General features: G+C 43.9%; 4 protein-coding genes across 13 annotated transcripts; 1 reads left to right on the top strand and 3 right to left on the bottom strand.

The window, feature by feature from the left end:
* Positions 1-3,050: 3,050 nt before the first annotated feature.
* rras (RAS related) lies at positions 3,051-13,115 on the bottom strand. Of its 2 annotated transcripts, none has more exons than XM_046306180.1 (7): positions 13,001-13,115; positions 12,212-12,334; positions 11,861-11,948; positions 8,391-8,493; positions 5,702-5,810; positions 5,306-5,424; positions 3,051-5,119 (listed from the first exon to the last, which is right to left on the bottom strand). In XM_046306180.1, exons 2-7 carry the CDS (start codon positions 12,296-12,298, stop codon positions 5,032-5,034), a joined length of 594 nt encoding a protein of 197 aa, XP_046162136.1. In that variant the 5' UTR covers positions 12,299-12,334; positions 13,001-13,115; the 3' UTR covers positions 3,051-5,031. The 2 variants fall into 2 exon arrangements, with proteins under 2 accessions (XP_046162136.1, XP_046162135.1); XM_046306179.1 differs by having other exon boundaries at positions 12,621-13,100.
* Positions 13,116-14,062: 947 nt separating this feature from the next.
* On the bottom strand, positions 14,063-17,814 carry si:ch211-195b15.8 (tyrosine-protein phosphatase vhp-1). Its single transcript, XM_046306603.1, has 5 exons — positions 17,301-17,814; positions 16,853-16,969; positions 16,524-16,683; positions 15,855-15,978; positions 14,063-15,757 (listed from the first exon to the last, which is right to left on the bottom strand). The coding sequence occupies exons 2-5, from the start codon at positions 16,952-16,954 to the stop codon at positions 14,500-14,502; spliced, it is 1,644 nt and encodes a 547-aa protein (XP_046162559.1). The 5' UTR covers positions 16,955-16,969; positions 17,301-17,814; the 3' UTR covers positions 14,063-14,499.
* Positions 17,815-25,983: 8,169 nt separating this feature from the next.
* On the bottom strand, positions 25,984-83,659 carry LOC123998858 (AP-2 complex subunit alpha-2-like). Of its 6 annotated transcripts, XM_046304065.1 has the most exons (23): positions 82,828-83,659; positions 75,898-76,109; positions 62,047-62,240; positions 61,598-61,727; positions 60,672-60,773; positions 60,266-60,525; positions 49,294-49,462; positions 49,029-49,166; positions 44,626-44,808; positions 42,614-42,711; positions 41,831-42,062; positions 39,806-39,985; positions 37,771-37,925; positions 37,159-37,218; positions 36,529-36,600; positions 34,869-34,951; positions 34,137-34,226; positions 32,238-32,361; positions 31,964-32,080; positions 31,814-31,883; positions 31,577-31,711; positions 31,398-31,409; positions 25,984-28,536 (listed from the first exon to the last, which is right to left on the bottom strand). In XM_046304065.1, exons 1-23 carry the CDS (start codon positions 82,892-82,894, stop codon positions 28,459-28,461), a joined length of 2,961 nt encoding a protein of 986 aa, XP_046160021.1. In that variant the 5' UTR covers positions 82,895-83,659; the 3' UTR covers positions 25,984-28,458. The 6 variants fall into 6 exon arrangements, with proteins under 6 accessions (XP_046160021.1, XP_046160023.1, XP_046160022.1 ...); XM_046304067.1 differs by lacking the exon at positions 37,159-37,218 and having other exon boundaries at positions 82,828-83,658; XM_046304066.1 differs by lacking the exon at positions 31,398-31,409 and having other exon boundaries at positions 82,828-83,657.
* Positions 83,660-96,097: 12,438 nt separating this feature from the next.
* On the top strand, positions 96,098-102,450 carry prmt1 (protein arginine methyltransferase 1). Of its 4 annotated transcripts, none has more exons than XM_046306690.1 (10): positions 96,098-96,167; positions 97,289-97,375; positions 97,639-97,794; positions 98,452-98,515; positions 98,608-98,750; positions 99,318-99,429; positions 100,074-100,189; positions 100,379-100,529; positions 100,739-100,860; positions 101,127-102,450. In XM_046306690.1, the coding sequence occupies exons 1-10, from the start codon at positions 96,141-96,143 to the stop codon at positions 101,208-101,210; spliced, it is 1,062 nt and encodes a 353-aa protein (XP_046162646.1). In that variant the 5' UTR covers positions 96,098-96,140; the 3' UTR covers positions 101,211-102,450. The 4 variants fall into 4 exon arrangements, with proteins under 4 accessions (XP_046162646.1, XP_046162648.1, XP_046162645.1 ...); XM_046306692.1 differs by having other exon boundaries at positions 99,318-99,405; XM_046306689.1 differs by having other exon boundaries at positions 96,108-96,167; positions 97,280-97,375.
* Positions 102,451-122,259: the final 19,809 nt, after the last annotated feature.

Below are 122,259 nucleotides of genomic sequence, written 5' to 3' on the forward strand. Positions count from 1 at the left end.
CAGTGATGCCAGCCCAATAATTTTGGTCGAAAATAATTGATCGTTTAGCCTAATTCGTTAAAACAAGAAAATATTATGCTTATGTAACGGATGTGAAACGGCTAGCTTAGTTAGCGGTGTGCGCTAAATAGCGTTTCAATCGGTTACGTCACTTGCTCTGAGACCTTAAAGTAGTTTTTCCCCTTGCTCTGCAAGGGCCGCGGCTTTTGTGGAGCGATGGGTAAACGATGCTTCGAGGGTGACTGTTGTCGTTGTGTGCAGAAGGTCCCTGGTTCGCGCCCGGGTATGGGCGAGGGGACGGTTTAAAATTATGTGTTTCCGCCTCGAAACTTGTGAAAAATAATGTAATCCTCTATTTACAACTCGCTCACCCAGGCTTTCCTTAACTTAAACAATTACTATGAGCTATTATATGCCAATTCAATTGTTTATTATAAAGTTTTGTGCTAATTTACGACAGGTAAAACATCTACCCAAATGTACCTGTCAGGCAAACACCCTGCCAAAACGTCACACGACATGACATACCTGTTTTACAACATGCCTTATGCTCATGGGGGTGTGAGGGCAGAAATGGGGAGTTTCCCGAAATTGTGTGCGTGTCAGTGTGTGAAAGAGAGGAAGAAAGATCAACCAGGATCTTGGGTAGACATATCCCACATGCAAACAGTTGCCATGATGTCACCTTAGCCTATGATAAAACTAGAATTTTCTGTAAATGAAAACGTTACAGATTTGTTATGTTTACTATTGTAACGACATTCAATACTATGCTATAGCCACAGGCAGGGGGCTAAGGTGAGGAATGTATGACCCTTGGGCCCTGTCATTGAAACAGGAGCCGTATCATCCATTCATGGGTATGATGGTAAAATAGATAACCCTTGGGGCAGTGGACTTTGGTATTGTATACTTAATACTTAGATGTTGACTTATATAAATTACAAGCAATAGACAGCATACATGGTTCATATTTAAATTTACCTCGGCTTGATCACATTTATCAATAAAAGCAGCCCCTAAATGGCATAAGCTGCTCATCAACAGTAATGTTGGGCCCAGCGTTATAAAACAGGGGAAGGTGGTCAACCCACTTGTCCCCCACTGACCTGATTGCAGCAAACTTGTCTCTTTGCTGCAGAGCTGGTCTGGTGTCTCGGTTATCGAAGTGGATGATCCTGGAAAGAATGGGGAAGTTTTCCAGAGACATTGTTGCACAGAAAAGTTCTCTGCCAGTTTTTGCATCCCACAGGTTTCTGTGGATTCCTCATTGGATCTGAAAACACCAGCAAGGATAAGAACCCCAAAGTATGCATGTAAATGGTCCATATCCTTCCATCTCTCTCCAAAAACATGCCTTGCCTCCAAATTAGTGCAGTCCAGAAGGATTTTCTGGATGGTGTCTGAGATGAACAGTTCAAAAGAAGACTTTATGTCCTGCACCTGAGTAACCGCCATCCGCATCGGCCCAGGTTGCATCCTTATCACATTGGCAGCCATGCGGCGGGTCATTCCTTTGGGCAAGAAGACCATTCAATTTCACAATTTTCTGGCATCCATATTTCTCCCCCTGCAGGCTGCTGATGGGCTGGTCCTGGCTGCTGAAGGGCTGGTCCTGGCTGCTGAAGGGCTGGTCCTGGCTGCTGAAGGGCTGATCCTGGCTGCTGAAGGGCTGGTCCTGGAGCTGGCTGCTGAAAGGCTGGTCCTGGGGCTGGCTGCTGAAGGGCTGGTCCTGGCTGCTGAAGGGCTGGCCCTGGCTGCTGAAGGGCTGGTCCTGGTGCTGGCTGCTGAAGGGCTGGTCCTGACTGCTGAAGGGCTGGTCCTGGCTGCTGAAGGGCTGGCCCTGGCTGCTGAAGGGCTGGTCCTGGGGCTGGCTGCTGAAGGGCTGGTCCTGACTGCTGAAGGGCTGGTCCTGGCTGCTGAAGGGCTGGTCCTGGGGCTAGCTGCTGAAGGGCTGGTCCTGGGGCTGGCTGCTGAAGGGCTGGTCCTGGCTGCTGAAGGGCTGGTCCAGGGGCTGGCTGCTGAAGGGCTGGTTCTGGGGCTGGCTGCTGAAGGGCTGGCTGAGGGTCTTTCTCATCCTCTCCTTCCAACTCACTGTCAGACTCCAAATTGACAGAGACAAGATCCTCATATTTCTGAAAATTCTTCCTCTACAAGTGGAAGACACTCTTTCCACACTAGCCTCTCTCTCTGCAAAAAATATTTGTAAGGCCCTCTGAACAGAGATTCTTTTTGCATTGCTGATTGATTGTGGTAAGGAGCCACACATGCAAAGCTATTTGTTGTGTCCCTCCCCCAATTTGCACCTGGCTGGGATAGAGTGTGGGAAAATACAGCTTTTTAATATTTTTACAAAGTATCGAAATAATGTAATGTAATAACATTGTGTATTTTCACACACAACAAAGGGTATAGAGTGCGAGAAAAGCGGGAGACAGACAGGTTCTTGGTGCTATATTGAAACAGCAGGTCCAAGGAGGAGGAAGACAACCTTCTTGTTTAAGTATGACTTGTTTTCACCTACACACACCTACACTTTTATTACCCTCGGGTCCAGTGGACCCCAACACCACATATGTAATATAAATGTGCAGGGGGGTGCACTCAATGAAAATATGTTATTTTGCATGTTCTTCATAGAAAATGAGCCAAGGCCAATGAGTCTCAGATTGAAAAAATGAAAATGATACAATTAATTATTTTAGTAAACATTGAAAAATTCATCCCACAGACCCAAACACTACAAAAGGGTTAAAAGGTATTTTATTTGATATATTTAGCTTTTATTTAAGCATAGAACAATGTTGGAAAGACAGGGAAGATGGAGAGGGCGAATCAAAGGGCAGTGGGCTGGATTCGAACCCATGAACCCCACAGGTTACCATCATATTTTTGAGCATGAACATCCCAATTCAAACAGTTGATCTGTACATTTATATGCTCCTTTTTCTCATTGCTTTCCTCTCGCTACTTTCCTGTCACCAAACGTTCACCAATACTGTTGATGAGAAATAGTAAAGTAGAAAAAGAAGTTGTGTGTCCAGACTTGATTAGAGTAATAATGTTTTTTTTTTTTATTGTGACGTGTACAAAAGGTATTTGGTTTATTTCAGTACAAAATACACATGGCAGATACTGATGGATTACAGGTTGCAAGTTTGATATAGTTTGAGATTAATTGGTATAAGAATACCAACGGCTTTCTGCTGTTAAAAATAACTACATAACAGATTTAAGTACAATACTTTTTTTGTGGTTTATTACACTGCATTAATAGCAGAGTCAATGCATTATTTTATAATTAGGTAAAGAACAATGTGGGACAAATGTGGATCCAACATCAACACGGTTCTCGTTCACAAAGAAAATAAGATAGCCAGCTTTGAGAACCAATCATCAATAACTCAAATTATTAATCAAACAGCTCAAATATTTTTAGGGTCAGAGTTGAGTCCGACTCAACTCACAAATTTGGAGCAGATTCAGAATATTTCAGAACGTTAGATGGCTATCCTGCTTTGCGTGAAATATCGCCCAAGGGATTGTCATGTGTTAATTACATCTATATGAAGGTTTGCAAGACCAGTGCTACATATCCTCTCTAAACAAACAAGTTATTTCATGACAGACACGTGTAGTTTACAGAAGTTAAATCAGGAAGGCTGGTCTGACTGCTCGGGTAACTTCAAGTAAGCAAAACATAACTTACATAGCTTCCTATTGTATTGACATAGTGGGAATGAATACGAACGTGTTATCAGCATAGCGTCTTCTTTTTCCTATTAGCCACGTCCGGAATGTAATTCACCCATTTACCGTATAGCCTACGTCCGGAATGTAATTCACCCATTTACCGTATAGCCTACGTCCGGAATGTAATTCACCCATTTACCGTATAGCCTATCAGCACCGCACAGTAATGCACATTCCTCATGCTTGCTGTTCAGCCTATGGGCTCACTCTTGGAATTATCACCATCTCTCTCAACCAATGGGCGTAAATCTTGGGATGTATTTATATGTCAACTTACCCATATTCTGTCACTTTCTGTTTTTCATCAATAGTTTTCGACAGTTGATGCCTTGTCTGAAGCTTTTCAACAGATTTTCATTAGCTTTGACTCATTCATTTAATACCATTCAAAAACGAACTCATTGATGTACATGGTTGGTAGCGGTGTGACATTTAAACATTTGCAAAGAGCATAACAATAAAAAAAGACTTAAAAAGCAGGCCTACACCTGTATGCACAGACAAAAGAACCTGGACATGCCTAAACAGCCACCCAGTCATTTTAAAATAAACAATAGCACTTTAGTGTCAAACTACTTTTGCCTACATTGAAGTTGTGCAAAAAAATATGATATATTCTGTGGTGATGTATACCACACTGTGAAAAGTACCAGTCTTTCAAACACATCATTTCACTCTCATTTTGCTTCAGCTTTCACTCTTAAAAATCTAATTTGTCGATTCAGTTTAACTGGGCTCCTTTCATTTTCTGTTGTAGGTATGAATGATAGCGCCCCCTAGTTCCTAAATTATCCATTCCTTCCAGCAATGTCAAATCAGTTACTTCCATCAGGTTGACCCAATGTAGGAAGCTACCCAAAACACAGTATCTGTGAGATCTCACTCTTTACCATCCCTACTCTTTCTTTCATCAGTCTATAGACTCATCTCTCACTCTCTTCTCATCTAGCCCAAGGCCTCTCCCTTTACATCCTTGCACAATAATGAAATAATACCACAATTACAAAAAAAGTATATAAAAAAAGTTTGAAGATGCTAATTTATAAGTGTGAATGAAAACATATCACTCCACCACTTTGCCCACCATTGCCGTAAGCATCCCTGCCCAATTCCCCAAACCTCACCATACAGTTTTTGCATTTCCAAGTGTATATCTCTCCACTCCCTTGCCAAATCCTCCCATTTCCCTCCAGGTAAGTCAGACAAGACTTGTATCAGTGGTGAGGTGAGGGGGTTTTGGTCTCTGTGACAACAGTGCTATGCCATGGGAGGGGGCAGTTAAAGGAGGGTGCAGGGGCAGCCACCGCTCTTCCGTTTTCCTGTGTGGTTTGCAGGTAGAGGGGGACTCTCAGTCTCCTGAAACTTTCTGTGTTTTTAAAAGAGAGAGAAAAAGAGAGAGCATTGGATACTTTGACTCAGGAGTAGGCTATAATGGATACTAAAATGTCTGTCCCTCAACTCTGCCTCTGGTCACCAACTCTTCAAATCATCTAGCTATAAACTTGATGACCTATAATAAAGTAGCTTACAGCTTTCTAGCTGTTAATGTTACCTTATAGCTCGCACCACCTCCAGGAAGGCTTCGTCTACGTTGTAGCGGTTCTTAGCCGAGGCCTCCATGTAATGGATCCTGTTCTCTCTGGCAAAGCCCTGGGCCTCCTCTCTGGAGATCTACAGACAGTACAGAGAGAGAGGTACATGCACTCAGGTTAAAAAGCACCTGCCAGGCCAACAGCAGTTTCATTTCCTTATTCCGGTAAACTGAGTTAAGAGTAAGGTGGTGGTATTTGATCTAGCCAAAGAAACACTTGTAGCCACTCGCCACCTGTTGGCAACTCAAAGGTATTTGAGGCCGGAGAATTTGAACCAGTAGGATCTCAATTGGTATTATTATAGCTAGCAGAAGATCTCCTTTAACATGACTGAGAGTGAGAGTGAAAGCCAGTACCGCTCTCGACTGGTCCAGGTCAGCCTTGTTCCCCACCAGCACCATGGGGAAGTCATCCCGGTCCTTCACTCTCAGTATCTGGGTGTGGAACTTGTGGATCTCATTGTAACTAAAAAAAAGGGAAGGAAAGTGGCCGAAACGAGAACCCATTAGGAACTGATCATAAGTGCTCTATGTCCTTAAAAAGGTGCAATCCATTAGTTCAATTTACTGTTAAAAAAATAATAATAAAAAAAGCAGCCTTGTGGAGGACTGTCAGGAGAGACTCTTTGCGAGTGTATATGCCCCTTAAAGCAAATGGGCATATTCATTGGCATAAATCCAACTACTTAGTTGTTTTATTGTATACTCTTATTTTAAATGTACAAAGACAACAGCACAGTGACAAACATTCATTCAAACATGACAACAAACAATAGAAGTGAGAGGGGCAGACTGGGTCCTACCAGGACACAAAGGACACCCATCGAGCCCTACCAAAGCAAGCCAGGCATCCTGTATAATCTGTCAGGAGTCACGTCTGGGGGGGGGGGGGCTACAGTTCATAAATAAATATGGATAATTGTTATATTAGGCTATGGTCTATGGTTTACATATGTTCTTAGAATGTGAATTCTGTTTAGGTGCAATTGCACCAATCCACCTTTCAACTCATAGAGAACTACTACAGCAGCTCATTATGCTGCCTGTATTTGACACCGTGTCATGAATGCAACTCTTATGAGATAAATGCCTATAACAAGTCTCACTTCCCCTAGTTACTGTAGCATCACTCTGTGATTAGGGTTGCACACAGAAAACACTAGTGTAATACTGACCATGGCTTGAACGCCTCGACACTTGAAGGAATGAATGATTGATCACAAGAAGCCAAAACAGATATGTTTGACTAAAATAATCATTTCAAACCTTGATTACATTAAAGAACATTGCCCTGCGTAGGGTGCTGTCTTTTGGATGGGAAGTTAAACGCGTATCCTGACTCTGTGGTTATTCAAAATCCTTTGGCGCTTATTGTAAGAGTAGGGGTGTTCACCCTGGTGTCATGGCAAAATGTTCTACCTGGCAACACTCCATCATGGCCAACTGATCATCCCTTTCATTCCTAATTGGCATATATCACTCCTCACCTGATGTGTAGTGAGAGTTCTTGTACAAAAAATGGTCGCCTTGCATCACTGAGGTGGATGAGGTGAGTTTCCCCCTACTATAAAAAGCACTTTCAGTACCGCAGTTGTTAGAAAAGTGCTATATAAATCCAATCAATTATTAGTCATTATTATTATTTGTATACGATAACATATGTCTCTCTATAATGCAAGAGAATAGATATCCACAATTTTAAAAAATCACTTGGTGCTGATTTCCTGGTGTTTTTACAGTCATGTCCAACAAAGATTTTGAAAAAAAAATTATATGTATTTTTTGCTCAGAAAACTTGGGGGTGGGCAAATAAAAAAAAACACCCACAGGCCAAATTCAGGCCGGCAGTTTTGGAACCCAGGTGTTTAGGTTACTTTGCGTCATTTTTCTACATTGAAATTGTGCATGTGTATTTTCATTAGTCTTCACACATTCTATTTATTACAAGTGCACAGCAGAGAGCCTACTTTGAGGAGAGGAATAGCCTACCAGACAGCGCGAGAGTAACTCCTCAAAAAGCCTGTAGGCTACTGGAGTGAAACCTGCTTTTGTGAGCCCAGTCAATGCACAACAAATAACATTTCTAAATGCAACCGTGTGTTAAAAACTTGTGGCCACGATTAAAAAGGAGATATTCTTTATTTCTCAATCTCAACTTGGAAAGCCTCCCATTCGCCATGAGTTCTTAATGAAAAATGCCTGTGTATGGTATGCATGCATGCATGGTATCAGAAGAGGCGAAGCGCCAAAATCTGTCCAAAATACTGTCCAATGCATTTCTATGGGCTTATTTTGGGCCTAAACTTGTCGCCTGTCTTCCTGGCTTGGGACGACTCCCCTTGTTAAAACAGAAACATACGCATCTCGTCATTACATACATACATACATACATACATACATACATACATACATACATACATACATACATACATACATACATACATACATACATACATACATACATACATACATACATACATACATACATACATACATACATACATTACAAGCATTTCGCTACACTCGCATTAACATCTGCTAACCATGTGTATGTGACAAATAAAATTTGATTTGATTTGACATACATACATACATACATACATACATACATACATACATACATACATACATACATACATACATACATACATACATACATACATACATACATACATACATACATACATACATACATACATACATACATACATACATACATACATACATACATACATACATACATACATACATATAGTTTCTGTTGGTCACGTCATTTTACTGTTTGGAAAAATGTAACCATTCGTTGACCGGTTAATGAGGGTCAGTTAGTCGGCAGCTAAATTTACCAAAATGTGCAACCCTAATCACAAACAGTGACATTGCCTTCCCGAAACCTTGAGTACTGTAGCCCTGACAAATGCTTTAGCTCTGAGGACTTCAGAGTATGTTGTGTAGTTGGGAACACTGGTTTGAATCTACAGTTTGCCTGTGACTTGAGATAAACTGTGTACATGCATCCACCCAAACAGACACACAAAATTCTTACCTGCCAGTGTCATTCAGAGCGAACACCAGCAAGAAGCCTTCCCCTGAGCGCATGTACTGCTCCCTCATTGCCCCAAACTCCTCCTGACCTGCGGTGTCCAAGACTGACAGACACACACAAAGAGATTCAGATTTACATACACAGGGATGAATATGGATAGTGACAAAACAGTATATTCGGAAAGTATTCAGACCTTTTCAACATTTTGTGTTCCTCAATCTACACACAATACACCAGAATGACAAAGCATTCAGGCCAAGGAGTTCAATCTCGGTTTCATCAGACCAGAGAATCTTGTTACTCATGGTCAGAGTCCTTTAGGTGCCTTTTGGCAAACTTTTGGCAAACTCAAAAAAAGGCTGTCATGTGCCTTTAACTGAGGAGTGGCTTCCGCCTGGCCACTCTACCATAAAGACCTGATTGGTGGCATGCTGCATTGTTGTCATTCCGGAAGGTTCTCCCATCTCCAGAGAGGAACTCTGGAGATCTGTCAGTGACCATTGGGTTCTTGGTCACCTCCCCGACCAAGGCCCTTCTCCCCCGATTGCTCAGTTTGGCCGGATGGCCAGCTCTAGGGAGAGTTTTGGTGGTTCCAAACTTCTCCCATTTAAGAATGATGGAGGCCACTGTGTTCTTGGGGACATTCAAATGCTGCAGAGATTGTTTGGTACTCTTCCCCAGATATGTGCCTAGACACAAGCCTGTTGTCTCGGAGCTCTACGTACAATTCCTTCGACCTCACGGCTTGGTTTTTGCTCTGACATGCACTGTCAACTGTGGGACCTTATATAGACAGGTGTGCCTCTTACCAAATCATGTCAAATCAATTGAATTTACCACAGGTGGACTCCAATCAAGTTGAAGAAACATCTCAAGGATGATCAATGGAAACAGGATGCACCGGAGCTCAATTTCGAGTCTAATAGCAAAGGGTTTGAATATTTATAAGGTATTTCGTTGTTTTTTTTGAACATGTGGAAAAAGTCAGGGGGTTTGAATACTTTCCGAATGCACTGTAGATGTGACATATTTGTTCCAGTGGAAATGACACGGACTCAGATTTTCACTTTAAAATGTATGCCAAACAGCCATTGATTTCAAAGTTCAAACAATACAACTCTATGCACAATTTACACAGAACATTTAATAAAAACACATTCACTGAAAGAACTATTCGGGTGCAAAGTTTCTAAAACAATTATGGTAAATCGGTTTTATTATGTGACCATGTTTTCCAAAAACGGTTAAATATCTGCTCCCAATTAAGATTCAAAGATGTCTGCTGAAAGAGTAGGGTGTCAAGTTAAGACATGACACCTTGAGTTTAAAATAAATATTTAGGTTATTGAACTACAGTAGAATTGGATGTACATGTTTTAAAATGAACCTTTACTTAACTAGGCAAGTCCGTTAAGAACAAGTTCTTATTTACAATGACTGCCTACACCGGCCAAACTCGGATGACGATGGGCCAATTGTGTGCCGCCCTATAGGACTCCCAATCATGGCTGGTTGTGATACAGCCTGGAATCGAACCAGGGCGTCTGTAGTGACACATCCCCAAAAGGCGCACACCCGCCATGCCCCACTGGCACTACTGGGAGAAGTCTCTTTCACCCAGATCGAGTGCAGGGGAGGAAGAAAAGGAAATTCAAAATCAGAGGCTCAGGCAGCTGTTTCAAGAAAATACAGAGGATACATGCTCAGGTCTCTCAACGGAGAGCGGAGGAGACCAAGGTCCTGCACGGGCCCTGGTAAGAATAGACAGACAATTCTTTCATTTTCCTGATGAGTTGACAAGACAGTTTGGCACCGCACAGCTGCAGGACCCGGACCTGGTCTCAGCACAGTGCAGAGTGAAGAATCAGAGGCTCAGGCAGCTGTTTCAAGAAAATACAGAGGATACATGCTCAGGTCTCTCAACGGAGAGCCGAGGAGACCAAGGTCCTGCACGGGCCCTGGTAAGAATAGACAGACAATTCTTTCATTTTCCTGATGAGTTGACAAGACAGTTTGGCACCGCACAGCTGCAGGACCCGGACCTGGTCTCAGCACAGTGCAGAGTGAAGGTGACGGATGGGAAGCATATGGAGGTCATCAAATCCCCCTTATTACTAGAGGGCTTACTGCACTGGTGGTTAAGATAAAGGGTGAAGTGCTAGAGCTAAGGTACTGTACCTGGCACATTCACGTGTTGAGAGGCCACTTAGCAGTAGACAAAACTAAAGAGCACATTATGAGTAGATTCTACTGGTCCTGCATTACAAGTGATGTAGAGAAATACTGCAAGTCATGTGACAAGTGCCAAAAGAATGCCCCCAAAGCCAATTACAGAAACACACTCATCCCACTCCCCATCATTGAAACGCCCTTTGAGCGGATAGCCATGGATCTGGTAGGTCCTATTTTGAAAATATCCTGGGGGCACAATTATATACTAATTAGAGGTCGACCGATTAATCGGAAAGGCCGATTTCAAGTTTTCATAACTTTTTTTTTTTAAATACACCTTTATTTAACTAGGCAAGTCAGTTAAGAACATATTCTTATTTTTAATGACGGCCTAGGAACGGTGGGTTAACTGAATCGTTCAGAGCCAGTTGGTAGAGCATGGTGCTTGCAACGCCAGGATTGTGAGTTTGATTCCCACGGGGGATCAGTATGGGAAAGGATAAAGAATGTCTGCTAAATAATTCAAATGTAAAAGGTTTGTGACTTCTATTACTTCCCATTTTAGCCAATTCAATCGCAGTAATTCCGTTACTGATTGTTCGGATTTGGTAAAAGAATTACTAGTTTGAATCACTTAATAATTCATAAACAAACTTGATAGCAGTAAAACCCCTATAACTAATTATTAGGTCTACCTTTGCTTGTTACTCATGTGAACTTTCATTATCCTCCTTAGAAAATATCTAAAAGATGTGGGTTTCTGGTAACGGAATTACAAGACAAGGCAAATCATTTATTGTGAACTAAATATAAGTGTTGCTATTAGTTAGCTGGGGTCTTTACTTCAACATTAGTGGGTTTTGATATATCAATAATACCTTAAAAAAAAAAATCTGGTAGATGTTGTTTTAAGACCCCTTTTCCATCTGTTCGACCAGAAATCAAAGCCTTGATTATTCCTTATTTTTAGGATGGAAAATAATTAAATGTGTATGTCTTCATTTAGAAAAAAATATGTAAATGCCCAGGGTTAACTGACCTGACAGAAGCCATAGTACACTTACATATTGTTATATCCCTTGAATATGAACACAAACACTTTTTCTATGGCATAGTGAAAAGACTACACCTTGGCTTAGAGCATCAACATCTGCCAACTGCAAGTTATAACAGAGCAGATGTGGGTGAATCGTACAGACAGATTTGGCCTTGCTCGCTCACTGGCTCAAGTAGTTTACGCTTTCGCTCTATTCATGGAGCAAAGAACGTCAGTAAACCTACATACAAGTATGACTTACTGTCTAATCGTGTCTCTTTCCCATCCACTGTGCATATTTTGGTGTAGGAGTCCTCGATGGTGGGGTCATAATCCGATACAAAGTATGACTGCGAAAGAGATAGGAGAGCATGGGTGAATACTGTGTGTATTTGTTTTCTGGTAAAATTTGCGATTTGGTGGTTATGAGGAAAGAAATGTTAACAAAATAGCCTACACAGCCAGAATAGTTTACACTATTTGGCCTATATGGGTTAATATGCACATATTCAATTACCACTACAACATACTCGTCATGTCAGAAGATATGACAAATTCAAGACAAACAACACACAGTTGACAATGTCCAAACAGTTGGGGGATTCTCTCTCACCTGAATGAATTGTATGGTCAAGGCGCTTTTCCCCACACCGCCCCCGCCCACGACGACCAGTTTGAATCTCTCCTCCTCAGCAGACATGATTCGTTTCGTAAAATACTTTCAACGGTTGTCTATCTTTTGAAAAACGAAATGATAAAACTGAGTAGCTGACAGGATCTATTTATGACGTGAAATGTTGTAATGCACAGGGGGGAAAACATGAAAGTCCTTCAACGATTGAGCAAACTACTTTTATCAAAGTAGCTCAAAGAAAAGTCCGAGAAGGAAGCAGAGTTTGGTTTTACCTCGGTGTTACGCCAATATATTTAACTTGAATTACCTACGATAGGTTTACAATATCTCAAATGTAAAAATGTATAATTAGTTTTCTGATACTATTTCATAACATTGAAAAGCTTACGGTTGTCGTCTGGCCCAGTGTTGTAAACTATCCTCAAAAGTAGTCTAACCCCAATAGAGTTTCGTACCACTGCTCCTAAAATGTATAGGTCGCTACATAACCCGGTAAAATAGAAATAAAGTATTATTGTTAAAAAATCTAATGGTTTATCGGACTATCTCTCATATTTTTTTGTCGGGTGAAAAGCCTTCCGCACCCGCCTCAAGTAAATTAGGCTATCGATGCCAACTTTGACTCCAGAAGAAGAAAAATATGAGCTTGATTATCAACTACCCCGTCAAACTTTAACACGCTTGTCTAACTTTCATTATCTCTAGATTGATTAATCTACATATCTCTGCAGGAGCATTATATAACAGCTTTTGTGATATCTAAGTTACTGAGTTATTCTTGGCGAAGTCTTCATTTTTTCCTCTTCTTCACTGACTTATTTTTTCATCGCTCCAAGGCAACTTTTTTTTTCTCAACGGAGAAGGGTTTCTCGAAATCTCATGCGTATGTAAAACCAGGCGTGTCTTAAACGACACTGTTTCCTCATTGTATACATTTTCACGCTTCTCCCTCTTTTCATTAATTAACAAAGGCTCTATTAGAATGAGATACATTCTAAAATGTGTCTTTAATAAACACTGCACGTTTATTCATTAAACTGAAACAATATGCTTTAACCAGATTTTAAATGAGTGAACCATAGTATTCACACATCGTGTACTACCTTATTTGGCCATTGAGACCAGTTGTATGTAGGTCTAGTCAGTCATTTGGTTAGTGGGGAATTTTACAGCAGGGTGGACATAGCTGGAGCAGGGGAGTAGACCTATAAAGATACTTTTGCAATGTATTGTGGGGTGTTATTGATCCTTGGCACATGGAATGTTTTATATCCCCTTTATTTATTTTTCACATTTAGTACTTTAGCTTATGCATTTGAGTGTATTGTATGATTACCCTCAAACGACTTTAGCCTACCTGTTGAGAATATGAGGAGATATTGGAGGGAAAACTCCTAGCGTACAGTATTTTATACTAATAGTTTATGACAGGTAAAGCATTCTTGTCTTCCTTTCTCTTCCTGATTTGCCCATCCCCTCAACCGGATGTGACTCATTTACATGGGCATGTTGCTCATTTTTACCACACCCACATTCACCCACAACCCCTCCTTATTAACCCATACAATTTGTTGATGTTCAAGGGCAGACTGCATTCTTGTAATATTTTATAAAATAAGTGAATAACCATATCAGTCTGAATTGTGAATCAGATGTTTTCCTCATAGGCCTAAATTATTGTAAATGTCTGGTGAAATTCATCAGAGATTAGTCAGAATAGAAAAGCCATGAGAGAACATGAGTAAAATATGTACTTTAATGAACACTATGATCCCATTACAAACAACAGTGCCAAAATACCATCCTCAAAATATTCATTTTATAAATAACAACAATAAACGGATCACTTTATTCACATCAATCAATAAATAAAAATCAACATAATCAAGCCTAAATCCATGAGCATTGTGTTGGAGGCATAAACTGCTCCTATATGTAATATATATAGTGCTTTTGAAGGAAGTCAACAATAAATTGGTATTTATAGGACAAAGCATTCACTCAGAGCTCTGTGAACATGGTATGGGCAGACAAATATTTTACATGCAGTTATGTTCTTCAGTTCCTCACATGCATGTGCACACACACACACACACACACACACACACACACACACACACACACACACACACACACACACACACACACACACACACACACACACACACACACACACACACACACACACACACACACACACACACACACACACACACAAATCAATCTCCTGGCATTTACCAGCCCTCTCTCTGTGGTCTCTTAACGCATCAGCACCTATAGGGCAGAACAGCCTGTCCCACTTTGATCTGGGGGCCAAGCAGAACCCCCAACAACATCTTCTCCCCCCAGCCCAGCAGCTTGTTGACAGTCAGGTTGAGAGGAGACAGGAGGCCCTGTTCAGCATCCACTCCTTCCTCAGCCTCCACTGCAGATGCAGACAGTTTAGCTGCTGGCGACACCTGCTGGTCAACTATGATACTGAGCTGATTCAAAACAGAACTGCTGCTCAGGCTCCCAGTTAGCGTCTCCCTCTCTGCTCTTCCCTTGCTGTGGTCCTTCCCTGTCTTTGGAGTTGAGTTAGGCCTCCCCTTCTCCACGCTCTGACAGCGGCTGGGCTCTCTTTTACACTGGCCTCTTCCAGCTCTCTCTACTTTCACCTGGGTTCGGGAGGAGCAGTGATTGGGCCGACCTGCTGCTTTGCCACAGGATGTGCTCCTCTCTCTCTGTTGTACGTCTGTCTGTGAGGAGGAAAGGGCCACCGCCGAAGGCTTTCTACCGTGCCTTTTTGAACCACTGGTGCCTTCTGACTCCCTCTTGTGGATGGTGTTGGAAGCGCTGGAGCGTGTTGGCTTGTGGCTAATGCTGTGCCTGTTGTTGCTTTGTGGCTCATTCTGGTGGGGGGTTGGGAGAATTGCACCAACGGGAGACAGGGAGAGGGTGAGGCTCTTTCGCTTCTCAGAGAGAGACGCAATGCCTGTTGGGATTTGTAGTGTGTTGGGCTTTGGTGTTGGTGTCGCTGGTTCGTTGGGGCTTGGAGTCATTGCTCCACACGAGATCTGGGCCTCCCTCTGGTTCTGGTTGTGGTTATGGTTCAGGTTGAGAGTGAGCGTTCTGAGTTTGCTAGAGAGAGACAGCGTCAGTTGTGAAGGCACACTCCTCTGGTCTTGCCGTGGCTTCTCTGATAGACTCTGAGTTTCACATGAATATGAGCACCTTTGCTCTATGTTCTCTGTGTTACAAGTGGAAATCTCATTGTACATATTATGCACTTTAGCAACCCCTAAAAAGTCCTTAGCAACATAGCCATTGTCCTGAATATTCATGATCTGATTGGCTGACAGGGGGACAGAGGAACTGCAGCTAATGTTTTCATTGCTTGACTGCAGGCATGTGTCCAGTGATCCGATTGGCTGGATAGTGGGGTTGCCATTAGAGGCCTTCTGAGCGAGGGTTCCCTGGAAGTGTTGTAGCTGACCCAGAAAATTGAAGTTAGGGGAGATTGAAGGCCTGCGCTCTTTCACAAACCTGAAAGTGAGGAACAGACAAGTTTAGATTTGGATGCTTTATATACACATACACAATCATTAAAATGCATGAATACATATAGCACAGACAAACACACCTGTAGGCATGGTCAAGGTCCATCCCCAGGTTGTACATAATGTAGGCCACAGCCAGGGCAGGGGAGCGAGAGATTCCTGCAGCACAATGAACTATCACAGATCCACCTGATGACATAGCCCCATCTGAGAGAGCGAGAAGAGATAGATAAGGCTTTTTTGTTGTTGTTTTTTGTTGAAATCATCCATACTGTATTGCATGACATCATTAAGCCAGACTGCAAACTGTGCAAAGGACACACAGCTTATATCAACTGTCATGAATGGGCTTCCTGCAACAGTATCAATTGTCCGTGATACTGAATGGGCTGTAACAGCGTTCAATATTTCTGAAACCATAGGAGCATAACTGGCCTGCATGAAACCCTGATCAATAACTGCTCATCACTTGAACGGAGTCATCTGCGTTTCTTCCAGACAGACAGTCGCCAGTGTGTAATGCATCCATGATGATGCAGACTGTGGCATAATGATGACATGCAGGAATGTCCTATCACCTAACCTGTAGGATTTGCCCTGGTTCCCCTTATAGTGCACTTTCCCCTTATAGTGCACTAGCTCTATAGTGCACTAGCTCTCTGTCTTGTCGAAAAGAGTGCAGTTGTACTATATGAGGAATAGGTTGACATCCATTTGACACATAACTGACCCAATCTCATCACTATTCTCACCGATAAAACGCAGTGCCTCCGGGATATGGGGCAGCAGGTCATCTCGGAGAGAGTCGTCGATGGGGATGCGAAGGTACTGGGAACGGGGAAGGAAAGTAGGCTGCGGGCTGCAGCGGCTCACGCTTAGCACGTAGGAGATCCCGCGAGCGCCGAGGCAATCCTGCAGCCGAGCAGGGATAGCACCGGGAAAAGACAGGCAATATTAATACATTCTAGTCTTCTGGAAGAGCTGCATTTTCGGTGCATTGTGAAAATACAACGCTTTGGCCAATGACGAGAGCTAAGCTATCAATTCTATAGACTGACCTACTGAATGAAAACAGTATTACCTGCGTGACGTCCGTCTCTGCACCTAGGTAAAGATGCGGTAGGATGAGAGACAGCGGTGGACGTTCGCGTGTCCCGTTCTCTCTCTCCCTGTAGAACACCATCTCTGTTCTTTGTGTCTGGAACCGAAACATGAGAGAAAACTTTGCTCATTTCAATATCAAGGGATTACAATTATGTATTAGGGTACAATACATAGGAATCGAAAAAAGAATGCATGGAACTTTGAAAATAATTTTAACAGTTGCATGAAATATATTAGCATTATTATTGCCATGAATGTTAATTAAAAAAACATTACTTTGGTCAATTGCTGCTGCAGAATGATGTTGTCTTTGCATTACGTCATGGATTTTGCAAGTTCACATACATTAGATGACCATAAGAGAATATAAGATCAGACATAAATGATGCAAGCAAAATGCAAAAAAAATATTACATTGTACTTACAGTGACGATTTTCAATCCAAACGAAGATACTGGAAATATCGCACAAATCAACTTGCACACCAAATAATATAATCAAACGAATGGTCTCAAAGCAAATGGATGAAGAATCCAAAAGGATATGTTATGCTTAACTAATAATCAGTTGAGTACAGCTCTCTCTCTCTCTCGACTTCTAATCTCGTCCTCGTCCTGTCTGCGACTGTAACGTTATTTGTTGTTGTATGTCTATACCTGCGCGAGGGGAAAAAGGATGAGGTAATGCTTTTTCTACAAGCTAAGAATAGTACAATTGTATGTGATGTCATTTTCAACCAATCAGCACCCATGCCGGACTCTGACGCGTGCGCGCACACGCGCTCCATTTGTTCATCATCATCAATTCGCCTGAAGACCTTGGCTTTTTATTGTGATGAATCGTACCTTTTCTGACGCTATTGTTGCAGAGCCGTTTAAAAACAACACGCAGCTGCAATACCCCGTGTGCGAAAATAATTTATTTGTCCAAAATCCTATAATCTCATCCAGTGGCGATTTTAGCATGTACATCTTGGTGTGGCAAAAAAATTGGGATAGATGCCAGCAAAGCCACTACACAACACTAAACAATACATTAATTGCACCATTACGGTGACAAACGGTGCCCACAAACGGTTAGGTCCTACATAAAGCTGTCCCAACAGCAATCCCAATACATGTCCACTGCTACACCTGGCTATCAGCGGAGCCGTCCTTGTCTGGTAGCGAAACAGTTCATTCAGCCTTATTACTGCCTTAAAAAAACAGCTGATATGGCTGACTTGCTTAAATAAATGCGGTTTCTAATGACAATTGAGATGTACAAACTATGGCATAAGGGCACGACAAGAAGAGGCAATCCGTAATTTCGATTAAGACCTTAATGAGCGAGCTAGGACGGACGCAGTCAATATAACTATTTGTTCAGCACTTCTAAATGTACAGCAACATAATTCAGAACATGGGCGATCTTACAATGTGCTCCCTGTATACCAAGTCAGAACCGTGCGATAAATAAAGGTGGCACATAAGCAGACAATGAAAGCTCTTACAATATTCAATGATTACATTTCTCAAAAACAGGTTATAGACTACATGTGCACCACCAAGTCAGAACAGTAGGCGAAATTAAGAGGTGAAAATATACCAAATTATTAGGGTGAGCTAATAACAGCTTACGACACAACATACACTTAGTATTACTTTCTTTGTGGGCACCATTTGTCACCGTTATAGTGTAATTGATGTATTGTTTAGTGTTGTGCTGTGTTGTGGCTTTGTTGGCATGCATCCCACTTTTTTTTTGCCCCACCAAGACTTACATGCTAAAATTGCCACTGCTTTTATAACTGCCCCAGTCAATTGTAAGTGCTGTTATTGGGAAATGGAAACGCCAAGGAGCAACAACGGCTCAGCCGCGAAGTGGTAGGCCACACAACCTCAAGCTCACAGAACTGGCGGATGCCAGGACAATGCTACCTGCCTGAATGCATAGTGTCACCTGTAAAGCTAGTTTGAGGAAGAATAATGGTCTGGGCTGTTTTTCATGGCTCAGGCTAGGCCCCTTAGTTCCAGTGAAGGAAAATCTTAATGCTACAACATGCAATGACATTAGACAATTCTCTGCTTCCAACTTTGTGGCAACAGTTTGGGGAAGGTACTTTCCTGTTTCAGCATGACAATGCCCCCAGTGCAAAAAGCAAAGTCCAAACAGAAATAATTTGTTGAGATCAGTGTGGAAGAACTTGACTGGCCTGCAGAGAGCCCTGACCTCAACCCCATCAAATCTTTGGGATGAATTGGAATGCCGACTGCAAGTCAGGCCTAATCGCCCAACATCAGTGCTGACCTCGCTAATGCTCTTATGGCTGAATAGAAGCAAGTCCCGCAGCAATGTTGCAACATCTAGTGCAGGGCTGCCCAACCCTCTTCCTGGAGATCTACTGTCCTGTAGGTTTACAGTCCAACCCTAATTTAACATATCTGATTCAGCTAGTTATGGTCTTGTTGAGCAGCTAATTAGTAGAATCAGGTGTGTTAAATTAGGGGGGGGGGCAACCCCATTTTAATGCCCATGATTTTGGAATGAGATGCTTGACGAGCAGGTGTCCACATACACTACATGACCAAAGGTATGTATGAAATGCATGATAATGTATGTGATATCAACAGAAAGGTATATTTTCTGGGTGACCTTAATATTGACTGGCTTCCATCAAGCTTCCCACTCGAGAAAAAGCTTCAAACTGTAACCAGTGCCTGTAATCTGGTTCAGGTTATCAGTCAACCTACCAGGATATTTACAAACAGCACAGGAATTAAATAATCAACATGTATTGATCATATATTTACTAATACTGCAGAAATCTACTTTCAAGCTGTATCCATATCCATTGTATGTAGTGATCACAATATAGTAGCCATATGTTGGATAACCAAAGTTCCAAAGGCTGGGCCTAATATAGTTTATATGAGGTCCTACAATATGTTTTGTAGTGATTGCTATGTTGATGTAAAGAATATTTGATGGTCTGAGGTGTGTAATGAGGAGCAAGCAGACACTGCACTTGACACATACAGTGCATTTGGAAAGTATTCAGACCCCTTGACTTTTTCCACATTTTGTTAAGTTACAGCCTTATTCTAAAATGTATTCAATTGTTTTTTTTCCCTCATCAATCTACACACAATACCCCACAAAGACAAAGAAAAAACAGGTTTTATACATTTTTGCTAATTTGTAAAAATAATAATAATAATAATTAAAACAGAAATATCACATTTAGATAAGTTTCAGATGCTTTACCCAGTACTTTGTTGAAGCACATTTTTCAGCGATTACAGCCTCAAGTCTTTTTGGTTATGACGATACAAGCTTGGCACAGCTGTATTTGGGGAGTTTATCCCATTCTTCTCTGTAGATCCTCTCAAGCTCTGCCAGGTTGGATGTGGAGCGTTGCTGTACAGCTATTTTCAGGTCTCTCAGGAGATGTTTGATCGGGTTCAAATCTGGGCTCTAGCTGGACCACTCAAGGACATTCAGAGACTTGTCCTGAAGCCAGTCCTGCATTGTCTTGCCTGTGTGCCTTCGCCCCAGTCTGAGGTTCTGAACACTCTGAAGCAGGTTTTCATCAAGGATTTCTCTGTACTTTGAGAATCTTGTTTCTCATGGTCTGAGAGTCTTTAGGTGCCTTTTGGCAAACTCCAAGCGGGCTGTCATGTGCCTTATGAGGAGTGGATTCCATCTGGACACTACCATAAAGGCCTGATTGGTTGAGTGCTGCAGAGATGGTTGTCCTTCTGGAAGTTTCTCTCATCTCCACAGAGGAACTCTGGAGCTCGGTCAGAGTGACCATCGGTCACCTTCCCGACCAAGGCCCTTCTCCCCGATTGCTCAGTTTGGCTGGGCGACCAGCTCTAGGAAGAGTCTTGGTCGTTCCAAACTTCTTCCATTTAAGAATGATGGAGGCCAGTGTGTTCTTGGGGACCTTCAATGATGCATAAATGTTTTGGTACCCTTCCCCAGATCTTAGCTCTACTGAGAATTCCTTTGGCCTCATGGCCTGGTTTTTGCTCTGACATTCATTGTCAACTGTGGGACCTTATATAGACAGGTGTGTGTCATTCCAAATCATGTCCAATCAATTGAATTTATCCCAGGTGGACTCCAAACAAGTTGTAGGCACATCTCAAGGATGATCAATGGAAACAGGATACACCTGAGCTCCTTTTTTTTGCAAAGGGTCTGAATACTTATGTAAATAAGGTATTTATGTATTTTTTTTAATACATTTGCAAACATTTCTAAAAACCTGTTTTCGCTTTGTCATTATGGGGTATTGTGTGTAAATTGCTGACGGTTTTTATTTATTTAACCCATTTTAGAACAAGGCTATAATGTAACATGTCGAAAAAGTCAAGGGTTCTGAATATTTTCAGAAGGCACTGTATATGAAATTGCTTATTTGAGGTTACTAATAATCATGCACCCATTCAGAAAATGACAAATAACTGCTAAATCCCTGTGGATTAATGAGGAATTTAACACTGATATGGTGGAGATGGATGAGGCAAAAGGGATGGAAAATAAGTCTGGCTGCTCGATTGTTTGGCAAATGTACTGCAAATTGAGAAATCATGTGACTAAACTGAATAAAAAGAATGTCACAAATGGAGGAAACCTGGCACCATCCATATGGTGAAGCATGGTGGTGGCAGCATCATACTGTGGGGGATGTCTTTCAGCGGCAGGGACTGAGAGACTTGTCAGGTTCGAGGGAAATATGAACAGAGCAAAGTACAGAGAGATCCTTGATGAAAATCGGATCCAGAGCGCCAACGACCTCAGACTGGGGCGAAGGTTCACCTTCCAACAGGACAACAACCCTAAACACACAGCCAAGACAATGCAGGAGTGGCTTCAGAACAAGTCTCTGGATGTCCTTGAGTAGCCCAGCCAGTGTCCGAACTTGAACCTTTTTTTTTTAACAAAGATTATTTCAGGTAAGTCAGTTGAGAACAAGTTCTCATTTACAACTGCGACCTAATAAGATAAAGCAAAGCAGTGTGACACAAACACCACAAACAACAACAGAGTTGTTACACATGGAATGGAGTTTGTCAGAATTTGTGGGTTTTTGTTTGTCCACCCGCCTCTTGAGGATTGACCACAAGTTCTCAATGGGATTAAGGTCTGGGGAATTTCCTGGCCGTGGACCCAAAATATTGATGTTTTGGTCCCCGAGCCACTTAGTTATTACTTTTGCCTTATGGCAAGGTGCTCCATCATGCTGGAAAAGGCATTGTTTGTCACCAAACTGTTGGGAGAAGTTGCTCTCGGAGGATGTGTTGATACCATTCTTTATTCATGGCTGTGTTCTCAGGCAAAATTCTGAGTGAGCCCACTCCCTTGGCTGAGAAGCAACCCCACACATGAATGGTTTCGGGATACTTTACTGTTGGCATGACACAGGACTGATGGTAGCGCTCACCTTGTCTTTTCCGGACAAGATTTTTTCCAGATGCCCCAAACAATTGGAACGGGGAATCATCAGAGAAAATGACTTGACCCCAGTCCTCAGCAGTCCAATCCCTGTATCATTTGCAGAATATCAGCCTGTCCCTGATGTTTTTCCTGGAGAGAAGTTGGTTCTTTGCTGCCCTTCTTGACACCAGTCCATCCTCCAAAAGTCTTCACCTCACTCTACATGCAGATGCACTCACACCTGCCTGCTGCCATTCCTGAGCAAGCTCTGTACTGGTGGTTCCCTGATCCCGCAGCTGAATCAAATTTAGGAGACGGTCCTGGCGCTTGCTGGACTTTCTTGGGCGCCCTGAAGCTTTCTTCACAACAATTGAACCACTCTCCTTGAAGGTCTTGATGATAAATGGATGATTTAGGTGCAATCTTACTGACAGCAATATCCTTGCCTGTGAAGCCCTTTTTGTGCAAAGCAATGATGACGGCACGGGTTTCCTTGCAGGTAACCATGGTTGACAGGGGAAGAACAATGATTCCAAGCACCACCCTCCTTTTGAAGCTTCCAGTCTGTTATTCAAACTCAATCAGCATGACAGAGTGATCTCCAGCCTTGTCCTCGTCAACACACACACACCTGTGTTAACAAGAGAATCATTGACATGATGTCAGCTGGTACTTTTGTGGCAGGGCTGAAATGCAGTGGAAATGTTTTTTTTTGGATTCAGTTCATTTGCATGGCAAAGAGGGACTTCATCTGATCACTCTTCATAACATTCTGAAGTATATGCAAATTGCCATCATACAAACTGAGGCAGCAGACTTTGTGAAAATTAATATTTGGTCATTCTCAACTTTTGACCACGACTGTACACACACATAGATTTTGTATTGTAGATATGTGGTAGAGTAGTTGCCTGAGGGTACACACTTAATGTATTGTGAAAAGTGTTATGAAATGTAATGTCATGTAATAATGTGTATAACTGCCTTGGTAGCTGCTAATAGGGATCATAATAAATACAATTACAAATAACGTAATCATTCAATCATAGCCTATATTTAGTGACCCACAGTTGTAAGAGGGGAGAAAACTCACATAATATTGCACAATTCAAGATAAATGGGTTAACATGGGAAGCATATGGACATTTTATATTTAGTTAATGTTTTATTTCTGCATCAATGCTGATCTTTGCTTTGCAATGTTCACTGTAGCCTAGGAGACGGCCTTGTTCGTTCCAGTGGCACAATGGATGAGTTACTCTTCTCCCTGAAGCCCTATATTCCCATTTGGGTCAAATTAAGAATAAGAAATAATTAATCTAATCTCGATCCAGTTCTGCATTAACCCTGTTAAAAGTTCAGGTTTATGACTGGGGGAAGATTTGCTGATCCTAAACCTGTGCTTGAAGGCCATTTTAACATGGTGTTGAATTAGGAAAAAAGATATGACTCTAGAACTTGTCTGTTGTTGTTTTGATTGAGGGATAAAATGCCACTTTCTTTGGCGGAAGCTCGTAATATCAAATCAAATAAATGTATAAAGCCCTTCTTTACATCAGCTGATATTTCAAAGTGCTGTACAGAAACCCAGCCTAAAACCCCAAACAGCAAGCAATGCAGGTGTAGAAGCACGGTGGCTAGGAAAAACTCCCTCGAAAGGCCAAAACCTAGGAAGAAACCTAGAGTGGAACCAAGCTATGAGGGGTGGCCAGTCCTCTTCTGGCTGTGCCGGGTGGAGATTATAACAGAACATGGCCAAGATGTTCAAATGTTCATAGGTGACCAGCATGGTCAAATAATAATAATCACAGTGGATGTCGAGGGTGCAACAGTTCAGCACGTCAGGAGTAAATGTCAGTTGGGTTTTCATAGCCGATCATTCAGAGTATCTCTACCGCTCCTGCTGTCTCTAGAGAGTTGAAAACAGCAGGTCTGGGACAGGTAGCACGTCCGGTGAACAGGTCAGGATTCCATAGCCACAGGCAGAACAGTTGAAACTGGAGCAGCAGCACGGATTAATCAGGCCAGGTAGTCCTGAGGCATGGTCATAGGGCTCAGGTCCTCCGAGAGAGAGAAAGAAAGAGACAGAGAGAGCATACTTAAATTCACACAGGACACCGGATAAGATAGGAGAAATACTCCAGATAACAAACTGGCTCCTATAGAGCTCCATTCCATAAAAATGGAGCTCTATAGGAGAAAGCCCTGCCTCCAGCTGTTTGCTTAGAAATTCTAGGGACAATTAGGAGGCCTGCGTCTTGTGACCGTAGCGTACGTGTAGGTATGTACGGCAGGACCAAATCAGAGAGATGGGTAGGAGCAAGCCCATGTATAATGCTTTGTTGGTTAGCAGTAAAACCTTGAAATCAGCCCTTGCCTTGACAGGAAGCCACTGTAGGGAGGCTAGCACTGTAGTAATATGATAATTCTTTTTGGTTCTAGTCAGGATTCTAGCAGCCGTATTTAGCACTAACTGAAGTTTATTTAGTGCTTTATCCGGGTAGCCGGAAAGTAGAGCATTGCAGTAATCTAACCTAGAAGTAACAAAAGCATGGATACATTTTTCTGCATCATTTTGGGACAGAAAGTTTGATTTTTGCAATGTTATGTAGACGTAAAAAAGCTGGCCTTGAAACGGTCTTGATATGTTCTTCAAAAGAGAGATCAGGGTCCAGAGTAACGCCGAGGTCCTTCACAGTTTTATTTGAGACGAATGTACAACCATTAAGATTAATTGTCAGATTCAACAGAAGATCTCTTTGTTTCTTGGGACCTAGAACAAGCATCTCTGTTTTGTCCGAGTTTAAAAGTACAAAATTTGCAGCCATCTACTTCCTTATGTCTGAAACACATGCTTCTAGCGAGGGCATCCAACCCAGGGTCTCTGGTGGCACAGCTGGCGCTTCAGTACAGTTGTTACAGGTTGGTAACATGCAGTGTTTTGGGAAGCTACTCTGGAAATCTAGTTTACCAAGCTACCAATTACTTTCCAGTGTGAAGTTAAGCTACACTAATGCTACCCTCAATAAAAATATAGTTTACTTGACTGAAGTTACTTTGAAGTAGTTCACTATATCCAAACTACATCATGAAAAAGCATCAAATGTAAATCCAATGTCAAATTACAAATCGCAAGAACAGTTCACTTTGGGGTCATATGTTAACAATGTGTTATTTAGCCAATTAAACAAACAGTTTCAAGTGAGAGTTAGGCTAATCTGATGCCGAAAAAGGAACTTATTGCCTACTTCACCCACATTCTATTTTTGCAAAATCAGAAGTGTCTAGTTCCAGTAGTTAGCTACACCGCTGCATGGCAAACAAGTTAAAACACTACTTAGATTTGAATTTAGTTCAACTACTACCAAGCTACTGAAAATATAATTAAAGTACTAGTTGAACTACAACAGGATCTTTATTTAATGCTCAATGTTTATTCAATTATTCACATTACATCTACTACTTGGTCAACGTGATGAGTTCTTATTGATAGGACTATGTGATACATCCAATTACGGTTCTGGAGAGCTGCTGAGTGTACAGGCTTTTGTTCAAGCCCAGCACTTACACATATCAGTTTCTTGTTGCGGACGTGGAACTGTGGTGAGCTTTGGAAAGAATTTCCTCTTGACGGACATCACACACAGACACACACTTTCCCATCAAGAAAAATAGAGCCAGTGGTAGAGTATATGGCATAGTTTTACTTTCACATTATTCAGTACAGAGTAAATCTTAAATCTAACACAGGTATCTCACAGGTTTAACACCGATACACGGGGCTGCATTAGCTAGCGGATACTGCATAGACGTGCACACACACACACACACACACACACACACACACACACACACACACACACACACACACACACACACACACACACACACACACACACACACACACACACACACACACACACACACACACACACACACACACACACACACACACACACACACACACTGATTCTACAGTTTCCACTACAATGATCAGACTGTTCCACCAATGCTGCATGGGTTAGACGTATAAGTGACTCCTGCTGAAACTAATATGACCATGTCTCAAAGATAATTTAGGATATTTTTATCACGTGGTACACCGACACACTCAAACACACACACACGCAATGCCCACCCCGATGACTCGATCCCGGTAGTTGTGATTGACAGTTGGTCTTTTGAGTTCTCTCCTCCTCCCTCTCATCTCTAAGAATGGACATGTGGGTGCGTGTGTCTGAAATGTGAGTTTACAGATAAGTGCCGTCTAGTGCCTTTGTTGTTGGTTGTGTTTTCAAAGATTAGAATCAATCTATCTGCAGATTGCAATCTTCTCCCAAGTAAGTAATACCACAAGTTTAAGTATTTGTGATGTGTGTGTGCACAAGCCTGTGCGTGTTTAGAGATCAAGTTCTGAGGTACTCCTCTTTTTCAGTCAATCCCAGTATCAAGCAGCACTCTACTCTCCAATCCCATCCCTTTTTTCAACACGGAAAAATAAAAAATAACGAATACTAGGCCTCTGCTCTGCCGCTTCACTCTTCATGTGAACACTGACTGGCCCACTGCCCTCTAACTCCCCATCAATGGGGCTTGCCCAATGCTTACTTATGCACGACATAAACATTTCATAAGCCATCGTAAAACACCCCATGTCAGCTCTCAAAACATTGCTAATCTGAAATAAACAGTTTTTACGTCATCTTATAATTCCTTATCTGTTGTCATACTGACTGTGGTGGTAAGTAGGATTTATGACAGGTTTAAGTCAAGTATCAACCTCATCGCTGACTGATTAACATTGTAAACAAGACCAGCTACCCTGCTACTCTCCTATCTCGCTCTCCTTTTAGCTGACCCTTTACCCTATTCTCGGGGTACACACTACCTTTCACACACACACACACACACACACACACACACACACACACACACACACACACACACACACACACACACACACACACACACACACACACACACACACACACACACACACACACACACACACACACACAGAAGCAACACAACATTACACCATTAAAGAAACATACAAAAACTTCAATAACTCCACTACTAATAAAAGGAAAGATGAGACAATAAAAAAAAAGATAAAAAGGGGTAATTCATTATACTTTATATATATATAAGTATATATATAAAGTATATATATATATTCCACGAACAGGTACAGAATCATTTGAGTTTATATATAAAGTATGGTTACAAGCCAGAAAGATGGGGTAAGTGTGAGGGGTATTGATGGACTGAGGTCTCTTGGAACCACCTAAAGTGCACTGGCCATTTCCACTGGAATAAAGCGGGAACTGTAGACTTGGGAATGTGCCGGAATTATTTTATGGAATATTATATCTCAGGGATTATACCGAGAGGCCCTTGGGATGAATAACCGGTGGGGGTCTGGGACAGCAGAGGGTGGAGAAGAGATGGGGTTAAGGTGAAGGTGGGGGTTTAGAAGAGTCCCATTTCTTTAGTGATTTCGTTTTACCCCTCCCTCCCACTAAAGGAGGACCCTATTCAGATAATTTACACAGACACTTAAGCATGTACAAATATACGCATGTATGTGCCTACATGTGAGAGTATCTGGGTGTGTATTACACATGAATGCGTGTGTGTGTGTATGTAGAACTGGTCCTCCCATGCAACTCCTAGGAATAGTCTAAGGTTGAAATGTCGCGGAATCGATGCACAGAATTTCCCACCCTTCCCCATGCATCACACACGCACGGACACACACCAGCTGTCATCCAAACAGGACACACACACCAGCACGATTCTGAAACACACACAGTCATACACTTACGTTCACAGGTAAACACAGAAGAAGAAAAAAAGAATTGTAGCGCCGATGATAATAAACAGTAATAATAATAAGAATCGGAATTATAATTGTGACAATAATGATAAATGTCAATGATTGGGCAGTCGTGTAAGTGGCAACGACTGCTCCCCCCTCTTATGTAGGTATTTTTCCTTCTCGTTGATTCTTTGTTCTTGGCAACCTCAGGATCGGGAGTGGGGGGGGGGATGAAGTGGGTGGGGGGAGTTGAAACGCTAGTCTCGGTGTGTTGGGTGTCTAGAGCGTGATGATGATGATTGCCTGGGTCGCGTTGGGTGGGTTCTAGACTCAGGGTTTTAGAACTGTTCTGCCAGGAGGTCACAGACACGCTGGGAGACAGTGTCCTTGCTGCTGCGCAGAGTCAGCCGGTACATCTGACAGAGAGAGCAGACAGATTTAACATGGGTAAACGTAAACACACATACACCCTTAAACATTAATTAACATACAGGGGGGGTCAGTAAAGTTCAAACCACATAATATATAAGTACCTTCAGAAAGCATTCATACCCCTTGACTTACTCCACATTTTGTTGTTACAGCCTGAATTCAAAATTGATTAAATAGTTTTTTCAAACCTATCTACACACAATACCCCATAATGAATTTTTAAATATATATATATATATAAATAAAAAATGTTTTAAATGTTTGCTCTCACTTATATAAGTATTCACACCTCTTTGCTAGGACACTCCAAATTGAGCTCAGGTGTATTACATTTCCTTTGATCATCCTTGATGTCACTACAACTTGGTTGGAGTCCACCTGTGGCCAACTCAGTTTGGACATGATTTAGAAAGAAACACTCTATACAAGGTCCCACAGTTGACAGCTCATGTCAGAGCAGAAACTATACCATGAAGTCCAAGGAACTGTCCGTAGATCTCCGAGACTGTGATGAGGTATATATCTGGGGAAGGGTATACAACTATTTCTAGGGTGTTGAAAGTTTGCAAGAGCAGTGGTCTCCAACATTGGGAAATGTAAAAAAATATATATTGAACTACCCAGACTCTGCCTGAGCTGGCTGTCCGACCAAACTGAGCAACTGGGCAAGGGAGGTGACCAAGAACCCAATGACCAATCTGAAAGAACTACAGAGTTCCTTGGCTGAGATGGGAGAACCTGACAGAAGGACAACTGTCTCTACAGCACTACACCAATCTGGGCTTTATAAGAGTGGCCAGAAGGAAGCCACTCTTAAGAAAAAAGGCACATGACAGCACACCCGCAGTCTGCAAAAAGGCACTTGAAATACTCAGAGCATGAGGCAAAAGATGATTCTGATGAGACAAAAATGTATCATCTCTTTGGCCTGAATGGAAAGCGTTATGTCTGGAGAAAATCAGGCAGCATCATGCTATGCGAATGCATTTCAGCGGCATGGACTGGGAGACTGGTAAGGATAGATGGAACAATGAATGGCGCCAAATACAGGAAAATCCTTGATGAGAACCTGTTTCAAGAGTGCAAAATATTTTAGATCGGGGCGAAGATTTACGTTCCAACAGGACAATGACCCTAAGCATTCAGAGAAAGCAACACTGAAATGGCTTCAGAACAAGAATGTGAAAGTCCTTGAGTGGCCCAACCAAAGTCTAGACTTGAATCCCATTGAAAAGCTGTGGAAAGACTTGAAGATTGCTGTTCACCGCAGCTCCCATTGAATTTAAGAGCTTTGGAAAATCTGCAAAGAAGAATGGGAGAAAATCCCCAAATACTGATGTGCAAAGCTGATGACATACCCAAGACGACTCAAAGCTGTAATCGCTGCCAAAAGTGCTACTATAAAGTATAGACTCAGGGGTGTTAATACTTATGTAAATTAGATATTTCTGTATAAAAAAATAAAATAACTTTATGATTTTATGGGAAATTGTGTGTATATGGGTGAATTATTTTTTTTTTTTAAATCCATTTTGAATTCTAACTGTAACAATAACGTGTAGGATAAGTCAAGGGGTATGAATACTTTCTGAAGGCACTATATATTTTGGACCATCTAAAATTTTAACACGAGACAAGGGTAGAATGAAGTTACACTGATGACACATTATAAACCTGGAGTCTAAGACAGACAGACAGACAGACAGACAGACAGACAGACAGACAGACAGACAGACAGACAGACAGACAGACAGACAGACAGACAGACAGACAGACAGACAGACAGACAGACAGACAGACAGACAGACAGACAGACAGACAGACAGACAGACAGACAGACAGACAGACAGACAGACAGACAGACAGACAGACAGACAGACAGACAGACAGACAGACAGACAGACAGACAGACAGACAGACAGACAGACAGACAGACAGACAGACAGACAGACAGACAGACAGAGACAGACAGACAGACAGACAGACAGACAGACAGACAGACAGACACAGACAGACAGACAGACAGACAGACAGACAGACAGACAGACAGACAGACAGACAGACAGACAGACAGACAGACAGACAGACAGACAGACAGACAGACAGACAGACAGACAGACAGACAGACAGACAGACAGACAGACAGACAGACAGACAGACAGACAGACAGACAGACAGACAGACAGACAGACAGACAGACAGACAGACAGACAGACAGACAGACAGACAGACAGACAGACAGACAGACAGACAGACAGACAGACAGACAGACAGACAGACAGACAGACAGACAGACAGACAGACAGACAGACAGACAGACAGACAGACAGACAGACAGACAGACAGACAGACAGACAGACAGACAGACAGACAGACAGACAGACAGACAGACAGACAGACAGACAGACAGACAGACAGACAGACAGACAGACAGACAGACAGACAGACAGACAGACAGACAGACAGACAGACAGACAGACAGACAGACAGACAGACAGACAGACAGACAGACAGACAGACAGACAGACAGACAGACAGACAGACAGACAGACAGACAGACAGACAGACAGACAGACAGACAGACAGACAGACAGACAGACAGACAGACAGACAGACAGACAGACAGACAGACAGACAGACAGACAGACAGACAGACAGACAGACAGACAGACAGACAGAGAATGTGGAGATTCAAGTGTTCAATTTAGGGGTGTCTGTGAGAAAGTGCAGAAGAATGAATGTGGAGGGAAAAGTGAATGAGAAAGTGTAAAGGGTGTGAAAGAGAGAAGAGGGGAAAGAGGAGAAAGAAAGAGAGCGAAAAAGAACAGGGACAGTTGTGTGTTACCTGCTCGCCAGGCTTGATTTGCAGCAGCACACAGAAAGACACAGACAGCAGTGAGTGATGCAATGAGAGCAGCACAGAGAAGGACAGACGGACTCTGTGTGTGTATATGCATGAACATTTGTGTGTGTGTGTATGCATGTACATTTGTGTGTGCGCATTGTGTGCGTGCGCGTGCGTACCTGGGCCTGCGCATTGGGTTCCAGTCTCAGCAGGCAGCCGACCTGTTGGGCCTTGGTCTGGATGACTCCGGCACACACATAGTTCTCTGGGTTAGGATCCACATTCTCCAACAGGGCTGTCCCCAGGCCCAGCAACTAGAGACAAGAGAGGGGAGGGGGAATGGGAGGGAGTAGGATGTGGTAGACATTCAGCAAGAAAGGGAATTAAATGAATATGCCTCAAGTGTGTGCGTCTACCTTGGCCTTGAGCACTTCTGTGTCCATGCCATGGCTGGCCTTGAAGATCTTTTGTGCTTCTTGCTGGGGCCTGAAAAGAGAAGAAAAGTCAGAAACACACACACAGAACCCCCTTAAATGCTCGCACCCTACACACACAATCTCACTCACTGGCTGAGTTGTTTCCAGCGCTGGAAGAAGTCTGCGGCGGCCATCTCTGTGGGTTGGAAGAACTTGTTGATGGTGACAGGCAGCTTGAGAGAAATGTTCTGCAGGGCTCCCCCATACCTGAGTGGAACACACACACCTTTATAAACTGAAGACAACAAAACAAAATGTGTGTGTGTGTGTGTGTATGTTTGGGATACTACTGATCTTGAGTGCGTGATTGCGAGGTGTTTGTATTGTATGTCCCGTGTAATAATCTGGGTGGGTGCGCGTGTACCTGAACTTGATGTTGAGCAGCGGAGCATCAATAAAGTCAGTCAGACACTCGATGTTGATGACCTGCTGCACCTGTGCTCCTCCCTCCACTAGGGGTTCCACTGTTTTAGTCTGCACGTTGAGCTGTGGGAAAGCCAGTCAAGGAGAGGAACAGAGCCGGGACTAGAGACCACACGGGGGACTGCATATTGAATATAGCTATGCGTGTTAAATACATGCAAGTATAGCCTGCAACCCAAGGGACACACATAGTAGTGTTGCACAGTATACGGAAACTTTGATACTAGAACATGAAAAACGGTTCAGTACTAGAATGTTACTTTACTGGTTAAAGAGACAGCTTATTTTATAAAAAGATGCGCTACTTCTATGCAAGTTTTGTTGATCAGTACAACAAGTCCCAAATGTAAGGGAAACAGATTGTTTATCATCTGTAGCCTCATGAAATCAGCCAAAACAAACTCGACAACTCAACGCACGCACACACTCATTTTGAATACGCATTCCCCTGTATTGTGAATAGGCTACATCATGATTTACCCAGTTTATCAATCGAGATTTACCATTCAAATAAATGATTACCATTACGTCGATATGTAGTTCGATTGGTAAAAAACAATGTCACATTCATGTATGATTGTGTAATTGATTCATTAAAGGGGAATGAAAACACTAACACTAAACATCTGCATTTAACATGGAAACATCTCTACTGTTAGGATTTTGATCTTAAACAATGTTTATTAGAGGTATGGGTAGGCCTAGGGCTGTGGCAGTCATGACATTTTGTCAGACGGTGATTGTCAAGCAAAGAACTGCCGGTCCTATGGTAATTGACACCTTTAGCACCAAAAATCAGAAATTTGGACTCATCAGACCAACGGACACATTTCCACCGGTCTAATGTTCAATTGCTCATGTTTCTTGGCCCAAGCAAGTCTCTTCTTATTTTTTTTGTGTCCTTTAGTAGTGGTTTCTTCGCAGCAATTCGACGATGAAGGCCTGATTCACGCAGTCTCCTCTGAACAGCTGATGTTGAGATGTGTCTGTTACTTGAACTCTGTGAAGCATTTATTTGGGCTGTAATTTCAGAGAGAGGCTGTTCATTCTAATGAACTTATCCCTCTACATTTTCCAGATTGACTGACCTTCATGTCTTAAAGTAATGATGGACTGTCATTTGTCTTTGCTTATTTGAGCTGCCATAATATGAACTTGGTATTTTACCAAATAGGGCCATCTTCTGTATCCCACCCCTGCCTTGTCACAACACAACTGATTGGCTCAAATGCATTAAGGAAAGAAATTCCTCAAATTAACTTTTTACAAGGCACACCTGTTAATTGAAATGCATTCCAGGTGACTACCTCGTAAAGCTGGCCAATAAATTCAGGAATTCCTGCCAGTGATGCAACAAAAATGCCAATATGGAGATTTACAGTTACAGTTAGCTGGTGTTCTAAAGCCTATTGTTTCCACTCCCCTTTAATGCATACATGTCTGTCTCCGAAAAATGTTTGGGTAAAAAAATACAAATGTAAATGAAATTGATCTTAAAATGTGTCCAAGTACTAACTCTGCTACTGCTTTGTTCAATCTGTCTGGATCAACTGAAATTTTGTGACTTTGGCTAATATGCCTACTTTTTTTTAGCTGTGGTATCATTTGGTGGTACCGCGTATTGTGATACTAAACCTTGCATCAGTATTCTGCTATCGTGACAACATTAACACATAGTGTGCAAGATATGTGTGTGTGTGTGTGTGTGTGTGTGTGTGTGTGTGTGTGTGTGTGTGTGTGTGTGTGTGTGTGTGTGTGTGTGTGTGTGTGTGTGTGTGTGTGTGTGTGTGTGTGTGTGTGTGTGTGTGTGACAACAGTAAGTGAATGCATTGAAGGATATGAGACTGCAGCTCCCCTGGGCAGCTGACTGTGGTGCTAAAGCTGACAAACTGCACCGAGGTCTTATTGCCATAGAACAGATACATCCTCCCTAGAAAAAGCAAAACACACACACACACACGTTAGAAGATATTATGTCAAGTGGACACATTTAGGTGACATTTCCAAAATAACACATACATGTTAAAATGCATTATGTATACTCCCTCATTCCAGTTAATAATGCATTATAATTCATAATTCTTCATACCTACAGTCCAACATGTATGGATACAGTCGGTAACTCACCCATCCCATCAGTAAAAGCACTGTACACACAGTAGCCAAGTTATGCATTATGCTCACTCACCCAGCATTGAATGCATTATAGAAACTGAAGCGTACCTTACCACTGAATAAAACATTCAGTATACTAAAATGGACATGACAAAGCTAGGATGTGAACACAAATACTAAATGACGCCATCTATTACATTCTGTGCACGCTCAGACGTACTTACCAAAGCTATAGAATAGAACAGACATCAGATCAATAAGGTTGCAGCATTTAGGCTACGTATTTAGGCTACGTATTTCACATGGGACTGATCTGCATGAAAAGGGTTAATACTTCAAGGGAAGAATCCTAACTTGAAACCCACACATAATGCAATCTCCCAGAACTCACATCAATGTGACAAATGTTACTTAGGATTCAAGCATCTCCCCGCATTGTCTAGTAGCCCAAACTCACCCAGGTTCTGGCGGTACTCAGACTTGATGCCGATCTGAAGCAGCTGGTTCTCGAACAACACACCGTTGTTCTTACACACAAATCTGACAGGAGAGAGAGAGATAGGGAGAACGTGAGTGTGTGCGTGCGTGCGGGAGAATGAAAGTGTTAGGATTTATCATCATGTATCATTAGCTGTTTATAAAAATGTCAATCATGTGGTGGTACATACACTATGTATAAGTTACTGTAACTCTTCAGTCATGCCACGCTATCGCAATATCAATTCACTTTGCAGGCAAACATATACAGTTGAAGTCGGAAGTTTACATACAACTTTGCCAAATACATATAAACTCAGTTTTTCACAATTCCTGACATTTAATCCTAGTAAAAATTCCTTGTTGTAGGTCAGTTAGGATCACCGCTTTATTTTAAGAATGTGAAATGTCAGAATAATTAGTGGAGAGAGTTATTTATTTCAGCTTGTATTTCTTTCATCACATTCCCAGTGGATCAGAAGTTTACATATTCAATTAGTAAAAATTTAAAATGGTTTAACTTGGGTCAAACATTTTGGGTAGCCTTCCACAAGCTTCCCACAATAAGTTGGGTGAATTTTGGCCCATTCCTCCTGACAGAGCTGGTGTAACTGAGTCAGGTTTGTAGGCCTCCTTGCTCACACACGCTTTTTCAGTTCTGCCCACAGATGCTGCCACCCCCGTGCTTCACGGTTGGGATGATGTTCTTCGGCTTGCAAGCGCCCCCCCTTTTCCTCCAAACATAACGATGGTCATTATAGCCAAACAGTTATATTTTTGTTTCATCAGACCAGAGGACAATTCTCCAAAAAGTATGATCTTTGTCTTCATGTGCAGTTGCAATACTATAGATACTTTTGTACCAGTTTCCTCCAGCATCTTCACAAGGTCCTTTGCTGTTGTTCTGGGATTGATTTGCACTTTTCGCACCAAAGTACGTTCATCTCTAGGAGACAGAACGCGTCTCCTTCCTGAGCACTATTGTTTGTACGTTTATACTTGCGCACCATTGTTTGTACAGATGAACGTGGTACCTTCAGGCATTTGGAAATTGCTCCCAAGGATGAACCAGACTTGTGGAGGTCTACAATTGTCTTTCTGAGGTCTTGGCTGATTTCTTTTGATTTTCCCATGATGTCAAGCAAAGAGGCACTGCTTATCAGAAGCTTCAAAAGCCATGACATAATTTTCTGGAATTTTCCAAGCTGTTTAAAGGCACAGTCAACTAAGTGTAGGTAAACTTCTGACTCATTGGAATTGTGATACAGTGAATTATAAGTGAAATAATCTGTCTGTAAACAATTTTTGGAAAAATAACTTGTGTCATGCACAAAGTAGATGTCCTAACCGACTTGCCAAAACTATAGTTTGTGAACAAGAAATTTGTGGAGTGGTTGAAAAACGAGTTTTAATTGACTCCAACCTAAGTGTATGTAAACTTCCGACTTCAACTGTAGATGTATCTTACCACACGTGAATGACTTAACATAACAAATGTCATTGACATCTACACAGTTTGTTTTTGTCAATCCAGTAGATTGTTAGATACCTTTGCTCAAGAGTGATAGAACCAAAAACAAGGTAGCCCCGCCGGAAAGAGAGAGAGAGGGAGAGAGGAGCGAGCGAGCTAAAGCTCTTACTTGTTGAGAAGCTCGTCTGACTCGGGCAGAGGAGGGGCAGGATCCTCAGAGGCCGCAGAAGGGGGAGCAGAGCTGAGAGGAGTAAAGGATGGATGGAGAAAGGATGAATAAGGAAAGGTGGATGAGAGCACCAACAGAAAAGACGGGGGTGTGATAGAATGTCAAATGTGTTTGAAGGGGACAAAATGAATTACAGATCGAAAAAGGAATAAAGAGAGAGGGTGGAAGAGAGAGACGGAGAGTGTGTCGAGGGAGAGCCAAAGCAGTGAGGCATGACAAACAAAATGGAGGAAGAAGGAGAAGAGAAAAAGCAGAGGTGGGTTAGTATGAGCACTTAGATGCAATTCACCAAAACTGACAGCATTAACATAAACAATGAGAAGTATTTTGCTGGTATAAAAAAAAAAGTGTGGTACATGTATGTTTGAATAAACACACAGCATAGGTAGGCTACAATTACATAATCCAACAACCCACATGCAATAGAGGGTGTGTGTGTCCATGTGACTAGTCTAAGGTTGAGATGCCCATTCAGCCTCCCTAAATAGCTTTAGTTTAGATAAGAACGACAGTGTTCATGTGTGTTTGGGTGCAACATGACATTCAGCCATCTTATTACTGGCCCCTTACTCCGAGTCACCAGGACCCTCCACCAATGGGGAGTCAGAGGCCTCGGGAGCGTGAAGAGCGCTGCCAATGTCCAATCACAATCGAAGACAAGAGACACACAAGCACGCACATTGCCGGACCACAAACACGCACACACGCGCACACACACGCACACACGCGCACACGCGCGCACACGCGCGCGCGCACACGCACACACACACGCACACACGCACACACGCACACACGCACACACGCACACACGCACACACGCAAAAACAGAGTGGGAAATAGAAAAAGGGAAGGAGAGAAAGTAAGAAAAGAGAAAGACAGTCACATACACAGCAAGATAAAAAGAGAACAGACAAGATTACACATATAAGACACAGAAGAAACAAGAAGAATGACTGATAGAAAGACCAAGACAGACATATCAGACTGCAAGCACCACAAGAATAAAACAACAACGCTCATTTTCAAGAGCTAGCTTCATATTCTACCACAGTGCATCTGGATAACTGAGAAACATAACCACACCACAAACATCAAGTTGCCACTAATCTAAGGTCCGTTTTGAATTTCTCCCCCATGGAGGGGAATCTATGAGAGTCTTCTAGTCACAGGGTGAACATTCACCTCAGGAAGCAGTCGTCGTTCGCGCCGGAAGAGGAGGCAGCAGGCCCAGCCTCTGAAAACACATCAACCAATAGGCTGCCTGCACTGGGAGCGGCCCCACTAACGGGAGCGGCCGAACGAAGGCCAAGCAAATCTGCTGAAGGGGATGGGGTGGACTGGAAGACAAAGAGAAAGATGGAGAGAGAGAGGGAGAGAGAGGGCGAGAGAGAGAGAGATAAACAACAATTGTATAATAGCAATGCTTTGAGAATATATTGCTCAATATTAAGCTAAATCCATGACAGTGATTGTTTTTTTCTAAAGCGATCAACATCTTTCAACTGGTGCCAGTTTTTTTAACACAAGTGATTTATGTCTTTGTGCTGCGTTTTGCAATTGCTACAAACTAACAACAAAGAAGACAAGGGCGAAGGTGTCTACTAAGCTATCTATTAAGATGGTCAAACCAAGGATCATTGAGCTATTTGATTTTGAATTTTAGTACCCCTTCAAGTATAATTATTATTTTAAATTATTTTGATGAAACATTGAATTTGGCCTTACTGCTATTAGCCCATAGAAACACATTGAATAACAGATTAATGCATGAAAAAAAAAAAACATCAAAAAGGAAATTTGTTTAAAAGTGTCTGTCTTGTATCTGAGAGATAGGTGGACACCTGCTTGTCGAACATCTCATTCCATGAGCATTAATATTGAGTTGGTCCCCCCTTTGCTACAGCCTCCAGTCTTCTGGGAAGGCTTTCCACAAGATGTTGGAATATTGCTGCGAGGACTTGCTTCCATTGAGTCACAAAAGCATTAGTGAGGTCGGGCACAGATGTTGGGCAATTCGGCCTGGCTCGCAGTTGGCGTTTCAATTCATCCCAAAGGTGTTTGATGGGGTTGAGGTCAGGGCTCTCTGCAGGCCTGTCAAGATCTTCCACACCAATCCCAACAAACCATTTCTGTATGGACCTCGCTTTGTGCACGGGGGTACTGTCATGCTGAAACGGGAAAGGGACTTGCCCAAACTGTTGCCACAAAGTTGGAAGCACAGAATCACAGTTGACTTAAATCTGTTTTCCCTTCATTGGAACTAAGGGGGCCGAGCCTGAAGCATGAAAAACAGCCCAGACCATATTCCACCACCAACAAACTTTACAGTTGGCACTATACAGTCCGGCAGGTAGCATTCCACTGGCATTGCCAAACCCAGATTAGTCCGTCGGACTGCCAGATGGTTCATTACTCCAGAGAATGTGTTTCCACCGCTCCAGAGTCCAATGGCGCAGATTTTTACACAACTCCAGCAGACGCTTGGCATTGCACATGATGATCTTAGGTTTGTGTGCGGTTGCTCGGCCATGGAAACCCATTTCATGAAGCTCCCGACGAACAGTTATTGTGCTGACGTGGCTTCCAGAGGCAGTTTGTAATCCGTAACTGAGTGTTGCAACCGAGGGCCGACGATTTGTTGGAATTTTTGGGGGACGAACTGACTTGGAAAGATGGCATCCTATGCCAGTGCCACATTGAAAGTCACTGAGCTCTTCAGTAAGGCCATTCTACTGCCAATGTGTGTCTTTGGAGATTGCATGGCGGTGTGCTGGATTTTATATACCTGTCAGCAATGGGTGTGGCTGAAATAGCCGAATCCAATCATTTGAAGGGGTGTCCACATACCTTTGTATATATAGTGTATAAGAAAGATCAGGATTTAGTATTTATTTATTTTGACCCATATTTAAGTCTCATCTTTCCGTAGAGTGGTTCGGACTCTACAGACGTTTTCGGGGTGTCTCATGGTCTGACAAACACCGCTGTAGCTTGGCCACCTTCCACTGCAGAAGGCCGCCATTGGCGGATGCGGTGGATTGAGACGCAGCCCATGCAAAAAACTTAAAGACAGATTTTGATGGGGGTTTAAAATAAAAAGCTAATTAGATTTCCCGAGGGTGCGTGGACATCGACTCTAGGGGGTTAATGCAATTTTTTATGTAGAGAATAGGTGCCATTTGGGATGTAGATACAGTACATTGAATTGGATGCTCACAGCGTTAGAGGCTGCGATGGCAGCGTCACCCCCCCTGTCCCCTCCACCGTTGAGCTCTCCTCTCTCCTTGCCGTCCTCCAGCTCTACCGACACGGCACCAGGACCCTTCTTCTTCTTCAGCTTGGCCAAGATGGATGACTCCCTCTCTGGGAAGGGAGGCATCTCCTCCAGCACAGTAGCCTGAAGAGGGGGAAGGAGAGAGAGGAAGAGGGGAAGGAGAGATTATTTGACCAGGCAAGTAAATAAACAAGGCTAATGGGAGCTGTTGTTATGTGGTTACAGTTATGACAATGTGACTAAACCAGTCACAGTTATGGTTTACATTTGGAACACAACCACAGCTGAACACGGCAAGGTTATATTGTTGCTGCTCTGTGGCCTGAAATGTATTCTATAGTGTCTTCAGAAATCATAAATTTCTCTACATTTTGTTGTGTTACAGCAACATTCTTATAAAATGAATTAAAAGTGAAAAGCTGAAATAACTTGAGCCAATAAGTATTCATACCTTTTGTTATGGCAAGCCTAATTCAGTTCAGGAGTAAAAATGTGCTTAACAAGTCACATAATGAATTGCAAGGACTCACTCTGTGTGCAATAATTGTGTTTAACATTATTTTTTGGAATGACTACCTCATCTCTGTAACCCACTCATGCAATTATCTCCAAGGTCCCTCAGTCGAGCAGTGAATTTCAAACCCAAACTCAACCACAAAGACCAGGGAGGATTTCCAATACCTCGGAAAGAATGGCACCTATTGGTAGATCATTAAAATGCAGACATTAAATAAATGCATTCTGTTGCCAACAACGCACTAAAATAATACTGCAAAAAATGTGGCAAACACCAACTTTTTATACAGAACACAAAATGTTTTTTTGGGGGGGCAAATCCAATACAACACCCTACGCAGTACCACTCTTCATATTTTCAGGGATAGTAGAGGCTGCATCATGTCATGGGTATGTATGCTTGCGATCATTAAGAACGGCAGAGTTTTTCAGGATTAAAAAATAAACGGAATGTAGCTAAGCACAGGCAAAATCCAAGAGGAAAAGCTGTTTAAGTCTGCTTTCCAGTTCCACCAGACAGGACAATAACCTAAAACACAAGGCCAAATCTACTCTAGAGTTGCTTACCAAGAAGACAGTGGCCGAGTTACAGTTTTGACTTAAATCTGCTTGAAAATCTATGACAAAACTGAAAATGGCTGTCTAGCAATGAGCAACAACCAATTTGACAGAGCTTGAATAATTTTGAAAAGAATAAAGGGCAAATATTGTACAATCCAGGAGTGCAAATATCTTACAGACATACGCAGAAAGGCTCACAGCTGTAATCGCTGCCAAAGGTGATTCTAAAATCTATTGACCCAGGGGTGTGAATTTGCAAAGATATATAAAAACATGTCATATTGTCCTTATGTGTAAATGGGTGAGAAAATCCATTTTGAATTCAGGCTGTAACAACAAAATGCGGAATAAGTGAAGGCATATGAATACCTTCCGAAGGCACAGTAAGTTCATTTTAAAATGCCAACATAATTTGCAGTAAACAATTCAAAGTGAAAGAGATCAGTAAAATAACAAAAACGCATGCAGAGCTGTGGTAGCCTGACGACTCACACTAAATTCTTCCTCTGCTCTGTTCGCTACAAAGAGTCTGAAACTGCTACTGTGGAAGTCGAACAAATCTAAGCAATCAGAGTATCTAAGTTGATAACAACATCTTGTAGACCGGCTCTGACCCAACCCATCAGGTTCTGGGACCAATCAGAATGGTAAGAACGTGTTCACATTCTAGAAATCATCGGGGAGAGTGGCAAATCCAGATTCATTTTGGAAAATAAACGTCAGTTGGTCAGAGCGATATGGAGGGGTAGCCAGGCAAGAGCTGTGTGTGCAGTGGTAACACTCCCTGGCACAGTCACATATACGTCTCTCCACTGGAAACCAGGGTTCAATCCCCGTGCCTACCCTTCCAAACTGTCTCAATAAACCTGTCTCAAAATCCCCAGTCCTCACCAGGACGTCGGTGCTGGCGATGGAGGAGAGCTTGAGGTACTCCACGGCCCTTTGCTGCAGCTCCACGTCAGAGTTCCTGATCTGGCTGTCGGAGCGAAGCACCTCCTGGATCGTGGCCTTGGTCTCGGGGAACAGGTTGATGAACTTGATGTAGGCGGAGAGCAGCAGGGCGCGCGTGGGCACCGAACACAGGTGGAACTTAGAGTGAAGCAGGTTGAACTGGACCAGAGGGCTGGAGAGAGGGATAAGACAGGGGGAGGAGAGAGGGATAAGAAAGAGGGAGGAGTGAGGAGAGAGGGAGGAGTGAAAGTGAGAGAGGTAGAGAGAGAGTGAGAGAGGTAGAGAGAGTGAGAGAGGTAGAGTGAAAGTGAGAGAGGTAGAGTGAAAGTGAGAGGTAGAGTGAGAGAGGTAGAGTGAAAGTGAGAGAGGTAGAGTGAGAGTGAGAGAGGTAGAGTGAGAGTGAGAGAGGTAGAGTGAGAGTGAGAGAGGTAGAGTGAGAGTGAGAGAGGTAGAGTGAAAGTGAGAGAGGTAGAGTGAAAGAGAGAGAGGTAGAGTGAAAGTGAGAGAGGTAGAGTGAAAGTGAGAGGAGTGGTGAAGAGTTAAAATGATAGTGGGAAGAGAGGATGAGAATGGAGAAGAGGAGGGAGAGAGAAGGATGACAAAAAGGTAGAACCATAAAAAGAAAAGGGAAAAACCTAATTAATACATCAGAAAAGAAGAGCAGCCATATATTTGTGCACGTCTCAGGTTGATGTCACTGGTGTGGGAGAGGCCACCACTCACCTGGAGCGGGGGTCCCCGGCAATGAGGTTTCCAAACTCTCCCAGGATGTACCCCCCCACCTTCACCATGTTCTCATGACAGGCTGGGGCCTGTAGAGCCTGGAGAGGGGGACAGTTAAAAAACGTAAGTATATTGAACAGATTTTATGATAGCCAAATGCAATGGGTCTTCAGAGCAGAGTTCATTAGGCACCAAACAAAAATAAATTACTCAAACAGGGAGTACACACACACACACACACACACACACACACACACACACACACACACACACACACACACACACACACACACACACACACACACACACACACACAGCTCAAAAAAATAAAGGGAACACTTAAACAACACAATGTAACTCCAAGTCAATCACACTTCTGTGAAATCAAATTGTCCACTTAGGAAGAAACACTGATTGACGATAAATTTCACATGCTGTTGTGCAAATGGAATAGACAACAGGTGGAAAATATAGGCAATTAGCAAGACACCCCCAATAAAGGAGTGGTTCTGCAGGAAGTGACCACAGACCACTTCTCAGTTCCTATGCTTCCTGGCTGATGTTTTGGTCACTTTTGAATGCTGGCTCTGCTTTCACTCTAGTGGTAGCATGAGACGGAGTCTACAACACACACAAGTGGCTCAGGTAGTGCAGCTAATCCAGGATGGCACATCAATGCGAGCTATGGCAAGAAGGTTTGCTGTGTCGGTCAGCGTAGTGTCCAGAGCATGGAGGCGCTACCAGGAGACAGGCCAGTACATCAGGAGACGTGGTGGCCTTAGGAGGGCAACAACCCAGCAGCAGGACCGCTACCTCCGCCTTTGTGCAAGGAGGAGCAGGAGAAGCACTGTAAAATGACCTCCAGCAGGCCACAAATGTACATGTGTCTGCTCAAACGGTCAGAAACAGACTCCATGAGGGTGGTATGAGGGCCCGACGTCCACAGGTGGGGGTTGTGCTTACAGCCCAACACCGTGCAGGACGTTTGGCATTTGCCAGAGAACACCAAGATTGGCAAATTCGCCACTGGCGCCCTGTGCTCTTCACAGAAGAAAGCAGGTTCACACTAAGCACGTGACAGACGCGACAATCTGGAGACGCCGTGGAGAACGTTCTGCTGCCTGCAACATCCTCCAGCATGACCGGTTTGGCAGTGGGTCAGTCATGGTGTGGGGTGGCATTTCTTTGGGGGGGCCGCATAGCCTTCCATGTGCTCACCAGAGGTAGCCTGACTGCCATTAGGTACCGAGATGATATCCTCAAATCCCTTCTGAGACCATATGCTGGTGCGGTTGGCCCTGGGTTCCTCCTAATGCAAGACAATGCTAGACCTCATGTGGCTGGAGTGTGTCAGCAGTTCCTGCAAGAGGAAGGCATTGATGCTATGGACTGGCCCGCCCGTTCCCCAGACCTGAATCCAATTGAGAACATCATGTCTCGCTCCATCCACCAACGCCATGTTGCACCACAGACTGTCCAGGAGTTGGCGGATGCTTTAGTGCAGGTCTGGGAGGAGATCCCTCAGGAGACCATCCACCACCTCATCAGGAGCATGCCCAGGCATTGTAGGGAGGTCATACAGGCACGTGGAGGCCACACACACTACTGAGCCTAATTTTGACTTGTTTTAAGGACATTATATCAAAGTTGGATCAGCCTGTAGTGTGGTTTTCCACTTTAATTTTGAGTGTGACTCCAAATCCAGACCTCCATGGGTTGATAAATTTGATGTCCATTGATAATTTTTGTGTGATTCTGTTGTCAGCACATTCAACTATGTAAAGAAAAAAGTATTTAATAAGAATATTTCATTCATTCAGATCTAGGATGTGTTATTTTAGTGTTCCCTTTATTTTTTTGAGCAGTGTATTTTAAAAAGGTTATGATTTCCTTTGCAATAGTTTTAAAAACATTTTCACCCTAATGTACAGGGAATATGATTGAGGAATTTCCAAGTTGAGACAAAAAAGAGCACATTGGATCCAGACGTATCCGGCTTGGGCAGCCCCTACCTCGAAGACGGTCTTGGCGGCGTAGCCCTGCACATCGTCGCGGTTGATGACAATCTGGATGACGCGGTACCACACCTCCTCACTGACGTAGTCCCCGGCAATGCGGATGAGGTTAAGGATGGTGTCAACATACCATGAGTAGTCCACCGCATACTTCTCTGCCAGGATGGCCACCTTCAACACCTGGGAGAGAAGGGAACAGAGAGGTTACACCAAGGGTTCTCAAACTTTTTTGGCCCATGACCCCATATTGATATCTGAAAATTCTCACAGCCCCACCCATGTGAGTTCTAAAATGTTTTATTAACAGCCAAGTTTACTTTTTTTGTTGGAGCTATTGCAGTCAATTGAAAAACGTTCTAACAGTATGTGATGGTCTTCTCAACTCACCATCACATACTTTCAATGTAGAGCAGTCAATTGCAAATTAGTCTGACAAAATGTATCTCGTATCACCACCACTAATGAGATGGGTGTGCTTGTTCGTACTTGTATTTATTATGGATCCCCATTAGCTGGCTTCCATTAAAGAACACCCTCTGTGTTGCATGTCGCATCGGAACTTTTCAAAGTCAAGGGGCGTGGGCGACAGTGCACACCTCATCTCTGCTTTCACATCCAACCTGGATTGATATTTGGTTTTAATGCAGACGAGAGAACTCAATCCAGCTTCACACAGATATGAGCTGGCGAAGGGTAGCCTACCATGAGTTTTATGGTGCTTTCAAGACAACTGGGAACTCGGATCATGACGTCAGTGATTTCTCTGATAGAGTTCAGAGTGTCAAATCAGAGGGCCTGTTGTCCGGGCCTCTGGCAGTCTATGGGGGTGCCACAGGGTTCAATTCTTGGACCGACTCTCTTCTCTGTATACATCAATGATGTCGCTCTTGCTGCTGGTGAGTCTCTGATCCACCTCTACGCAGACGACACCATTCTGTATACTTCTGGCCCTTCTTTGGACACTGTGTTAACAACCCTCCAGACGAGCTTCAATGCCATACAACTCTCCTTCCGTGGCCTCCAATTGCTCTTAAATACAAGTAAAACGAAATGCATGCTCTTCAACCGATCGCTGCCTGCACCTGCCCGCCCGTCCAACATCACTACTCTGGACGGTTCGGTCTTAGAATATGTGGACAACTACAAATACCAAGGTGTGTGGTTAGACTGTAAACTCTCCTTCCAGACATCAAACATCTCCAATCCAAAGTTAAATCTAAAATTGGCTTCCTATTTCGCAACAAAGCCTCCTTCACTCATGCTGCCAAACATACCCTTGTAAAACTGACCATCCTACCGATCCTCGACTTCGGCGATGTAATTTACAAAATAGCCTCCAATACCCTACTCAACAAATTGGATGCAGTCTATCACAGTGCCATCCGTTTTGTCACCAAAGCCCCATATACTACCCACCATTGCAACCTGAACGCTCTCGTTGGCTGGCCCTCGCTTCATACTCGTCGCCAAACCCACTGGCTCCATGTCATCTACAAGACCCTGCTAGGTAAAGTCCCCCCTTATCTCACCTCGCTGGTCACCATAGCAGCACCCACCTGTAGCACGCACTCCAGCTGGTATATCTCTCTGGTCACCCCCAAAACCAATTCTTACTTTAGCCTCCTCGCCTTCCAGTTCTCTGCTGCCAATGACTGGAACGAAGTGCAAAAATCTCTGAAACTGGAAACACTTATCCCCTTCACTAGCTTTAAGCACCAGCTGTCAGAGCAGCTGACAGATTACTGCACCTGTACATAGCCCGTCTATAATTTAGCCCAAACAACTAACTCTCCCCCTACTGTATTTATTTATTTTGCTCCGTTGCACCCCCATTATTTCTCTCTACTTTGCACATTCTTCCCACTGCAAATCTACCATTCCAGTGTATTTTTTTTATTTTTACTTACTATATTGTATTTACTTCGCCACCATGGCCTTTTTTGCCTTTACCTCCCTTATCTCACCTCATTTTCTCACATTGTATATAGACTAATTTTTCTTCTACTATTGACTGCATGTTTGTTTTACTCCATGTGTAACTCTGTGTTGTTGTTCGTGTCGAACTGCTTTGCTTTATCTTGGCCAGGTCGCAATTTTAAATGAGAACTCATTATCAACTTGCCTACATGGTTAAATAAAGGTGAAATAAAATTAAAATAAATAAATATCTCAGAGATCTGTGCTTAGCTCTTCTGCCGCCATTTGCGCTCAGTGTATCATACAATGTGTCCATAAGGCAGACGGAGACACATTACTAACTAGAGTGCAGAGGCCTGCCCCCTGTTCCCTGATAGACGGAGCCCCATCTGTGCAAAAGCCCACCATTCGATCCCATAGGGAATCTGTTTTTGGTCAAAATAGCCAGGCAGCACGCTGAACATCCTCTATGCTGTTTCATGCTTGGGAATTGAGACAGAAAAATATGTCCTTGTGAATAGCATCCCACAACATGTATAGCAAACAAAAGTCAATGCATGGGCATCTCAGCCCTCACAGCTAAAGTCCATTTGGAAAGCATAAACTTGGGAGTTTGAGTCGTTCAGTCAGAGTGTCCTCTTGATTGCTAGCAATAGCATAATTTAACAGTGTTATCTGACAAAGGAATTGATGTGACTTTCTGTGCCACCCCATATACTGTTTTTATTATATCAATTGCGGACGATACAGTTGAAGTCAGAAGTTCACATACACTTAGGTTGGAGTCACTAAAACTAATTTTTCAACAACTCTACCAATTATTTGTTAACAAACTATAACTTTGGCAATTCAGTTAGGACATCTACTTTGTGCATGACACAAGTAATTTTTCAAACAATTGTTTATCCTGGTTCCTCTCTAGGTTTCTTCCTAGGTTTTGGCCTTTCTAGGGAGTTTTTCCTAGCCACCGTGCTTCTACACCTGCATTGCTTGCTGTTTGGGGTTTTAGGCTGGGTTTCTGTACAGCACTTTGAGATATCAGCTGATGTACGAAGGGCTATATAAATAAATTTGATTTGATTTGATTTGATTTAGAGACCTTTTATTTCACTTATCATTCACTGTATCACAATTCCAGTGGGTCAGAAGTTTACATACGCTAAGTTGACTGTGCCTTTAAACAGCTTGGAAAAATCCAGAAAATGTATTTCAAGGCCTACCTTCAATCTCAGTGCCTCTTTGCTTGACATCATGGGAAAATCAAAAGAAATCAGCCAAGACTTCAGAAAAAAATGTGTAGACCTCCACACTGGTTCATCCTTGGGAGCAATTTCCAAATGGCTGAAGGTACCACGTTCATCTGTACAAACAATAGTACTCAAGTATAAACACCATGGGACCACGCAGCCGCCATACCGCTCCGGAAGGAGAAGGGTTCTGTCTCCTGGAGATTAACGTACTTTGGTGCGAAAAGTGCAAATCAATCTCAGAACAACAGCAAAGGACCTTGTGAAGATGCTGGAGGAAACCGGTACAAAAGTGTCTATATCCACAGTAAAACGAGTCATATATCGACATAACCTGAAAGGTCGCTCAGCAAGGAAGAAGCCACTGCTCCAAAACCGCCATAAAGCCAGACTACGGTCTGCAATATGGGGACAAAAATCGTACTTTTTGGAGAAATGTCCTCTGGTCTAATGAAACCATAACTTAATGGCATAAGGACAACAAAGTCAAGGTATTGGAGTGGCCATCACAAAGCCCTGACCTCAATCCTATAGAAAATGTGTGGGCAGAACTGAAAAAGCATATGCGAGCAAGGAGGCCTACTACAAACCTGACTTATTGTGGAAAGTTATCCGAAACGATTGACCCAAGTTAAACCATTTGAAGGCACTGCTACCAAATACTAATTGAGTGTATGTAAACATCTGACCCACTGGGAATGTAATGAAAGAAATAAAAGCTGAAATAAATCATTCTCTCCACTACTATTCTGACATTTCACATTCTTAAAATAAAGTGGTGATCCTAACTGACCTAAGACGGAGTTTCAATAATGTATTTGGCTAAGGTGTATGTAAACTTCCGACTTCAACTGTACCAGTCTCTGCAATAGTGTGTGGTTTCATAGCGTAGCGTGCCCAGCCATTCATGGTGGGAATGATTGAAGTGCAATGAGCAAGTGCGGCCTTTTCCCATGATCTAAGGGCGCTCTCTAGTTTAATTTGATCTTTTAGATTCTAATCATTTCTATTTAGATTAAGGTTAACCACATTATAATGATTTTGAGACATTGAATTTACGATTTTAGAAATTCTCCCGACGACACCATTTTCACGTCAAGCGACCCACAGTTTTGGGACCTCTGGGTTACACACTAACACAGACAGACACATAAACGCAAAGACACACATGCAGGCATAAACCCAGAGGCACTCAGAGGGGGAAAACATACAATACACACACAAGCAGACACGTACCATCTCCTCTCTGATGGAATAGTCGGCTGTCTCCAGGTAGCTGAGCATCTCTGCAACTATCTGCTTGGCGTTGCTACGGTCACACATGGCGTAGAGCAGGTCAGCAGCCCTCTGGCGAACACTCACATCCCTTTCAGTCTGGAGAGAAAAAGATAAGGTATAAAATGTGTTACAAACACCAGCAAAGTACTTAAAACAAAGTGTAAATACAAAAAAAAAAAGCAGTGTCTCATCGGAGTGTAACGTGTGCATGACAGAGACAGACCTTGAGTGCGTTGATGACGGTCTCGATGTGAGTCTTGACGGCCTCATGGGAGAACTCGGAGCTGGCCAGGGTACACATGCTCTCCAGAGCCAGGTAGCGCAGGTTGGTCTCTCTGTGCTGCAGGAACTGACCCAGCTGGTTACAGGCACGCACCAGCAGGTTGGGCTCACTGGAGAGGAGGTGGTTAAAGGAGGGAGAAATTAAGAGTAAGCCACACCATAATCAAATCAAACTTAATTTTCCACTTGTGCCGAATACAACAAGTGTAGACTTTACTTACTGTGAAATGCTTACTTATAAGTCCTTAACCAACAGTGCAGTTTAAGAGGAAGAAAATATTTACCAAGTAGGCTAAAATAAAAAGTAACACAATAAGAATAACGAGGCTATATACAGGGGGCACTGGTACTGAGTCAGGCTGCAGGGGTACAGGCTAGTTGAGGTACTCTGTACATGTAGGTGGGGGGGGGGGTCAATGTAAATTGTAGAAGCTGTTGAGGAGCCTTTTGGTCCTGGACCTGGCGCTCCGGTACTGCTTGCCGTGCGGTAGCAGGGAAAACAGTCCTATTGCCACTCTTTAGGTTTAGGATGAGGAAGAGAGAAACAGAGACAGAGACACACAGAGAGAGAGGGAGAGAGTAGAAAGAGGAATATACTGTGTGTGTGTGTGTGTGTGTGTGTGTGTGTGTGTGTGTGTGTGTGTGTGTGTGTGTGTGTGTGTGTGTGTGTGTGTGTGTGTGTGTGTGTGTGTGTGTGTGTGTGTGTGTGTGTGTGTGTGTGTGTGTGTGTGTGTGTGTGTGTGTGTGTGTGTGTGTGTGTGTAAAGGTATTCCACATTATGTTGCGTTACAGGCTGAAAATGTATGATACATATTTTTCTCTCACCCATCTACACACAATACCCCATGAAAAACACTATTCAATAAAATATTCAAAACATGTTAGAATCACCTTTGGCATTGATTGCATCTTAGTCTTTCTAGTTAAGTCTAAGAGCTTTGCACACCTCGATTGTACAATATTTACACATTCTTTTTAAATTTCTTCAAGCTCTGTCAAATACCAAGTTGATCATTGCTAGACAGCCATTTTCAAGTCTTGCCATACATTTTCATTCCTATTTAATGCAAACCCGTAACTAGGCAACTCAGGAACATTCAATGTCGTCTTGGTAAGCAACTACAGTGTATATTTGGCCTTGTGTTTAGGTTATTATCCTGCTGAAAGGTGAATTTGTCTCTCGGAAAACTGAACCAGGTTTTCCTATAGGATTTTGCCTGTACTTAGCTCTATTCCATTTATTTTTATCCCCCAGAAAACTCCTTGCCAAAGATAAGCACACCCATAACATGATGCAGCCACCACCATGATTGAAAATATTAATAAACGGTACTCAGTAATGTGGGATATGCTCCAAACATAACGTTTTTGTATTCAAATCAAAATGGATTGGTCACATACACATGATTAGCATATGTTATTGCGGGTGTAGCGAAATGCTTGTGCTTCTAGCTCGGACATTGAAGTAATATCTAACAAATTACACAACATATACCCAATACACACAAATCTAAGTAGGAATGACTTTAGACGAAATACACATTGACGAGCGATGTCAGAGCGGAACAAAAAGGATACAGTAGAATAGTATAGAATACAGTATATACAGTTGAAGTCGGAGGTTTGCATACACCTTAGTCAAACACATTTAAACTCAGTTTTTCACAATTCCTGACATTTAATCCAAGTAAAAATTATCTGTCTTAGGTCAGTTAGGATCACCACTTCATTTTAAGAATGTGAAATGTCAGAATAATAGTTGAGAGAATGATTTATTTCAGCTTTTATTTCTTTCATCACATTCCCAGTGGGTCAGAATTTTACATACACTCAATTAGTATTTGGTAGCATTGCCTTCAAATTGTTTAACTTGGGTAAACTGTTTCGGGTAGCTTTCCACAATAAGTTGGGTGAATTATGGCCCATTCCTCCTAACAGAGCTGGTGTAACTGAGTCAGGTTTGTAGGCCTCCTTGCTCGCACACTTTTTCAGTTCTGCCCACAAATCTTCTATTTTTTATTGTATTTTTTATATTTTACCTTTATTTAACTAGGCATGTCAGTTAAGAACAAATTCTTATTTTCAATGACGGCCTAGGGACAGTGGGTTAACTGCCTATTCGGGGTAGAACGACAGATTTGTACCTTGTCAGCTCGGGGATTCGAACTTGCAACCTTTCGGTTACTAGTCCAACGCTCTAACTACTAGGCTACCCTGCCGCCCCAAAATTGACTCTATAGGGTTGAGGTCAGGGCTTTGTTATGGCCACTCCAATACCTTGACTTTGTTGTCTTAAGCCATTTTGCCTCAACTTTGGAAGTATGCTTGGGGTCATTGTCCATTTGAACATGGTACCTTCAGGCGTTTGGAAATTGCTCCCAAGGATGAAGACTTGTGGAGGTCTACAATTTTCTTTCTGAAGACTTGGCTGATTTCGTTTGATTTTCCCATGATGTCAAGCAAAGAGGCAATGAGTTTGAAGGTAGGCCTTGAAATACATCCACAGGTACGTCTCCAATTGACTCAAATGATGTCAATTAGTCTATCAGAAGCTTCTAAAGCCATGACATCATTTTCTGGAATGTTCCAAACTGTTTAAAGGCACAGTCAACTTAGTGTATGTAAACGTCTGACCCACTGAAAATGTGAAATAGTGAATTATAAGTGAAATAATCTGTATGTAAACAACTGTTGGAAAAATTACTTGTGTCATGCACAAAGTAGATGTCCTAACTGACTTTCCAAAACTATAATTTGTTAACAAGAAATTGGTGGAGTTGTTGAAAAATGAGTTTTAGTGACTCCAACCTAAGTGTATGTAAACTTCGACTTCAACTGTACATAAGACATAAGTAATGCCAGATATGTAAACGTTATTAAAGTGACTAGTGTTCCATTCTGAAAGTGATTTCTAGTCTATGCCTATAGGCAGCAGCCTCTAATGTGCTAGTGATGGCTGTTTAACAGTGATGCCCTTGCGATATAAGCTGTTTTTCAGTTTCTTTGGTGCACCTGTACTGACCTCGACTTCTGGATAATAGTGGTGTGAACAGTCAGTGGCTCGGGTGGTTGATGTCCTTGATGATCGTTTTGGCATTCTTGTGACAGCGGGTGCTGTAGGTGTCCTGGAGGGTGGGTAGTTTGCCCCGGTAATGCATTGGGCAGACCGTACCACCCTCTGGAGAGCCTTGCGGTTGTGGGCGGTGCAGTTGCTCTACCAGGCGGTGATAGTCTGACAGGACACTCTCAATTGTGCATCTGTAAAAGTTTGTGAGGGCTTTAGGAGACGAGCCAAATTTCTTCAGCCTCCTGAGGTTGAAGAGGCTTTGTTGTGCCTTCACCACACTGTCTATGCAGGTGGTCTATTTCAGTTTGTCAGTGATGTATACACCAAGGAACTTGAAGTTTTCCACCTTCTCCACTGCCATCCCATCGATGTAGATATGGGGGTGCACCCTCGGCTGTTTCCTAAAGTCCACAATCATCTCCTTTGTATTGTTGACGTTGAGTGAGAGCAGACTGGGATAGGGAGATATTGAATATGCCTGTAAACACACCAGCCAGCTGGTCTGCGCAAGCTCTGAGGACGCGGCGTGGGATGCCGTCTGGGCAGGCTTGCAAGGGTTAACACTTAAATGTTTTACTCATGTAGAAGGAGAGCCCACAGTACTTGGTAGTGGGCCGCGTCGGTGGCACAGTGTTATCCTCAAAGCATGTGAAGAATGTCTTTAGCCTGTCCGGAAGCAAGATGTCGGTCTCTGTGACGTGGCTGGTCTTCCTTTTGTAGTCCGTGATTGTCTGTAGACCCTGCCACATAAGTCTCGTGTCTGAGCCGTTGAATTGCGACTCCTCTTTGTCTCTATACTAACGTTTAGCTTGTTTGATTGCCTTGTGGAGTGAATAACTACAGTGGCAAGAAAAAGTATATGAACCCTTTGGAATTATTTGGTTTTCTTCATAAATTGGTCATCAAATTTGATCTAATCTTCATCTAAGTTACAACAATAGACAAACATAGTGTGTATTGTATTTTGCTTGTCTACATTAAATACATAATTTAGCCGTACTCTTATCCTACTCCTTCTCTGTTCCTCTGATAATGTAGAGGTTAACCAAGGCCCTGTTGCCCCCAGCACCACACCTATTCCAAAGGTGCCCTCATTTGTTGACTTCTGTAACTGTAAAAGCCTTGGTTTCATGCATGTTGTTAACAGCAGAAGCCTCCTCCCTACATTTTTTAAATTCACTGCTTTAGCACACTCCGCCAATCCTGATGTCCTAGCCGTGTCTGAATCCTGGCTTAGAAAGGTCACCAAAAATTCTGAAATTTCAATCCCCAACTATAACATTTTCCAAAAAGATAGAACTGCCAAAGTAGGCAGAGTTGCAATCTACTGCAGATATAGCCTGCAGAGTTCTGTCATACAATCCAGGCCTGTGCCCAAACAAGTTTAGCTTCTACTTTTAAAAATTCACCTTTCCAGAAATAAGTCTCTCACCGCTGTCGCTTGTTATAGACCCCCCTCAGCCCCCAGCTGTGCGCTGGACACCATATGTGAATTGATTGCCCACAATCTATATTCAGAGTTTGTACTGTTAGGTGACCTAAACTGGGGTACGCTTAACACCCCGGCCGTCCTACAAACTAAGCTTGATGCCCTCAATCTCACACAAATTATCAAGGAACCTACCAGGTACAACCCTAAATCCGTAAACATGGGCACCCTCATAGATATCATCCTGACCAACTTGTCCTCTAAATACACCTCTGCTGTGTTCAAACAGGATCTCAGCGATCACTGCATGCATCAGTAATGGGTCCACGGTCAAACAACCACCCCTCATCACTGTCAAACGCTCCCTAAAACACTTTCTAATCGACATGGCCCGGGTATCCTGGAAGCATATTGACCTCATCCCGTCAGTAGAGGATGCCTGGTGCTTTCCTCACCATCTTAAATAAGTATGCCCCATTCAAAAAAATGTAGAACTAAGCATAGATATAGAGCTTGGTTCACTCCAGACTTGACTACCCTTGACCAGCACAAAAACATCCTGTGGCGTACTGCATTAGCATCGAATAGCCACCGCGATATGCAACTTTTCAGTGAAGTCAGGAACCAATATACACAGTCAGTTAGGAAAGTAAAGGCAAGCTCTTTCAAACAGAAATATGCATCCTGTAGCTCTAATTCCAAAAAGTTTTGGGACACTGTAAAGTCCATGGAGAATAAGAGCACCTCCTCCCAGCTGCCCACTGCACTGCGGCTGGTAAACAATTTCACCACCAATAAATCTACGATAATCGATCATTTCAATAAGCATTTTTCTACGGCTGGCCATGCTTTCCACCTGGCTACCCCTACCCCAGCCAAAAGCTCTGCACCCCCCGCAAAAACTTCCCCCCCGCTTCTTCTTCACCCAAATCCAGACAGCTGATGTTCTGAAAGAGCTGCAAAATCTGGATCCCTACAAATCAGCAGGGCGTATCAATCTGGACCCTCTCTAAAATTATCTGCCGAAATTGTTGCAACCCCTATTTATTAGCCTGTTCAACCTCTCTCAGTCTGAGATCCCCAAAGATTGGAAAGCTGCAGGGTTCATACCTCTCTTCAAAGGGGTGAAGACTCTAGACCCAAACTGTTATAGAACCATATCCATCCTGCCCTGCTTTTCAAAAATCTTCGAAAGCCAAGTCAACAAATAGATTACTGACCATTTCGAATCCCACCGTACCTTCTCCACTATGCAATCTGGTTTCCGAGCTGGTCAAGGGTGCACCTCAGCTACGCTCAAGGTCCTAAACGACATCATAACCGCCATCGATAAAAGCACTGTGCAGCCGTCTTCATCGACCTGGCCAAAGCTTGACTCAATCACCGCATTCTTATCAGCAGACTCAAAAGCCTTGGCTTCTCAAATGACTGCCTCGCCTGGTTCACCAACTACTTCTCAGTCAGAGTTCAGTGTATCAAATCGGAGGCCCTGTTGTCCGGACCTCTGGCAGTCTCTATGGGGGTGCCACAGGGTTCAATGGTCGGGCCTACCCTTTTCTCTGTATATATATCAATGATGCCGCTCTTGCTGCTGGTGATTCTCTGATCCACCTCTACGCAGACGACACCATTCTGTATACATCTGGCCCTTGTTTGGACACTGTGTGTTTACAAACCTCCACACGAGATTCGATGCCATACAACACTCCTTCCGTGGCCTCCACCTGATTTTGAACGCTAGTAAAACTAAATGCATGCTCTTCAACCGATTGCTGCCCGCACCCGCCCGCCTGACTAGCATTGCTGCTCTGCACGGTTCGGATTTAGAATATGTGGACAACTACAAATACCTAGGTGTCTGGTTAGACAGTAAACTCCCCTTCCAGACTCACATCAAACATCTCCAATCCAAAATTCCTATTTCGCAACAAAGCCTCCTCCACTCATGCTGCCAAACATACCCTTGTTAAACAGACTATCCTATCGATCCTTGACTTCGGCGATGTCATTTACAAAATAGCCTCCAACACTAATGCAAATTAGATGTAGTCTATCACAGTGCCATCCGTTTTGTCACCAAAGCCCCATATACTACCCACCACTGCGACCTGTATGCTCTCGTTGGCTGGATCTCGCTACATATTCGTCGCCAAACCCACTGGCTCCAGGTCATCGAAAACTCTTTGCTAGGTAAAGCCCTGCCTTATCTTAGCTCACTGGTCACCATAGCAACACCCACCCGTAGAACACAACTCCAGCAGATATATCTCACTGGTGAGCCCCAAAGCCATCACCTCTTTGGCCGCCTTTCCTTCCAGTTCCCTGCTGCCAATGACTGGAACGAATTGCAAAATTCACTGAAGCTGGAGATTTCTCTCTAACTTTAAGTATCAGCTGTTAGAGCAGCTTACCGATCACTGTACCTGTACACAGCCCATCTGTCAATAGCACACCCAACTACCTCATTCCCATATTTTTTGTTGTTGCTCTTTTGCACCCCAGGATGTCTACTTGCACATCATCATCTGCACATTATCACCCCAGTGTTAATCCTAAATTGTCATTATTTCACCTATATGGCCTATTTATTGCTTTACCTCCCTAATCTTACATTTGCACACACTGTACATAGACTTTTTCTATTGTGTTATTACTGTGCATTTGTTTACCCCATGTGTAACTGTGTTGTTTTAATCACACTGCTTTGATTTATCTTGGCCAGGTCGCAGTTGTAAATGAGAACAACTGGCCTACCTGGTTAAATAAAGGTTAAATAAATAAATAAAATAAAAATAAAACCTGGAGTCCAATCAATGAGACGAGATTGGAGATGTTGGTTAGAGCTGCCTTGCCCTAAAATTGTAAAAACTCAGTTTGAGTTTGCCTGATGTGAACCATGCCTTGAACAAAAGAGATCTCAAAAGACCTGAGATTAAGAATTGTTGACTTGCATAAAGCTGGAAAAGGTTACAAAAGTATCTCTAAAAGCATCAGTCTACAGTAAGACAAATTGTCTATAAAAGGAGAAAGTTCAGCACTTTGCTACACTCCCTAGGAGTGGCCATCCTGCAAAGATGACTGCAACAGCACAGAGCTCAATGAGGTTAAGAAGAATCCTAGAGTGTCAGCTAAAGACTTAGAGAAATCTCTCGAACATGCTAACATCTCTGTTGACGAGTCTACGATACTTAAAACACTAAACAATAATGGTATTCATGGGAGGACACCACGGAAGAAGCCACTGCTGTCCAAAAAAACATTGCTGAAAGTCTGAAGTTTGCAAAAGTGCACCTGGATGTTCCACAGCGCTAAAGGTGGTCAAGCCTGCCACGCAGTCTCCTCGTGGATTGCAATGTAATTTATTATTTTTTTATTGTTTTTTTTAACCTTTATTTAACTAGGCAAGTCAGTTAAGAACAAATTCTTATTTTCAATGACGGCCTAGGAATAGTGGGTTAACTGCCTGTTCAGAGGCAGAACGCCAGATATGTACCTTGTCAGCTTGGGGATTTGCACTTGCAACCTTCCGGTTACTAGTCCAAGCCCTAACCACTAGGCTAGGGCGTTGATGCCCTATTCGGCGTCCAAAAATGCCAAATGTTATGAAAACTTGAAATCGGCCTTAATTAATCAGCCGATTAATCGGGCGACCTCTAACGGGATGTATTGATACACCATCAAAAGTGTAATGAATAACTTTACCATGCTCAGAGATATTCAATGTTTGTTTTTTACCCATCTACCAATAGGTGCCCTTCTTTGAGGCATTGGAAAACCTCCCTGGTCTTTGAGGTTGAATCTGTGTTTGAAATTCACTGCTCAACTGAGGGACCTTACAGATAAGTGTGTATATGGGGTAGGGAGAGGAGGTAAAATCATGTTAAACAAGTATTGCATACAGAGTCCATGCAACTTACTATGTGAATTCTTAAGCACATTTTTACTCCTGAACATATTTAAGCTTGACATAACAAAGGAGTTAAATACTTTTCATACTGTATTAATTGGTAAACATTTCTAAAAACATAATTCCATTTTGACATTATGGGATATTGCCACAATATCAACATTATATCAATTTTAAATTCACGTGGTAACAACAAATGTGGAAAAAGTCAAGGGGTGCGAATCCTTTCTGAAGGCACTGTGTGTGTATGAGATATATACACACACACACACACACACACACACACACACACACACACATACATTACACAAAACAGTAGGAACACTTTCCTAATATTGAGTTGCAGAACCACTTTTGCCCTCAGAACAGCCTCATTTTGTTGGGGCATGGACTCTACAAGGTGTACACGGAGTATACAAAACATAAATGACACCTGCTCTTACCATGACATAGACTGATCAGGTGAATCCAGGTGAAAGCTATGACCCCTTGATGTCACCTGTTAAATCCACTTAAAATCAGTGTAAATGAAGGGAAGGAGACAGGTTAAAGAAGGATTGTTAAGCCTTGAGATAATTCAGACATGCCATTTGGAGGGTGAATGAGCAAGACAAAAGATTTGCATTTGAACTGGGTATGGTAGTAGGTGCCAGGCGCACCGGTTTGTGTCAAGAACAGCAACGCTGCTGGGTTTTTCACGCTCAACAGTTCTCCGTGTGCATCAACAATGGCCCACCACGTAAAGGACATACAGTCAACTTGACGCAATTGTGGGAAGAGTTATGGTCAACATGGGCAAGCATCCCTGTGGAAAACTTTCGACACCTTGTAGAGTCCATGCCCCAAAGAATTGAGGCTGTTCTGAGCATACCTCAATATTAGGAAGGTGTATATGTACATACTGAACAAAATATAAAATACAAAGTGTTGACCCATGTGTTTCATGAGCTGAAAGAAAAGATCCCAGACATTTTCCATATGCACAAAAAGCTTATTTCTCTCAAATTTTGTGCATCCCTGTTAAATGAGCATTTCTACTTTGCCAAGATAATCCATCCACCTGACAGGTGTGGCATATCAAGAAGCTGGTTAAACAGCATGATTTTTACACAGGTGCACCTTGTGCTGGGGGCACGAAAAGGCCTCTCTAAAATGTACAGTTTTGTCACACAATAATGCTACAGATGTCTCAAGTCGAGGGAACGTGCAATTGGCATGCTGAATGCAGGAATATCCATAAGAGCTGTTGCCAGAGAGTTTAATGTACATGTATCTACCATAAGCCGCCTCCAACATCGTTTTAGACAATTTGTCAGTACGTCCAACTGGCCTAACAACCACAAACCACGTGTAACCACGCCAGCCCAGGACCTCCACATCCGGATTCTTCACTTGCTGGATCGTCCAAGACCAGCCACCTGGACAGCTGATGAAACTGTGGGTTTGCACAAACAAAGAATTTATGCACAAACTGCCAGAAACAGTCTCAGGGAAGCTCATCTGCGTGCTCGTCGTCCTCCCCAGGGTCTTGACCTGACTGCAGTTTGGCGTCGTAACAGACTTCACGTGGGAAAATGCTCCCTTTTGATGGCCACAGGCACATTGGGGAAGTGTCTTCTTTACAGAAGAATCCCGGTTTCAACTGTAACGGGCAGATGGAGGACAGCGTCTACAGCGTCGTGTGGGCGATATAAAGGTTGTGAACAGAGTGCCCCATGGTGGCGGTGGGGTTGTGGTATGGGCAGGCATAAGCTACGGACAACGAACACGGTGGCATTTTATCAATGACAATTTGAATACACCGATATATCATGACAAGAACCTGAGGCACATTGTTGTGCCATTCATCTGCTGCCATCACCTCATGTTTCAGCATGATAATGCACGTCCCCATGTCGCAAGGATCTATACACAATTCATGGAAGCTGAAAATATTCCAGTTCTTCCATGGCATGCATACTCACCCATTCAGCATATTTGGGATGCTCTGGATAGTGTACAACAGCGTATTCCAGTTCCCTCCAATATACAACAACTTCGCACAGTCATTGTAGAGGAGTGAGACAACATTCCACAGGCCACAATCAACAGCCTGATCAACTGTATGCGAAGGAGATGTGTCGCGCTGCGTGAGGCAAATGGTGGCCACACCAGATACGGACTGGTTTTCCGATCCACGCCCCTACCTTTTTTTTAAGGTATCTGTGACCAACAGATGCATATCTGTATTCCCAGTCATGTGAAATCCATAGATTAGGGTCTAATGAATTTATTTCAATTTTCTGGTTTCCTTACATGAACTTTAAGTCGGTAAAATCTTTGGAATTGTTACATGTTGCGTTTATATTTTTGTTCAGTGTATATATGAGAAAGAGAGAAACACACACACACACACAGAGCAAAGAGAGAGAGCTACTGAAAGACTGAGAGAAAAAGAGATACAGAAAAAGTGAAAAAGACAGACCGAGAAGATTAAGACAGACACCGAGAGTGACAGATATCCTCCTCACCTGTCGTAGTGGATGATGAGTGAGATGGCCTCGAACAGGATGGCGTTCTTGGCGTTGGAGTGCTGAACCTTTTTGGACTTGGGTGGTTCCTGGGCCTTGTTCAGGATGGTCTCCAGACACTCCACCAAGCGGCCCTTCACGGCGCCATCCTCTGGTGGGGGGTAGCACTGCAGCAGGCGCAGCAGTTTACAGGACAGCCACGGGGCCGGGACAAAGTAGTAGGTGTAGTCCTGCAGGTCAGTGGAGGCTGAAGACACAATCTGGAGAAGAAGAACGGGAGGAGGAGAAAGGGAGATGGGTTGAAATCCTGGAGATAGAGACAGTGAGGCAAAGGGAGAATGGATCGCTGGACTGACATGCATGATTTTATATGTATACATGAACACGTGCGCACATACACACACACCCTGCTCAGACGAGAAACAGCCAGGGACACACAGGTTTTGAACTCATCAGGGTTCTTCGAGCTGAGACAGGTGATGAGGGAGATGGCTGCCGTGACAACACCCTGCGAGAGCGCGAGAGAGCGAGAGAGCGAGAGAGAGAGAGACACACGCTCATCATCAGAAACAACAGTAACACCTAAAAGGCATAACCTTAGTCTCAATGAAGTCAGTAGTTAGGTTCCAACATCCATACCAGCAACCGGATGCATACAGTTTTAGGCGAAATGGAAGAGAGCCTGTTGCGTTCAACATTAGCTTTTGGACATTAACAAGGCAACACTCCATCTTAACGCCTCTCCCACATTTACTGGACAGTGCAGAAGATAAAATGTTAGGAGAGGTTTTCTCGTCAAGACCAGTATCTGAGGCATCTATTTTCACGCATTTTCTTTACTTTAGGTTACACTGACTGCATTTAGACAGGAAGCCCAATTCTGCTTTTTTCCCAGCTATTTGTCTTTTGACCAATCGGATAACCTCTGAAAAAGATCTGATGTGATTGGTAAAAAGAGTAATTAGTGGGGGGGGGGGGGGGGGGTTCTAGACTAGTGTGGATATTGTAACAGAGCCAGCTAGCGCCACCTATTGGCCTGGAAGATAAATAGACTAGTGTGGATATTGTAACAGAGCCAGCTAGCGCCACCTATTGGCCTGGAAGATAAATGCACTAGCATACCTGATAAATCAGGGGTGTATTCCTTAGTGTAACAAACTGCTTTGCAATGGAAAACGTATTGTGAAAGCAAACGTTTTGCAACAAAAGCAAATGTTTCTAATTAGACAATTTAGTTTAGTCGCTCCCCGTTTTTACTGTTGGCTTCCCAGTGAATACACCACAGGTGTGCTAGTGTTGGGCTAGAGCAGAAATGTATGGCCTGTCTCTCACCATGTGCTGGTCGTTGAGGAGGTGCACCACTCGGGATGTCCACTCCCCCATCAGAACCAGGTCTGGGGAGGCCTTGTACAGACGCAGAAGACACAGGGCAGCAGACTGCTTCACACTGTCCATGGTGTCCCTGGCAATCACATCACAAACAACACAATGCTCACTATAAAGGACTACCAGTCTGCAACAACTCTGGTCGTGGAAAGATTGTATTAATATGCTATAACAGCATGATTAGACTAAGAAAATCATGTCCTCAGTCCCTCTCCCCTTTCCTCCATTTCCCTCTGGTCTCCTCACCCTCCCTTCCCTTCATCCATCCTTCTCTTCCCAACCTCTCCCTTTGACAAATGTTGTTGTAAAAAGGCCTACAAGAATACAATTTGACTGACTAATTGCGCTCTCCCTCTCCCTCATTACTCCTCCCTCTCCATCCCCTCCATTCTTACCCGGCCACCAGAATGCGTGGGATCTCTCCAGCAAAGGCCTCTGCCATCTCACGGCTGCCCACGTTGGCGATGCAGTGCAGGGCCAGGCACATGAAGGTGGGGTTGCGGCTAGACAGGTCGTTCTTGATGGCGTTGTTGATGAGGCGGATCAGCTCGCTGTTGCTGTTCACCAGCACCGAGATGAACAAGTAGCCCTGAGAGGGGAAAGAGAGAGAGAGGGAAGGAAGAGAGAGAGGGAGAGATCAGGCAATCATATTTTATTTGTATAGCCTTTATACAACAACATTTGACAAAGTGGTTCACAGTAACCCGACAAGCAGCAGCACAGTGGCGAGGTAACGTGTTAATTCCTAAAAGGAAGAAGCCTTGAGAGGAACCAGACTCAAATGGGGGGAGGGAGGGAGGAGAGGGGGTGAGGCGATATTTTAGAGGGATGAAGTGTAGGGGACAGAGGATGCAGGATGGAGGTAAAGGAGGGAGTTGCGTCATCGGAAGAGAGGTGAATATGATGAAGAGCGGAGCGGGCGGGAAGTGAAAGAGGAAACGTGTGTAGGGAAGCAGAGACAGAAAGAAGGGAAGGAGGGGGAAGGGCGGAGAAAAATAATAGAAAGTGAGCTGTAGGGAGTGATGGCAGGATGCATTGTGGAGGGTTCATCCCTCCCTACAGTATTTGTCTGCGTCCCAAATGGCACCCTATGGGCCCTGGTCAAAGGTAGTACACTATATGGGGACGCAATTGAGACACTCTTTCATGTGGCTGAGACTCAGAGACGGACTGGGCCATCATTACGATGCAGTCGCACAGCCTGAGCCTGAACCGTGGCTGCCTGCCACTACCTCTCACATCATATTCCTTCCCCTTTACTTTTTCCACACTTTGTTATGTTACAGCCTTATTCTAAAATGGATTTAAAAAATAAATCCTCAGCAAAATCCAAGCCATTAGGTCAAAGGAATTGTCCATAGAGCTCCGAGACAGGATTGTGTCGAGGCACAGATCTGAGGAAGGGTACCAAAAACAGTGACTTCCATCATTCTTAAATAGATGAAGTTTGGAACCACCAAGACTCTTCCTAGAGCTGGTCCCCCAGCGAAACTGAGCAATTGGGGAGAAGGGCCTTGGTCACGCAGGTGACCAAGAACCCAATGGTCACTGACAGATCTCCAGAGTTCCTCTGTGGAGATGGGAGAAAGGCACCGAAAGGACTCTCAGACCATGATAAACAAGATTCTCTGGCCTGATGAAACCAAGATTGAACTTGTGTTGCTGTGCCTTCTGTGTGGGTGGACCATTTCAGCTTGTCCGTGATGTGTATGCCGAGGAACTTAAAACTTTCCACCACTGTCCCGTTGATGTGAATAGGGGGCTGCTCCCTCTGCTGTTTCCTGAAGTCCACGATCATCTCCTTTGTTTTGTTGACATTGAGTGTGAGGTTATTTTCCTGACACCACACTCCGAGGGCCCTCACCTCCTTCCTGTAGGACACCTCGTCGTTGGTGATAAGCAAGCCTACCACTGTAGTGTAGTCTGCAAACTTGATTATTGAGTTAAAGGCGTGCATGGCCACACAGTCATGGGTGAACAGGGAGTACAGGAGAGGGCTGAGAACGCACCCTTGTGGGGCCCCAGTGTTGAGGATCAGCAGGGTGGAGATGTTCTTACCTACCCTCACCACCCGGGGGCGGCCCGTCAGGAAGTCCAGGACCCAGTTGCAAGGGGCAAGGTCGAGACCCAGGGTCTCGAGCTTAATGACGAGTTTGGAGGGTACTATGTTGTTAAATGCTGAGCTGAAGTCGATGAACAGCATTCTTACATAGGTATTCCTCTTGTCCAGATGGGTTAGGGCAGCGTGCAGTGAATGGGAGAAACTCCCCAAATACAGCTGCTTGTAGCGTTATACCCAAGATGACTCGATGCTGTAATCGCTGCTTCAACAAAGTACTGAATACTTAAGTAAATGTGATATTTACTTTTTTAAATGTTATTAGCAAAAGTTTCCCAAAACCTGTCTTTTGCTTTCACATTATGGTGTAGTGTGTAGATTTATGAGGGGGAAACATTATTTAATCCATTTTAAATTCAGGCTGTAACATAAGAAAATGGGGGAAAAGCCAATGGTCTTAATACATTCCGAAGGCACTGTATACAGCCGTTTTCAAACAGCCTTAAACTAACCAATTATATAAAATAAAACTTGTTCCCAAATGTGTTACTTGATTGTAATAGAATTAAGTATTTCTACATATCTATTCGCTCATCTATCCATTCACCCATCCCTCCCTTAATTAGCCAGACACCCTCTCCTCAGACAGAAAACACTGTCAGCCATTACACAGCAGAATAAACTGCAGAGGAGAGGCGTTTCATTTTGTCGAGCAGCAGCATAGAAAGATGTGACCCAGAATGTTTGGAGTGTATTGTGACTGTAGGCTAATGTACTCTAATGCTAAATATGGTCCTGATTGAATGAATTGCTATGCTGTTGGGGGCCTAATGCTCGTCTCCTGTGTCACTATGGCTACGTCCCAATTCTCCGCTCTTTTCCAGAAATGTGCACTTGCACACTCCCCGTCACCGATTTAAAAGCATGGAATTGGTGTACGCATTGGCTGGAGGGAGTTTCCACTATTGTCAAATCCATGTGAGAAACTGTGAAATTGCACACTTCGGGAGAAGGGTAGAGAATTGGGACTTGGCCAAACTTTGTTTCTAATGCTGTCAAGCCATTTATTTAGAGAGTTTGAGAATTCGAATCCCAAAATACTTGTCATGAATTGATCAATTTAATGTTCAATGGTGCAAACATGGCAGAACTCCCTACGGCTCAGTCGACTAATGCCTCCCACTGGCTGCCACTTAATGTATGTTCTACATTGACGAGGGTGAGAAAGTTCAATAGCACTTCATTTGTAGTGATTGCTATCACAGGCTTACATAATAGTGTTAGGGGCCTAAATATATAGTCACTGGATTGATATTGGCCCAACCTAATGCATCTGAAGGCCTTATTACAAGGCTTCATTATGCCTCATAAGATATGCTTTGTGAGTCTTTACATGCAACATGCAACCACAAAATCATCATTATCCAGGTTATTCACTTAGATTATTGATCAACTTGAGTGATGCTTTGATACAGATTTGATTAAGTTGAGTACTGTGCACTAAGAATATTCTGACTGACCTACTTGGATGCAAATTATTAGTCATATTTTCCCTAGGCTATATGATGACAGATATTTGCATAGCTTTATTCTGTTAATAAAGCTATATGATTCTCTGCCACTCTACTCTCTTCTCTCTCAAATTCTCCTCTCGTCCTCTTCCGAATAGAAAGTCTTCTCAAATGCTTTCACATGGAGGGCCATTCCAGTCCAAGAGGCTTGTGGTCCTTTAGAGTTGGGTACAGAAGAAAGAAGGAAACAGATACTGTAACAATGACCCGAGGAGAACGAGAGACTGGGAGGTAGCCTACATGCCTCCACATCATGACAAAGTTGTGTTGTGTAGCCATTGTCCATGTCCCAAATGGCACCCTATTTCTTATACAGTGCACTCCTCTTCACCAGGGCTTCATTTCCCAGAGCCTTTGTGACATTAAGATCATCGTTAAATTTAGTATCGAAGGTGTTTCCCAGAGCCTTCGTTAGTAACTTTTCAGTAAAATTCCGTAAACCTTTCAAAAATGTTCCATGGGAAGTGAAGCCTGGGACTTTTGCTTAAATTCTTCAAAAAGTGTAGCTTATAACAGTGAACCTTTTTTGTGAGATACACATGAGGCAATTCCAGGTCGTGGCATATTTTGGTTAAACTATGCCCAATTCAATAGAATTGCAACGAGAGGTCGACCAAAATAATTACCGATTGTTATAAAAACTTGAAATCGGCCCTAATCAGAATTTTTGGACGCCGACTATGGCCGATTACATTGCATTCCACGAGGACACCGTGGCAGGCTGACCACGCGAGTGCAGCAAGGAGCCATGGTAAGTTGCTCGCTAGCATTAAACTTATCTTATAGAAAACAATCAATCTTCACATAATCACTAGTTAACTACACATGGTTGATGATATTACTAGGTTAACCAGCTTGTCCTGCGTTGCATATAATCAATGCAGTGCCTGTTAATTTATCATTGAATCATCGCCAAACGGGGGATGATTTAACAAGTGATTTAACAAAAGTGATTTAACAAACATCAATGCCTTTCTTAAAATCAATAGACAGAAGTATATATTTTTTTAAACTGCATATTTTAGTTAAAATAAATTAATGTTTGCAGGCAATATTAACTAGGGAAATTGTGTCACTTCTCTTGCGTTCATTGCCACAGAGTCAGGGTATTTGCAACAGTTTGGGCCGCCCGGCTCCTTGTGAACTAATTTGCCAGATATTTACATAATTATGACATAACATTGAAGGTTGTGCAATGTAAAAGCAATATTTAGACTTAAGGTTGCCACCCGTTTGATAAAATACGGAACAGTTCCGTATTTCACGGAAATAATAAACATTTTGTTTTCAAAATTATAGTTTCTGGATTTGACCATATCAATGGCCAATAGCAATTTCTATGTTTATTATGTTACAATTAGGTCTATGATTTGATAGAGCAGTCTGACTGAGTGGTGGTAGTGGGCAGCAGGATCGTAAGCATTCATTCAAACTTTACAGCGTTTGCCAGCACCTCTTAGCAATGCTTGCTTCACAGCACTGTTTATGACTTCAAGCCTATCAACTGCTGAGATTAGGCTGGCAATACTAAAGCGCATATTAGAACATTACATTACATTTAAGTCATTTAGCAGACGCTCTTATCCAGAGCGACTTACAAATTGGTGCATTCACCTTATGACATCCAGTGGAACAGCCACTTTACAATAGTGCATCTAAATCTTTTAAGGGGGGGGTGAGAATTATTACTTTATCCTATCCTAGGTATTCCTTAAAGAGGTGGGGTTTCAGGTGTCTCCGGAAGGTGGTGATTGACTCCGCTGTCCTGGCGTCGTGAGGGAGTTTGTTCCACCATTGGGGGGCCAGAGCAGCGAACAGTTTTGACTGGGCTGAGCGGGAACTGTACTTCCTCAGTGGTAGAGAGGCGAGCAGGCCAGAGGTGGATGAGCGCAGTGCCCTTGTTTGGGTGTAGGGCCTGATCAGAGCCTGGAGGTACTGAGGTGCCGTTCCCCTCACAGCTCCGTAGGCAAGCACCATGGTCTTGTAGCGGATGCGAGCTTCAACTGGAAGCCAGTGGAGAGAGCAGGAGGAGCGGGGTGACGTGAGAGAACTTGGGAAGGTTGAACACCAGACGGGCTGCGGCGTTCTGGATGAGTTGTAGGGGGTTAATGGCACAGGCAGGGAGCCCAGCCAACAGCGAGTTGCAGTAATCCAGACGGGAGATGACAAGTGCCTGGATTAGGACCTGGGCCGCTTCCTGTGTGAGGCAGGGTCGTACTCTGCGGATGTTGTAGAGCATGAACCTACAGGAACGGGCCACCGCCTTGATGTTGGTTGAGAACGACAGGGTGTTGTCCAGGATCACGCCAAGGTTCTTAGCGCTCTGGGAGGAGGACACAATGGAGTTGTCAACCGTGATGGCGAGATCATGGAACGGGCAGTCCTTCCCCGGGAGGAAGAGCAGCTCCGTCTTGCCGAGGTTCAGCTTGAGGTGGTGATCCGTCATCCACACTGATATGTCTGCCAGACATGCAGAGATGCGATTCGCCACCAGGTCATCAGAAGGGGGAAAGGAGAAGATTAATTGTGTGTCGTCTGCATAGCAATGATAGGAGAGACCATGTGAGGTTATGACGGAGCCAAGTGACTTGGTGTATAGCGAGAATAGGAGAGGGCCTAGAACAGAGCCCTGGGGGACACCAGTGGTGAGAGCGCGTGGTGAGGAGACAGATTCTCGCCACGCCACCTGGTAGGAGCGACCTGTCAGGTAGGACGCAATCCAAGCATGGGCCGCGCCGGAGATGCCCAACTCGGAGAGGGTGGAGAGGAGGATCTGATGGTTCACAGTATCGAAGGCAGCCGATAGGTCTAGAAGGATGAGAGCAGAGGAGAGAGAGTTAGCTTTAGCAGTGCGGAGCGCCTCCGTGATACAGAGAAGAGCAGTCTCAGTTGAATGACTAGTCTTGAAACCTGACTGATTTGGATCAAGAAGGTCATTCTGAGAGAGATAGCGGGAGAGCTGGCCAAGGACGGCACGTTCAAGAGTTTTGGAGAGAAAAGAAAGAAGGGATACTGGTCTGTAGTTGTTGACATCGGAGGGATCGAGTGTAGGTTTTTTCAGAAGGGGTGCAACTCTCGCTCTCTTGAAGACGGAAGGGACGTAGCCAGCGGTCAGGGATGAGTTGATGAGCGAGGTGAGGTAAGGGAGAAGGTCTCCGGAAATGGTCTGGAGAAGAGAGGAGGGGATAGGGTCAAGCGGGCAGGTTGTTGGGCGGCCGGCCGTCACAAGACGCGAGCTTTCATCTGGAGAGAGAGGGGAGAAAGAGGTCAGAGCACAGGGTAGGGTAGTGTGAGCAGAACCAGCGGTGTCATTTGACTTAGCAAACGAGGATCGGATGTCGTCGACCTTCTTATCAAAATGGTTGATGAAGTCATCTGCAGAGAGGGGGGGGGGAGGATTCAGGAGGGAGGAGAAGGTGGCAAAGAGCTTCCTATGGTTAGAGGCAGATGCTTGGAATTTAGAGTGGTAGAAAGTGGCTTTAGCAGCAGAGACAGAAGAGGAAAATGTAGAGAGGAGGGAGTGAAAGGATGCCAGGTCCGCAGGGAGGCGAGTTTTCCTCCATTTCCGCTCGGCTGCCCGGAGCCCTGTTCTGTGAGCTCGCAATGAGTCGTCGAGCCACGGAGCGGGAGGGGAGGACCGAGCCGGCCTGGAGGATAGGGGGCATAGAGAGTCAAAGGATGCAGAAAGGGAGGAGAGGAGGGTTGAGGAGGCAGAATCAGGAGATAGGTTGGAGAAGGTTTGAGCAGAGGGAAGAGATGATAGGATGGAAGAGGAGAGAGTAGCGGGGGAGAGAGAGCGAAGGTTGGGACGGCGCGATACCATCCGAGTAGGGGCAGTGTGGGAAGTGTTGGATGAGAGCGAGAGGGAAAAGGATACAAGGTAGTGGTCGGAGACTTGGAGGGGAGTTGCAATGAGGTTAGTGGAAGAACAGCATCTAGTAAAGATGAGGTCGAGCGTATTGCCTGCCTTGTGAGTAGGGGGAAGGTGAGAGGGTGAGGTCAAAAGAGGAGAGGAGTGGAAAGAAGGAGGCAGAGAGGAATGAGTCAAAGGTAGACGTGGGGAGGTTAAAGTCGCCCAGAACTGTGAGAGGTGAGCCGTCCTCAGGAAAGGAGCTTATCAAGGCATCAAGCTCATTGATGAACTCTCCGAGGGAACCTGGAGGGCGATAAATTATAAGGATGTTAAGCTTGAAAGGGCTGGTAACTGTGACAGCATGGAATTCAAAGGAGGCGATAGACAGATGGGTAAGGGGAGAAAGAGAGAATGACCACTTGGGAGAGATGAGGATCCCGGTGCCACCACCCCGCTGACCAGAAGCTCTCGGGGTGTGCGAGAACACATGGGCGGACGAAGAGAGAGCAGTAGGAGTAGCAGTGTTATCTGTGGTGATCCATGTTTCCGTCAGTGCCAAGAAGTCGAGGGACTGGAGGGAGGCATAGGCTGAGATGAACTCTGCCTTGTTGGCCGCAGATCGGCAGTTCCAGAGGCTACCGGAGACCTGGAACTCCACGTGGGTCGTGCGCGCTGGGACCACCAGATTAGGGTGGCCGCAGCCACGCGGTGTGGAGCGTTTGTATGGTCTGTGCAGAGAGGAGAGAACAGGGATAGACAGACACATAGTTGACAGGCTACAGAAGAGGCTACGCTAATGCAAAGGAGATTGGAATGACAAGTGGACTACACGTCTCGAATGTTCAGAAAGTTAAGCTTACGTAGCAAGAATCTTATTGACTAAAATGATTAAAATGATACAGTACTGCTGAAGTAGGCTAGCTGGCAGTGGCTGCGTTGTTGACTTTGTAAGCAATAAATAAGACAGTATTTCTCAAGAAAAGTTTAAGGAAATGGATTTAGGCCTTAAAGTTCAAATGGAATAATAACAACAGTTTGTCATCTTTCCAACAAATTGTCGAAGTTCCAATAGTGAAAGGTATATGAAATACAAATGGTATAGACAGAAATAGTGGACGCGTCAACATTCCTATAATAACTACAACCTAAAATGTTGTAACTGGGAATATTGAAGATCTGGGAATATTGAACCACCAGCTTTCATATGTTCTCATGTTCTGAGCAAGGAACTTAAACGTTAGCTTTTTTTACATGGTACATATTGCACTTTTACTTCCTTCTCTAACACTGTTTTTGCATTATTTAAACCAAATTGAGAATGTTTCATTATTTATTTGAGACTAAACAGATTGTATTGATGTATTATATTAAAGTTCAAATTTTAAAAATAAAGGGAACACTAAAATAACACATCCTAGATCTGAATGAATGAAATATTCTTATTAAATATGTTTTTCTTTACATAGTTGAATGTGCTGAAAACAAAATCACACAAAAATTATCAATGGAAATCAAATGTATCAACCCATGGAGGTCTGGATTTGGAGTCACACTCAAAATTAAAGTGGAAAACCACACTACAGGCTGATACAACTTTGATGTAATGTTCTTAAAACAAGTCAAAATGAGGCTCAGTAGTGTGTGGCCTCCACGTGCCTGTATGACCTCCCTACAATGCCTGGGCATGCTCCTGATGAGGTGGTGGATGGTCTCCTGAGGGATCTCCTCCCAGACCTGCACTAAAGCATCCGCCAACTCCTGGACAGTCTGTGGTGCAACGTGGCACGTTGAGCAGTGTGGTGGATGGAGCGAGACATGATGTCCCAGATGTGCTCAATTGGATTCAGGTCTGGGGAACGGGCGGGCCAGTCCATAGCATCAATGCCTTCCTCTTGCAGGAACTGCTGACACACTCCAGCCACATGAGGTCTAGCATTGTCTTGCATTAGGAGGAACCCAGGGCAAACCACACCAGCATATGGTCTCACAAGGGGTCTGAGGATCTCATCTCGGTACCTAATGGCAGTCAGGCTACCTCTGGCGAGCACATGGAGGGCTGTGCGGCCCCCTAAAGAAATGCCACCCCACACCATGACTGACCCACCACCAAACCGGTCATGCTGGAGGATGTTGCAGGCAGCAGAACGTTCTCCACAGCATCTCCAGACTGTCACATGTGCTCGGTGTGAACCTGCTTTCATGTGTGAAGAGCACAGGGCGCCAGAGGCGAATTTGCCAATCTTGGTGTTCTCTGGCAAATGCCAAACGTCCTGCACGGTGTTGGGCTGTAAGCACAACCCCCACCTGTGGACGTCGGGCCCTCATACCACCCTCATGGAGTCTGTTTCTGACCGTTTGAGCAGACACATACACATTTGTGGCATGCTGGAGTTCATTTTGCAGGGCTCTGGCAGTGCTCCTCCTTGCACAAAGGCGGAGGTAGCGGTCCTACTGCTGGGTTGTTGCCCTCCTACGGCCTTCTCCACATCTCCTGATATACTGGCCTGTCTCCTGGTAGCGCCTCCATGCTCTGGACACTACGCTGACAGACACAGCAAACCTTCTTGCCACATCTCGCATTGATGTGCCATCCTGGATGCACTACCTGAGCCACTTGCGTGGGTTGTAGACTCAGTCTCATGCTACCACTAGAGTGAAAGCACCGCCAGCATTCAAAAGTGACCAAATCATCAGCCAGGAAGCATAGGAACTGAGAAGTGGTCTGTGGTCACCACCTGCAGAACCACTCCTTTATTGGGGGTGTCTTGCTAATTGCCTATAATTTCCACCTGTTTTCTATTCCATTTGCACAAAAGCATGTGCAATTTATTGTCAATCAGTGTTGCTTCCTAAGTGGACAGTTTGATTTCATAGAAGTGTGATTGACTTGGAGTTACATTGTGTTGTTTAAGTGTTCCCTTTATTTTTTTGAGCAGTGTAGTAAAAAATAAAGAAAAACCCTGGTATGAAAAGGTGTGTCCAGCTTTTGACTGGTACTTCATGTAATGGGGAATTGATAGACACGAAGGCAAACAATTCAAACAATGAAGTTATGAAACAATGAACGTGCACAAATTCGCAGGAGAGAGCGCATTCTGGAGAGAGACGTGCATTGTGCATTTTAGCCACATTGACCTTCTTGGACTGTGCCATTCATGCAGCCTCTGCAATGGATTAGTTCACTGAGATGGACGTGAATCAGACCGGTGTCTCGTGTGCCATAAAAAAATACATATATATTTGCTACTGCTCAACTAAAAACAAATCTCGGTCTACTAACAGCCCATCAACCAAACAATTGACCAGTCGACTAGTTGGGGTCATCCCTAAAACGTGCTCAGCTGTAATTTGAGACGTAAACATTGTTTTGTCTTAAGGTGCATTGGAGAGATCCTCCACCAAACACGAAAGAGGCATGATATAATCATTTAATATATCCCCCTGAACCTGGGTGGTGTTAGAGTGAATAGAGTTAAAGTGATCACCTTCTTGCACCAGCTGTGCCCTGGACACCATATGTGAATTGATCGCCCCCCCATCTATATTCAGAGCCCGTGCTGTTAGGATATTGACCTCATTCTGTCAGTAGAAGATGCCTGGTTATTCTTTAAAAGTGCTTTCCTCACCATCTTAAATAAGCATGACCCATTCATAAAAAATAAAAAAAACAGGAACAGATATAGCCCGTGGTTCACTCCAGACCTGACTGCCCGTGACCAGCAAAAAAACATCCTGTGGCGTACGGCATCAAATAGCCCCCCCCCCCGATATGCAACATTTCAGGGAAGTTAGGAACCAATATACACAAGCAGTTAGGAAAGCAATGGCTAGCTTTTTCAAACATAAATGTGCATCCTGCAGCACAAACTCCAAAAAAAGTTCTGGGACACTGTAAAGTCCATGGAGAATAAGAGCACCTCCTCCCAGCTGCCCACTGCAATGCGGCTGGTAAACACCATCACCACCGATAAAGCTACTATAATTGATCATTTCAATAAGCATTTTTCTACGGCAGACCATGCTTTCCACCTGGCCACCACTACCCTGGTCAACAGCCCTGCACCCCCCCACATCAACTTGTCCAAGCATCCTCCATTTCTCCTTCACCCAAACCCAGATAGCTGATATTCTGAAAGAGCTGTACAATCTGGACCCCAACAAATCAGCTGAGCTAGATAATCTGGACCCTCTCTTTCTACAATTATCAGCCGAAATTGTCGCAACCCCTATTACTAGCCTGTTCAACCTCTTTATCGCTTCGTCTGAGATACCCAAAGACTGGAAAGCTGCCGCGGTCATCCAGCTCTTCAAAGGGGGAAGACACTCTAGACCCAAACTGCTACAGACCTATATCTATTCTGCCCTGCCTTTCTAAAGTCTTCAAAAGCCAAATTAACAAACAGATTACCGACCATTTCGAATCTCACCCTACCTTGTCCGCTATGCAATCTGGTTTCTGAGCTGGTCATGGGTGCACCTCAGCCACGCTCAAGGTCCTAAACGATATCATAACCGCCATGGATAAGAGACAATACTGTGCAGCTCTATTCATCTACCTGGTCAAGGCTTTCGACTCTGTAAATCACCACATTCTTATCGGCAGACTCAATAGCCTTGGTTTCTCAAAGGACTGCCTCGCCTGGTTCACCACTACTTCTCAGTCAGACACCAGTGTGTCAAATCAGAGGGACGGTTGTCCGGACATCTGGCAGTCTCTATGGGGGTGCCACAGGGCTCAATTCTCGGGCCGACACTTTTCTCTGTATACTTCAATGATGTCGCTCTTGCTGCTGATGATTCTCTGATCCATCTCTACACAGACAACACCATTCTGTATACTTTTGGCCCTTCTTTGGACACTGTTAACAAACCTCCAAATGAGCTTCAATGCCATACAACTCTCCTTCCGTGGCCTCCACCTGCTCTTAAATGCTAGTAAAACTAAATCCATGCTTTTCAACCGATCGCTGCCCGCACCTGCCCGCCCATCCAGCATCACTACTCTGGACGGTTCTGACTTAGACAAATACCTAGGTGTCTGGTCAGACTGTAAACTATCCTTCCAGACTCACACTAATCTAAAATTAAATCTAGAATCTGCTTCCTATTTCGCAACAAAGCATCCTTCACTCATGCTGCCAAACATACCCTAAAACTGACTATCCTGTCGATACTTGACTTCAGCGATGTCATTTACAAAATAGCCTCCAACACTCTACTCAGCAAATTAGATGTAGTCTATCACAGTGCCATCCGTTTTGTCACCAAAGCCCCATATACAACCCACCACTGCGACCTGTATGCTCTCATTGGCTGACCCTCGCTTCATATTCGTCACCAAACCCACTGGCTCCAGGACATCTATAATTCTTTGCTCGGTAAAGCCCCAGCTTTTCTCAGCTCACTGGTCACCATAGCAGCACCCACCCGTAGCACACGCTCCAGCAGGTATATTTCACTGGTCACCTCCAAAGCCAACACCTACTTTGGCCGCCTTTCCTTCCAGTTCTCTGCTGCCAATGACCAGTAATTTTTGAAATTCATTCCAAAGCTGGAGACCCATATCTCCCTCACTAACTTTAAGCATTAGCTGTCAGAGCAGCTCACAGATCACTGCACATAGCCCATCTGTAATTAGCCCATCCAACTACCGCATCCCCATACTGTTATTTATTCTTTTGCTCCTTTGCACCACAGTAACTCTACTTGCACATTCATCGTCTGCACATTTATCACTCCAGTGTTTAATTGCTCAATTGTAATTATTTTTGCCACTATGGCCTATTTATTGGCTTACCTCCATTAACTTACCTCATTTGCATACACTGTATATAGATTGTACTTCTCCATTTTGTTATTGTGGTTTGTTCATTCCATGTATAACTCTTTGTTGTTGTGTCGCACTGCTCTGCTTTATCTTGGCCAGGTAATAGTTGTAAATGAGAACGTGTTCTCAACTAGCCTACCTGGTTAAGTAAAGGCACATTTTTTGTTATTAAAAAAAAAAATAGATGACATATTTCTTACTGTAAACAGAGGCAAGTCTCCACAGTATTTTTCTATGAGAATGTTCCACAATGTTGTACCCAACTGAATGTGCAATGTGGCATGTAAAAATGAAACCACTAATCTGACATGGCTAGAGTGAATGTGTGGTTTCCACAAGATTATCAAGGAAGGAAAGGAAGGAGGAAACATTTTCAAAGTACTCAAAGCAGACCAAAGGCTACCATTGTGAAAGAGTTTGTACTGAAACACACCCTGTCAGGTCAACCTTAGACTTAAATCTTTTTATATACATATCGTATAACACAACAGTCATACATACTGACATTTTTAAGACTACTTATAAGACTTTTAAAGTCTTTGATCTGGCAATTGAATGGTCAGGTCAGAATAGCTGAATACCAAAGCAGAGCTTGACATTCAAATGAATGACACTAAGTTCAATGATCTGTTGTACTGCAAATATAGACACCAGAATGGGTTCAGTAAATGCACCAGTGTAGGTTTAGTATCAACATTTGACAGAACAGTTTAAGAGAAAAATAAATACAGTGGCAGGCAACCAGTACAACCAACTGACAAAACAGAGACTGGGATATCAAGATAGAGACAGACAGACAATGAGAAATAGAGTGCCACAAACTGAAAATATACAGACAACCCACACACAGACATAGCCACAAGGGCACAGCACACATACATTTTTCATTCATACAAGTTGGGTGCTCTCGCTCTCACACATGCACACTTCACTTACGATCTGTTTCTCTGTGTACTTGTTGGAGCTGAGCAGGTTGACAGCCTCCATGTGTCCAAAATCAATGTCATGTCCCAGCAGGAAGATGAAGAGCAGCTTGCAGACATACTTCTTCTTACTATAGCCATCCAGTGCCTTGTCCCCCTTGAACTTGGAGCGGATGTTGGCCAGCTCCTTATTGATCCGCTTGATCTCCGCCTCCTTGCTCTTGCCTGAGGAGGAAGTAGGGTAGCAATTTAAGTTTGGATTCAAGTTAATACTTTATTGCCATACCAACCAAAGTCATAAGGAATTAGATGTAATGCAACTCATTAAAAACAAGGACAAAGAAAATACACATATACATACCAGGGATTGACATTCAGGTAAATTTGCCAGTGGCACACCACGAGAATGTGAATAACGCGAGTAATTTCAATAGCAGGTGATTTTGATCTTTAATTTCTGGGCTGATCAAGTAGTCTAGAGAGTTCATACAGACATTGGCAAGTCAAATTGAAGGACTTTTTCAAGTGCTTCATTGTAATTTTCAAGGTCCTAAATTATATATTTAATTGTTGTACTAGCCTATAGAACCCCCCCCACCTACATTCGTATGCATTACAACTAAAAACATTTATTAGGCCTTCCCAATGGCATTATGCGTTGAAATGCACATTTTCTATATTTTAGAATGTCAGAACAATGTGGGCATGGCCTGGCTAAATAAACAATATTGGAATTGAGAACTACGTGTCGGAGGCAGAAGCAGCAGAAACGAGGAAACAGCCCTTGCTTTAGCCTAATTGTCTAAGAAAATTCAGGAGATAGGAAACCCCAATTGAATTCGGTCTATAATCAATAGCCTAACAATTAAATATGCCTGGCTTTATAAATCATCCATATACAGCATATTTGGAAAGTATTCAGACCACTTCCCTTTAACCACATTTTGTTACATGACAGCCTTATTCTAAAACCGATTAAATTAGACTTTTTGCCTCATTAATCTACATCACAATACCCCATAATGAAAAAGAGAAAACAGATTTTTAGACCTTTTTTTTTAAAGTACCTTTTTTTACATAAGTATTCAGACCCTTTGCTATGAGACTCAAAATTGAGCTCAGGTGCATCCTGTTTCCATTGATCGTCCTAGAGATGTTTCTACAACGTAGAGTCCACCTGTGGTAAATTCAAATGATTGGACATGATTTGGAAAGGCACACACCTGTCTATATAAAAGGTCCCACAGTTTACAGTGCATGTCAGAGCAAAAACCAAGCCATGAGGTCGAAAGAAATGCCTGTTGAGCTCCGAGACAGGATTGTGTTGGGGCACAGATCTGGGACATGGTACCTAAACATTTCAGCAGCATTGAAGGTCCCCAAGAGCACAGTGGCCTTCATCATTCTTAAATTGAAGAAGTTTGGAACCACCAAGACCAACCTGCCAAACTGAGCAATCAGGGGAGAAGGACCTTGGTCAGGGAGGTGACCAAGAACCCGATGGTCACTCTGACAGAGCTCCAGAGTTCCTCTGTGGAGATAGGAGAACCTTCGAAAAGGACAATCATCTCTGCAGCACTCCACCAATCAGGCCTTTATGGTAGAGTGGTCAGACGGAAACCACTCCTCAGTAAAAGGGATGACAGCCCACTTGGAGTTTTCCAAAAGGCACCTAAAGACTGAAACCAAGATTGAACTCTTTGGCCTGAATCAAAGCGTCACGTCTGGAGCAAACCTGACACCATCCCTACGGTGAAGAATGGTGGTGGCAGCATCAGCAGCAGGAACTGGGAGACTAGTCAGGATCGAGGGATCCTTGATGAAAACCTGCTCCAGAGCGCTCAGGATCTCACACTGGGGGCGAAGGTTCACCTGCCAAAAAGACAATGGGACAAGGCTTTGGGACAAGTCTCTGAATGTCCTTGAGTGGCTCAGCCAGAGCCCAGACTTGAACCCGATCAAACAACTCTGGAGACCTGAAAATAGCTGTGCAGCGACACTCCCCATTCAACCTGACAGAGCTTGAGAGGATCTGCAGAGAAGAATGGGAAAAAGACTATTTTTGTTACTTCCCAGTCCCTGCAGTTCCATAAGGTGTATTTTTACCTGCCACCTCTGGTGGCATGTCTTGTGGGGTATGCATGGGTGTCCGACCTGTGGGTGTCAGCTTGTCAACACCTCTTACAAAAATAAGTCAATCTCTCTTCCACTTTGAGCCATGAAAAGATTGACATGCATGTCATTAATGTTAGCTCTCTGTGTGTACTTTTAAGGGCCAGCCGTGCTGCCCTGTTCTGAGCCAACTGCAATTTTCCCAAGTTCCTCTTTGTGGCACCTGACCACACGACTGAACAGTAGTCCAGGTGTGACAAAACCAGGGCCTGTAGAACCTGCCTTGTTAATAGTGTTGTTAAGGCAGAGCAGTGATTTATTATGGACAGACGTCTCCCCATTTTAGCTACTGTTGTGTCAATCTGTTTTAACAGTTTACAATCCCAGGTTACTCCAATCAGTTTAGTCACCTCAACTTACTCAATTTCAACATTAATCATTACGAGATGTAGTTGCAATTTTTTCTCAGGTTTTTGCCTACCATATGAGTTCTGTTATACTCACAGACATCATTCAAACGGTTTTAGAAACTTCAGTGTTTTCTATCCAAATCTACTTATAATATGCATACATTAGCAACTGGGCCTGAGTTGCAGGCAGTTTACTCTGGGCATCTTATTCATCCAAGCTATTCAATACTGCCCCCAGCCATAAGAAGTTAAAATCCCCAGATGCAATAAATGGGGCCTCAGGATATGAGGTTTCCAATTCTTGCGGTATGGTTATTGCACGTCAATACGGCAATTTCAAATCTGAATTTGATTAATCATGCAGCCCTATAATCTAAGGTTGTGTTGTGCCCATAAATGTACTAACATTTGAATAAAAATTGACATTTCAACTGGTACCACAAAGATGGTTGAAGGTCCGCACATAAGAGAATGTTGACATGAATGGGAATATATGTCGTTTTAAATTATACAGTCAAGCCTCCATTGGAATCCTATTGAAATCATAGAAATATAGATAATTGAATAGACATGACCATTAAGTTTACATTCGACGGTGGGTGGACCGGCAGTTTGTGGTTATAATAAGAAGTTAAAATGTCAGTTCAATTTAAATGTCAATGGTGTACCAGCTGGATTCCAGTGGTCTGAAAGGATAGGTCCATTCTATGAATTACATTTCTATGACTGAAATGACACCCACCCTGTATTCGAGAGCATGTTGCGTCTCAACCGATGGCAGGCACAACACAAATACCTATGAGTTTACGCGTTTTTAGATAATTGTTGTTAAATCAATAATTGTTTATTTTAATGATATCAAACTCAAAAGTTTATATTTTTCCAGGGATGAGGACATGGATGTCTCATGGTATGGTGGGGTATGCAAAATGAGTAAACTTCAAGAACCTTTAACTGCTGAATGTTTTGGAATTCAGGTCCAAAAAGTCACTGACCACTTCTTCCACGGGCAAACATGTACAGAAAGTTATGTTTAAATCATAAGGGGTGCTGTCAAAAAGTGATTGAATTCAATTGGATTCATAGTTTATTGGATTCATCTTAATATGCTCTTGAACTATGTAGTAGGCCTATATAATCCAAGGTTAATCTAAAGGTTTAGCCTACATTATTTGACTAAAACTGACTCACAAAATGTCTGGAAACAATAATAATATGCTGCATAGAACATGAGCAAGTGGACACAAACATGCAGGTCCCATGCATGACCAATAAGGTTATGAGGAAACCACACCATTCATAATTTGAGACGTAAATTTAAGGAACGCTAATAACAAAAGAAAAGTTGTGTGTCAAGAGGCGACCGTTTTCAAGAGTGAGGGGAGGGGTAAAAATGCTCTTGGAGCCTCTTCACACTTCCTACAATGTTCGTAAAAATAACATTGGCTACACATATTACTCAAATGTATACTTGCATACTTGCTACATCTTAACCTCTACCCCCAGAGGTAGCGCACGACACTCGCCCGACAGTTGCCCCCATGAAGCAGGGCAGTGTAAACATTGTTTCCTTGAGCCAACACTCCTAGAGTCTAAATGGTAATAGCAGAGCAATCTTTTTTTAACTGTTGAAATGTGTAGGCATTATCCTAATATGAGACTTGTTTTATTGAGTTTTACCTGAAATTACAGTAACAGCCCATTACATTTTTTTAATTGTTGCAGCAGCCACCAGCTGCACTGAGCCACATAAAACTATCAAAGCCCATCCCCACCACCAATGTATGTAGATCATACAAACAGGATATGTTTTTTCATTTGTAACATTGCGTGATGATTTCAGAGGTGGCACCATAGGTCCCAGGGTGGTTGGGGTGGAAATAGTTGTCCTTGGGCCCAGTTTTTACTGATCTGGTCAATGAATGAAATGCTATTTTGTGTCAATTCGCCAATTGGCAACCCATCCCTTATGGGATTAAATGACACAAACAAACATTACAATAATTCACTGTGGTAATTCAGTGACAATTCTTCTTCTGGTGTTCTCTGCAGTGTGCATTGCATAAAGAGTGAAAAAATGTCAGGTATAAATCAATACATTATAGTAAATAAGGCTATCCAAACAATAATTATATCCCTAGAGCAGTAAAATAATATACATATATAAATAAATACAGAAAAATTAAACAGAAGGCATTTGAACCCAGTAAGCTAGTAGGCTAAGATAATCAACTCTGGACAGTAGTTGTAGCATATGTCATAGTAATAAATCAGCTGTAAAAAGTGGTTTTATATGAGCTATGATGGGACCAGATTTTTTCTAATTATGTCATATGGTAAAACAAAAACGTGGACAAACTCCTGGCCCTAGGGAGGATGAAAAAATGTAAATCCTTTACATAGACAACAACTGCGATTGGACAATAAAAATATCATGGCTGAGCTAGCTTTATACAGGGTTGCATTGTGTAGGCCTTTGCATCTGTAATTAAAAAGATACTCGTACACTATGTCATTACTAGTGTTGATTGGGTTGAAGAGAGAAAAGCCTTACTGTACAAATCAGGGGGACTGATGGGAAAAGGACAAGAGGTGGGACAGAGGAGGGACGGGGAGGGTGTGAATAAGGGTGAAAGTCAAGATATTAGTGTGTGACTGTGTGTCCATTTCAAATAGAGGCAGTCCTTGACATTGCAGTTTAGACACTAGACTAAGGTAAGGTGTGTGCTGTTGTGGTCCTGTGTAGCTCAGTTGGTAGAGCATGGCGCTTGTAACGCCAGGGTAGTGGGTTCGATCCCCGGGACCACCCATACGTAGAATGTATGCACACATGACTGTAAGTCGCTTTGGATAAAAGCGTCTGCTAAATGGCATATATTATTATTATATATTATTTTGAGTTTTGATATTGTGATCTCAGACAGCAGTCTATTCCAAACTATTCCAAATTAATCTCATGTTAACCCCACAACAACACTAGCAGTCTTGCAACCTTTTCAGGTCCTGTTTTTGGTTTTCTGTTGTTTATCATGTTTGAAAGAGGGGCAAGGTACCCTAAATGCCCCCTTACGAAAAAAGATTGCAAGTCAGAACACAGTATAACTGCAGTATACCACATCCAAAATAAAAAAATTATTTACTCCAATAATTTTGACATGTAACTGCAGTTAGACTGCAGTATAACTGCGTCCAAAATACCACAGTTGACTGCTGTCACTGCACTTGTTTTGCAAGGGCCAGCTTTACATGCAACAGTTGGAGGCTGTAAGCGAGACACTGTCTAGTATTCGAAACGCTTGCATTTTCCCTTACAAAAAAAGATAGCAGTTTTGAAACTGCAGTAAAAGTAAACTAACTGCAGTCGACTGTGGTATTTTTATTGCAGAATAACTGCAGTAACAAAAAAAATATATATTGTACCCAGTATTTGCAGCATAATGCAGTTATACTGCACTCTGATTGCAATCTTTTTTCATAAGGGTTAATGTGCACAAGGTATATCCCATGGATATATTGGTTTCTCTGTCCTCCTATTCTCTGTCCTCACAATTCATGTGTGGTGTTTGTGTGTGTATTTTGAGTGAGTGAGAAAGAGTCTTCTGCCCCGTCATGACAGTGGCTATGAAAAATGGCAGTGTCACGCACAATAAATGTATAATGTATGGATAATGTGTGTATGTGTGCGCGCTATGACAGGCAATGCACTCGGCATAGGCCAGGCCTATAATTAGAAAAACTGGATTAGCAACATGTGTATATTATTCCAACTATTAACAATACATTAATGGAATTAAACTAGGTAGGCGCAAACACAATATCGACTACTATGCTGCGTGTGGCGACCAATTCTAATCGACCCAGTCATTCAACTGGCCGGTTTAGCTACTCTAACGTTATATCTGAACAGCGATACAACATAACTGTCCATTCAGTCCTGCTTCATTTCGCCCTATGCGACTGCCTGATAAATTTATTATCACAAAAAAAACAGAACAAAATTGACCCTGGTGGCCCGTCGCGATATCAACAGTCAGCTACCCTGCTTCTGTTCTGGTGCAGGTGACGTGAACAGCAGTGGCAACATCTAATGAGTAGCGGCCTAGTAGTATGCTACGAGTCGGACACACAACACATCATCACGGTCGACCGTGCATCATCACAAGCACACTAGTAGGCAGCGCAAATTGAAAAGGGATGAGGTGCAGCAGCAATTGTGACCGCGAATGACCTCTCCATAGCAGTAACCCCCTCCTATCTCCTTACCATCTAGGTTAGCAAGATGTTTCACTTTACACCACTACATTTCAGGGCACACTTGCAAACAAATGTCTGTAGACCAAATGTCGTCCACCGTGCAAATGTTTATAATAACATGGCACGTTGAAAAGCGAATCAATGATGGGAAAAAAATATATACTTACAATTCCGTATGTCCGAAATGAACACCGCTAATCCGCGCATCCCATCTCCCTTCGACACAGCCGGCATTTTTACTCGTTTCTCTGTCCTCACTCCGGCCTTTCTCGTAGAAAATGAATTGTCGACGGTCAGCTATCAGTACAGTGTATGTTACCTTGTTTCCTAGCTAGTTAGCAAGCTAACCAACTCAACAGTTTCTTTCCTTGGCGTTTTACCAAAGACAGCACGTTTATAATAGCTTGCTAGCACATTTGCTAGCTATATAGATTAGCTAGTTTGGATGACCGTGCCGTGGATCAACTCAGCAGGCTAGCAGTATTGGTTACTCCAAATGTATCCGTGTTAACTAGCCGACGTTTCCGCTGGCTAGCAAATTCATTCAAACCTTCCCTTCGTTCACGACCAAATGACCGTTAAAGTACACTCAGTTGTAACTAACTATATTTACCCGCTAAATGTATTAAAGTTATATATACAGGTATCAGAGTAAAAGCAGAATGCCAAAAAATAGCGACTCGGTCTGATCTTTGACTGTCAGTGAGTCACGCACGGCAAGCTAGCTAAACAGCTACGTTAGCTGGCTAGCTAGCTATATCAAATGTTGGAAAACATCACCAGTTGACCGTGATCAGTCAGCACACAATCGTATTTCCACGATGTATCTATACCAAGAATGACGTGTGTCTGACGGCTAAACGAAGAGAATTCGATGTCGTCAATAATTTATGTCAATTCGATACTCGGTAGCCTTGGACAAGGCTCGTGACAGCACAAGCAGCGCGACCACTAGACGTGTTCGTTTTGCGCAGACTCTGGCGCTTCTTTTTTCTCTTGTCTCGTACTCACCAGTGTGTTGTGAACAACATTCGCGTGAGCAACAATAGTGGAATCCGCGGTTCGCCTTCAAAATAAAAGTCCCCCGTTGAAACTGATGAAAACAGATACAAATTGTCAAATCATGCCTCAGTTATGGACTAGATCATGCTAAACAAGGACGGAATGTTGTTATATAAATTCAACAAAAGACAATTATTAGTTCATTTGACCCCAAAAAGTTGACAAAAATATTAGCATCTTAGCTCTTATTGTGGGACTCTGAAACCACTGAAATGAGCAACAATAAGCTCACTAGTCAGCCTGTATAATGAAAATTCATATTGCACTGTGCAGCCTAACCTATGGATTGTACACCCATGAAATGGGGTATCACCATAGTGCCCTCTAAGCTCACCACAAAGCTCAACTGGGTCCTGGGCTTCCTGGCGGGGCCGTCCCCTGATTGTGGTCTTCAGAAGGAACCAGGATGCTCCATCCTCATCAATAAAGCCACCGAGAGATGGTCAAAAATGTGAAGTTCCTTGACGTACAAATCTCAGAGGAACTGAAACGGTCAAACCAGACGGACATCGTGGTTAAGAAGGCGTCACAGCGACACTTCAACGTCAGGAAGCTGAAGAAATTTGGCCTGTCCCGAGGGCCCTCACAATTTTCTACAGGATCTCCATCGAGAGCATATTGTCGGGCTGCATCACAGCCTGGTACGGCAACTCTATCACTGTTGACCGCAAGGATGTACAGATTGTGGTACGCTCAGCCAAATGCACCATTGGGTGCACATTGCCTGAACCTCCAAAACCCCTACAACACCAGGTGTCGCAGGAAGGCAAAGAAGATCATCAAGGACCTTAAAACCCAAGCCACAGCCTGTTCCATCACTCAGACGTGGGCAGTATAGTAGCATCATGGCAAAAACTGTGAGACTGGCCAATAGCTTCTACTCCCAGACCACCAGGCTGCTGAATAGTCACCACTAGGCAGCTACATGCTCCCCCTGTCCCCCTCCTGCCCCCCAGACTTCCTGTGCATCTGACTAATAAACTAATGTAATCTAATCTATCAGCCTATTCAGTGACACTCACAGAACACAACTGGGTAGGGTTTACACAAATATTAGCATCTTAGCTCTTATTGCAGGACTTTGAATGTGGGAAATCAACTTCCCAGTCTGTCTATTGTGTGTATTGGACATTCATATTGCAATGTACAGCCGAAACCAGTGGTCATCAATTACCTTATCATTCTTTAAGGCATTCCTAGTCGATCATCAAACATTTCTGTAGAAAAGCCAATGATAAAGGCTTGCGCTCCTTTTTTTTCTTATTTGTGTTTCACTGTAGGCGGTCAGTGCACTTGATTCAGAAGCCCTGGCACCGGGTAGGCAAAGTGTTCCCATTATTTAACCATTTCATGACTAACTCTGCCTGCCTGGAGGACCGGGAGATCTGTGGGTAAATCGAGTGTGCCTACTGCGTTGGCCAATCGCATAGCTCAAATCACACTGTCTACAGCTTTTAAAACAATGACCAGAGGGAGACTGTCAAAGAATACAGCAAGAGCTGCTGTTTTTATGAGTGAGTTCATGTTTAAGTTTCTATTCAGCACTGTTTTTATTCAACACTATTACAAAACATAAAACACTCATGTCCTTACTTCCACTTAAAATCAAATCAAATTTATTTATATAGCCCTTCGTACATCAGCTGATATCTCAGTGCTGTACAGAAACCCAGCCTAAAACCCCAAACAGCAAGCAATGCAGGTGTAGAAGCACGGTGGCTAGGAAAAACTCCCTAGAAAGGCCAAAACCTAGGAAGAAACCTAGAGAGGAACCAGGCTATGTGGGGTGGCCAGTCCTCTTCTGGCTGTGCCGGGTGGAGATTATAACAGAACATGGCCAAGATGTTCAAACGTTCATAAATGACCAGCATGGTCGAATAATAATAAAGCAGAACAGTTGAAACTGGAGCAGCAGCACGGCCAGGTGGACTGGGGACAGCAAGGAGTCATCATGTCAGGTAGTCCTGGGGCATGGTCCTAGGGCTCAGGTCCTCCGAGAGAGAGAAAGAAAGAGAGAAGGAGAGAATTAGAGAACGCACACTTAGATTCACACAGGACACCGAATAGGACAGGAGAAGTACTCCAGATATAACAAACTGACCCTAGCACCCCGACACATAAACTACTGCAGCATAAATACTGGAGGCTGAGACAGGAGGGGTCAGGAGACTTGCGTTGCAGCTGCATTGAATGAGTAGCCAAGTGTATCAATAGCCATGCATTTTTATTATTATTAGCAGATTTTTTTAATACTGAAGAATATTCACATTATTTGGTTGTAGGAACAACATGAATTTGTGCTTGAGGCAGATACAGAGCCAGAGCGACTCGAGTTTTGCCATCAGGTGAAAAACGGTGTTCCCCCTCTCTGGTCAGTCTCACCTGAGGAAAGGAAGGAGAGAGCAGGGACCATGTCTCTCTCCCTCCGCTGAGATGTATGGTTCAACTGGGAACACAGAAACAAACAAGGTCAAATCATGATGTTATGCAGGTGAATGAGGACCCAAAAGCGACTTGGCGAAAACAGAGTCTTTAATCCAGTTTAAGGAAATAGCAATACTCCTAGACAAATCGGAGCGGTAAATAAAGCATAAAAAACAATTCCACTCGTAATCACGAGAACTGACTGGAGACTCGATAATAAACTGCAGGTTGCCTCGGGAAGGCACTTGACCGTAGCAGACTCAGACACCTGCTCACCACGCAGCATCTGAGGGAAACACAACACGACAGGGCGATACAAAGACACAGCACGGTGAACAATATACAAGGATCCGACAGGACAGAAACGGAAAACAAGGGGAGAAATAGGGACTCTAATCAGGGGAAAAGATAGGGAACAGGTGTGGGAAGACTAAATGATTGATTAGGGGAATAGGAACAGCTGGGAGCAGGAACGGAACGATAGAGAGAAGAGAGAGAGGGAGGGAGAGAGAAAAAGGGGAACGAACCTAAAAAGACCAGCAGGGGGAAAACGAACAGAAGGAAAAGCAAAATGACAAGACAATATAAGACAAAACATGACACATGATGTCAGTGATCTTCAGGTCGGGAAAGTCGGAGCTCTAGAAAAAGGCCAGAGTTCCCGACTTGGAATTCCGAGTTTGATGATGATCGGAGATCATTTTTTCCCGGGTTCCACAGTTGTCTTGAACACTCGGAAGTCTGAGATTTCTTGAATGCGGCATAATGCTGGACATTTCCGACTGATCAAGACAACTGGGAACTCAGAAAAAACTAGATCCAACTGGGAAAAATAGCTTTAAATGGTCATTGAAGACGCAAATATTTGTGTAAACTCTACATAATTGTGTTCTGTTGCTGTCACCGAGTAGGCGCATGGTTGCACAATCTATAGCTTAGGCTCAGTCCAATATGAACGTTAAATAGGCACAATAGGCTGTATAGTGAGCTGATTTCCCACAGTTAACATTCCCCAATAAGAGGTAAGACGCTAATATTTGTATAAACTCTACATAGTTGTGTTCTGTGGGTGTCACCGAGTAGGCTGATACCCCATTTCATAGGTGCAAAATATAGGTTAATCTGTACATTGCAATATGAATGTTCAATAGACATAGATTGACTGGTGAGCTTAATGTTGCTCATTTGAGTGGTTTCAGAGTCCTGCAATAAGAGCTAAAACGCGGATATTTGTGTAGACACTTAACAGTTGTGTTCTGTAAGTGTCATTGAGTTGGCTGATATCCCATTTAATGGGTACACAATCCATAGGTTGGGCTGTACAGTTCAATGTGAATGGCCAATACACACAATAGACCGACTGGAAAGGGGATTTCCCACAATCAAAATCCTGCAATAAGAGCTAAGATGCTAATATTTGTGTAAACTCTACATAGATGTGTTCTGTGGGTGTCACTGAGTAGGTTGATACATCATTTCATAGGTGCAAAATCCATAGGTTAGGCTGAACAGTATATATAAGTATGCCCCCAATGCAATTCTGAATTGCAATTATATATATATATCTATCTAAAGATATATATATAACAGAGGCCTCCTAAGGGGCGCAGTGGCCTAAGGCACTAGCTGTTCCACTAGTGAACCTGGTTCGAGTCCAGGCTCTGTCACAGCTGGCTCCGACCGGGAGACCCATGGGGCGGCGCACAATTGGCCCAGCGTCGTCCAGGTTAGGGGAGGGTTTGGCCGGCAGGGATGTTCCTGTCACATTGTGCACTAGCAACTCCTGTGACGGGTCGGGCGCAATGCACGCTGACACGGTCATCAGGTGTAAGATGTTTCTTCTGACACATTGGTTCTTCCGGGTTTTGCGGGCGTTGTGTCAAGAAGCAGTGTGACTTGGTTGGGTTGTGTTTCGGAGGACGCACGGCTCTCAACCTTTGCCTCTCCTGAGTCCGTACGGAAGTTGCAGCGTTGGGACAGGACTGTAACTACCAATTAGGAGAAAAAGGGGTAAAAAATAAATACAATTATATATATATCCAACCTTTTTTTGTTGAATTATCTAGTCCAATTGTGCCATGACTATACTATTTTTATCAGTTTGAATCAGTTTCAATGGAGGACTTTTATTTTGATGGCGAACTGCTGATTTCACTATTATTTCTCACACTAATTTTGTTCACGACAAACACAATACCTGATTGGTGGAATGTTGACGATTTGCTCATCTCAAAATTGGACCCTTGGGTGACAAAAATTGGACCCTTGGGTGACACAAAATCTGCCATATGTAAATTAGTTTAAGTGCATTTTTTACATGGCATATTAATTTAATTTATTATTATATTATTATTATATATTAATGACAAAGATTTGAGAGAAATAATACAATTGTTTTATAAATGTAGTCTGGCTTTTTAACTGAAGTAAGTTGGTTTCTTGCCCCCCCATATAAATGTGTCCATCCTTTGCCTTTCACCTTTAAAAAAATCTTATTTAAGTTTTATTTAACTAGGCAAACCACTTAAGAACAAATTCATATTTACAATGACGGCCTAACTTTCCTCTAGTCATAGCAGTAAGCTCAATGTTACTAGCTCGTACTACTGCTAAGCCTCATCAATAATGTCTGCTCTGCACTTTCTGCAAATACTTAACAAATGAAGGACTTGACTAAAGCCTAATATTGAGGATACCAATGCAACCCATTTTTTAAAACTTATTTATTACCAATTGTAATGTGAAAGACATTGATTTGATGATGTGTCATGGTCAGGTTAATTATCTATTTTTGTGAGTGTTATCGTCCTCTGGGAAAGGTGGTGGTCAATATTTCCATCTTTCAGATGAAACCTCCAACTGAAGATCTGTTCAGACTCTTTTAGGGCCAGTTTTCCAGAGCATTGTTGGACTTAAAATCCCTTGACCCCCCCTGATACCATATTTGCTTCAGTGTCCCTAGCCTGTTGGCTCCACTGCAACGCTTCCCTGTTCAAATAAAGCTGCATATGTCATGTTTGTCATTTATTATCATGTCTTGTCCCTGTGCTCCCCATTCTATTCGTTTCCCTCTGCTGGTCTTATTAGGTTCTTTCCCTCTTTCTATCCCTCTCTCTCCCCCCTCCCTCTCTCACTCTCTCGCTCTCTCTTCTCTCTATCGTTCCGTTCCTGCTCCCAGCTGTTCCTATTCCCCTAATCATCATTTAGTCTTCCCACACCTGTTCCCGATCCTTTCCCCTGATTAGAGTCCCTATTTATTCCTTTGTGTTCCGTTCCTGTCCCGTCGGTTCCTTGTTTAGTATTCACCATGCTGTGATTGCGTTTCGCCCTGTCCTGTCGTGTTTTTGCTGTGATTGTGTATCGCCCTGTCCTGTCGTGTTTTTTGCCTTCATCAGATGCTGCGTGTGAGCAGGTGTCTCTGTCAACTACGGCCTGCGCCTACCCGAAGCGACCTGCAGTCTGTGGCCGCTTCTCCTGTTATTCCCCTCTACAGACTAGAGGATTTCTGTTATTCCCTGTTTGGACTTGAATAAACTCTGTTTCTGTTAAGTCGCTTTTGGGTCCTCTATCACCTGCATGACAGAAGGAACCGACCAAGGAATGGACCCAGCGACTTCAGACGCTCGTTACACTGCCGTCAAGATCCAAGGAGCCATGCTCGGCAGACACGAGCAGGAATTGTCTGCTGCTCGCCATGCCGTGGAGAACCTGGCCGCTCAGGTTTCCGACCTCTCTGGACAGTTCCAGAGTCTACGTCTCGTGCCACCTGTTACTTCCTGGCCTGCCGAGCCTCCAGAACCTAGGGTTAATAACCCACCTTGCTACTCCGGGCAGCCCACTGAGTGCCGCTCCTTTCTCACGCAGTGTGAGATTGTGTTCTCTCTCCAACCCAACACATACTCTAGAGAGAGAGCTCGGGTTGCTTACGTCATTTCACTCCTTACTGGCCGGGCTCGAGAATGGGGCACAGCTATCTGGGAGGCAAGGGCTGATTGCTCTAACAAGTTCCAGAACTTTAAAGAGGAGATGATTCGGGTTTTTGACCGTTCAGTTTTTGGTAGGGAGGCTTCTAGGGCCCTGGCTTCCTTATGCCAAGGTGAACGGTCCATAACGGATTATTCTATTGAGTTTCGCACTCTTGCTGCCTCTAGTGAGTGGAACGAGCCGGCGCTGCTCGCTCGTTTTCTGGAGGGACTCCACGCAGTGGTTAAGGATGAGATTCTCTCCCGGGAGGTTCCTTCAGATGTGGACTCTTTGATTGCTCTCGCCATCCGCATAGAACGACGGGTAGATCTTCGTCACCGGGCTCGTGGAAGAGAGCTCGCATCAACGGTGTTTCCCTGCTCCGCATCGCAACCATCTCCCTCCTCTGGCTTTGAGACTGAGCCCATGCAGCTGGGAGGGATTCGCATCTCGACTAAGGAGAGGGAACGGAGGATCACCAACCGCCTGTGCCTCTATTGCGGAGTTGCTGGACATTTTGTTAATTCATGTCCAGTAAGAGGCCAGAGCCCATCAGTAAGCGGAGGGCTACTGGTGAGCGCTACTACTCAGGTCTCTTCATCTAGATCTTGTACTACTATGTCGGTCCATCTACGCTGGACCGGTTCGGGTGCTACATGCAGTGCCTTGATTGACTCTGGGGCTGAGGGTTGTTTCATGGACGAAGCATGGGTTCGGAAACATAACATTCCTTTCAGACCGTTAGACAAGCCTACGCCCATGTTTGCCTTAGATGGTAGTCATCTTCCCAGTATCAAATTTGAGACACTACCTTTAACTCTCACAGTATCTGGTAACCACAGTGAGACTATTTCTTTTTGATTTTCCGTTCACCGTTTACACCTGTTGTTTTGGGTCATCCCTGGCTAGTATGTCATAATCCTTCTATTAATTGGTCTAGTAATTCTATCCTATCCTGGAACGTTTCTTGTCATGTGAAGTGTTTAATGTCTGCCATCCCTCCCGTTTCTTCTGTCCCTACTTCTCAGGAGGAACCTGGCGATTTGACAGGAGTGCCGGAGGAATATCATGATCTGCGCACGGTCTTCAGTCGGTCCCGAGCCAACTCCCTTCCTCCTCACCGGTCGTATGATTGTAGTATTGATCTCCTTCCGGGGACCACTCCTCCTCGAGGTAGACTATACTCTCTGTCGGCTCCCGAACGTAAGGCTCTCGAGGATTATTTGTCTGTGTCTCTTGACGCCGGTACCATAGTGCCTTCTTCCTCTCCGGCCGGGGCGGGGTTCTTTTTGTTAAGAAGAAGGACGGTACTCTGCGCCCCTGCGTGGATTATCGAGGGCTGAATGACATAACGGTTAAGAATCGTTATCCGCTTCCCCTTATGTCATCAGCCTTCGAGATTCTGCAGGGAGCCAGGTGCTTTACTAAGTTGGACCTTCGTAACGCTTACCATCTCGTGCGCATCAGAGAGGGGGACGAGTGGAAAACGGCGTTTAACACTCCGTTAGGGCATTTTGAGTACCGGGTTCTGCCGTTCGGTCTCGCCAATGCGCCAGCTGTTTTTCAGGCATTAGTTAATGATGTTCTGAGAGACATGCTGAACATCTTTGTTTTTGTCTATCTTGACGATATCCTGATTTTTTCTCCGTCACTCGAGATTCATGTTCAGCACGTTCGACGTGTTCTACAGCGCCTTTTAGAGAATTGTCTCTACGTAAAGGCTGAGAAGTGCTCTTTTCATGTCTCCTCCGTTACTTTTCTCGGTTCCGTTATTTCCGCTGAAGGCATTCAGATGGATTCCGCTAAGGTCCAAGCTGTCAGTGATTGGCCCGTTCCAAGGTCACGTGTCGAGTTGCAGCGCTTTTTAGGTTTCGCTAATTTCTATCGGCGTTTCATTCGTAATTTCGGTCAAGTTGCTGCCCCTCTCACAGCTCTTACTTCTGTCAAGACGTGTTTTAAGTGGTCCGGTTCCGCCCAGGGAGCTTTTGATCTTCTAAAAGAACGTTTTACGTCCGCTCCTATCCTCGTTACTCCTGACGTCACTAGACAATTCATTGTCGAGGTTGACGCTTCAGAGGTAGGCGTGGGAGCCATTCTATCCCAGCGCTTCCAGTCTGACGATAAGGTTCATCCTTGCGCTTATTTTTCTCATCGCCTGTCGCCATCTGAGCGCAACTATGATGTGGGTAACCGTGAACTGCTCGCCATCCGCTTAGCCCTAGGCGAATGGCGACAGTGGTTGGAGGGGGCGACCGTTCCTTTTGTCGTTTGGACAGACCATAAGAACCTTGAGTACATTCGTTCTGCCAAACGACTTAATGCCCGTCAAGCTCGTTGGGCGTTGTTTTTCGCTCGTTTCGAGTTTGTGATTTCTTACCGTCCGGGTAGCAAGAACACCAAGCCTGATGCCTTATCCCGTCTGTTTAGTTCTTCTGTGGCTTCTACTGATCCCGAGGGGATTCTTCCTTATGGGCGTGTTGTCGGGTTAACAGTCTGGGGAATTGAAAGACAGGTTAAGCAAGCACTCACGCACACTGCGTCGCCGCGCGCTTGTCCTAGTAACCTCCTTTTCGTTCCTGTTTCCACTCGTCTGGCTGTTCTTCAGTGGGCTCACTCTGCCAAGTTAGCTGGTCATCCCGGTGTTCGAGGCACTCTTGCGTCTATTCGCCAGCGCTTTTGGTGGCCGACTCAGGAGCGTGACACGCGCCGTTTCGTGGCTGCTTGTTCGGACTGCGCGCAGACTAAGTCGGGTAACTCTCCTCCTGCCGGTCGTCTCAGACCGCTCCCCATTCCTTCTCGACCATGGTCTCACATCGCCTTAGACTTCATTACCGGTCTGCCTTTGTCTGCGGGGAAGACTGTGAGAGCCGCCAATAAACGCAGGATTAAGAGTCCAAGGTATTGTTGCGGCCAGAGAGTGTGGCTTTCCACTCGCAACCTTCCTCTTACGACAGCTTCTCGTAAGTTGACTCCGCGGTTCATTGGTCCGTTCCGTGTCTCCCAGGTCGTCAATCCTGTCGCTGTGCGACTGCTTCTTCCGCGACATCTTCGTCGCGTCCATCCTGTCTTCCATGTCTCCTGTGTTAAGCCCTTTCTTCGCACCCCGTTCGTCTTCCCTCCCCCCTCCCGTCCTTGTCGAGAGCGCACCTATTTACAAGGTACATAAGATCATGGACATGCGTTCTCGGGGACGGGGTCTCCAATACTTAGTGGATTGGGAGGGTTACGGTCCTGAGGAGAGGAGTTGGGTTCCGTCTCGGGACGTGCTGGACCGTTCACTCATCGATGATTTCCTCCGTTGCCGCCAGGATTCCTCCTCGAGTGCGCCAGGAGGCGCTCGGTGAGTGGGGGGTACTGTCATGTTTGTCATTTATTATCATGTCTTGTCCCTGTGCTCCCCATTCTATTCGTTTCCCTCTGCTGGTCTTATTAGGTTCTTTCCCTCTTTCTATCCCTCTCTCCCCCTCCCTCTCTCACTCTCTCGCTCTCTCTTCTCTCTATCGTTCCGTTCCTGCTCCCAGCTGTTCCTATTCCCCTAATCATCATTTAGTCTTCCCACACCTGTTCCCGATCCTTTCCCCTGATTAGAGTCCCTATTTATTCCTTTGTGTTCCGTTCCTGTCCCGTCGGTTCCTTGTTTAGTATTCACCATGCTGTGATTGCGTTTCGCCCTGTCCTGTCGTGTTTTTGCTGTGATTGTGTATCGCCCTGTCCTGTCGTGTTTTTTGCCTTCATCAGATGCTGCGTGTGAGCAGGTGTCTCTGTCAACTACGGCCTGCGCCTACCCGAAGCGACCTGCAGTCTGTGGCCGCTTCTCCTGTTATTCCCCTCTACAGACTAGAGGATTTCTGTTATTCCCTGTTTGGACTTGAATAAACTCTGTTTCTGTTAAGTCGCTTTTGGGTCCTCTATCACCTGCATGACAGCATAAGAACATTTGCAATTGCAAGTGGGGCTCCGGAGTGGCGCAGCGGTCTAAGGTACTGCATCTTAGTGCTTAGAGGCGTCACTACAAACCCTGGTTCGATTCCAGGCTGTCTCACAACTGGCCGTGATTGGGAGTCCTGTAGTGCGGTGCACAATTGGCTCAGTGTCATCCGGGTTAGGGTTTGGCTGGGGTAGGCCATCATTGTAAATAAGAATTTTTCTTAACTGACTTGCCAACAACTGAGACATATGTGACTAACAGAAATTGAATAATGTGTCCCTGAACAGAGTACAGGCCTTGGTGTAACGCTCATTCCTTAAACGATAAACATGAATCTGACCATCACCCCTAGTGAGACAGTGTTTGCCGGTCCTGTCTGGTCCAGCAATGATGGGTTTGTGTCCATAGGCAACGTCATTGCCGGTGATGTCTGGTGAGGACCTGCCTTACAACAGGCCTACAAGCTCTCAGTCCAGCCTCTCTCAGCCATTGGCGGACAGTCTGAGCACTGATGGAGGGATTGTGCGTTCCTGGTGTAACTCTGGCAGTTATTGCCATCCTGTACCTGTCCCGCAGGTGTGATGTTCGGATGTATCGATCCTGTGCAGGTGTTGTTACACGTGGTCTGCCACTGCGAGGACGTTGAGCTGTCCGTCCTGTCTCCCTGTAGCGCTGTCGTAGGCGTCCCACAGTATGGACATTGCAATGTATTGCTCTGGCCACATCTGCAGTCCTCATGCCTCCTTGCAGCATGCCTAAGGCACGTTCACACGGATGAGCATTTCAGAGTCAGTGGAAAGGCCTTCATAACTGTGACCTTAATTGCCTAAGCTGTTAGTGTCTTAACAACCGTTCCACAGGTGCATGTTCATTAATTGTTTATGGTTCATTGAATAAGCATGAGAAACAGTATTTAAACCCTTTACAATGAAGATCTGTGAAGTTATTTGGACTTTTACGAATTATCTTTGAAAGACAGACAGGGTCCTGAAAAAGGGACGTTGTTTTTTTGTTGTTGTTTTTTCACCTTTATTTAACCAGGTAGGCTAGTTGAGAACACCTTTATTTAACCAAGTAGGCTAGTTGAGAACACCTTTATTTAACCAGGTAGGCTAGTTGAGAACAAGTTCTCATTTGCAACTGCGACCTGGCCAAGATAAAGCATAGCAGTGTGAACAGAAAAACACAGAGACATGGAGTAAACAATCACAGCATGCAAGGAACCGACGGAACAGGAACGGATTACAAAGGAATAAATAGGGAATCTAATCAGGGAAAGGATCGGGAACAGGTGTGGGAAGACATGATTAGAATAGGAACAGCTCATAGGAGGGAAAGAACCAAATAAGACCAGCAGAGGGAAACGAATAGCATGGGGAGCACAGGGACAAGACATGATAATAAATGACAAACATGACACACAGTAGAAGAAAAGGGGAGTCTTTATACATTGTGTGCAAAAGGCATGAGGAGGTAGGCGAATAATTACAATTTTGCAGATTAACACTGGAGTGATACATGATCAGATGGTCATGTACAGGTAGAGATATTGGTGTGCAAAAGAGCAGAAAAGTAAATAAATAGAAACAGTATGGGGATGAGGTAGGTAAAAATGGGTGGGCTATTTACCGATAGACTATGTACAGCTGCAGCGATCGGTTAGCTGCTCAGATAGCAGATGTTTGAAGTTGGTGATTTTTGTAATTCGTTTCTTTTTTCTGGGTTTATTTTGCGCAATGGCACTGTCGGTGTGTTCGAAGCGTAAGACCGCTGCGCCACTCGGGAGCCCCTAGTGGTCATATACTTAGTTATTGACGAGCACTGCCTACATTTTGTTTGTTTGATCGAATAAGCAAAGATCTTAATCCAATAACCTTTCCTGAGACATAATTGTAGCAGTTTTAGCCAACCACAATCATAGCTGAATTTGTGGTTAAAGTGTGAACCAATGAGACATATTTATGCGAAACTGGGGCTGTCGTTTGGGAGGTGCCTGCAACACGGATCCAATCAGGAACCGTATTTTGCGTCAAAGGGTGGGGGCTCAAAGGTGTGCGTTTTAATACCACTGTACGTCTGCGTCCATGCCCACACGGAATTGAAATGGCGGAGACTACGGACAGAATGGAGGTAAGCGCAGTGGTGTGGTCGAGTAGCGGTGTAACACGTTTTAAACCACGTATAATTTCTTTCTGTAGCTTGAAATCTAAGTATTTTCACTAAGCTAAAGTAACTATATTTCTAATGTCACTGTAGGCCGCGGCGCCTGTTAGTTCAGAGAACACACGCACTTCACTATCAAAGCATCCATTTTAGCCAGGCACCCTACACAGCAAGGCTCATTCATTTGTAGTCACGTGTTTGCTAGCACAGCAAACTCTTACTGTCTATACGCGGTTGTCATATAATTCTAGTCACCGAATTATAAATACATTTGTTAAATTGATTAGTAATGACAGAAGTATTATGTTGTGTGAGCCATCGCTAGCTCGCACTGCGGGGTTAGACCGCATGGGTGCTAGGTTAGCAATGCTAACTAGCGTTTCACAAAGCAAATCTGGCTCACTTTGCCGGCATTTTATGTCGCCCAAGGTCCGTTTTAATCCATCAAATGCGTTTCGTTAACTACATGCATTAATAATTGTTAGACATAGGTGTTAACTTGTTAGTTCTAATCTGTGCTTCTAACGTTACCTAGCCGGCAGCCCGGGAGGAGTTATTAACCACTACTTTAACTAAATTTATCTAGTTTGTCCTGCCAACCCTTGAATAAAGCATAGCTCATTTAATTAGTGGAGCTCCCTTGTAACGTAATGTTCAGTGCTCCCCATTCGATTACCTGTTTCTACCTTTTAAAGTGTGACTCAACGTTATATGTAGTAAGTGAAGGCCTAAATCACCATGTGCTTTCTCCCCCCCTTTGTACTCAGAAAAAAATAATACTTCATGCACTAGACTGAACTTGGGTTTAGCTACAACTACGTGAATTTAACACCACACTCGTACTCGCAAATTAAACTAAATCGTTTGAAGTATTCTCCCATGAACATAAGTTAATTTTGAGAAACTTAAAGTCAATACTAAACACCATATATTCAATGGTAATTTTATATCGGCATGTTTTGCCTGGCTGTATTAACTGGTTTGGCTGGACAACCTTCATTTGTAAAAAAAAAAATATATATATATATTTGGTCATTGCCAGTCTGGGGTTGGTTGTGACTGGTATCTCTTTTGGTGAGATTTCTCAGGGGGAGAGTTCGGCCAAGCCTGCAGCAGAAGACATGACTTCTAAGGACTACTACTTTGACTCATATGCCCACTTCGGTATCCATGAGGTAGGTAATTTTTGAAAAAAGGAGAAATGTCATTTAAATGTTTATTTGGTGAGGAAATTTGTACCACAACCAAGATGGCTGAAATGTAAAGACTCATGCCACACTGCTATAAACCAAGTTGTGGTCAGCACATCTGAAAAATACAATGATGCAATTGAGATTGGTGGGACATTGTCAAATGTTCAAGCAGGTGTATATATCCCAGTTGGAGTGACTCACTTCAGTAAGTGTTGCCTTAACTAATCTCATGTCCTGCTCTGTAGGAGATGCTGAAAGATGAGGTGCGTACCCTGACCTACAGGAACTCAATGTTTCACAACAAGCACCTGTTCAAGGACAAGGTGGTGTTGGACGTGGGCAGTGGGACTGGCATCCTCTGCATGTTTGCAGCCAAAGCCGGGGCTAAGAAAGTCATAGGCGTAAGTACCCCCACCTTGTTTGTGAACGGGGAGGAGACTCACACCTCATTTACTGTCAAGTCTGTAGTACTTTCAGAACTTGTGATGCATCATCACCAGTCTTTGTGTGACATGTCCCCATTGTCATACCATATTGTAAGGCATACCTGTTTTTATCTCACAGATGTGAATGCTTTGCATCAGGTCCTTCTGTAGCTCAGTTGGTAGAGCATGGCTCTTGTAACGCCAGGGTAGTGGGTTCGATCCCCGGGACCACCCATACGTAGAATGTATGCACACATGACTGTAAGTTGTGGTCCTTCTGTAGCTCAGTTGGTAGAGCATGGTGCTTGTAACGCCAGGGTAGTGGGTTTGATCCCCGGGACCACCCATGCGTAGAATGTATGCACACATGACTGTAAGTCGCTTTGGATAAAAGCGTCTGCTAAATGGCATTTATTATTATATTATAAGTCGCTTTGGATAAAAGCGTCTGCTAAATGGCCTATCTATCTAGGACCTGTTTTATTTGCTTTATAATGAACACCTAGAAAGCCCATTAATTCCCAGTAGGCTTCAGTTGCTTTGATGGGTTCACAAAAGGACACCATGGTTCTGGTTAGTTGTCATTACTTGAGATACTCAAAGGCCTGCTCTCCTCTGCTTTTGTATTTTCAGATTGAGTGCAGCAGTATTTCTGACTATGCTGTGAAGATTGTCAAAGCCAACAAAATGGACCACAGTAAGTCAATACTTCCCCCTGCCACTTCAGTTTTCTGTCACCCATGTGGTATGGCTATTTTGTTGTAACTCATCCCTATCCCCCCCATTCAGTTGTGACCATCATCAAGGGGAAGGTGGAGGAGGTGGACCTCCCTGTAGAGGGAGTGGACATTATCATCTCAGAGTGGATGGGCTACTGCCTCTTCTATGAGTCAATGCTCAACACTGTCATCTACGCCAGGGACAAGTGGCTGGTATGTTCCTGTCAGTATATTTAATTAGTACTTTTTGGAATAGACTTTAATGCTTGTTTGAAAGGCTTAATTGTCATCTTTCTCCATATTGAAATCTTTAGGAACAAGTGGCATGTGTTAAACTGTTTGGCCATATAGCCAACGCTTTTAGGAGATTAAGTTCCTGACTTGCTGTGGAATTGACCATAAAGTAATCCTCATTCCAGTGGGTCTCTCCAAACACTATGCTGGGTTGACTTATTGGGAACATTTCAGATATAGCACTGGTGTGAACTCCAACTCAACTGTTTTCCTTACCATGGATAAATGCGTGTGCTGTAACAATATTCAGTCGGATCAAATTCAGCAGTTTTGAAGTGTATTGGATTAGTTTCTGTCTGGAGTTGGCGTCCTCCTTTTGGAGGCTCAACACCCCACGCAGACTGATGTGCACACACCACAAGCAGTCATTGTGCCATGATTTCACACAGCCACTATATGTCAGGTCTTTGAATAGCCTGCTAATCTGTCATTCCTAAGTGTATTAACCTGCCATGCTCCTTTTCCCTCTCTCTTTCTGTCTCCCAGAAACCAGAGGGCCTGATTTTCCCAGACAGGGCTACCCTGTATGTCACAGCCATTGAGGACAGGCAGTACAAGGACTATAAAATCCACTGTGAGAATTCCTCTAAATTTTGGGGTAATGTAGTTGGTGTGAATTGGCCAGCGTTGTACCCATGTTTTTGGTTCGAGTGGAGATAGTAAAGGGGCTCTGTCATTGGTTTCTGTGGAGTGTCGCGGCCCTTATCGAAGCAGATTCAGAATGCTCACAGTTGAGTCAGTCAAAGGAGCCAAAAGCATATTTTACAGCAACAATTCTGGAAATAACATTTACTTGTTCTGTGCTTTTATTAAAATCACTATTTTAGTCAATTGCACAAGGTCCAACCCAAATTTCACTGTCGCTTTTAATCCAACTACTCCAGAAGATGTGTTAGTTTTGGGGGGGGGTGCCACACGTGATCACTGGGGAGTTCATTGCCTTGCGCAGTGACATCTAGGATTTGATACCAGCAACCCTCCAGGAATGGAACTGTCAACCCTCCAGTTGCTGGTTTGCCTGTAATCTCTAGGCTACCTGCCACCCCTGTTATAGTTATCATGTCAGATCTGCTCTAGCTAGCTAACAAGTCTGGACTTTGAAGTGTGCACTTCTAGACCTAGCAAAGCTAACCATGTTTTTTTGAATGATAGACTAATACCCAGACAATTTAATATCAAGTTCATTTTTAAACTTTCCATCTGCCCAGGTGTGGTGGTAACCCCATATCTTCTCTGTAACAGGGTGGGAGAATGTGTACGGTTTTGATATGTCCTGCATCAAGGAGGTGGCCATCAAGGAGCCCCTAGTGGATGTGGTGGATCCCAAACAGCTGGTCAGCAGCGCCTGCCTCATCAAGGTGAGTCAATCACACTCAGCAGCCTCCCCCAATACACACAGTTCTGTGACCCCACTTGAAATGTAATTACTTGACTGAACCTATTGTGACTTTTCGTGTCGGCTCCACTTAATCCCAACAGTTCAAACAGGATTTTGCCTTGTCATCTGAGTCTCACGTTGTTGCCCCCTCCCTCTACATTGTCCCCAGGAGGTGGACATCTACACAGTGAAGATCGACGACCTGTCCTTCACCTCACCCTTCTGCCTGCAAGTGAAAAGGAATGATTACATCCACGCTCTCGTCACCTACTTCAACATCGAGTTCACACGCTGTCACAAGAGGACAGGCTTCTCCACCAGTGAGTCTAGGCTCAACCCCCCCCGTAAACTGTCTGCACCACTGTAATAGATTTGTTCACTGAATCTTTATAAACGTCTATAGTAATGACAGCGCATGTCCTCAATAATTGAGAATAAATGGGAGACTCTTTCTGCTCTGTAGTATCTGATTTAAGGGATATTTTTTGTTACCTGAAGTAATTAAACCTGTCCTGTTTCTCTTCCCCAGGTCCGGAGTCCCCCTATACCCACTGGAAGCAGACTGTATTCTACCTGGATGACTATCTGACTGTGAAGACTGGAGAGGAGATTTTCGGCAACATCAACATGAAGCCCAATGTCAAAAACAACGTAAGAGGAAAAACCTCCCTGTCTAAGTTTGTTAGGACAGCTTTTTAGTCTCCAATCTCACCCTTTATTTTTTACCGTCTGTTGGTTTGAGTGTCTTGTAAGTCTGTTTACCCCTCCCATTTTTCCTGGGTATAATTGTCCCAAACTAGAAATGATTAGTTCTCTGTTCTGTCTCATGGTGTTCCATACTGTTCTTTGGTTTAAAGCTGGGTGTTTATCCCGTGTCCTCCTTTTAACCTGTTTCTATATGTCTTTTTCATTTGCAGAGAGACCTGGACTTCACCGTTGATATAGACTTCAAAGGTCAGCTCTGTGAGGTGTCCAAGACCTCAGAGTACAGAATGCGTTAGGTGCCCTCTTCTCCCACACCCCATTGTGCGTTTGTGAACGGGGGAGTGCTGAAGGAAGATCAGGGGTCAGTGTGTGTCTGTATGATCACTTAATTCTCATCCTCCAGAACTTGACTAGTACTCCTAAGCAGTGTTTGAAATATTATGTCTTGCCATGTTTGATCAGATGTTCTGCGGTTTAAAACGACTAAAAGAACAGTGGAAAGACATGGCGACTCATTGTGCAATAGTCACTGAAATCATGTTTTTACATGTGCTTATGTCTAAGTTCCGCTCTTGATCTTAGCCTGTGCTTAAACTCAACGCGCACACACTGACCCCCTCACCTGCCTGTACATAGTGTTATTGTTCAGTCACATTTGCCTCTGTTGTACAGTCACGGATCTTGTTGACATGGCAGACCCCCCCCCCCTGTTTTCATAAGAAGCGCCTCCTGTGACAGGTTTGCCCCCCCCGCCAGCCAATTAGATTGTCTGTTGGGGGCGGTGCAAGTCAGCCATTGGTGTATTTTAAATTCCAAATTAGCGTGATTAAAGGAAATCCTCTCCAGGCTGTAAAAAGCAGTTGTAGCTGTGATATGACTACATTCAGCTCACCTTGAATCATGTCTGATTGGATAGCTCTGTGCTGATGACCTCTCCTTTCACTAGACTGTAAGCAGTTCTCATACCGCAGGTGTGGGTGATGTAGTCTAACCATGGAGCAGTTATAATTTTCCCAATGCAGATCGGTCTTTGCTCAACCTGTTCCCTGTTCTAGCAATCAGAATTCATAAGAGCCCCCTACTAAGAAAAGCAAATTAGAGGGGAGTTAAGCCCAGTGTACCTTAGTGATAGACCTGGAGATGTATGTTTTATTGGGACCACAAAGCATCCACTCTTGCCAGTGCTGGACTAAACGAGATCCCTCTAACCTGTTGTCGTTCCTGCCTGGATTCAGTTGCATTTGTTTAGCCAATCCCAGGGGCCCCTGTTTGCTGGATTATCTGCCTGGTTTGCCCTCTAGCGCGAAGTGCAGCACATCTGAAACAAGTGTATGGCCAGACTGCCATCCAGAAGGAGCTGATGGCAACCTCTGAGATTGGTAATCTCCAGTGTGGGCCATGCAGGGTGGAGATGAGTTAGACCGGACTGTTTCATGTTATGTTTTTGTCCTTGCTGCTTTATACGACTTTTTGAGTGTGGACCATCACTTTTTTTTATTCATCTTTTAAAAAAATAAAGTAAAACTGGAAATATAATTTGTCTTGTCTATATTTTTGCACTTCTGTTCAGGTAAAAATTGAGTCTGTGGCAATTGGGATATTGTCTCTGAAGAAACATTTTCATAAACAGCCTTGCTTAAACCTTTCAAGCTTTATAGTCTCACTGATTAAACTACTTGGCTTATCTGAGTCAATTTGTCATCGACATGGTGGTGATTTGTATGAGAATAATTTTGTTAATGACAAGCTGGATGTCTCAACCTGCTTTTCTAAGCAAATAAATGTGTTTAACTTACAAGATTTTAGAGTTAGTTCATTGGGCCCTAATCTATGGATTTACATGATTGGTCAGGGGTTGGCCTGGGAGTGCATAGACCTACCCATGGGAATTAGATCCAGCCTATCAGAATGCGTTCTCCCCCACAAGGGCTTTTATTACAGATGAATATTCCTCAGCACCGATCCTGCAGGTGAAGAAGCTAGTTGTGGAGGTCCTGGGTTGACTTACTGCCAAACTCAAATGTTGCTTTATGGTTGGGTAATGAACAATTCTCTGGAAACAGCTCTGGACATTTCTGCAGGCAGCATGCAAATTGCACACTCTCACTTGATTTGTGACAACTGCACATTTTAGTGACCTTTTATTGTCTACAGCGTAGGGTGGACAGGTGATTTTTAGCATGTGAATCTGGGTGGGGCAAATTATTTTTAATGCATGCCAGCATAGCCACTAAATACATTAATTGCACTGTGATAAACAGTACAAACGTTAGGGCCTACACAAAGATGTCCCAAAGACTGCTTTCTTCTCATCACCATGGGGTGAATCCTTCTCACCCCTTCCTCTGGCTATTAGCGGAGCCTTGTCTGGCAGCGAAACAGTTCATTCAGCCTCATCTACTGCCTATACTTATATTTTTTTTAAAGAAACATGGCTGACAAGTGTGGTTTCTTCTGACTCCTTGTGGATTTGTTTAAGTCGATAAAACTGCATTCTCGTTCAATAAATGCCAATGAGTTTTGAACAATACAAACATTACACTCATGTTCAGTAAATTAATGTTTATTCTTAACTCAGTATAAGCACTCGAATGAGCTGCGACAAGGTAGACCTATTCATTCAGCACTTTCAAAATGGGGACTTGACAGATTCAGATGTTGGTTCAGATTAATTCAGCTTGAAGTTACCACAAAGACTACTTACCATTTGAAGTATTTTATTAGGCCTATGTGGTCTAAAAAGGAAGGAAAATAGAAATGAGGATACACTTTTATATAAAATATACCAACGGCGCATTGCGCAAACAAAACAAACCTTGCGATACAGAATTAAGGGGGTATATAAAGCAGACAATGAAAGCTTTTACAATATTTGATGATGACATTTCTCAGGCTCTGGGTTGTGACCAAATTATTAGGGTGAGAGACATGGGCTACTAACAGCTTACTACACAACATACATTTAATATTACTTTCTTAGCTACACTATACATATCTCCCTGGCATATTACATTACCTATTCATCAAAGTCTGACATTCTCTGGATGTATGTTGCTTTCAAAAATAAGATTGAATCATGTCAGTGATCTTCAGGTCAGAGCTCCCAACTTGTAATTCTGAGTTGGATGACCGTTCAAAACCTATTTTCCTAGTCGGAGCAAATTTTTTCAGAGTTCTCAGTCGTCTTGAACTCACTGAAGTCTGGGATTTCCCAATTCTGAGTTTCCAATTGTTTTGAACGTGGCAAAAGTCATGCTGGATTGATAGCATGGCCAATGTGTTAAACATTTTCTGGCCCATGGTGTTGAGTGTGAATGTTTATTATTTTAAGCTTGGAAAAGAGACCCTTAAACCCAGACTTTGACCACACACCCTCTCCACTGAATAGCATGCAGGGGAAGCAAAATAGTGATTGCTTTGCATCACTTGCAGTTAGCTACTGATTCCTTCCAAACCACTCATTGTTGAATATGTGAGTTCCAACTTGTGTGATGTTTAATGCAAGAGGACCGATAAGTTTTATCTATAATTTCTCTTCATATGACAAGGATTGAAAAGGATTTGCAGGTAGATTGTCAATGTGATTCATGATGATAACTGCTTGTCTGGCTTGCTAGCTAATGTTGACATGATCAGCCAAAGCCCGGACCTGAACCCGATCGAACATCTCTGGAGAGACGTGAAAATAGCTGTGCAGTGACGTTCCCCATCAAACCTGACAGAGCTTGAGAGGATCTGCAGAGGAGAATGTGAGAGACTCCCCAAATACAGGTGTGCCAAGCTTGTAGCGTCATACCCAAGAAGACTCAAGACTGTAATCACTGCCAAAGGTGCTTCAACAAAGTACTGAGTAAAGGGTCTGAATATTTATGTAAATGTGATATTTCAGGTATTGTATTTTTAAGAAATTTGCTAAAATTTCGAAAAACCTGTTTATGCTTTGTCATTATGGGCTATTGTGTGTAGATTTTGGCTCACGAGTGGCGCAGCAGTCTAAGCCACTGCATCTCAGTGCTAGAGCTGTCACTACAGACCCTGGTTCGATTCTAGGCTGTATCACAAACGGCTGTGATTGGGAGTCCCATAGGGCAGCGCATAATTGGCCCAGCGTCGTCAGGGTTAGGGTTTGGACGGGGTAGGCCGTCATTGTAAATAAGAATTTGTTCTAAACTGGCTTGCCTAGGTTAAAGGTTAAATAAATGTATTAAATAAAAGATTGATGAGGCAGAAAAAACTATTTAATCCATTTTAGAATAACGCTGTAACGTAACAAAATGTAGAATACTTTCTGAATGCATTGCATATATACAGTACCAGTCAAAAGTTTGGACACTGGTGGCTAATTCCTGTTTTATCAAATGAGGAGAGACAAACTTATCACACAAGTCAGTTATACTTAAACTGAATCTTTATTAGTGAGAGCTTTGCAATAGCGATGGCTGGTCGACGAATCACCCTCTCTGATGATTCGTTGAGAGCCCTGAGACAAAAGTACAAAGGTCTTTTATAGCCAAGAGACACCCTTTTCAATCTACATGACCGAACAACAGATATACAGTTGAAGTCGGAAGATTACATACACTTAGGTTGGAGTCATTAATACTCATTAACCACTCCACAAATTTCTTGTTAACAAACTATAGTTTTGGCAAGTCGGTTAAGACATCTACTTTGTGCATAACAAGTCATTTTTTCAACAATTGTTTACAGACAGATTATTTCACTTATAATTCACTATCACAATTTCAGTGGGTCAGATGTTTACATAAACTAAGTTGACTGTGCCTTTAAACAGCTTGGAAAATTCCAGAAAATTATCTCATGGCTTTAGAAACTTCTGATAGGCTAACTGACATAATTTGAGTCAATTGGAGATGTACCTATTGATGTATTTCAAGGCCTACCTTCAAACTCACTGCCTCTTTGCTTGACATCATGGGAAAATCAAAAGAAATCAGCCAAGACCTCAGAAAAATAATTGTAGATCTCCACAAGTCTGGTTCATTCTTGGGAGCAATTTCCAAACGCCTGAAGGTACCACATTCATCTGTACAAACAATAGTAAGCAAGTATAAACACCATGGGACCACGCATCTGTCATACCGCTCAGGAAGGAGACGTGTTCTGTCTCCTAGAGATGAATGTACTTTGGTGTGAAAAGTGCAAATCAATCCCAGAACAACAGCAAAGGACCTTGTGAAGATGCTGGAGGAAACGGGTACAAAAGTATCTATTATCCACAATAAAACAAGTCCGATATTAACATAACCTGAAAGGCTGCTCAGCAAGCAAGAAGCCACTGCTCCAAAACCGCCATAAAAAAAGCCAGACTACAGTTTGCAACTGCGCATGGGAACAAAGATTGTACTTTTTGGAGAAATATCCTCTGGTCTGATGAAACAAAAATAGATCTGTTTGACTATAATGACCATCGTTATGTTTGGAGGAAAAAGGGGGAGGCTAGCAAGCTGAAGAACACCATCCCAACCGTGAAGCACACCATCCCAACCGTGAGGCACGGGGGTGGTAGCATCATGTTGTGGGGATGCTTTGCTGCAGGAGGGACTGGTGCACTTCACAAAATAGATGGCATCATGAAGGAGGAAAATTATGTGGAAAAATTGAAGCAACATCTCAAGACATCAGTCAGGAAGTTAAAGCTTGGTCGCAAATAGGTCTTCCAAATGGAAAATGACCCCAAGCATACTTTCAAAGTTGTGGCAAAGTGGGCAGAACTGAAAAAGTGTGTGCGAGCAAGGAGGCCATCAAACCTGATTCAGTTACACCAGCTCTGTCAGGAGGAATGGGCCAGAATTGTGGAAAGCTTGCACACTCTTGGCATTCTTGCAAACAGCTTCACCTGGAATGCTTTTCCAACCATCTTGAAGGAGTTCCCACATATGCTGAGCACTTGTTGGCTGCTTTTTTTCCACCCTGCAGTCCAACTCATCCCAAACCATCTCAATTGGTTTGAGGTCGGTTAATTGTGGAGGCCAGGTCATCTGATGCAGCACTCCATCACTCTCCTTCTTGGTCAAATAGCCCTTACACAGCCTGGAAGTGTGTTTTGGGTCATTGTCCTGCTGAAAAACAAATGATAGTCCCACTAAGTGCAAACCAGCTGGTTAAGTGTGCCTTGAATTCTAAATAAATCACTGACTGTGTCACGGTGGGAACCACACATGCAGAGATCATCCGTTCACCTCCTCTTCGTCTCACAAAGACACGGCGGTTGGAACCAGAAATCTCAAATTTGGACTCATCAGATCAAAGGAGAGATTTCCACTGGTCTAATGTTCATTGCTCGTGTTTCTTGGCCCAAGCAAGTCTTTTTTTCTTATTGGTGTCCTTTAGTAGTGGTTTCTTTGCAGAAATTCGACCATGAAGGATTGATTCACACAGTCTCCTTTGAACAGTTCATGTTGAGATGTTTCTGTTACTTGAACTCTGTAAAGCATTTATTTGGGCTGCAATTTCTGAGGCTGGTAACTCTAATGAATTTATCCTCTGCAGCAGAGGTAACTCTGGGTCTTCCTTTCTGATAAGGGAATTATATGCTTAAAACCTCTTGCAGCTCCTCCCCTACTTTGTGCAATTTCCGCCTGAAGACATACCCAAATCTAACGGCCTGTAGCTCAGGCACAGAACCAAGGATATGCATATTCTTGGTACCATTTGAAAGAAAACACTCTGACGTTTGTGTAAATGTGAATTGAATGTAGGAGAATAACACACAATAGATCTGGTTTAGATAAAACAATGCATTTTTTTATTTTTATATCATCATCATCACATTTAAAATGAACAAGATAAAACAAACATTCAGATAGGATGATGGGGACAATTTCAGTGAAAAATATAAAAGGGCAACAGTACTTGTGCAAAGTTTCAGAATGATAACATCCAAAATGAGTGTGCTACATGACATTTATCATGAAGTCACCCAGGTGTCCCACACAAATAGCCCAAATGTACCCAAGTGGCCAAATTGGTGAAGGTATACATTTTGAAACAAATAACTAATATACACCCCCCCCAAAAAAAAATTGAGAAAAATAAATGAAAAAAATTATTATTATTGATAAAAAAATATTAAACAAAATATATATATACATTGACAAAATAACATGGGTAACTATTTACACACTTTCAAAATTTTGGAAGGAACCAGGCTATGAGGGGTGGCCAGTCCTCTTCTGGCTGTGCCGGGTGGAGATCACAGTGGTAGTAGAGGGTGCAACAGGACAGCACCTCAAGAGTAAAAATGAACAGTTTAGGGTTCCATAGCTGCAGGCAGAACAGTTGAAACTGGAACAGCGGCAAGGCCAGGTGGACTGGGGACAGCAAGGAGTCATCATGCCAGGTAGTCCTGACGCATGGTCCTAGTGCTCAGGTCCTCCGATATTATGACAGACAAGCTAGATCTACTATCTTTATTATATTACAACAGACCAGCTGTATCTACTGTCTCCATTTCACTTTGGCCATTGATTTCATGTGGGTTGGGGTGGGGCGGCAGACACACGCATCTCACATTTCATGACATGAAATGTTTATATATTGCTTCTAAAATAAAATAAAAATCACAAATAACATTTTATATTATTCATTTCAAGCAAGGAGTTTAGCATGATAAGAACTTACCAGTCCAAAACATGTCCTCCCGTTCAAAAAATATTCCTCCACAATCGCTAAATGAAGCGTCCTACAACAATCTCTGTCTTACTTTACCAATCAATTTATTCTAAAGTTGTGTGTACATCTGTATATCTAGACTTAGATTTAGCTTCCCCTGACTTAGTCGCCATAATGATTGATATATATATATATACAGCAGAATCTGCGCGTTCACCAAACAGTGCAGTGTGTAATATGTGTTTCTCCTTCCGGTATGAAACTTAAATTGCGTATGACTCTCTTTACGCTGGAGTTTACTACATGGGTTGGTCTTGCAACACATAAACATGGCGTATTGCCGTTTTAGCTCAGCTCATTGGCTATTTACCCAGCTAGATTTCAAGACGATCAGTGGTCATTGGGTTAAAAGACAGTCAATCAACGAAAGAGGAGCTATCGACAGACAAGATGTAATTAATTACTTAAAAATCTTACAATGTGATTTCCTGGATTTTTGTTTTAGATTCCGTCACTCACGGTTGAAGTGTACCTATGATAACAATTACAGACCTCTACATGCTTTGTAAGTAGGAAAACCTGCAAAATCGGCAGTGTATCAAATACTTGTTCTTCCCACTGTATATATGCAGTGCATTCAGTAATGATCATGCTGTTTAAATCAGCTTCTTGATATGTCACACTTGTCACATGTATGGATTATCTTGGCAATGGAAAAATGCTCACTAACAGGGATGTAAACAAATTTGTGCACAAAATTTTATAGAAATAACTGTTTTCTTGCATATGGAACATTTCTGGGATCTTTTATTTCAGCTCATAAAGCATGGGACCAACACTTTGCATGTTGTGTTTATATTTTTGTTCAGTATACATCTTCTGAGCAAGGGGATACACATTTATTTTTTGGTGGGCATTGCATACACTCCCTTAATCTCCAGGATGCATTATCAAAGTAGTCTAGTGGAGGTATCAGTAAGGCTGGCTGATAGAACACATTACAATGTTTAGTGTTTTAGTGCAGTGCAGCAATGTGCACACAGCAGAAGGACTAGAACTGTGCGTGTAAATTCACATGTATTTATAAAGCCCTATTTACATCAGCAAATGTCACAAAGTGCTATACAGAAACCCAGCCTAAAACCCCAAACACCTGTCTAAAATGTGAACCTCACATGTGAGTGGTTTCATGGACAGATGGAAATACCCGTCCGAAATTTAGAGAGAGGAGGGAGATCTAAAGATGCAAAAACTCTCACAGGTTGCAAATATTACTAGGATATTGCCTTTGGCTGCTAGACTTAATGGGTAACTCCACAAAAAAACGTAACATTTTCTTAGATTTTCCCCAGACCCCCAAAGATGATCGATCTCCTTATGTGAACAATTTTGTTGAAAGCGAAAACCTGAAATTAATTGGGCAATTCAGAAACCTGTGAAAATCTTACTCAGTTGACATCGTCATTGATCTCTTTCAATAGTAGGCCCTACCAAATAGTGGACCTATCAAATTTTATTTGTCACATGCCCCGAATACAACAGCATTTCACCTTATAGTGAAATGCTTACTTTCAAGCCCTTAACCAACAATGCGGTTTTAAGAAAAACAAAGTGTTAAGTAAAAAAAGAAAATGTAAGTAACAAATAATTAAAGAGCAGCGTTAAAATAACAGTAGTGAGGCTATAAACAGGGGGTACCAGCACAGAGTCAATGTTTGGGGGCACCGGTTAGTCGAGGTAATTGAGGTAATATGTACATGTAGGTAGAGTTAAAGTGACTATGCATAGACTGCATTGAAATGCTTACTTAACCAACAATGCAGTTTAAAAAAAGTGTTAAATAAAAGATAGATAAGTAAAAAATAAAAAGAGTAGCAGTAAAATAACAGTAGTGAGGCTATATACAGGGGGTACCGGTACAGAGTCAATGTGCGGGGGCACAGGTTAGTCGAGGTAATTGAGGTAATATGTATAATATGTATTATTTAGGGCCTTCCTCTGACACCACCTGGTATCGAGGTCCTAGATGGCAGGAAGCTTGGCCCCAGTGATGTACTGGGCCGTACGCACAACCTTCTGTAGTGCATTGCGGTCGGAGGCTAAGCAGTTGCCATACCAGGCAGTAAAGTACCATGCTCTCGACGGTGCAGCTGTAGAACCTTTTGAGGATCTGAGGACCCATGCCAAATATTTTCAGTCTTCTGAGGGGGAATAGGCTTTGTCATGCCCTCTTCACAACTGTCTTGGTGTGTTTGGACCATGACAGTTTGTTGGTGATGTGGACACCAAGGAACTTGAAGCTCTCAACCTGCTCCACTACAGCCCCGTCGATGAAAATGGGGGCGTGCTTGGTCCTCCTTTTCCTGTTGTCCACAATCATTTCCTTTGTCTTGATCATGTTGAGGGAGATGTTGTTATCCTGGCACCACACAGCCAGGTTTCTGACCTCCTCCCTATAGGCTGTCTCATCATTGTCAGTGATCAGGCCTACACTGTTGTGTCATCGGCAAACTTAATGATGGTGTTGGAGTCGTGCCTGGCCATGCAGTCGTGAATGAACAGGGAGTACAGTAGGGGACTGAGCAGGCACCCCTGATGAGCCCCCATGTTGACGATCAGCGTGGCGGATGTGTTGTTACCTACCCTTACCAAATGGGGGTGGCCCGTCAGGAAGTCCAGGATCCAGTTGCAGAGGGAGGTGTTTAGTCCCAGGGTCTTTAGCTTAGTGATGAACTTTGAGGGCACTATGGTGTTGAACGCTGAGCTGTAGTCAATGAATAGCATGCTTCTCACATTCTTTTTTTGTTGTCCAGGTGGGAAAGGGCAGTGTGGAATGTAATAGAGATGGCATCATCTGTGGATCTGTTGGGGCGATATGCAAATTGGAGTGGATCTAGGGTTTCTGGGATAATGGTGTTGCTGTGAGCCATGACCAGCCTTTCAAAGCACTTCATGGCTACAGACGTGAGTGCTAAGGGTTGGTAGTCATTTAGACAGGTTACCTATGGCGGGTAGGCCATCATTATAAATAAGAATTTGTTTTTAACTGACTTGCCTAGTTAAATAAAGGTTACATTTAAAATAATAGTAATACAAAAATCTTAGTGTTCTTGGGCACAGGGACTATGGTGGTCTGCTTGAAATATGTTGGTATTACAGATTCAGTCAGGGACAGGTTGAAAATGTCATTGAAGACGCTTGCCAATTGGTATTTTGGTATTTTATTAGGATCCTCATTAGCTGTTGCAAAAGCAGCAGCTTCTCTTACTGGGGTCCACACAAAACATTAAAAAATAATACAGAAATACATAATACAGAACATCAATAGACAAGAACAGCTCAAAGACAGAACTACATAAAAATGCTAAAGGCACACGTAGTCTACATATCAATGCATACACACAAACTATCTAGGTCAAATAGGGGAGAGGCGTTGTGCCGTGAGGTGTTGCTTTATCTGTTTTTTGAAACAAGATTTGCTGTTTATTTGTGCACTATGAGATGGAAGGAAGTTCCATGCATTTAGGGCTCTTTATAATACTGTACACTTTCTTGAATTTGTTCTGGATTTGTGTTATGCATGGAATTATAGATACACTTCTCCTTAATGCAACCGCTGTGTCAGATTTCAAAAAAGCTTTACGGTAAAAGCACACCATGCAAAAATCTGAGTACAGCGCTCAGGCACCAAAACAAGACATAAAGAAAGCCGCCATGTTGTGGAGTCAACAAAAGTCAGAAATAGCATTATAAATATTCACTTACCTTTGATGATCTTCATCAGAATGCACTCCCAGGAATCCCAGTTCCACAATAAATGTTTGTTTTGTTCGATAAAGTCCATCATTTATATCCAAATACCTTCTTTTTGTTTGCGCGTTTAGTTCACAAATCCAAATTCATAAGGTGCAGGCACTTAGTCCAGACGAAAAGTCAAAAAAGTTATATTACAGTTCGTAGAAACATGTCAAATGTATAGAATCAATCTTTAGGTTTTTTGTTGTTGTTTTTTTACCCCTTTTTCTCCCCAATTTTGTGGTATCCCAATTGTTTAGTAGCTACTATCTTGTCTCATCGCGACAACTCCCGTACGGGCTTGGGGAGACGAAGGTTGAAAGTCATGCATCCTCCGATACACAACCCAACCAAGCCAATGTGTCGAAGGAAACACTGTGCATCTGGCAACCTTGGTTAGCACGCACTGCGCCCGGCCCGGCCCGCCACAGGAGTCGCTGGTGCGCGATGAGACAAGGATATCCCTACCGGCCAAACCCTCCCTAACCCGGACGACACTAGGCCAATTGTGCGTCGCTCCACGGACCTCCCAGTCGCGGCCGGTTACGACAGAGCCTGGACGCGAACCCAGAGTTTCTGGCTTTAGGATGTTTTTACCATAAATCTTCAATAATGTTTCAACCGGACCATTCCTTTGTCTTTAGAAATTAAAAGGAACGCAGCTAACTCTCACGGCCCCCAGCCATAAGAAGTTCATTTGTTTGCAGAGAAATAGCACTGTATTTGGTCAAACACAATTTTTTCCAACAGTTTGCTAAGAGCTGCCAGCAACCTTATAGGTCTGCTGTTTGAACCAGTAAAGGCCACTTTACCACCCTTGGGTAGCGGAATTACTTTGGCTTCCCTCCAGGCCTGAGGACAGACTTTCCTCTAGGCTGAGATTAAAAATATGGCAGATAGGAGTGGCTATAGAGTCAGCTGCCATCCTTAGTAGCTTTCCATCTAAGTTGTCAATGCCAGGAGGTTTGTCATTATGGATTGATAACAATAATTTTTCCACCTCTCACACACTAACTTTACAAAATTCAAACTTTGTAATGCTTTTCTTTCATTATTTGTTTTTTTAAGCATGAATACAATTGCTCACTGTTTGTTGTTGGCATTTTCTGCCTAAGTTTGCCAATGAAATAATCATTAAAATAATTGACAACATCAAATGGTTTCGTGATGAATAAGCCATCTGATTCGATGAAAGATGGAGTTGAATTTGTCTTTCTGCCCATAATTAAATTCAAATACTCCAACGTTTTTTCATTCTTTATCTCATTGATCTTGGCTTCACAATACAGCTTCTTCTTCTTTTTGTTGAGTTTAGTCACATCATTTCTCAATTTGCAGTAAGTAAGCCAGCCAGATGTGCAGCCAGACGTATTAGCCACTCCTTTTGCCCCATCTCTTTCAACCATACAATTTTTCAATTCCTCATCAATCCATGGAGCCTTAACAGTTCTAACAGTCAGTTTCTTAACAGGTGCATGTTTATTAATATTTGGAAGAAGCAATTTCATAAATTCATCAAGTGCAGCATCTGTATGCTCCTCATTAATCACATCAGACCAACAAATATTTTCAACATCATCCACATAAGTCACAGCAAAATCTTTTGTATGATCTCTTACACACTATTTTAGGCCCAGCTGTTGGAACTTTGGCTTTCCTGGATATATCCACTATATTGTGGTCACTACATCCGATGGGTACGGATACAGCTTTAGAACAACGTTCTACAGTATTAGTAAAAATGTGATCGATACATGTGGAGGATTTTGGTTATGTTGTGTTTGTAAACACCATGGTAGTGTCATGTATTGTATTGTCATGTCTTGTCCCTGTGCTTTCTCTTCTCTTCGTTTCCCCCTGCTGGTTTTATTAGGTTTCTTTCTCTCTCTCTATTCCTCTCTCTCTCTATCGTTTCGTTCCTGCTCCCAGCTGTTCCTCATTCTCCTAACGACTTTGTTTACTCTTTCACACCTGTCCCCTATTTTGCCCTCTGATTAAGTCTCTATTTCTCTCTCTGTTTCTGCTTCTGTCCTTGTCGGATTCTTGTTTGCTGTTTGCTTTGCTTTTGTTCCGTCCAGTTGTATTCTGCCTCGTCATCAGATACTACGTGTGAGCAGGTGTCTCTATCCTCTACGGCCCGCGCCTACCCGAAGGGACCTGCAGTCTGTTGCCGCTAGCCCTGCAACTCTCCTCAACAACTAGAAGGGGGACTCTCCTGTTAAACTAGAGGATTTGTGTTTTCCCTGTTTGGACTTCCCCTGTAATGATTGAGGATTTATGTTTTCCCTGTTTGGACATTAAAAGACTCTGTTTCCGTTATATCGCTTTTGGGTCCTCACTCACCTGCATAACAGAAGAATCCGACCAAGAATGGACCCAGCGATTTCGGATTCTCTCCACTCAGCCGTCGAGTTCCAGGGAGCGATGCTAGGCAGACACGGACAGGAATTGTCTGCTGCTCGACATGCCGTTGAGACCCTGGCCGCCCAAGTCTCCGGCCTCTCGGAGGATATTCACAATCTCCGCCTCGATCCACCGGTTACCTCCTGGGCTTCCGGGTCTCCGGAGCCCAGAATTAATAACCCACCGTGTTACTCTGGGGAGCCCACTGAATGTCGCTCGTTCCTTACCCAGTGTGATATTGTGTTCTCTCTCCAGCCCAACACGTACTCCAGGGGTACTGCTCGTATCGCCTACGTCATATCTCTCCTTACTGGACGGGCTCGTGAGTGGGGCACGGCTATCTGGGAGGCAAGGGCTGAGTGTACTAACCAGTATCAGAACTTTAAGGAGGAGATGATACGGGTTTTTGATCGTTCTGTTGTTGGGAAAGAAGCTTCCTGGGCCCTGTCTTCCCTATGTCAAGGTAATCGATCCATAACGGATTACTCTATAGAGTTTCGCACTCTTGCTGCCTCCAGTGACTGGAACGAGCCGGCATTGCTCGCTCGTTTTCTGGAGGGTCTCCACGCTGAGGTTAAGGATGAGATTCTCTCCCGGGAGGTTCCTTCCAGCGTGGATTCTTTGATTGAACTCGCCATTCGCATAGAACGACGGGTAGATCTTTGTCACCGAGCTCATGGAAGAGAGCTCGCGTTAACAGTGTCCCCCCTCTCCGCAGCTCTACCATCTCCCCCCACTGGCTCAGGTGTTGAGCCCATGCAGCTGGGGGGTATTCGCATCTCGACTAAGGAGAGGGAACGGAGAATCACCAACCGCCTCTGTCTCTATTGCGGTTCCGCTAGTCATTTTGTCATTTCATGTCCAGTAAAAGGCCAGAGCTCATCAGTAAGCGGAGGGCTACTGGCGAGCGCTACTACTCTGGTCTCTCCGTCAAGTTCCTGTACTACCTTGTCGGTCCATCTACGCTGGACCGGTTCGGCAGCTTCCTGCAGTGCATTAATAGACTCTGGGGCGGAGGGCTGTTTTATGGACGAAGCCTGGGCTCGGGAACATGACATTCCTCTCAGGCAGTTAGGGAGCCCACGGCTATGTTCGCCTTGGATGGTAGTCCTCTCCCCAGGATTCAGCGTGAAACGCTACCTTTAACCCTCACTGTCTCTGGTAATCATAGTGAAACCATTTCTTTTTTGATTTTTTGTTCACCTTTTACACCTGTTGTTTTGGGCCATCCCTGGCTAGTGTGTCATAATCCTTCTATTAATTGGTCTAGTAATTCTATCCTCTCCTGGAACGTCTCTTGTCATGTTAAGTGTTTAGTGTCTGCTATTCCTCCTGTTTCTTCTGCCCCCTCTTCACAGGAGGAGCCTGGTGATTTGACAGGGGTGCCGGAGGAATATCATGATCTGCGCACGGTCTTCAGTCGGTCCAGGGCCACATCCCTTCCTCCTCACTGGTCGTATGTGTTATGCAGGTGAATGAGGACCCAAAAGCGACTTGGCGAAAACAGAGTTTTTAATCCAGTAAAGATACTTTACAAAACAAAAGGCATAATACTACTCGTAAAGACGAGAACAGACTGGAGACTTGATCAAGAACTGCAGGTTGCCTCGGGAAGGCACTTGAACCTAGCAGACTCAGACACCTGCTCACCACGCAGCATCTGAGGGAAACACGACACGACAGGGCAATACATAGACACAGCACGGTGAATATAGACAAGGATCCGACAGGGCAGGAACGGAAAACAAGGAGAGAAATAGGGACTCTAATCAGGGAAAAGGATCGGGAACAGGTGTGGGAAGACTAAATGATTGATTAGGGGAATAGGAACAGCTGGGAGCAGGAACGGAACGATAGAGAGAAGAGAGAGCGAGAGAGTGAGAGAGGGAGGGGGAGAGAGAGGGATAGAAAGAGGGAAAGAACCTAATAAGACCAGCAGAGGGAAACGAATAGAAGGGGAAGCACAGGGACAAGGCATGATAATCAATGACAAAACATGACAGTACCCCCCCACTCACCGAGCGCCTCCTGGCGCACTCGAGGAGGAACCCTGGCGGCAACGGAGGAAATCATCAATAAGCGAACGGTCCAGCACGTCCCGAGACGGAACCCAACTCCTCTCCTCAGGACCGTAACCCTCCCAATCCACTAAGTATTGGTGACCCCGTCCCCGAGAACGCATGTCCATGATCTTACGTACCTTGTAAATAGGTGCGCTCTCGACAAGGACGGGAGGGGGGAGGGAAGACGAACGGGGGTGCGAAGAAAGGGCTTGACACAGGAGACATGGAAGACAGGATGGACGCGACGAAGATGTCGCGGAAGAAGCAGTCGCACAGCGACAGGATTGACGACCTGGGAGACACGGAACGGACCAATGAACCGCGGAGTCAACTTACGAGAAGCTGTCGTAAGAGGAAGGTTGCGAGTGGAAAGCCACACTCTCTGGCCGCAACAATACCTTGGACTCTTAATCCTGCGTTTATTGGCGGCTCTCACAGTCTGTGCCCTGTAACGGCAAAGTGCAGACCACACCCTCCTCCAGGTGCGCTCACAACGTTGGACAAACGCTTGAGCGGAGGGAACGCTGGACTCGGCAAGCTGGGATGAGAACAGAGGAGGCTGGTAACCCAGACTACTCTGAAACGGAGATAACCCGGTAGCAGACGAAGGAAGCGAGTTGTGAGCGTATTCTGCCCAGGGGAGCTGTTCTGCCCAAGACGCAGGGTTTCTGAAAGAAAGGCTGCGTAGTATGCGACCAATCGTCTGATTGGCCCTCTCTGCTTGACCGTTAGACTGGGGATGAAACCCGGAAGAGAGACTGACGGACGCACCAATCAAACGACAGAACTCCCTCCAAAACTGTGACGTGAATTGCGGGCCTCTGTCTGAAACGGCGTCTAACGGGAGGCCATGAATTCTGAACACATTCTCGATGATGATTTGTGCCGTCTCCTTAGCGGAAGAAAGTTTAGCGAGGGGAATGAAATGTGCCGCCTTAGAGAACCTATCGACAACCGTAAGAATCACAGTCTTCCCCGCAGACAAAGGCAGACCGGTAATGAAGTCTAGGGCGATGTGAGACCATGGTCGAGAAGGAATGGGGAGCGGTCTGAGACGACCGGCAGGAGGAGAGTTACCCGACTTAGTCTGCGCGCAGTCCGAACAAGCAGCCACGAAACGGCGCGTGTCACGCTCCTGAGTCGGCCACCAAAAGCGCTGGCGAATAGACGCAAGAGTGCCTCGAACACCGGGATGACCAGCTAACTTGGCAGAGTGAGCCCACTGAAGAACAGCCAGACGAGTGGAAACAGGAACGAAAAGGAGGTTACTAGGACAAGCGCGCGGCGACGCAGTGTGCGTGAGTGCTTGCTTAACCTGTCTTTCAATTCCCCAGACTGTTAACCCGACAACACGCCCATAAGGAAGAATCCCTCGGGATCAGTAGAAGCCACAGAAGAACTAAACAGACGGGATAAGGCATCAGGCTTGGTGTTTTTGCTACCCGGACGGTAAGAAATCACAAACTCGAAACGAGCGAAAAACAACGCCCAACGAGCTTGACGAGCATTAAGTCGTTTGGCAGAACGGATGTACTCAAGGTTCTTATGGTCTGTCCAAACGACAAAAGGAACGGTCGCCCCCTCCAACCACTGTCGCCATTCGCCTAGGGCTAAGCGGATGGCGAGCAGTTCACGGTTACCCACATCATAGTTGCGCTCAGATGGCGACAGGCGATGAGAAAAATAAGCGCAAGGATGAACCTTATCGTCAGACTGGAAGCGCTGGGATAGAATGGCTCCCACGCCTACCTCTGAAGCGTCAACCTCGACAATGAATTGTCTAGTGACGTCAGGAGTAACGAGGATAGGAGCGGACGTAAAACGTTCTTTTAGAAGATTAAAAGCTCCCTGGGCGGAACCGGACCACTTAAAACACGTCTTGACAGAAGTAAGAGCTGTGAGAGGGGCAGCAACTTGACCGAAATTACGAATGAAACGCCGATAGAAATTAGCGAAACCTAAAAAGCGCTGCAACTCGACACGTGACCTTGGAACGGGCCAATCACTGACAGCTTGGACCTTAGCGGAATCCATCTGAATGCCTTCAGCGGAAATAACGGAACCGAGAAAAGTAACGGAGGAGACATGAAAAGAGCACTTCTCAGCCTTTACGTAGAGACAATTCTCTAAAAGGCGCTGTAGAACACGTCGAACGTGCTGAACATGAATCTCGAGTGACGGTGAAAAAATCAGGATATCGTCAAGATAGACAAAAACAAAGATGTTCAGCATGTCTCTCAGAACATCATTAACTAATGCCTGAAAAACAGCTGGCGCATTGGCGAGACCAAACGGCAGAACCCGGTACTCAAAATGCCCTAACGGAGTGTTAAACGCCGTTTTCCACTCGTCCCCCTCTCTGATGCGCACGAGATGGTAAGCGTTACGAAGGTCCAACTTAGTAAAGCACCTGGCTCCCTGCAGAATCTCGAAGGCTGATGACATAAGGGGAAGCGGATAACGATTCTTAACCGTTATGTCATTCAGCCTCGATAATCCACGCAGGGGCGCAGAGTACCGTCCTTCTTCTTAACAAAAAAGAACCCCGCCCCGGCCGGAGAGGAAGAAGGCACTATGGTACCGGCGTCAAGAGACACAGATAAATAATCCTCGAGAGCCTTACGTTCGGGAGCCGACAGAGAGTATAGTCTACCCCGAGGAGGAGTGGTCCCCGGAAGGAGATCAATACTACAATCATACGACCGGTGAGGAGGAAGGGAGTTGGCTCGGGACCGACTGAAGACCGTGCGCAGATCATGATATTCCTCCGGCACTCCTGTCAAATCGCCAGGTTCCTCCTGAGAAGTGGGGACAGAAGAAATGGGAGGGATGGCAGACATTAAACACTTCACATGACAAGAAACGTTCCAGGATAGGATAGAATTACTAGACCAATTAATAGAAGGATTATGACATACTAGCCAGGGATGACCCAAAACAACAGGTGTAAAAGGTGAACGAAAAATCAAAAAAAGAAATAGTCTCACTGTGGTTACCAGATACTGTGAGAGTTAAAGGTAGTGTCTCAAATCTGATACTGGGAAGATGACTACCATCTAAGGCAAACATGGGCGTAGGCTTGTCTAACTGTCTGAAAGGAATGTCATGTTTCCGAGCCCATGCTTCGTCCATGAAACAACCCTCAGCCCCAGAGTCAATCAAGGCACTGCATGTAGCACCCGAACCGGTCCAGCGTAGATGGACCGACATAGTAGTACAGGATCTAGATGAAGAGACCTGAGTAGTAGCGCTCACCAGTAGCCCTCCGCTTACTGATGAGCTCTGGCCTTTTACTGGACATGAATTGACAAAATGTCCATCAAATCCGCAATAGAGGCACAGGCGGTTGGTGATCCTCCGTTCCCTCTCCTTGGTCGAGATGCGAATACCTCCCAGCTGCATGGGCTCAGTCTCTGAGCCAGAGGAGGGAGATGGTTGCGATGCGGAGCAGGGAAACACCGTTGACGCGAGCTCTCTTCCACGAGCTTGGTGACGAAGATCTACCCGTCGTTCTATGCGGATGGCGAGAGCAATCAAAGAGTCCACACTGGAAGGAACCTCCCGAGAGAGAATCTCATCTTTGACCACTGCGTGGAGTCCCTCCAGAAAACGAGCGAGCAGCGCCGGCTCGTTCCAGTCACTAGAGGCAGCAAGAGTGCGAAACTCTATAGAGTAATCCGTTATGGATCGATCACCTTGGCATAGGGAAGCCAGGGCCCTAGAAGCCTCCCCACCAACGGTCAAAAACCCGAATCATCTCCTCTTTAAAGTTCTGGTAATTGTTAGAACAATCAGCCCTTGCCTCCCAGATAGCTGTGCCCCACTCTCGAGCCCGGCCAGTAAGGAGTGAAATGACGTAAGCAACCCGAGCTCTCTCGCTAGAGTATGTGTTGGGTTGGAGAGAGAACACAATATCACACTGGGTGAGAAAGGAGCGGCACTCCGTGGGCTGCCCGGAGTAGCAAGGTGGGTTATTAACCCTAGGTTCCGGAGGCTCGGCAGGCCAGGAAGTAACAGGTGGCACGAGACGAAGACTCTGGAACTGTCCAGAGAGGTCGGAAACCTGAGCGGCCAGGTTCTCCACGGCATGGCGAGCAGCAGACAATTCCTGCTCGTGTCTGCCGAGCATGGCTCCTTGGATCTCGACGGCAGTGTTACGAGCATCTGTAGTCGCTGGGTCCATTCCTTGGTCGGATCCTTCTGTTATGCAGGTGAATGAGGACCCAAAAGCGACTTGGCGAAAACAGAGTTTTTAATCCAGTAAAGATACTTTACAAAACAAAAGGCATAATACTACTCGTAAAGACGAGAACAGACTGGAGACTTGATCAAGAACTGCAGGTTGCCTCGGGAAGGCACTTGAACCTAGCAGACTCAGACACCTGCTCACCACGCAGCATCTGAGGGAAACACGACACGACAGGGCAATACATAGACACAGCACGGTGAATATAGACAAGGATCCGACAGGGCAGGAACGGAAAACAAGGAGAGAAATAGGGACTCTAATCAGGGAAAAGGATCGGGAACAGGTGTGGGAAGACTAAATGATTGATTAGGGGAATAGGAACAGCTGGGAGCAGGAACGGAACGATAGAGAGAAGAGAGAGCGAGAGAGTGAGAGAGGGAGGGGGAGAGAGAGGGATAGAAAGAGGGAAAGAACCTAATAAGACCAGCAGAGGGAAACGAATAGAAGGGGAAGCACAGGGACAAGGCATGATAATCAATGACAAAACATGACAGTATGATTGTTGTATTGATCTCCTTCCGGGTACTACTCCCCCACGGGGTAGACTAGACTCTCTGTCAGCTACCGAACGTAAGGCTCTCAAAGATTATTTGTCTGTAGCTCTCGACACCGGTACCGTGGTCCCTTCCTCCTCTCCCGCCGAAGCGGGGTTCTTTTTTGTTAAGGAAGAGGACGGGACCCTGCGCCCCTGCGTGGATTATCGAGGGCTGAATGACATAACGGTTAAGAATCGTTATCCGCTTCCCCTTATGTCTTCAGTTTTCGAGATTCTGCAGGGAGCCAGGTTCTTTACTAAGTTGGACCTTCGTAACGCTTACCATCTCGTGCGCATCAGGGAAGGGGACGAGTGGAAAACGGCGTTTAACACTCCGTTAGGGCATTTTGAATACCGGGTTCTGCCGTTCGGTCTCGCTAATGCTCCAGCTATCTTTCAGGCATTAGTGAATGATGTACTGAGTGACATGCTGAACATCTTTGTTTTTGTTTACCTTGACGAGATCCTGATTTTTTCACCGTCACTCCAGATTCATGTTCAGCACGTTCGACGTGTCCTCCAGTGCCTTTTAGAGAATTGTCTTTATGTGAAGGCTGAGAAGTGCGCTTTTCATGTCTCCTCCGTCACTTTTCTCGGTTCTGTTATTTCCACTGAAGGCATTCAGATGGATCCCGCTAGGGTCCATGCTGTCAGCGATTGGCCCG

Source organism: Oncorhynchus gorbuscha, linkage group LG16 (genome assembly GCF_021184085.1).
Source record: "Oncorhynchus gorbuscha isolate QuinsamMale2020 ecotype Even-year linkage group LG16, OgorEven_v1.0, whole genome shotgun sequence".
Taxonomy (NCBI): domain Eukaryota; kingdom Metazoa; phylum Chordata; class Actinopteri; order Salmoniformes; family Salmonidae; genus Oncorhynchus; species Oncorhynchus gorbuscha.

Bases quoted from the DNA above. Each gene is read 5' to 3' on its own strand.
- rras (XM_046306180.1), bottom strand. From the start codon at position 12,298: ATGTCTGCTGAGGAGGAGAGATTCAAACTGGTCGTCGTGGGCGGGGGC. The intron at 11,949-12,211 runs GTGAGAGAGAAT...TCTCTTTCGCAG, and splicing joins TGACCATACAATTCATTCAG to TCATACTTTGTATCGGATTA. The intron at 8,494-11,860 runs GTAAGTCATACT...TGTGTCTGTCAG, and splicing joins GAAAGAGACACGATTAGACA to TCTTGGACACCGCAGGTCAG.
- si:ch211-195b15.8 (XM_046306603.1), bottom strand. From the start codon at position 16,954: ATGGTGTTCTACAGGGAGAGAGAGAACGGGACACGCGAACGTCCACCG. The intron at 15,979-16,523 runs GTGAGAATAGTG...TCGCTCTCTCAG, and splicing joins GGAGGCACTGCGTTTTATCG to ATGGGGCTATGTCATCAGGT. The intron at 15,758-15,854 runs GTGTGTTTGTCT...CCTCACTTTCAG, and splicing joins GACCTTGACCATGCCTACAG to GTTTGTGAAAGAGCGCAGGC.
- prmt1 (XM_046306689.1), top strand. From the start codon at position 96,141: ATGGCGGAGACTACGGACAGAATGGAG. The intron at 99,430-100,073 runs GTAATGTAGTTG...TCTCTGTAACAG, and splicing joins GAATTCCTCTAAATTTTGGG to GGTGGGAGAATGTGTACGGT. The intron at 100,190-100,378 runs GTGAGTCAATCA...CATTGTCCCCAG, and splicing joins GCAGCGCCTGCCTCATCAAG to GAGGTGGACATCTACACAGT.
- LOC123998858 (XM_046304065.1), bottom strand. From the start codon at position 82,894: ATGCCGGCTGTGTCGAAGGGAGATGGGATGCGCGGATTAGCGGTGTTC. The intron at 42,063-42,613 runs GTGAGTGGTGGC...CCCTCTCTCCAG, and splicing joins GCCGGGGACCCCCGCTCCAG to CCCTCTGGTCCAGTTCAACC. The intron at 31,884-31,963 runs GTGAGTGAGATT...TTCTCTTTTCAG, and splicing joins CGCTGGAAACAACTCAGCCA to GCCCCAGCAAGAAGCACAAA.